The 143,573-nt window shown below is 48.1% G+C and overlaps 6 protein-coding genes across 6 annotated transcripts; 3 read left to right on the plus strand and 3 right to left on the minus strand.

Annotated features, from left to right (window-relative positions):
• Positions 1 to 12,758: 12,758 nt before the first annotated feature.
• Positions 12,759 to 42,942, plus strand: LOC128721714 (D-beta-hydroxybutyrate dehydrogenase, mitochondrial). Its single transcript, XM_053815493.1, has 6 exons — positions 12,759 to 12,782; positions 13,066 to 13,293; positions 40,300 to 40,503; positions 42,138 to 42,291; positions 42,354 to 42,712; positions 42,784 to 42,942. The coding sequence occupies exons 1-6, from the start codon at positions 12,759 to 12,761 to the stop codon at positions 42,940 to 42,942; spliced, it is 1,128 nt and encodes a 375-aa protein (XP_053671468.1).
• On the minus strand, positions 14,340 to 19,547 carry LOC128721715 (elongation of very long chain fatty acids protein 7). The gene is made up of 6 exons (XM_053815494.1): positions 19,363 to 19,547; positions 19,064 to 19,254; positions 17,738 to 17,818; positions 17,490 to 17,652; positions 15,560 to 15,696; positions 14,340 to 15,337 (listed from the first exon to the last, which is right to left on the minus strand). The coding sequence occupies exons 1-6, from the start codon at positions 19,436 to 19,438 to the stop codon at positions 15,041 to 15,043; spliced, it is 945 nt and encodes a 314-aa protein (XP_053671469.1). The 5' UTR covers positions 19,439 to 19,547; the 3' UTR covers positions 14,340 to 15,040.
• Positions 42,943 to 47,101: 4,159 nt separating the features above from the next.
• LOC128731458 (dehydrogenase/reductase SDR family member on chromosome X) lies at positions 47,102 to 56,848 on the plus strand. Its single transcript, XM_053824582.1, has 5 exons — positions 47,102 to 47,575; positions 55,610 to 55,717; positions 55,791 to 55,973; positions 56,053 to 56,260; positions 56,335 to 56,848. The coding sequence occupies exons 1-5, from the start codon at positions 47,395 to 47,397 to the stop codon at positions 56,726 to 56,728; spliced, it is 1,074 nt and encodes a 357-aa protein (XP_053680557.1). The 5' UTR covers positions 47,102 to 47,394; the 3' UTR covers positions 56,729 to 56,848.
• A 497-nt stretch (positions 56,849 to 57,345) lies between these two features.
• LOC128729709 (uncharacterized) lies at positions 57,346 to 65,229 on the minus strand. The gene is made up of 5 exons (XM_053823084.1): positions 65,184 to 65,229; positions 60,772 to 61,257; positions 60,406 to 60,696; positions 59,933 to 60,310; positions 57,346 to 58,759 (listed from the first exon to the last, which is right to left on the minus strand). Exons 1-5 carry the CDS (start codon positions 65,227 to 65,229, stop codon positions 58,635 to 58,637), a joined length of 1,326 nt encoding a protein of 441 aa, XP_053679059.1. The 3' UTR covers positions 57,346 to 58,634.
• A 61,677-nt stretch (positions 65,230 to 126,906) lies between these two features.
• Positions 126,907 to 129,572, plus strand: LOC128729725 (uncharacterized). Its single transcript, XM_053823085.1, has 2 exons — positions 126,907 to 127,822; positions 128,113 to 129,572. The coding sequence occupies exons 1-2, from the start codon at positions 126,907 to 126,909 to the stop codon at positions 128,331 to 128,333; spliced, it is 1,137 nt and encodes a 378-aa protein (XP_053679060.1). The 3' UTR covers positions 128,334 to 129,572.
• A 197-nt stretch (positions 129,573 to 129,769) lies between these two features.
• On the minus strand, positions 129,770 to 139,897 carry LOC128721552 (uncharacterized). The gene is made up of 11 exons (XM_053815313.1): positions 139,739 to 139,897; positions 139,051 to 139,234; positions 137,675 to 138,342; positions 134,790 to 137,129; positions 133,726 to 134,714; positions 132,312 to 133,062; positions 131,965 to 132,269; positions 130,698 to 131,884; positions 130,333 to 130,649; positions 130,117 to 130,269; positions 129,770 to 130,053 (listed from the first exon to the last, which is right to left on the minus strand). Exons 1-11 carry the CDS (start codon positions 139,895 to 139,897, stop codon positions 130,030 to 130,032), a joined length of 7,077 nt encoding a protein of 2,358 aa, XP_053671288.1. The 3' UTR covers positions 129,770 to 130,029.
• Between the last annotated feature and the right edge of the window lie 3,676 nt (positions 139,898 to 143,573).

The following is a 143,573-nucleotide window of genomic DNA, read 5'->3' on the forward strand; positions in this document are numbered from 1 at the left end:
AAAACAAAAAAAAAATGGCCAACCAAACCTTCCCCACCGTGCGGCACCGTGTCGGATGCCGATGGAAAACCGTTCGCCGGCCCGAAAGCTCCCGGTTCCGAACGGTTGGGGAAAAAAAACGCTTCACCTTTCTTTTGCTTGTTTGGCGGGGAAAAACTCGGCTCGTTTCGATCGTCCGCAAACACAAACACACCTCCTCCGAGATCCCGTCCTTGCTATTCTTTACCCTCTCCCACACACGATCCTGGGACGATGGCTGTGAGAACCCGACGGACGAGTGGAAGGGCTGATGGCTTTCTCCGAACGCCCACGCGACGTTCTGAGGTTCGCCTTACCGAGTCATCCCCTGAACTGACGTACGTTCTGACATCCGCAATAGCGCACCCCAGCAGCCCACTACGCTTCCGCTTGAGGCCTCTCCCTCCCCCCTCCTCCCTCCCTCCCACCCATCTTCTGCGTTCCGCAACGTTCGTTGGCGAAGTGATGGGTGGAAAAAAGCAGGCAAGCAGAAACCTTTCACTCCCTCTCGCTCGACGGATGGGTTTAAGAGAGGCGTTGTGGTGAGGTGGCTGGGAGCGTTAGAATAAATTGAGACACGACGTACGGATGGCGTGAGCAAGAACGAGAAGGTGGCAAGCTTTTTTGGAAGCATCATTTCCTTCCCGCGCCATGCTTCGGTTTCGTTTGACGTAAGCAAAAGCTCACGCTTCGTGTTGTTTGGTTGCGTTGCGTTGCGTTCATTGTGTTTCGTGTTTTTTGCTACTTGTTTCTCTTACTTTTTTTTTTGCCCTGACCATCCTTTCATTTCTCAATGTGTGCTGCCTCACCGTGCTGCCGTCCGTTCCGGCGCGCCCTTGTTTGTTGCTGGCTGGTTTGTTTTATATTTATTTCTTTGCGCCATTCGGGAAAGCTCCATCCACCATTCACACCGGTTGCACGCCGCCGAAAGCCGACCCTTCGAGAAAGGCACCGGACCGTCGAGGCATCTGCCCCCACCTGTGTGCGTGCGCGAGGGTGCGCTGGGCGCAAAGGGCCCGAAATTCGGTTGCCGTTTTTTTTTTCCTCTTTCCAGCGGCAGCGGGCTTTCGTGCATTTCGTGCTAGCTTAAGCAAAACCCACCGAGCGGTGTGTTGCTCTTTCCATACGAAACGTAATAACCCGTCGGTGGGGCTGAGAGAACCACCCCAAACGGGCGAGTATTTGCCCTTCGTCGGGGTGAAATGTGCGTGAGTCTGTCTGAGTGTGTGTGAGTGTGTGTGCATGTGAGTCGCTTCCATTCATTCGAAATTCTGCCACAAACCGATATGCGAGCCGCCAGCGGTTTCCCTGTTGGCCAGTTGGCTTGGCTTGTTCGTTTCGTAGTGGTGCTGATTTTCCAGCTTGTTGGAGTTTATTCGTTCATTAATTTAATTTTGAGCCGTTTCAGCCTTGTCTGAGCCAAAGAAGATTTATTGTTTTACACCTCGCAATGTACTTTTTTGCACAATTTATAGTAGAATCTAATAATTTTACCATCAAAATTTATGTCTCTAGGCTTTAGAGTTTCGTTGCATACGAAAAGAAGCCTAGACAACGCGGAAGAAAGGACGAATATTAAAATGTCCTGGTTATTTCAAAGAGTTTATCTTATTTGACTGAAAATTGCTGCTTTAGACTTGCCAATATTACAGCACATAATCCACTGCCTAATCTTCATTTACTACCGACGTGTCGTTTAGAGCTGCTTGATATGTACGAAAAATGCGTCACCACCTTGCAGAGAACAGTACAAACCTGTACGGTGCCATGTACATTGTCCCAACCCTCAGTTAGTGTGTGTTTTCAAACACCTCCCGATGACGGCTAGCGGCGGCTTAGTATTGTAATCCTAAAAGCACGGATAAAATATGATTACGGTTCCGCTCGGAGGCGCCTTGCGGCCGTTCCGTTTTGCAATCGGACGCCGTCTCGGAGTGCCACCAGAAAATGGATCCTTCAGGTGCAGATGTTTGGCGCACTGGTGGGTGTAGCACCACACTCTCGACAGCTCGTGTCGTTCCACGCAAGACAAAGAGCAAAGAAATGTAGAAGACAATACCCCTGTGACATTCTTTCGAGTGCACGATGCCGATGCATCCATCAATCTGTTTCGGGTGGCAACGAAACACTACCACAAGCGTGCTTTCGAAAACCATATTAGAGGATCAGGATCGACCTCTTCTTCGTTGCGCCGATTGCTTGGCTTTTTCTGCTTCTCCTTCCGATCCGCTGGGTGCCGGTGGTGATCAAATTTCTTTTGGTTTGAAATTCGATTAAAGTGGAAAATATCTCCTTTCTGTGCTGTGTGGTGATGTATCGGGAAAACGTACCTACTCTCCCGGACATTCGAGACGCTGCTTTACGCAACCGCTCGTCTTCTGCACACGACCTGGGACCGTTGTTTCACATTTCCATGCGCAAAAATGCTCCACTTCGTTCCACAAAACCAAGCGACGAGAAGGCCACCGGCAAGGTCATGCGGGAGCTATATTTTTCATTCTACAGGTATCAATTTTCGTGCTGAAATTGAACGCGCCATCGCCGAGGTGACGCTACGGCAACAGGGCTGGGAATAAAGGGAGCGCATGATGGTGCCGGGAAATGGGTTTAGAAAATGGCAAATCCGATTCCCATCCAACGAGCGCTTGCAAGGACGTGCCGGTTCGGTTCGAAAGCGAGCCGTCTGAGGTGGCAGCAAAGCCAACCTCAAACAGGCTTTGATGGGTTTATTGATGTCTTAAGTGGCGTTGGTGTTGTTTTAGTAGTCGTTCCAAAGCGATTATCCCGTCTCGGATTGCCTTCGAATGCTGGAAGAGGGCATCGAAATCTCCCACACAGTTGGCATGATTCATTTTCAGCTTTTCAGGAGGAGCGTTTCATGCCGAACAATGCGTCACGCGTAAAGATAAGCTCGCACTCGTTGGGTTACACATGATTGATAGAGCAAGCATCAGGCTCTGTCAACCGTTAGCTTGCGGCTTTGCATATCTCTCTGCACCCACTCGCAGGTGCGCCAGGCAAAACTATCTCCATTACAATTACGTGACTGAATAAAAGAAAATAGAAAAGGTGCAAAAGTTATCAAGCGTAAAAGCTTCGTCGTACGGAATGGTTCCTGGGAACGCGGTGCTGTAATATGATGAAATGATAGCGCTCGGTTTTAGCGCTTGTTTGCCCGCAAAAGGAAGCCTCTCCGACCAGCGAGGACCTCTTCAAACACACATTCCCCCTCGGTAGGCCAATCAGCAAAAAAGAAAGAAAGGAAAAAAACACACGCCCTATCCCTTTAGTACATCCCCCGCTCGAGCTCGCTCTAATTACCCTAAAAGGGCTCGGTGGGTACAGTTCGCGGAAATCGGCTAATTCACGCGGGCTGCACTTCGTTTGATGGCGGTGGCGTAGATCCCTTGTTTTGTGTGTGTGTGTGTGTGTGTGTGTGTGTGTGTGTTGCGAATGCAATCGCACCACAGCCCCAGGCAACAGTTGGACGAACTTTAACCTCAGCCAGGACCACCCTCCCGAATGGTGAAATCGATCGAAAAACTAACATTGTCATAGGGGTGGGCTTTTGTATGAATGGCCTCCTCATTTTCCGAGAACGTCCTAGCGAGCCCTCATTAGGCCGGACCAGGCGTCATTCGAACTGGTGGATAAGCTCCTCTTCACGGTGGACCACCGAAATATGATTCCCTGCCACACTGCCCATGCTCGCTCCAACCCAACGCACACACACTCATGTGGCGTGTGTTGGAATACGGGTCGGTAAATTCGCCCCCCGGCTCGAGGACCTTTCGGCGTTCGTGGGCAAACAGCGGGCTCTTAATGAAATTACACACTTCCCGGGGCCGGGCTGGTCCACGTTCTGGCCGTGCGGTTTCGCGATCGTCGAGTAGCACGGAACCCGTGGCTCGAATGGCCCAACGTTAATAACGTTAAAACGCTTTCGGTGGTAATTATACACCGTGTCGAGATTTTAATGAACGTCAGTGGGCTAAATCGCGACCCGCGTAGGTGTGAGCTTGCCGATACGGTGCGCCCAAAGCCGTTCCACCCCGGTGGCTTTTCTGTTGTACTAATAAAACAACTTCACCTTGTGTACTAAAGTCTGTCGCGCAAATGTCAAATGTCATGCTAAGCCGGGCACGGTTCTCGGGATTAAAACACCAACGTTTGATGCGTGGGCCTGCTTGTGTGGTTGCGAATTTAATAAGCTTTAATGTCGTGGGCTGATGGTCCGCAAAAAACAAATTCTGGCACTCCAAAAAAAAACGGCCTGGTAAATGCTTCAAGAAGGCAAATTCAACGACCAAACATACAAACGGCGCGTTTGCGCCCGACAACCTGTTGATGAGGAACGGGCTCCCGTGCTAGAGCCGGTTCCTGTGTGGCGCAAGCATCAAACGATTAATTAGGGGAAAATTCCATTTCGTGGTGGTTCGAGTCGGGGACTGAGAAAAAAAGAAAAAAGAGGCAACCGATTTGACCTAATTCCCATTGGATTTTCTTCATGTTTTGCGTGCGTGCGTGCGTGCGTGCGTGTGTGCTTGGTGATGGTGATTGCTGGCGTGGGAAATTCTTGCCGGCGTGTGAAAGCGAACGGGAAAATTGTGCGAAGCGCAAAACGACGGGAAAATCCAATTACAGGTGTATTTAGTGTGACGGGCGCTTCGGCGAATGAGGGAAATGTTGTGATTTTTCTTTCGTTATTATGAATGCATGTAAATGTATGTGTAAATGATGTACGTGTGTATGCGATGAAGCTCCATTTTCTGCCTCTTGGAATGAAGCCATTTCTCTCTCCCCCCCAGATAGCTTCATTTATTTCATACGGTTGAAGCCTTTTACTTTGCTCTTCAGCTCGGCGAGGTATGTAAGGTTTGCTCGATTCGCCTTAAAGTGCTTCCAACGACAAAGCGTTCCAACCCATACCTCGTCATTAACCCCGGGTCGTTAATGGAACGCAAAGGCTCATATGACGCTCGACCCTGGCTGCGTTCCGAGAACAAATAACACCACCGCGGACGTTCGGTGCATCCATTTTCCACCCCATAAACACACACACACACAAACACCCACGATAATGCAGCTCAACCCTTCTGTGCCCACCCGGACGGAGAACACCGAGATCCGGACAAGATATACGGCGTGACCGTAATATGACCGGGCGTCGGTTGAACATTTCACACCACCTGGTCACAGGCTCCGGTTTGCCGGGTGACCTTTGCGGATGTTAATATTCCGGTCCCGTGTAGGCCACGGGTGCATATGCGCCTCCGGATGCGAAGGATGCACCGAAATATTATGCGCCCACGTGCACCCGGTTCTCGGTCGGTCGGTTTTACGACCGTGGCGATGGTTTTTGCGGGATTTATCTTCCAACCGCCAACGATCGCACCAGCGGCTTACCCAAGCCCACGTGATGGAGCGGGCTTCAGCTTTCAATGTCAACATAAACTCCTTCAGGGTGCAAGAAGCTACGTTCCAAAAGCGAGAAGTTTACCATGTTGTGCCAGCAGTGAGGTTGTGAGAAAGAACCCACCATCTAATGCTCGTCCTTGATGGAAATTGCAAAAATTGTACGTACGCAGCTGGTTGTGTTCTAAATAAAGCATGTACAAAATTCATCAACCACCCCAGGAAAATGGCCATATACGATACGTTTTGGGTAATTAATGTTGATCCAATTAAATCATAGAAATGAACCACCAGCAACCGGGCGTCGTTCGCATGTTTCGGGCATTTAATTTTACGTTCAATTACCACTGTTAGTGCACCGGTTGGACTTTGTGTAAGCGGCGTGAAACATCGCACGAAGATAAGCGCTTTTAATGGGGCTCAAAATCAAACATAACGTGAGAGAGAAAGAGAGAGAGAGAGAGAGAGAGAGAGGGAGATAAAAAAAAAGCTCGTTCGGCCTCCCAGTCATCCCAGTCACGGCACCAGCCATCTTGTCACGTAGGTCGGTGCCGCATGCCAACCTTGAAGCCTGCACCAGAGCCCGCAAGGTGCCTGCCGTGACCGATGATGGCCAGCGCTGATGGCCGCCATCATCAGCCGTTGGAATGGGCAGCGAAATGCGAGGCTAAAAGCTTTGCGAAGCGTCAGCGTGGGCTACCTGTGTACCTGGGTTGCGAGTGCAGCGCGGAAAAGCTGCTGCTCGGGGGATTTTTTTTTACATTGGATCTTAGTTTTTCTTTCGCCTCAATTTCCCTTTACACTACAGTGGACACGGAAGGGACACGCTGGCACGGGTGGCAGCTAAAAGGGTAAAAGATTGTGAACATAAATCTCACCCTCGGCTCCGTGCTCGTGTCCGGACGGCCTCCTAGCTGGTGGAATGCTCTCCGTCCTTTTGGTTTTTTTTTGAGCTGCGAGAGTTTTTGTTGTTGCTGTTGCTGTTCGATATCCTCCCAGGTAAACGGCGATACCCGACCGAGCTAGTCTGGGTTCGGTTGCGTTCCAGAAACACGCACGAGCAACGTGAACCTGGCGTGACGTTAATGCACTTCATGGCCACGAAATGTCCAACGAGTTCTTGAGCTGCTTTTCTTATGCTTAAAAAAGAAACATTACACTACCCGGGTGCGATTGTCATGCACAGATAAGGTGAAAATAAGCACAGCGATGATTTAACTGCAGATACTTCTCTGCTACCTTATGGTGTGAGTGTGTGCATCCAGTTAATGTACGCCTTGAACGGTTAAAAATAAACACGCTTCGTGCGAAGTAACTACTCAGCGACGCCCAGGATAGGTTTCTTTTGAAAAAAAAAACTTACTCCCGGATAGCGGATGGAGCCTTTCACGTGGCAAATGGTGGCGTTGGCGTTAAAATGTAATAACGTTATCCTCGCGAAACTATCCGCTTTCTTAGTCCATGCATCCTTGCGATTCTTCCTGCGTTGGGTGCACCTTTGAAAGCCATCCCATCGCCACCCACCAGCACCGGTAATCAGTTTGTCTAATGAAGAGTAATACGATCGGTCCGGCTGAAGTTTCGCTTGCAACGCCTTGTTGCGCGGCCGTTTGGATGCTCGCGTTAGAAAGCGAGTGTATAATAAACCACATCCACACGCGCAAACACAAAGCGATAAAAAACACAATCTCTTCGGGATGAAAATTGACCAGAGAAGCGCTCTCGAAGCTTTCGAGACCCGAAACGAGTCCCGTTGGAATGTATTTTTTTTTTTGATTTTGGACCAGAAACAGCCTCGGGTCGCGTTTAAACGGTCGAGTGACTTTAACTTCGAATGGTCATCTCACTGGCCCAGCTTTGGTCAGTGCAGCGTCCATAAAATGCACGACCCGATGCGCTTTCTCTTTTTGGCTTCGTTTCGGGCATCCCGGCACCCGGCACCCGGCTGAATGGCTTTAAACGACCCGTTTTATGTCCTCGCTGTCCCCGAGGGTCAGCCCGTGTGTTTATTGTGTTTATTTCATTTCCCTCACACCAGCTCGCGCTCGAACGATTGCACGAATGCCATCCCGTGAAGGCGACCCCCCTCTGGCAGCGGAAGTCGTTTGCATAAAAATGCATCAGAAATGACCATCTAAGCTCGCCGGACCGAAACAAGCGAGCGCGGCTGCAAACCCGTTAGCCCGCTGGTAGTGCGCGAAATTAACAGACGTTTCGGTTTGCGGCACAAATGGCGCTGCGGAAAAGCGCAACCCGTACCCGGGGCCCCGAGGCCGGACTGGTTGCAACAATTAAGCACATGCTCGGGTTGGTTGCGCGGCCAGTGGGCTGGTAAAATGGGTTGCCTTCAGTTTTCCCGGCTCCCGGCGATGGAATCAGCTGGTCGGGCTCAGCTGGAGCTTGCAGCAGCACTCGAGCTCATAAATATGCTCGAATTCAAGGTTGCCCGTGCCGTCCCGGGCCGGTTCGCTTGCCGGGAAGGGACCGAATGGCCGGCAGGACCTCGGAAGGGAATTGCGTCCTTCGTGCGACCCCGATCCTCCCCTTCATCCGCCGTTATCCTGTCGGTGACGTCATTCCGGGTAAGGTTCTCCCGAGTGAGACCGAGCGCGAGTTCACGGCTACCCATTTGCTGTGTATATATGTGTATATGTGTGTGTGGATGTCCTGGTGGATGCAGATGCAGATGCACCGGTCAAAGATGGCAGCGTCCGATGGCCGGTGGTCCAGGCATCGCGACACTGACCCGGTGTTTGGTTGCTTCGCTTTGTCGAGCGCGAAAATGGTGACACATTTCAGTGGACAGCAGAGTGCTCTACTTCGGAAGGCTATTGCTTGGGTGAGAATTGACCCTTTTCCTTATGGCAGCGATTAAAGCACGAATGCAGAGAGAATCGATAAGAAGAAAGAGCCTACCTGACAGGGTTGCGTGTTTTACAGAACTATAATATTAATTGGAAAAAGCGTTTGATGCTTCAAATTGACTTGACATATTCGACGTGCGTTATTACTGTTTATTTGAGCGTTCAGGATGATCTTTCTGAGGATCTTCGGGGTAATTAATTTCCATTTTATGTACGTTCTAAGCTTGCCCCTTTTGAGCACACTGCATGACAATTAAACTCATGTGTGATGTAACTCCTTCGATTCGCTAAGCGAATGGTTCGAAAACGATACGTATAAACAGCCCAGCATTGTTTTTTGTGCAGCACTGTATCCAAGCATCCTTGCAGTGTGCAGTAATTCAATTGTTTGCGACTTTTCACTAGCCGATAGCCGATCGGCGCTGAAACAAAATTCCCCGTTACATGGAGATAGCTGAAAAAAAAAGCAAGTAGTAATGCTTACACCGTGACCTTCGACCTTTTCGCTTGCTTGGCCAGTGCTGGACCGAGACTGCAGCTCGGTGCCGGCATCGCAAACGAGCTCGAAAACGGGCGCGTGGAGTCGGCATGACGTGTTTGGTTTGTAATTTACAACCACCCCAAAAACCGAAAGCTGACGCACCCGGAACGGATGATCGCGCGAATGATTTATAGGATTCTGGAATGGTGACTGAGCAAGAAAGAGAGAGAGAGAGAGAGAGAGAGAGAAGATTGGTGGGAGAGACAGAAAGAGCTCTAGGGATAATTTTTTGTCCGAATTTTCCCGTGGTATGTCGTCAATGGAAAACATCGTGTAGAAAACTGTACTTTTCGAACAGTGCCTCTTTCCGTTAGGCGACGGATGCAACCAAGACAGTGTCACTGGTGGGGGGTTCAAGTATCGGCACGTTTTCCGTTTGGCACCAGGAAAACCAATCCCACGCTGCCGATCTGCCACGGAAGGCGCTTTCACAAGCTTCTGGTGTAATTCCACACGTTCTTAAAGCTCGTCAACTGAACTCGTCAACTTGTGCGCTCCCCGGGAGCATCGGGCATTCTCATCACGCACCGTTACATCGACCGTCTTTGGTCGATTGGGAGCCTTCTGGCGTCAAAATCCCGTAAGCCGTCGAAAACTTCCTAATAGACGAGCTCCCAGGTGAGCTCGCACGCCGCTCACAGGGTGGCGTGGTTTTCCAAAAAGTTTCACCGTTGTCGGTGAGGACCGAGAACCGATCCACGAGCTGGGGAAACATTCCCGCCGGTCAGGATTAGGGTGGCGCCCTTTGGCAAGTGCGGTGCGAGTTTCCGCAATTAGCTGAAATCTGTTTACGCGAACCCACACCTGACGGGATCGTGTGGGTCGGATGGGAATCGACGGGTGGCGTCGGCAATGCCAATCTCGACCGCCAGAGTGCGTCATCGACAGTCAGGCACCAGAGACGGCTTAGGCTTCTGAGCGAACGTCAGACATGTCCTGGTGGAAGGATGCTGAACCGGTTAGGCTTAGCGATTGTTTTGCGAAGTGGTGTCTCTCGAGAGGAGCGTTTCTGTTTTGTTCCAGCCAACCGACAACTTCAGCTGTCCGATGTGACTGATTCATCGATAATTGACGGAAAGTGGTCACCCCTTCGGTATGAGGTTTTTGGTAGAGATAAGCGGAAAAGCGGGCTGTCTAAATTTTGAGCCACATTCCGATGACATGCAATTAGCTAAGCGAACCGTGAGATGTTTTTCCGAACGATGAATCCGAAGCAGCGTCGCCTCGAAGGCACCTGGTTCCGGAGTAATTTAAAGGGATTTTGTTTATCGCTCTATTTTAGAAACAAACAGCATCGTTCCAGCTACACCCCATGGGCTATTTGTTATTAGTCTATGAATAAACCTTCCAACTTTAAAACATTGTCATAGAATTGTGATGCAATATTGAAACTACCCTAAAAATAGGTAATCATAAACGAAAATGAAATACGTACCTGTAAAGTTTAATTTAACCAGACTTTGGAATAGTTATTGTAATGAAATTCGCAACTGCGTCGCATAAATAAATCAATTTTAGAAACTAGGTTAATCTGTATTAATGTTATTTGATGAACGCCCCAAGCTAGCTGAGTATAATCATTACGAAAGATAAATTTCCAGTATCCCTAGCTCGGCCTGTAGGCATCGCAGGTCAGCCTCCACCGCTACCATTAAATTGTATGCTTTGTATGCGCAATTTCTACCCGTTTCGTGCATTATGCGAAACAAATTTTCCGAAAATTAGCATCCAACCTTCTCCAACGGTCTCTTCACCATCGAAAATGGCTCCCCCGGGGATGCTGAAGCCGGGTAAATGATAATGGGTTGCGATCTGAGCTCCCGACAAGCTCCAACATTGACCTCCATTCTACGGGAGGTTGCAAAATAATGCTTATTGCATCGGCGACCAGACCATCCTTGACGTTCGGGAGCGCGCTTGCGGGCAGCTCGTGTAGAATTGGGGTTTCGGTTTGAGTTCCCGGTTTCGGTTTCTGCTTGTGAATGTTCTTTTACTCTCGCTGTTTTTTTTTTGTGTCTCTGTGAAAGTGAGCTGCAACCGGGATAAAGTACCGTTGAAAATGACCCCCAGAGTGCATCGTTGCGAGCTTCATTCGGAAAGCGAAAGGATCCGGTCGTTTTGGTATTCTATTGGTATGGTCGACAATTGACTTGGCTTTTGATAGTTGGCGACAATCAGAAAATTCATTTTCAGTCTGATATTGGCTAAATTTAGCTCGACTGTAAAATGGAGAATGTGTTTTCTTGTTGCTTTTCAGTTTTACTCAAAATGAAATGGCGTTAGTATAAGAATTATAAACCCAATGTTCATGAGTAAAACATTTCTTTCGCCATTTGATACACGCATACAATGTATGTTTTCCGTATAATTTATTACATCATTTTGATTTTAAGGCAAAATTGTCTTATCCATCAGTGGCCAATACGAGCACCATGCCGCTATGATCGGCTCTAATTTTGGACAAATATTTGCCGTGCTCGGCGCTCCGAATAACTCATATATATGTCAACATCCTTCCCCAGCATCCTCCAAACTGCGTGCGCAACATGCCCGCGCATACGCAAACCGATCGCGTTAGTCTCGTTGCGCAAAAGCAACTAACCACGAGGAAGCGCACCGAGTGGCGGGTGGTAAAAATAAAATGCAACATCCGACCTTCCCGCGAACAGGTGGAGCGGCCGCGGATGGAAAATGTCTCCCACTGGCCACTGGGTTGTGTCGCACTGCACGCATAACGCTCGGGCGGGTGTATTTTCGTATCCGCGAGCGAGACGAGTGATGGCATCCGCGTCCGTCGTTTAACGGTTCAGTCAGTCTGGCAGGAATATCGAACGGTTTAGCTGCACGATCGTGTCTCCCGATTTACATAGGTTAGTGCCGTCGGGACAACAATTGTAACGAAATTCCAAGACATGAAACATTAGAGAACACGGGCAACAAGTGTTCTTGATTTATTTCTAGCAAATATTTTGTGAAAGTAACCAATTAGTGAAAGTGTAATGTGCAGTGGAATAGTTCGTGTTATGCAACGCTGATCGCACAAAACTACTCGGTGTTAGCTAACGAATTCAAGACATGCATGTGTAAGACGTCAATTAGCGTAGGAGAGAAAGGCAGGAGCTATAAAGATGGTGTCTATAAAATAAACATAATGCATTCAAAATGCATTTATCATTATGCATTTTGTAACCTCTGAAAGTATGCAATTTTTAAGTGTTCTATTTATAATGTGCATCGCAACAGAATATTACAATTTTTAACATAAGTATTAAGTGGTTCCAGACGCTGCTAAATAGTTCTATATTTAAAATTTTCTTAAGTGACCTGTAAACCCGTTGTTTCCATTTATTAAAGCAATACCTGTTTTTCGCACCCTTGTGATTTTCTCTAGCCAATGTCAAGCTGCAACGCATATGCTGGTGTCTAGTCGTAGGCTCTTTTGCATACCCGATTATGATGTAGCATAGCATCGAACGAGTATTGTGGCCAATCACGTTCACAAAAGTACTCTCCTTCGACATCGCGTGCGTGCGTGTGTGTTTGCAGGCACGAGAAGGCGAACGCGCGTTTGAAGAAATCAAATTAAACATTTTCCGTACGCAAAGTTTTAATTGAGTGTCATTCGGGAAAACTCTGCTGCGTAGGTTAGCGATAGGCGTGGAGGCGAGATCTGCTTGTCCGCCAGGGTCATTCCTCCTGGAAACCCCCTTAGCAAGCTCTGGATCTTAGCCCGGTTGGGGGAGCTAGGAAAAGTTCCAGAAAACCCGGCACAAGCCAAAGTAAAGGAACATCATTACAGCAAGCATAACTTCAGGCGCACGGGTTTCCGTTGCGTTCGACATTGGCGGTTGGTGCGGTTGCTTTATTTCTACGAACAGAATAAATAAAATCCTCTGGAAGCCACAAAACTCGTCGCAATCATGCAACCGAGTACATCGAGTAAGGTAAAACAATCGGTTTGGATTTCTTCGCTCGGTTATAATTACACGCCTCTGTTTCAATTACTCCTGCATTTACGTAGAAACGGGCGTGGATAAGCTTACGAATGCATGGCAATGCCAACAACAACATCCTGAAAAGCTTTTCAGCTCGTTTTTTATTTCGTTATGACAAATTGAAACACACCACAGCTACATTAATAAATTGTCTCGGCTTGCAACCCCTCGGAATCACGATCGAACAGTTCTTCTGATTGCCATTTCTCCATCCCATCCATCTGCTTTCCAGCGACCGTCCCTCTGTCTTGGAAAGGCCGGGAAAGCGAAACGCCCGCGACAGCTGCCGTGGGATCTGATCGATCGACTGCTGGTACCGATTATTTGCTGCCACGCTGCAGCGATTCTCGTTTCCGGTGTGCTGAATCTGCTGCGAATTTCCCAGGTGTCCGCCTTCGTCCTGTTCATACTATTCACCATCCTGACCGTTAGCGGTGTGCTCGTCTACCACAGCCTCCAGGTAAGTCCATCGAACTTTGGACCAGCGACTACTTCTGCTTATTGAAGCATGCGTTGGGAATTTACCGTCGTTGCATTCGCTACGGAAGAGGAAACAGAAAGCGAAAAGAAAAAGGTGCAGCGCATAAAGAAAACCCGAAGCCCCCAAGCTTTTCGCAAACGCACTAAAAAGGCGCGCACTTGGTGGGCGCGCGCCTGTGGGAACTGCACTCGAGGGGATTGCAGCAACGGAGGCAAATAAACATAGCCATGCATAAATCTCAAACTTTCCAGCTCGAGCCGTCCCTGGTGAGGAGACGATGGGATCGAATGGAGTGAAGCACATCCTTCGCGCAAGACGGCTGCAAGTCGACAAAGCACCACCATAGCAAGTCCTTCGGTCCTTTGCTAGCTTCAGCACGGTGTGGTATGGCAACATCAAAGAGTGGGCCGCGTTCGCCCACAGAACGCTGCCCTAAATCCGTGCACCATTGTGCGTCTAGTTTGCCGAAACCTTACTCAAGGCTTCAGCTCGCGGTATGCAAAGGAAAACACTCGCCCAAACAAGCTGCTAAACGCGCACCGCCCCCAGTGGGGCGAAAGTTGCCTTCGAAGAATGTATGTTTTCGCAAACATTGTGCCGTTTTCTTTCTGCAACAAGCGGATCTGCAAGCACCTCGGGTTGCGCCGCATTGTTCTTGGCTTTGTGCCGCACTCCAGCTGCACTCGAGGATGCGGGATGGCCTTGTATCGAATCTCGCCCCTGCCGCTTCGTCTGACGTCAGCGTTTTCTTTGTTCCCAGCATGCCAGCACTTTGGTGGGTTTTTCTCGTTTTCCCGCTGGATAATTAAATTTTAACCGAAAGACACCCATTCCCCAACGCGAGCGACGCTGCACGTCAGCACGTTGCATACATTCAGGCTCCACCGGTGCACGCTGAACCGGTTCGGGGTGAATGCCGCGTTTCGGATGGAAAATTAGAGGGGAAAAACAAAACTCAACGCGCGCGCGCTTACCGTTTCTCATATCCATTTTAAATTAAATAATCTAGCAAAAAAAATGTACATCTCACGCGACGGGTTTAGCTAAACATAGTATACAAAAACAATACACTGCTCCCTGAACGATTAAGCTTCGTTTGAACGCGGGCCAACACGCGGGCTCGTACGCAAGCAGCACGCCGTCACGCGCGTGGAGTCGCACGCAGTTCGGAGGCCGGTTCGCGGACGGCAGGAAGGGAGGGAGTGGAGGCGGGAGGTCCTGCCCATTGTGTTATCCGAGAATCCGCGTTCCGCGCCACATCCGAACCGATTCCCGGGTCGGATCGATCCCATTTGCTGCCGATAAGCTTGCCCGAGCCTGGGCTCCACCTTCGAGATCAGCGCGACGGACAGCTCTCTTTTTCCGGCCTACACTCTAGCAAGCTCCTGCCGAAGGCTCCGGAGCTTGTAGAATAAGGCGCGCCCTTTTTCCGGCACCGGGACCCGCGCTGGTGGCGGGCGAGCGTTTCTGATAACCGTTTCATCCTTTGCTCCCAGCGTTCTTTGGAAACTCCCTCGTCTACCCACGACTGCGTCCGCCTGCTTCCGGTTCACTCCACTTTTCCTAGGTACGCTTTTCCGGCCACTTTCCCGGCGAGGGTGGCTTGCGTGCTCTTCGTGTTCGATTTGTGTGCGTTGTTCGGGTGGAGGAATGTGGGTAGGAATGCATGTGTGTTTGGGTGTGTGTGTGTGGGTGTGTAAGTGTTTAAAAGAGAGGTAGCACTAATCTACAGATCCTTCTTGACCTCGCCCGCCGCCACCGCCACCTGAGCCGGCCGCGTGTTCACGTCGACGGCATCCTTTGGTTTGCACTCCAACTGGTTGTTGTTCTCCTCGCCGAGCTTGCGGGTCCGGTTTGCGTCCGGGTTCGCCTTACGGATGTACGAGTGCACGTAGAACGAGCTGAACATGTAGATGAACAGACCCGCGTTCAGCGTAAGCAGAGCGGCGATCGATTTCGGGTAAGCACAGTTCGGCTGGAACTGCACTTGCACGGTGTGGAAGAACACGATAATGAACTGGACCTGCGAAAAACGGGCCGTGGAAAGAAGGATGTCAGAAAACCAGAACTTTGCGGGTTCGGGAGCGACAGAAAACCGGCCATCCGAGAACCCGTTCCCGGGGACGTCATTAAGCGCCGATAGTTTGATGGTGAAAGTGGGAGCTTTCCCTTTTGCAACGCGCCTAATGACGCCCGTCGGCGAGTGCCCGAGTCGGTGGCGAGCGAGAATCGGGTCGCTACTTACGATCTGCATCACGGTCAGGTAGCGCTTCCACCAGAGGTACTTTTGCACCTTTGGGCCCATCGCGGCCAGCATGTAATACGCGTACATGCAGACGTGGATGAACGAGTTGATGACGCCCAGGAGCGTGCCGTGGCCTCCTGTGGAATTAGAAAACGATGCGAAAAAAGAACAGTTTAAATGGCGTTCTTCATCAGGACTGATTTATGGGTGGACTTTGTAGAACATTAGCACACGCACCGGAAACTCGCTGTTGCGAGACGCTTTATATTTCGAAAGCCACATATTTTTGGATGTTCTTAACACAACCATAAAAGTTCACTGTACTGAGGTTCGCTCGGATGAGCAGGTTTCGTTCACGAGACTAATGAGACAGGTGATGACCGGCTCCAAACACGCTTTAGCAAGGCGGAAATCGCACCAACATCAAGACCCAATTGATCAAAACCCTCCGGAAGGAGTGCCTCAAACAGTCTGCGCTGTGGTTAATTCATTAATTATGTTCCCGTTGAGCTGCGGTGGCTCTGAGGCTCATCCGACTTGATGGTTGCGTTGAATTCGTCGCTTCTAAAGCAAACAAACCGCGCAACCCTTTCAAAGCAAAGGCGTCACAAAATCACAAACTTTTTTCAAAACCATCCATCCCCACCATCTCGGAGATCAATGAGCTTTGTTTCGTGTTTGCCAGCTGGCGAGGTTGAGGCGCAAGGTCACACAACGGAGGGTTTGTGTTTCGATCAGTTCCCAACGCCAACGAGCGCGAGATTCGCAATCGCAGAGAGATTCCGCAACTCGGTGGCATATCATCCTGTGAAAGGTGACGGAGTTAGATGAAATGCCAGTTGCAAATGCCAATATTCCGCTGCAAACTATATTCAATCTGTTTCGCGCTACACTGCGCCATTTCTTTTCGTACTAACATCGGTGTTTGCCTTTTTGAGGGGAATAATTGGACCGGTTTTTGGGGCATTCGACAGCCCGTGATGACGTGTATCACTCTTGTACAGCTAATACGATTGCATTTTGTATCAGAAATCGCTTATCGCCACGAATGGAAGCTGTGCGAATACTCAATCTAATACTACCGAAGAACGCAACAACCACACGAACCGATCCATTGAGCCATTACCATTTCGTGGAAACATGGAACTCAACGACATCGTTGGAAGTGCGTCCACAGAAATTCATCCGATTGTTACGAACACCTGCGATTGTGCCACCGACCAAATGACGAAACGCCTCCGGTGTCCGCAATAATGGTGCGTCGGTTACGTCGCTTTGGTTCGTGAGCTTGATAAGTTAAACGGCACGGTTTGCCGGCGAACTGTGGCAAGAACTGACGACGGTTGGCCGGATCGGTGCCATTTAATTGATTTTTGTGGATGCACATCTTTTATTCATTCGCCAGTGATCGTACGCCGGCGATAAGATGCGTTGGAATAAATTTTCATCTCCTTAAAGCGGCACCTCACGCAAAACAGAAAGGTTCTCGAGGCTCGCAGTCATTCCGAGTCTCCGAGAATTGTCATTCAAACACGCTAATGCTTCGCTTTCGTGCATGACGGCGGCTCAAGGGTAATGTCGTTCGGGTTAGACTTGAAATGCGCCATCGAGAAATGCAAAACGGACCTGCGAACCAGCCGGCGAAAAGGAGCTGATGCGTCCAAGCGTGTCCCTGACGGGCGATGGCGGCTAATTAGCGTGATTCGGTGGCCATCGACCGGTAGCCCTCTGCTACCGTGTGTCTTTGGAGCAGTTGTGGAGTCGCTACCGATGGACTGAGATTTTCGGGCTGTTTGCTCTTCGCATCGTACCGCGAAAAACGACCCACCGAGAGACATCACCTCTAAGGGAGGCCACCCTTGTACGAGTGGTGACCTTCAGCCTGGTGTCAACGTGCTACTATCAGGTGAGTTTGCCACGGTTTACTTACCGGCGAAGTATTTGACGCCGATGAAGCCACAGACAGGCATCAGAGTGTGATGGTAGACGTGCAGGAACGAGACCTGGTTCTGCTTCTTGCGCAGCACGAAGAACACCGTGTCGAGCAGCTCCACGACCTTGCACATGTAGTACATCCAAACGGCGCGTGCCATCTAACCGGAAAGGGTGAAAACGTGACAAGTTGTAGTATTTTTTTTTCTCATAGAAAATTGGATGAACAAAAAAGCTCATACGAACCCTAATCGCGACCGGGTTTCGGCTGTAGTCCACGGGTTGGCAGGAGTAATTGTAATGTTTTCGCCATCCGCCTTCGATTCCCTGTAGAAAGATGCCAAATAAGTTAGCTTTTTTTAAATCAGAATGCTATCATGCTCAAAACAGCAATATTTCCCTCCTTTTTGACCTGAAGAAGTAAAGCTCTAGCCGCAGTTTTCATAAGAAAAACGAAACCAAATCGACCGTATCACGTTACAGATGCACCACAGACGATCACTCGACCGGATACACCTGCCGCTAACGTGTCAATTATCCAAGAGTGTCGGTTGCGTAAAGAGATGTCGTTCCATCATTAATAGCACCCTTCATCGGCTCATCAGGCACGTGGGAACTACCCGTTTATTGGGTAGAAAACCCAAACCCAAGCAAAACAATGCCCTCTCAAACGGTGGCGGTTTAGTAGAGCAATTGAATTGCGCTGCAGTAAATTTTAAAATCATTTCGGTGATGCTTCTATTGACCAAAATAAAAAGTACAAAAGCTTTTGCAGCCCCGTGTAAAACGTAATCGCTGGAAAAGTAAACCGTTTTTGTGGGCTGTAAATGAGACTTCTCGGTTAGATATCGTTTCAAAACAAAGCTAAAAGCTTATATTTGACACGAAAGCGTTGGTTATAATTGTTTCCAAGTTAAAATTTGTGTTTTTTTGCAATAAAAAAAACAACAATGCGATGAATAGTTTCAGCGCGAAATATGTTTAACATAAATTTTCGATCTGTCGATTGCATCGATAAGCGAACAAGCCAATGACACTTCCTGGTTGTAGCACCTTCCTTCACAAACAACCGGTCTCGTGGTGTTCGAGCTAATGGATGTAAATAAAAAAAGGCTTCAGCCTAACCTGTCCCGCTTCGTTGCGGTGCTTGGAAGCTGCTGCAACTTGAGCATCCGGGGCTTGTGTTGCGCTATACTACGCTGAATTTTGAAGCCGCTCTATTTCGGTGTAGGAATCGTTAAACGAACGAGATACGAAACGAGAGGAATGGAGCAAAAAAAAACAACCTCAACGAATGACGCCATAGACGCCGGTATCGTGGAGACGTTTGTGTTTTGGACGTTTCGAAATCGATGTCGATTACATAAATCAAAATACTAATTCGACCGAAGAGGGAAGTCAAGCGTCGAAAAAGAGAAGAAAATGAAAGCACGCAAGTCGGTGCAATTTTACCCGCTTGTGGGGAGAATTTCTTTGGGGATTATACTTTTATAGCGATGTGTGAAAATGCGCAGGAAGGAAAAGTCGATGATTTGAACGATGATTTATGTGAATAAAAACCCACACACTCACTTCGTACACTAACACGATGCTAAGCAGCACCTGGACTGCATTGTACGCAATCAGGACGTTTTCCAGCTTGAAGGGTTTCCGCTTTGCCATGTAGCGCGGTCCGGCGTACAGGCAGAAGTACAGGTACGTCACGAGGATCATGATCAGCGGCGTCATCGATCCGGACAGGAACCACTCCTTCGTGCGCTCATCTACAATGGGAAACGAAACACACAAGCACACACGCCAACCGCACACATGCCATCATTATCATTATCGAACAGCAATATTTTGCCATTTTTGTTAAGAAGGACACGCACCTTGATTGTCAACGAAAAACTTCATCACTCTGCCCAGGACACCGTTGGTGGGTTCACTAATGACGTTTGGATCCATGCTTTCTTTGATGGTTTGATTTGTTACGCTACTACGATATTCTTTTCTCTCACACGCGCACTAACACGCCCGTTCTGTGCACTTGCGCTGGTTTTTCAGTTTTTAGCTCACTTCCGTTGCTCTTTTCGAACGACCGACAGAGCAGTACTGTGCGCTTTCGGGACTGTAACTTCCCTTCGCTCCTGTTCGGGATGATCTGCGAAAACGAAACGGAAAGTAAAACGTGATCAAATTGCATCCAGAAAAGGTGAACATCCCACCACACACACGCAGGGTTTGTTAAAAACGCGGGTCTCGAACAAACCGCGGCTCGAATAGAACCACCTTTCAAAGACACATTCCAATCGCGACGAGGACGACGCTTATCAGTTAATGGCACTTCAACGCGAAAGACAACAAAAAAAAAGGAACGGAAAACCCTAATACAAAGGAAAGAAAACGAGATCCGCGCCGTGTGAGGTGAGACAGCGTTAAACACAAGCCACCATTACCCGCTAGTGGCCACGTTGGGCTGTCCAAGAGACAACGGCAGCAGCAGTAGTAGTAAAGTTAAGACAGCAGGTTAGGACGAGTCCTGCCACACACCGTTCCGAGCGCGTGTCCGTATCGAACTGATCGCTTGCTAGCTGCGAGGAACCGGAGAAGCGCCCAAGCGCCAACGAAACCCGAAAGCCGCGAAACCGTAAACCGGAGCCCACGAGCGCGCCACTGAAAACTGGACGAATTTTACTACACCCTGCTTCCACCTCCAGACCCGAAATAGGCTGAGCTTCCTGCCCTCTACCAGCACCAGCACCCTTCGGACGGCCAGGCACACACACACACACACACACGTACCGACGCACACCAGCACAACCAATGGCGGTGGAATTGATTTTCACACCGCGCCAAAGCGAGAGATTCCGACGAAAGACTGCAACAGTGGCACAAGCGACGAACCGGCGAAATCCCACCCTAGCCCACGAGGGTGGGGTCGCGCGTTGTTCGTACGAAGGGTGAGGGTGGAAAGGGGGAGGTTTGTGGGGTTGCTGCGTTTGTTTGTGATAAAAGCAGAGCGATCTTTTCAGCCACCAAGCCCCATTCGTCGCTACCACCCACTCTCAATTTGTCTTATCGCGCGTGTCGGGGTCGTGTGTGCGATGGCGGCGTTGGCCACGGCAAAAGAGGTCAACCTTCTTCGTCATCTCGCCGTCCGCAGTCTGCACCGCCCCACGGGGACAGGGATGCACAAGGCAGACAACACCACCCGAGTCCGGAGCTCGAGCTGAACTTACATAAGGCCCGACCCGCTCTGGCAGGCCCGTCCGGCGATGTGCGACACCAGTTTTTTGAAGGTCGCGACCCGGTCGGCACAGACCCACTCTTGTGGCCAGTGGACTGTGAGTGTGTGTGTGTGTGTGCATCCACGACACGATGCGTGAGTGTGTTTGAGGACAGGTCGCAAAAAAAAACTCATCGACATGCGACCCTTTTCATTGAACCGGAATGGGAAGACGTTGCACGAAACGGAACGTGCACGTCGAAGGGTTCGAAGGTACCTTGAAGCTTTCATCAGCTGACCGGGCGTTGGTCTGGAAGATGGTTGGAAAGCTCCCATTTTTCGGTGGCAAATGGACGCACTTCCAACGATTGGTTTGGGCTGGAAATTTAAAACTCCCGCAACACCGGCTAGTTTTCATTGATGAAGCATTGTCTTTTTCACGTTTTCCGCGTGAGGTAATACTCGGTGGCTGGTCTGCAGGCTGTCACTTGAATCACCCTAAAAGACCCGCAGCTCAGCTCCCGTCAGTCAAATTCAAAACACCACTAGAGAAGAGGGAAAAAAAACAATCTAACTTCCCATTCGACCAGCTTAGTCAGCCGCTTTATGACGCAGCGCACAGGTTGCATAAGACCACACCGGAGCCTATCCGGGGAAGCCATCATCTGGCCAGTCGGCGAAAGGGGGTTTCTCTTTAGGGCGCTTGAGAGCGCCAGAGAAAATTAACCTTCCTTCAGCTACCAATCGGCGCAGTTATCAATTGACGCTGACACATGCATCTTGAGCCGCCCAAAGTCTGCCATCGATTTTGATAAACTGGTTTCGTTTTGGGGCCCATTTTTCATTTGCTCAAGATCTCCGAGTTTTGCGTGAGGTTTGGGTGTGTTTATTTTTTGTTTCTCTCGCACGTTCGCGTTATCACAACGCCACGCCACCTTTCCTGTGGCACTGCGGAAGTGTAAATTAGGTCTCAAAATCAATTCCCAACGTTCAATGCTAACAGCACGATCGGGCGCATGGTTCCGAAAACGCTCTCAACTCGATCGGTGGTTTGGAAGGTTAGACAGCTTTTTTACCTCGCTCTTGTGTCGAATTATTAGTGCTGCCTTCCAAACAAATCCACAGCCTGCTACTACTGCGCAGGGTGTTAATGAAACGTCAGGCTAGAGACTGGCCGATTGATTAGGTCTTAATTCGATTTGTTTATTTCCTTTTTCTTCCTCGTTCCTTGAAACTTAAAACGGCTGAACGGAAAATCTCGTTTGCAATGAGTTGCTATTGACGGCTTGGATTGATTTTTATATATGCTAGATCATTTTGAACCTCTCGGATCAGCTTAAAGCATTGTATGGTACATTAGGATTCGTCATATACTGTCATATATATTCGTCATATATTTTCCATTGAAATAACATCTGCTTGTTACCAATACTTTTATTGTCTTGTATTTTGTTTGTGGCTACAAAATAAAACGATCAATTCATAATCCTATAGAGGATCAAGCAAACCCAATTCGCATGTAAACATGACCTTTAAAAGCCGTAAACAAGCTTAAGAGAACCAAAGCTAGCTACTTGCTTAGTGATCGCTTAAAAATTGAGCGTTTTATATTGGCATAAATGCACGTCAAACCACATGGCGCATGATTGTCAATCACGCCTATCAACCATGCCTTAATCCAGCAATCTAACTACTCCAGCCAGCACAAAAGCACCCTGGACTCACACAAAACTCAGGCGTCGTAAATAATGCTCGAAACATTGACCGACTTGCTTGCACCGGTGCAAGCAAACACCAAGGTCTTCCCCTTTTGGATCGGCTATGCAAAATGCCATTTCGCTCGACGTGCCAGAAATCGGCCCAGCCAGCACTCAAACGATGGTTGTTGTCTTCAACGACGACACCATCCGGCCGACGGTTCAATAACCCACACTGACCCGGGAAGGCCGGCATGACGAAAGTGCATTCGTGTGCATTTGAGCCCCGCACGTGGACAGACGTGGTCGTTCGACGTTGCAAAGTTCAACCAGCGCCCCGATTTGCCCTCGATTGCGATTCGTCTGCCTGTCTGAACTCGGTTGCAGCCCGAGCACAGGATGGCTCGAGGGACACCGATGCAACCACGCTGAAGGTGGGTGGAGCTGCATTTAGCATCAAGCTTAGCCTCTCCGGGGACTGTGCATTACCACCGGGCGGAGGATGAAGAGGCCATGAGATAGAAAAATATCTTATTTTATTGCAACTAGCCGCATCTATCGAACGAGCTAGGCAAGTTGCGAAATCCTCACTCTTACACTCACTAACTAACGAATCGCCCGCAGCTCCAAATGGGGGGCCAGTGTTTTGATGTCCTTTTCTATCTCTCTCTCTCTCTCTCTCTCGCTCGTTCGTCGTCTCACTTTCGATTAATGATCCACGTGACGACGGTGTGGTACAAAGAACGAAACGCCTCTCCGGCCGGCCACCGGCTTTGTAATAATAATTTCACGCTTCCCTTTCTGATCCGCTCGTTGCATACCTGTGCCACCGTTTGAGCGGTTCGATCACCAATTGCAACACGATCGCAAGGTAGAACGTATTGCACGGATCATGCACCGCGTGATTGTTTCATTCTTGATTTTGCGGGTAGGAAAATTCAATTTCCACCCGCGGCAAAACCAAAACAACGTGTCCCAAAAAGTGGGCCACCAAAGGCCACCGTTGGGAGTGCTAGAAAAATAATCTCAACTCGGCAGATGACACCGATCGAACCTGAAACCGGTCCACCCTAGCTATGCCCGCTGCGTTTGACATATTCGCGAAAGACGAAAATGGAAAGAGAGCTCGATTTTTGCATGCCAACCCGTCCAACGTCGTAGCCGCGTAACGAAAACAAAACGGTGTCCTTTGGCGTGTGAGATCGCATCGTTGGGCAATCGTCTTCACCAGGACTGACGTTATGTGACCTCCGATCGGGGTCAAACCGTTGCGTGACGCCGCGGTTTGTTTTGTGGCATTTAATTCTATTACACCGCAACCGATCGTGCCATGAAACAAAAACATACGCCCGGGGTATTGATTCGAGTCAGTCCATCGGTCACGGAATCGCAACCAAGTGCAACCGAGAGTGGTGCTGGTGCAGACTCGGTGCCTGCTGGATTGCATTTGCCCGACTAGTCGACCTCGCAAGGCCGCAAAACACCACCAAGGTTCCAACGAATGCAGCTTCCACGCAGGTGTGGGCGTACGACAACCTACGCGAAGACCGTACCGTTCGGTTTCCATCCATTTATTCATGCCGATTGTTGTGGTTTGTTTTCCCATTTTATTACGTTCCCACTTGTTCTGCCCTTTCCATGGGCGAGCCCTTTCGTGGAGGGTGGCATTTCTTCTAGTCTGTGTGTTTTTCTCGCTTCATCTTTCGCTCGCCAGCTCCGTCGCGAGTAATTAATGAGCCGCTTTTGCGTAAGCGTGAACCCGCGCGCGAAAGCCGCGCGGTGTAAATCGTATACGCTGGGCACGTTATGCACTCGAGACGCCAGTCAATCTTCTCGATACGAGCCCCCGGGGTGGACCGTTTTGTCTCATTTCTTTTGACTCGACGCGACTGGTGACAAGGTGGAAAAAGCTCCTCCAGTTTGGCCACACAGCATGGCTTTCTTAATAATTGAAAAGAAAAACGCTCTCACACACATTCGCGCTTCGCTTCCAATACAAATGCCAACCAGGAGGAGAAGAGGGTGATCTACATTCGAGGCCACACCGCACGTGCCACCCGCTAAGGCGTGACGAGGCGTGCCGCAAGAGTGGCTATAAAAAAGTTAAATTTTTCGTACCCGAGTTGAAAACAAAACTAAAATTAAAGTCACCATACAGGACGGACACGAGACGGAGGCAAGAGAGGTCTCTTTTGACAGAGCACGGAGGACTGCCAACGGTGGCACACATTTTATGAATTTCATTTTGTTTCTAATAATAATTTTTCTCTATTTCTCGCTCGAACAACCTTCACCCAATCGGGTGCCCAGGGAACCTCTTGTGTCGTATGTATGGGCTCGCCAAAGGGCTCACACAGTGGCTTCATTCAAACGAATGAGGGAAAACCCTGAGCTTGTTTTGGTGCTTTTGGTGAAGATTTATTTGAATGTATAATTTTGTTTTTTTTTTCTTAAACATCCTTGCGAAATAAAGCGGTATCGTAGTGCTTTTGTAATGGCGTTTTTGTAACGTAGGTTTCTCAAAGTGAAGGTTTGTGTAATTAACCCCAGATGAACAAATACGCCCTTCTTTGCTCAACGCTCGATGAAGCATTGGAAGAAAAATTGAGTAAAGTCGCTTGCATTAATCGTTCTCGTTTGAAGTGACGGTATGTGTCTGCATATCGCATTTGAATAGGGTGCATTTAAAATGTTTCGTGCATAACTATTGCATTATTCAATGCTAAATTATGACAAAAAAGAAATAAGATCAACAAACAGCTTCTTTTGATCAAGATTTATCTCATATTGCCACATACTTTCGACATAAATACGACGTTGGCGAGAAACGGCTGACCATAATCTATTTGCTTCCGTTAGAGCAAAGTTCCTTCTGATAGCTTTTCATACGCACTGATACATTTACATTTATCAAACGCACCAGAAACAACTAATCTCTCACTTTAAATGTTGACTTTAATGACATTCACAACGTAAAGGTGTTTGAAGTCATGCATACCGACTGGCCTTCCATTAGTGCTTTATATCTTTTGCAACAAAAAACACAAGTTGCCGTAAAAGCTTCAGTGGTTCTAATGAAAAAAAAAGTCATTTGTTTGGTTTAAATTAAATTGCTTCCTAACACACGAGAGCCCTTTGAGGGCTTTTTTTCTCAATCCCATCAACAAAGCAACCTTCAAAAAATAGCTGTACAGTTGTCATCACGAACAGCAGGCCTCGACAGACCGATGACACCACCATTCAACGTGCCGTTCGTTGCGGAATTTCCCGCTCACATCACCAAACGGCACGATGCAATGCAACGCCGCAGCACCGAAGGCTCGTTTCGTACGCCATTCCATTTCCATCTGGCACCCTTCCGAGCGGGTTTGATTGGCATTACCACCGCCGGTACACGCGTCGCGGAAGTGATGGCTCGTGTTGGGTTATCAATTCCGACCCTGCGAATCCCGCCAACGTTGGCATGCGCATGTCCGATCGCGCCCTTCGTCCTTCGCGGTGGCGTTAGCTAATAAATTCACCATCCACCGGCGACTACGAACACTACGAGGGGTTGCCTTTTTTGTTGACGTCATCGCTGCTGGTTTCCAGTTTCAAAAACCGATGCACCGCAGGTACCGATCCTCACTTGCTTGCACTTGATCTTGCACAAACAGCCCCGGATTCAAACGGATTCGGTTTGCGTCCGTGACCTTAACCGCGCCGATCATCGGTAAATTGAACGCGGTCAAAACGAGTGCGGTTTCAATTGCGCGACCTTCATCGGAGGGCCACAAACGGCGATCGTCAAGGTCACGCCCAGCCAGGCGCGTACTTGTACTTGATTTTATGACCACCTTGCACGAGGCGCCATGCTCCACATCTTCGCCTGTGGCCCGGTTTTTGGAGCTTCATTTCACTCGCGAGCGCACACAACCACTTTCACGCTCGCAGCCTCTCGCAGCGGTTGGGTTCGAACCCGTGCTGTGGTTACGCGTGCGTGCCCATTTCTTCGGACGCTGGATGATGTAACGCCAGCGTGGGCTTGGGGTGACGAGTTACGGCATCTTGCGAGTTTCATGGCTCTCGCTTTCGGTTAACTTGAGAGGGGAAATGTGGTTCACCGAAAGCGTTACAATTTTTATTCAAATAATAAGCCGTGATTTGAGAAAAAAAAACACGGTTACATGAGTCTTGATCCATTGGCTACTCAAGAGACACTTTCCTTGGCCATTCCCATGGTCAAGACTAATTGAACGGCAAACAAACTCCCTGGGAAATGCAAGAAAGGCAGCACCAGTACCCAACCAAGCGACCGGGTACGGCACCGGGCGCATTAAAAAAGAGCCCCAAAACTGGTTTCGAACGCTCGCGGGGACCGGTTTCTGGTTGGCAAAAGGGGGATGATAAATTTCTACGCACCCGGGCTCGGTGGGAAAGGTGAACCGATCGAGCTGCGACTTTGGGGCGGATTCCATCGATACGCGGATGTTTGCGATGGCGACAGCGGCGAATGCTATTTGTTCTGAATTCTACCGAACCGATCAGCTTGATTGAATGCTCAGAATGCGTTTAATTACGATCGTGTTTGATTTGGTTCACGTTTGAATGCAACTTAAAAGCTTCTATGCCAATCACTATATTTGCTCAAAAGCTTTTACGCTTTCAAGGGCTGCTAAGAACTGCCTCATTGCATGTTTAATCCTTTGAAAAAATACTTCTTACCGCTTTAATCGAATTATTGGAACTCGTCGGGCATTCGTCATTGTCGTTTTTGGTTGAAATACATCACCCAGGTGATGAGAGAGCGTAATTCAACCATACCAATCGCTATTGAAATTGCTTTGTAATATCGTACACAACACGCACGGAACCCCTGACGGAATGGTGGTGTAGGCAAACAAATCAATTGGCCTAATTGAAATTGGCACGTTGAGGTAAACGAGGCGAGCCACCGAATTTATCCCCAGCTGTCGGGCGGGACATGAGGGAGTCGCAAATGAACGAGAGAGAAAAAAGCTCAATTTCATCAACCACTATGAGTTGGCGTTTTACTGCGTTTTATCCAGACACACCGCGGCATCGCGCTGCAGGCTTGCAAATGAGCGTGATTAATAGATTATGCTCGAATAATAGAGCCCGAAACGGACTCGGGCGGTTTTATGATACGTCGCGGTATCGGGAGCAAACGGGCCCCCAGTGAAAGTGATTTAATTGCGGGCTACTGATGGGACTGGGGCGAGGACAAAAGCTGGTGATTGGGCTTAGGGTTGGTTGCTTTTACGATGCTGTCAGCATTGCCACATGGGCCTGCTTATCGGGGTGGCTGAAAATGCATGCGTGATTTGGCTTTTTCAAATGGCAATCAGTTGCTCAGATAAATTTGTTGGTCAGATGAATGTTGGTTGCAAAAAAGCTTTAAACTCAACTGAGAAGTAATCTTATGAAACATTGATGAAAAATAGATAAAAAGCGACACATATATCCATCTAACGATTCTCTTTGATTTGTTAAATAGGAGCTCATTTATACACCCAAGGCAATCGGAGTTGGTTTACTTGGAGATATTTCTCTAATTTCACGAAAAACTCACGGTTCTAATTACCACCCAAAATAAGACTAACCTTGTCCAATTACACGCGATTTAATTTCGATCGCCGCAAAAAACAAACGCTCACGCCTGGCGACAAAGTGTCTCTCATTGCACCCCGCGATCCATGTCCGCGACGGAAGCGTGTGGAAAATAAACCCCCTTCATTGCCACCTCATTACCGGCGAGTCGTAAAAAAAAAAAAAGAATGTCGACAAATCACTCAAACGAGCATTGCGCCGCAATTAACCACGCGCGCGAGTACCGACGCGTGAAGCCGCGTGGGAAGCAGCACCGTGCGCGAGGAAAATTGAACACCATAAAACACGGTGGGCCAGTCTCTCAAATAAACCGGCATCAACCCGTCTCGTCACCATTGCCCGGGTGGCGCTCGAGTGGGCAATGAAGAGTGCAAACAAACACAATAATCACAATCGCAAGCTTTTCCTTGCAAATATTGGCGCCGCAGATCGTGTCCCGCGGGTGGAAATGGGCTCGTTTTTTTTCTGTTCGGTGGGAAAATCGCAGCAGAACACCGTGCTCGAAGCGAGAATGACATAAACGCACCGCGTGCACACGAGCAGAGCCCAATGAATGCATTTTCAGCGCCCACCCGCCGAGAAGCGAGAGCATTTGCATTTGTTTCCTGTATGTCGCTGGAACCTTGCGGCAGCCGGCGTGCCATTCCGGCGGGCTTAATGCTAATGCTGACTTTATTCGCTCTTCCGCCAGGGTTTCGATGCCACGCCAGGGTCAACGGGTTTGATGGCGCGATGCAACACCACGGACCCTCCGATGCACGCGATGGTTGGCGATGTTTTCCGAAAAAAAGTGGCAAAAATAAACCGCTCCTGGTTTGCCTCGAAATTTTGAAGGCCGCCCGAATCTACGTCTGTTTCTGGACTGGATTCCGGAAGTGAAAAACAAGATCGAAGAAACGAGATAATTCCAGTTTGGTCAAGATCGCAGATCGTCAATGAAACGTCGGCGTGCAGCTGCATTTTGCTATTTGGTTTTTCACAACCATTGGTTTTATTTTGTTTACATTGACGAAGTTTTAAATAAACCTCACGTTTCGAAGCGACCCTCTCTCATTTGCGTCATCTCAACGCTTCCGTTTGGGAGACTTCGAAGACACCTCAATTAACAAACGAATCGCCACCCGAATCGGCGATCGAAACGCCTCAGTGAGGCTCGAATGAGTTGGCATTACGTGTTTACTTTTCGAACCATCGGGAAAAAAAGGTGACGCAAAACGGGTCCCGATCTCCGGTAGGGAATCTCGGTCCCAAATCTGGACCGCCCGCTACGAGGCTACCTGCTGAATGTGACCTTTGACGCGTGCCCTCAGCCGGGGATCGGTCAGGGCTGATAAAAACCCACTCCGACGGGAAGCAGCTCCTGCATAATGGCGGCCAGCAGCGATTTTGCTGATGACTTTGTGCGACAGATGCGAACACATAACTGGAAAGACGGGTCGGCTGAAGTCTGAAGTCTGGGAATTCTTCTTCCATTATCTTAGCGCAATCGGAAAATCACGGCTTCTGGAAAATTCTGGCATCGGAAAAGTCTTCCTAGGAAACGTGTTTAGGTTTATGGCTGCCAGTTGAGTTGCCTGTATTTTATTGAGTAACATTCAATGGTTCAAATGGATTGTAGATTGTGCAATTTAAAGCCTCTCAGATTGACTTTAAAGCGTAATGTGGAATGCAGCAAGTAACTACCCTAGCAAAAAGACCCACGACCTCCTATAACTAGTCGGTCATGGTCACGTTTCATTTCGTGGGCTAACGCTTAATCCTACTCATACGCCTAAGATCAGTTGAAGGTCCTGTTGCGATCACCTACTGCTCTAGCTCTGATTAAGCAGAAGTTGCATCTTGCATCAATCTTTAGCTCGGGTCAATCTAATTAACCTAAGCCGTGTGATCGTCGTGCTCCTCTCGCTCACCACCTGTTTAGCGTCCTCATCCAGACTCTTTTTACCGCACCCAAACAATTAACCCCAAGTGTGGCGGTAAAATCATTAGCGCAAATATTGATCCCTAGCATCCAACCACAAAAACGAGGGTACATAAATTCGTGTTGAAACACGTACCTCTCGTGAAATCGAGAGCTAAACGCACACGCGCGTTTAGTAGCACGTGCGGATCAACCCGGTGAAGGCCGATCGAGACATCAGTTTTGCTCAATCAGATACCGTCTTTATCTGGGCTGCGTTACTCCAGCGTTACCGCAGCTCGGGGAGAAGGAAACATCAGCGTTGTTTTCGGTCGCCACAGATGCGCGTTGACGAAATGGCATCGAGGAAATCGCGCCTTACCTAAGGCGTCTGTGGTGCGCATTTGGTCGCCTCCGGGGAAACACCATTTCTCTCGAAACCGTGCATGCATTTGGCAGACGGTTCCAACGAGCCGTCTCGACGCGATGGGTTACATAATCAACCGAAGCGGATTTGAAGAAAAAAAAACGAGATAAAAAAGCACCCTCTCCACCATCGCTTAGTACGGTGGTTCGCTTTTTTAGTAGGTAGTTTTAGTTAACCAAGCTGCTGGAATTCAGTGGGCTCGATTTTTGGTGGTTTAGGGACGTTACAAAACAACCTTTAGAAGCTCTCTGGGTGGGAAGCCCAAGCCGTCGATCACCGTTGCCTCCAGACGTTCGATCACTCTTCTGTCACCTTATCGACGTTGGGTCAACCATTTGAAAGTGAGGTCAACTCAACACCTGAGGGTAAGCCCTACTGATAGTGTGCGCCCCTTCAACGGGTTACGTTCGAACGGAAATTACACCGATCTAGCACTCGCCCGCAGACGAACGGATCTAATGAGCCACCGACTGTTGGACTTTCTAAATTTAAATCGCAACACTCAGCAAAAGGGGAATCCTTGAGACAGAGCGAAAAAGCAAACACCTTTAGCGAAAAAGCAATGCCGATCGTTTCCTCGACGTGGCCAAATTTACATGTATGCTAATGTAGAACCGGATTCAAGAGTGTCCATTTTGCCCACCAATAACCCGATCGATATGGGTCGTGTTGAAACGCGCCCAGTTGAGTCGAATTTTCGCGTGCGCCCTAAATAACGGAACGGATGGGCCACCCCGATAGGACATCTCCCTTTTGACTTGGCTTTCTTTTTGAAAAGAGCTATTTTCGGGTGGATTGTTAAACCAGTTTAAGCGTTGCGTCCCTTTAAGGTCTCGGAATACATTACGAGGATTATGATCTGTGCGTTCGATAGAAGGATCGTTGAACTGCGATTGATCGCCGAGACTAGTTGCTGGCAGGTTTCCACTCACCTTTGATGTAAATTTCTGCCCATTATGGTTTCGCATTTTTATGGGAGAAACTTTACTGTGGGCCCTTAAAGCCATAACTCAAAGCCACAGGATGCTCCCCGGACGTTGAGCCCTGTAACCTGTGTGTGATAATGAGCCGTGTAGGGTGTCGCTGTTCTACGGTTCTGTTCGTTGTTCTCGTTTGCGATCGTGTAAGATCAGCTCCCCCCGGGATGTCGAGATAAAAGCCAACACAAATCGCGTATCGAACCGGAGAAAGATGGCGGTGGTGATTTGCATTTAAATTTTATACCAAAATTCTTTCTATTTTACGCCCACTGCACGCTCTGGCGCGTCGAAGTCGCTGAGCGAACGCGTGGAACCCCAGTCCAAGGAACGTGTTCGGGTGTCAACCTTGAGTCGGGGCGGCTGATGCACGCGATTAACCTTCCTCGGCGTGGGGAATTTCCATCGATCACAGAGAATCGCGATCGCGGTGATCGACCGATCGGAATGACGAGGCAGCTTTTTCGATTGGGCCGGTTCTACGCCGCATTTTTCGTCGCCTCCGATGGTCAACCGCTCAGCGACGGTAATTAAGGTTTCCCCGCACCGAAGGTTCCATTTTCCGGTTTTTTTCGCTCGTTTTCTCATTTCCCATTCCCGTGGCGAGACGCGTTTGGAAAACTCATCAACAGGTGGAATGTTGGGCGCTACCCAGAATGCGATCTTTTCCGGGTTATTAACCTACCGGTTGGGTGCAAAATTACGCACGTGGCTCGAGAAATCGACCGAAATTCACCGAGAGCGTCTCGTTCCGCCAACCTTTCAGGCTCAAGGTCACGCTCTGGCAATTCCACCGTCCGACAAAATCCCGCTGCCACCTGCCCGGGGCCAGTCCGCGTGCATTAATCATAGCAATTATGCAGCCAATTGCATCGCAGCCATCGCAGTGTGTCATCAACCGCACACCATCGATCGCTTGTGCCTTGAGGGTGCGCTGGCCGGTGACGCCATTCAAGCGCCCTCTCCGATGGCTTTGTGAAATGTAAACAACGGAACGGGAGGAACGGAAAAAAAACTCACCCCCTCCTCGAAGGTCCGGAAAATCATCCGCTAGAGGGTGGAACTGAGATCGGTAACAAGCATCTTCGCGGTGAGCCCGCGAGCCCCATGATTACCTGATGACAGTTTCGCTCAATTCGTAATTATTTGCGCGAGATTACGCTGGCCGCGATTCGAACGGTGAAACCGCGCATGTAACCGTTTTAGGCACTGGGGCACAAGTTTTCGTGCGGCCCTTGAAGGGCAAGAGTGTTTCGAAGATGCGCGATTAGCCGCCGGACCGTATGATTCTAGAGGTTGCTCTTGCAATTCCGGTGTGGGAATTTATGACAAGAGATGGTTGGAAATTCCATCGCTAATTCATCATGCAGCTTTTGCGCGAATTAGCGGCACGATCACGATCATTGGGCAAACTTGCCGCACCCTTAAGGTAATGTGAAAATTCCAAGAAGAACAACCAAAGATGACTCTGGCACACAAATCTAACCCCGATGCGCATTTGCGTTCCACATCGCACCGGTGGAACGATAATGCTGTCAATTTACCGCCATCGCAATGGGCATTCTATTCAGATTATTTAAACTGCTGACACGGGAAGTAACAAGAGTGTTCCTTGCTCCAACTCACCGGACAGGAAGTCCCACCACCAACGCCCATTAGCCCCGTTAATTTATCGCACTGGAGGATAGGAACCCTTGCGCATACTTGCTTGATTGACTGGGGCAGGATTCTCGCTCCGCCGGCGCTCCTCGGGCACACTCACAATATAAAACCAATCCTACACTGTGACTTATGCAGATGACTGCCGGTTCTGGGGGTTTCTAGCACGGAGACTTTGAAGCTACACTAGTGTCGCAACACTCTGCAGTCAGTTCTGTCTGTTCTCCGGAACGGTTGGGTGCGTACTGAACTCGATGCGATCGCCAGCGAGCCCTCGATCACCCTTCAACGTCAGCGTCGCCGGCAGCAACCGCGACGACGACGACGACGACGACTCCGCCGGCAGCAACGACACCTTCCGTTCACCGGGAATCGCATTGCGAAGGTTTCGCGCACGCGCCCGCACCAAGGTGAAGGAATTTCGAATGCAGCATGCTTTTCCTCGCCAGCAAAATCCGATGCATCTCTGGCCTTGGTGGCGGTTAAGCCCTTCACAATCGCTGGATCGCGTCTGCACCAAAATAAGACACCCAGAACTGTTAGCGCGCACGCGCAAGGACCTTCCTGGTGGTGGACTTTCCCGCTCTCTTGCTCCTTTTTTTTTAAACTCACGCAGCCGTAAAACAAGATGCACTTGATCGCGTGGGCATCCTTGGGGCGGCTGGGTGGAAAGTAATGCAGAAAATTACTTTCAGGAACAGCGTCTGAGGCCGTACTGACCTCCACCAACAATAGCTTGCTGGTTTCCAATGACGACTTTTTAGTTTAATGTTTAATTTATCTTGCACAAGTGCGGTTGTCATGCTCCAGCCACTGCACAAACTGCGAATCGGAAGTGATACGCCGTCATTTCGTCGCATGATAAAGTGTTGCTTTAATTATTCCTCCCAACAGGCGTTCGACGATCGGTGCACACTTTCGCACGTCGCGCCTTTGTTTGCTTTCTAGCCGTCAACATCCATCTACCAGCTTCATCTTCAAACGCACAATTCCACCCCGAGGGGAGGACCGATGTCCTTCACAAAAAAAGGGCATCAATTTAGCTACATGAGGTAGCGATTCTCGGGAAACGTTTCTCGTCTGGGATTTAGCCAAAAGGGCGAGACAAAAAAAAGCACCCATCATTCCTTACGCACTACCACCAACCAGCGAGGCAGGTTTGCGCCAATTTTTCTCCTCACAAAAATTTCATTTCGAGCACCCTTGACGGCGTGTACCGGACACGGGACTCGGTGCGTTCCCGTTCGGTTCAGCATCAAGCGTCTGGTTTTGTTGATGTGACGTCACATTGCGCGTGATTGACACGCGAGTGGACCCACTTGCTTTGAAGGGTACTTACAACGCTGCTCGACACTTTTTGCCAAGTGAGCGTGGCCCACGTTGCTTCGCCGACGAAGGCAGGAGCCACCGAAAATATTTACAGAGCCGTGCATTTGTGCGATCGCCATTACTGCAGCGTTTTTTCTTGCAGTTTGATGTGTACGCCTAAATGTATGCAATATGTAATGACTATTTATATTAATTTTATGTAGTAATTTTATTGCGGCGATTGTACTATTTTTGACGCAATGCATTTCCTGCTCAGAAACCGGCCCGATGACCCTCATCCCATGTGCATTGCAACAACCACATGCACACGCTGAGATTAACTCGCTTGGACGGTGAATTTTCGAACGTACAATCGAAGGTTATGTCAATGGATCGGTAATCGCGGTACGTTTTGTCGCCAATCACCGCTCCCGGGTATTTCTGAGACAATGCACCCATGGTGCAAGGTCACGATCGGTCTACCAATATATACGGTTATAGTGCCAGTCTATCCCACACACCTCACGTGAGCGTAAGTGCGTTTTCGGTTCCGGAATCATTTTTGCGCCACCCGGAACGGGACCCAAAGAGAGACCACTACGCATCCCACAGTCGATATAGACGAACAAGGGTCAGCTTTGCGCGGAGTAGATGGCTTCCATAACTCAACCAGCTCGTTACATTTACATACCGATGGCCACCCAATCGTTCCTACATAATAGAAACGCCCCGTAAAACACGAAAGATACGCCCCGGGGCAATACGGTTGAGCGGGCAATGGAACGCAACGGCCTGGTTGCTGTCGAACGCCCTCGTGAAAGGACTCACGCACACACACACATTCCGGGCGTGGGAGCGTGAATGGCAAAACTTTCGATCGCCCCCCCAACAAGACATAGAGCTCCGTGGGGGGGGGAGGGAAAAAGAAAATAGAGCCATTTTCCCAAGCTCAAGCCACGTGGGTGGAGTAAGAACACAAACCCCAACTCTATCGGATGACCGAAAGGAGCGGAGGTCCTTCTGCCGGGTATCGACCCGATCGGTGAATCATCACCACCATCTTCCGGCACCCGCAATCCTCACACAATTAGCCTCCGGGAATGCCAACCGGATCGAGATGCCGCAAATGTCGAACCACCGGGGTCTGATTTCATATTCATGGCCCGGTTCCGATGGCCATTCGAATTGGCCGACCGGCAAACGTGTGCCCGCAGATCCTGGCATGCGAGACGTGAACCGTTTCACACGTCGTAAAGTGCCACACAACGGGGACCCATGGGTTCTGACCTTTCGAAGCCTTCGTCCCAGCCCAAGCTCCTGTTATGGTGTACTGCTGGCAAGGATTACCCCATGGGCGCATTCCAAACTCATCGGAAAGCCCCCGGAAAAATAACTACACCACCACACGCTTACACGTCCCGACTTGTGTGGCGTTGATTGTTCGCATTCCGAGGCATGGGAAATCTGAATACTGATTGCTATCCGTCGTCCTTCGTGGCGTGCACGAGAGCGACGCAAGCAAACAGCCCCATCCCTCTGGCGGAGAATATAAGAACTGGCATACCCCGACGACATCACGTGGGCAGATGAGTCACCTAAAGGGCTTGCTGGCTCTCGTTGGAATTCATTGACAACCTCGCCACCGAGGCGGACGGGAGATTTTCATTCATTCATTTCCCACCCGGTTTTCTTTTCTTTTCCTTTTTTCGTTTTGCTTCTCTCCCCCTGCCGTAGGGAGCAAAACGCCCACGGAAAGAACCCGTGAGTTGCGTGGTGTGACTCGCAGCTCAATGAAATAGTGCGCAGATTCTGCCACCAGCAGCAACGAGCGATATGCGCTCGAAAAAGGCCCCCCAAAAGCCCACATCTCGCGCTTTTCTTTCGGCCAGACAAGGTCGACAGGGTGGGATGAACGGAAAAGCCTTGCCGTCACTGTTGCTCCCCCTACCGACCCGCCGGTGGTAAGCGACGCCGGAAAGATGGCGTCGGTTACGCACGCAATCGCCATCGAGCCACCGAACCCGTGGCTGGAAATGGCGGCAGTGAAAACGGACGAAAGAAAAACAGCGTCTCAATGCAGAAGAACGTGGTGTGGAGGCTGTGAGCCACGTTTCCACCGGCTCGGTGGTGACGTAGCACCGAGTGCCGCCATTCGAACAGAACCAATAACAATAAAAGGATCAAAGGGGAGCCCCGAACGAATGGACCAAAGACGCCAAAGGGACCGTCGAATGGAAGAAGAAAAATCTACGCGTTAAAATTGATTCGAGCGCAAGGGGTAAGGAAAAACGAATGCGAAGTGCGAAAGAACAAGCACTAGCACGAGAAGGGAAAAACGAACGCGTATCATAAAAATAAGACTAGAAGCGAACGCAATGTGGGAAGATTTGTGTAATGGCTTTCTGGTCGATGAAGCGCCTGAATGTATGTGACGCATTCGCATTCGCAGCACACGTTTTCTTCTCGTCTACCAACCCGAAAAACCCCCAACGGACGGGGCGTTTGTGGAGCTTTCTCCCTTTTTCTCACTCTCCCTGGCTGCTTGGGGAAAGGCTGAAGCTAAAAAAAAGGATAATTCTGATTCATCTACGTCTCCGCCGTGCTGTTTCGCGCGTTGGCGTGGGAAACAAATTCTGTCGCCTGTCTTGTGCCACCGATCGAATCATCCTACCGGGGCGGGTTGGAGGCGGTGCAATGGTGCAGTTTGGGGGTGGCTATAGGACCAAAAACTCGAAAAGTGCTCGCTCGCGTGGGCATCATTCCTTGGTGGGTATTAATTTCGTCATTGCAGAAGAAAGTTGCCACCCATAGCGCACCGTTGGTCGTTCTTGTCGAAGCTCGCAGAGGTTTTCGCCATTTTTTTTTCTTTTGTAATGTCATCTAGTTGGGCGAGCTTTCCCGACAGCGCTTTCCCTTCAGCGCACTCTTGGCACCGCATCAAGCGGCCGGTGGTTGGGTTGAATGAATTATGCTTCCACTTCTGCCGCCATTATCAAGGTTACGGAACATTGTGCCCATGATAATCACAATAAATTATCCCGCCCGGTAGCGAGAGGAACGGAGGCCGTGAGGCGGGTGTCAATTGTGCTCTCTCACCGGCCCGGGCTGGGCCCTCGGGTGAGATGCAAAGATTTGCGTTTCGATTTGATGCCTCACCCCGATTCTGGTTTAACCTTCACCGTGAGCGATGAGCTGACGAAGCTCTGGCTCGAAAACCAGAGCCTAACGGGCGAAAGTGTTTTTAAAGCCTGCAACGGGCTTGAGTGGAACGACCGCTGCCGGTAGGTTCGTTTGTTTCGTCTAGTAAATATTTGTTTTTATTTTTGCGACAAACGTTCCTCACCGTTTGCAATCTCGTTACGGATAAGTGGACCCTTTCAGAGGAACTCGATCGTCACGATACTGATCCGTTTCGTGAAACGAAATGAACCGTTTTGGGGTATTTGTGTTTGAATATATTGTTTGCTCGCAGCTACTTGTAGCTATTGTAGCTAGTTCTATAGCAAGATTGCAGTATTCGGCTTTGTTTATCTAATTGGATTGACATTCACTTTGCTCAGCTAACGAATTTTGACACCATCTGGGAAATGTACGAGTTTCAGACGCAACATTCTCACTACTTCGGTTGCAGTTTGGTGCATGCCATCGATCACAGAAAATAGATAATTGTTGCGCTGATTTAACTGACTTAACTGGTTACTGACTAAACACTAATGATAAAGATTACCTTAAACTAAAAGTAGATGTAAATATAAAGAGGGTACATACTGAGCAATTCACATCAAAATTTCAACTCACAGTCGCATGATTCAATTCACTCACAAGCAGATTCAATTTCTCTAACAGATTATATTCTAAGCTTCACTAGATCACTTTTCTTTATTTTAATGCTAACGTCTATGTTTGAACAAGTTATCCAACAAGGACAAGAAAAACTGGCACGTGTAAAAATCGTTGCACCATCACATCAATACATTTTCCAACGTTTTGTTACTACCTTCTGCGAGCGACTGATTTTGGAGAAATACTGATACTCGTTTATGGCGAGAATTGGCAGATAATTAAATACAGATGGTTTCGTATTGAAAAAGGAATAATTTGTATCTATATCTACAAAAGAGGAATGTTTTGTTTTTTCAGTTGGATTTCAAACACAGCAGTTCTTGGAAAAAAAAACTCTCCTGTACCTACGGTACGCGGCTTTTCAAATCATTTTTTGTGATCAACTTTACTTCACTAATTAAATTATTGCTGATTAAACTAGCTTAATACCAGCTTAGATTTTTATAGAGTTTGATAAAATTGTAAGGGTGATTTCCCTTACATTAGAATGTGACGAATCTCCGCATTTACACCGAGGCTGCTGGTGAGCAACCGTTTTCTAGTTGCGCCGCAGCATCTGTGCTACAAATTCACTGAAGAAGAAGCTCGAGCTTGGGTCGATTCATCAGGCTGTTTACTTGCTACCCCCGGCGGGAGCCGTTAAACGATGTGAGTGAAATTTTCCACGAAAACAGTGGCCTCCGGCAGTCTGCCAGAACATCACAGCGCGTACCGCTCTCGGGGATGATTTGTGAGATAATAATAGCGTTGAATAAAATATGAACCGTTCGCAATCGCGCGCCCATGGAACCCCCGAAAAAAGGGCTCTGTGAAAGCTTAATCGGTGCATCTGTCGATTTCGCAGACATAACTACACCTGCACGAGCTGCAAACACGTGCTGGGCTTTCTTTGTTACTTGTTCTGCTTATCGTGCGCTTAATTGACATTGAAAATTCATCAGACGCACCACGATGCGAATCAACCTCCCCTTGTGTCGTTGTGTATTCATCCGGAGTATTCGGCATTTATCTCTGCAGCGCTCGTTAGACGTTACTTGCGGTAATTTTATGTTGACGAACGTTAACAGATCAAAAAGGAAGCGAAAAATGAAGCCACCATTGGCACCCGCCGTTACATACATTCCCGGCGAATGCGTAGCGCGTTTACTGCCTAATTCAGCAGGCGTACGTGGGGTGGGGCTGGAATTAATGCTCATTTTCGATGTCTGAATTTATGCACCCGGCTAGCGCCGCTGGATGGGTTCATTATGAGCAATGTACACATCAACATTCGACAAACAGCCGCGTACGAAGGCGACGCACGCGAAATTAAATTAAACACAAACATCACCTCGCAAAAGCCAGTCGGTGACAGCTGTATAACAGTATAACAGAAACGAACGCAACGCGTTTGCTCGTTGCTACTCGATTTGTGACCAGTATTTCTCATCGTAGTAGCCACTGTGAGGTCCTTGTGCCCGCTGGAAGCACCAAAAGTAATGAAAAGCTATTTTAATAGCTCAGTGCGTGCGTCGCGCCAGGGATGAGATCGCAAGTATGATTTTTATCGTGCCGCATCCGACGCGGAACGACACGTGTTCGGTTTCGCAATCGAGGCTGGGCAGCTGAACAAACACACTCTTTTGGTGGGCGAGTGGGAAGTCGTACGTTTTTATTCGGGTGTTTGAAAAGGAAAATAAATTTCTCGGAAACTCGTTCTTGCTTTCTTAATTCCGCATATGCCTTCTTGCCTTGGGGTTCGACACCTGGGGAACACTATTCAATAGTTTTATAAATAGTACCAATGGCTCGAAATTTGACTCCATTCAAGGATTGGTATGAGATCGGACTAAAAAGATTAGCCACTTCAAAAGGATGTGGGCTTTGATGAATCATACCTGTCCAGTGTCCTAACGATTGAAGCATTGGATACCTGATCCTGTCGGAATGTTTTCCACACTTTTTGAGAAATTTTATCGGCCATCACGTCCCCGATTGACGTCGATAAATGAGTGGACATTTCTTGAAAGCGTAGCTCTTGACCCTCGAGAAAATTAATTATTGGGAAAACTTTAACGAGCCGTATGAATGGCTCCCTGACGATGATGGAATTGTGACATGAGCCGGAGTCGGCTTGCCAGATTGGAAAGAAAAACATTCCCCAACCGCTTATCTTCTTGCCTCTTTCTTCGTTTTGCAGATCTCACCCCTGGGAAAGGCGGTCCTTGTTACCGGCTGCGAGTCACTGCTCGGCCGTACCCTAGCCAAGCGCCTGGATGACCTTGGATTCACCGTGTTTGCCGCGTTCAAGAAGCTGCAGGACAGCACCGATGCGGCCACCCTGAAGGAGACCTCCTCGGGCCGTCTGAAACTGCTCCAGCTGAATGTGACCAGCGAAGTCGAGGTAAGGTGCGGGTACCACGGGGCTGCGGGTGTCATTGTAGTAGGTGCCCATAATTTGAATATGATAATGAACGCCAGGATATCGTCCTCGTCGTCGTCGGCACGGACGTGGCCAGCTTCATTCTGTCTGTCGGTGGAGCATCAAGAACCGACATGATACTGCAATGACATTGGAACCAAGTCTTTGAGCCGCTTGGTGAAAAGTGTCAAAGTGTACGATGCTCTGACCCACACACTTTTCGGTGCACCCACGACCACCGGTGAACGTGGCAATGACTTTCGCAAAATAAGGCACACAAAACGGGATGCAAATGAATCGACGCTTTCGGACGACGTACAAAGCATTGGTTTTAAACGTTGCCTCATCATCTCTGTCGGACTTTCTGTTCTGAAACGTGTTTTCAAATGCTAAACGAAACAACATAAAAACACATTAGGTGGACCAGTAACGTATCGTTTTCCGTCGGGTGAAACTTTGAAGAGTACTTCCAAAAATACATGCCGAAAGGATACCCAAATCACGTGCTGCCCGTATAACAGCTATTCTAAGAAACCGAGTAGGCGACGGTTTTGCCTTAAATTGAAATAAAACATGAGCATCTATTTCCAGGAATGGTTGTAGTTAGGTTCCCATTTTCCATCCCTCAAATCACCAACGAAAAACAGAACGGATTCGTTCCACTTAAATTCGTTGAAATTCAGTCCGCTTTCCCGTTTTGAGCTTTCTCATCCTACGATCACTGGCCCATTTCAGCGTTCCGTAGCCACGATTGCTCTCATGAAAGTCGATTGCGAACCAAAAAGTAAAGAAAGCACGCCTCTTCTCCTGCGTTTGACACCAGATTTTCCTTTTCCCATCGAATGTACGATTCCGCTGACCTAGTTGCAACGCAGCTGCGTCCGGTGGGTCATTTTTCAGTTCCTTCCGTTGCCAATCCTCACTCCCGCTGGGGGTGGAAGATCAAACTGCAACCGCGCGTAGGTGTGAATGGTTTATTTTCGAGCGATTTCAGTTGGTTTTCAATTAAATTATGATATATCCCTTCCCGGGAGCCGTTTGCCCTCTAAACTCCCGTTGCGTTCGCTCCATGAGAAGTCGTTGCGCAAAAACCCACGCGCTTCCTTGCTTGTACGAGCGTCCTTGCACGAGCATCCTCGGCGGGCTCGAACATCTCCCTTCGGACGGGGTGAATTCGATTGCTTTGCACGCTCCAAATACCGGAAGCTTGCCAGGGAGAGATCGCTTCGTTACAGCCGGCAAACCCGGCGGCTAACGAGATACAGTTTGTGGCGTTCGTTTTTTTTTTTTTGAATTCATGAAAAGCATGTTCTTTGCTTCCCACGGCGAGGAAGCCGTCCCACTGGTCGCCGTAGGCAGAATAAGCGGAACGTGCGGACACGTTCGTCAACATTAGCGCAACCAGGTGGAATGGTTTGGGCCAAGGATTTGGAAGCCACCCAGCAGCTAGCTTTTGGAAGGCATTCCAGAGCGTTTACGTGCGGAGCAAAATGTGTACTTTTTCCCGAGCTTTTATGCAACTTGATACTCTATACATGCTGTAACTGACAGCTTAGTGCTATTCTTAGTGAAAATGCACCCTAACGCCCTGGACCGGGTCCTTTTCTATGTTGCAGATGCTGAAGGCTTCGTTGTCCATCGTAGAACAGCTTCCCGAAGGAGAACCGGGTCTGTGGGCGTTGATACACTGCGATCTGTGGAGTGCACTCGGTGAACTGGAATGGGTTCCATTTCCCGTCCTGCGGAAGTCCTTCGATATTAACGTTCTCGGTAGGTGTTTCAGTTTGTCAATACTTTTTGACTCTTTATTGATGGCATTCATTTACCGCCAGGAGCCTCAAGGTTGACGCAGATCATGCTGCCATTAATTCGACAAAAGCAGGGTCGCGTTGTATTTCTGTCTTCGGCTCTTGCTCATTTGCCTTCGCCTGTACGAGGCGTTCCCTGTGCGACGCAGGCTGCCCTCGAAGGACTCGCTGCTTGTCTACGTCAGGAGCTGAAGCCCCGTGGTGTCGGAGTGTCGATCGTTTGTGCAGGTGAGTTGGCTGCTGGTAACGCCTGGCTTAACGACAAGGATATGCGCGAACAGGCCAAAGCAATGTGGATGCTGCTTAGCGAGGAACAACGAGTGGTTTACGGCGAAGAGTACTTCGAGCAAGCGATCCGTTCGTTGGAACCGTGTGAAAGAGAGGTATGCGCTAGATAAAATTACCCTGAGAAGGAAGTGATGCGAAAAATGTGATCGTCGTTTGACTTCCTCAGGAAGACGAGTTTCAGTCAACCGTGGTCGCTATGACGGATGCCATTGTGCGCACTTTCCCGGTTTTCCGCTACACACCACTTACGCGCCAGGAAAAGCTGCAAACCATCGTCGCCGAACATCTACCGGGAGCTTTGTACGAGATTATGTACAAAGCCTGAAATGATGCGGTTCATCTGCCAGAGATTACACGAAGATTAAGAAGCAATATTAGAAGGAAACACGAAAATGTAACAGAATAAATTGTAATACTTCAACGACATTTAGAATGACTGCTTTTGGAGACACACATTGTGACCAGCTGCTCGAAAGAAACTCCTGAAGAAAATTATACAACGTGCGAATAGATTCACATGCAGTTTTATGAATTGGTGCAATGTAAGTTTAATAATGTGCAATGTATAATTCAGCATTCATACATAAAATAGTAATATAATTTGTAGAAATACCTCTCCTTCAAAATACTATAAAGATTTCACTACATGCCGCTAGAGGGCACTTCATTGCGTGAAGCGCTATCTTGTGAATGGTAGCAAAACTGGTGAAATGTTTTGTGTAAAAATGTTTCTAGTTTTATATTTTATTGAGACTTGAAGTCGTATAGTTAAGAACTATAAAAAGAATGATCCAACAAGCTAGGAAACCAATCATCAAACATAATATCCCATTATTTGTTTCACCAACAAAGAAATTACAAGGAACGAAACCAAGGAATCAAATCCCACAATATTCACTCCGAAATTTGGTTATATTAGAAGCCAGCATAATTTTGTTTTGAAAATACGAGGCCTTTGAATCTTAACTATCGAAAAACAACAGTAATATTTATTGTAAATTTAACACAGAGATTTAACGTGCAAAAGGGTTTCAAATTGACAATCAGTGCATGTCGTTACAGCGTTACGTTTGTTGTCATCCTGACGGTACAAGCATATTCGAAAAAAACGCTACACATTTTAAATTCTTAAAATTTTTTAATACAATTATTCAACCACACAAAAACATGAACTTAATCTTAATCTTTTTCTCAATATTTTGTGTAGCCTAAGAAACTTAAATATTATAACTAATCCGGGAAAATATTTATTATTCTGGTCGAGAGCATCTTCAACTCTGTTAGCTACTGTAGCCGCTTCGTTATTATTGAGCGAGTGTTTGTTTACGTCTCTCTGAAATCAGTCGTAGTTTTGATTATGCCGTTTTTGAATTAAAAGTGAACTGTACCGTTTGTGATACGAGTTAGAAAGTGGTAAACATTTGAAAAGCCTATAGTGCTATATACTATCGTGCAGGTGGGCAGCTGCAAGCAGTGTTGTAATTGTTAGACTCCCGAGAAGTGTTTTGAACCTGTTTGAAATGACGCAATTGTAGTTAGTCATAGCGATTAATAAATAACAGCTGGTTCCGCTGAACTAGAATAAATCATCGTGACTTGAATGTAATCCTGATAGTGCCCACGTGTTTTCGTACTCACCGGCCACGCTGTCCGACCCCGCGCTGCCCCGTTATCGCTCAAAACAAAAAACAGTTGATCTCCACCTGGCGATGGAAAACTGCGAGTCCATCGCGTGACTCTCAAGAGGGCACTTTCGTAGCAAAAGAAGGCTTGTGTCTCGTAGGGCACTGCGTAGAAAAGCAGCATCACAACATCAGCAGCATCATTGCATCACCGCCCATGGGAAGCGAATCGAGCAACGTCATCATGCAATCGTGCCCACGGAAGCTCTCGCTCACGCGCGGAAATAAAATCTCGTCGTGGTGAAAACTGTTCTATCGCTTGCTTCGATGAGCACCCGGTCGAATGGGATTTCTGTGTCAATCCCACGGGCGGAAAACAAAACAGGCTGTTCCAAAGGAAAATGGTCGGTGCAATCACACAGAACAGAAGCACCTCAGCAACCATTGGAACGTCTTGGCGGGCCACCAAAGGGGAGAGGCTTAATCCATTCTAATGTATCACCGTCATCCATCTTTCTGCTTGCGCTTCTTTTTATTCGAAGTGATTTGTACCGTAATTGGCTTTCCGATACCAGAGGCTTTTCGGCCGCATAGGCAGGTCTATGGTTTTTGCGAGACGCTCGCAAAGTTGCCTCAAAAAATCCGTCAAAATAAATCCAATTAATTGGATTTTCCCCCGCACCGGGGTCGGGTTGACGTCAAACGTGAGCTGGTGATATCCATCGTTCTGTCCAAATACATGCCCCGTTTCCTGAAGCGCTTAAGGATGATGATGATGATGATGCGAATGACGGCCAAGAAACACCGCTTGAAGTATGTTTGATTTGTGGCCCCAACCTCTGAGTTGGGTTTCATTTTGCTGCTCCTCACGTAATGTTAACTCTTCGTGGTCGTCGCGTGCTTGTTTTTGCGCAGCGTAATTCCTTCAATTAAATCAGGACATCGCAATCGTAGGATGTATCATCGGTTTGCTTTATTCATTGTTTCAGAAATCAGTTGTCCGATTATCCGATTGTGGTGCATCTGATTGCAGGAAAGTGCACGATTTTATGTACAATTTATTGTTTTAAGTGAGCGCTTGTGGCACAACGCAACCAGTCAATGCTTAGTAGTCAATGTGTTAACGCATCGAGCCGAGTGATATATTCCAAAACAAGAAAAAACCCCAAAACAAATCCCCACCGCTTCTGAAAAGCGGATTTTTATCGTCCGCTGCACGCTTATCTGCTCACATAAAATCGACCCGAACCGAGCCTTAACCCACCCTTGCGCGAAGATCACGGTCTACACCCCTGAAACCGCGCCACGGTAGCAGGGTTACATCACCGAAGTTAATTTTACGTTTGTAGTCTTTTTCGTCGTGATTCAGATAGACGTGTTATTTGTGTCTCTCGAAACTGGTCCCGTCGGACGATAAACATTGAAAAATGCAGATAAAATGCGTCTGCTAGCGTTCGGTTAACTCAATTTTTTGTTGCTCTCGTTCATTTCCGCATGAAATGGAATCATCTTTGCGTTTCCCGTGCGAATATGAGCCGCTAGCAGATGACTTTGATGTGTGCTGAAAGCTTTTCGAAGAGCATCCACCCCAAGAACAACATCGGAGAAAGAAGCACGTTCTTACCGGCAGCAGCAACAACAGCTGCAAAAAAAAGGCACATTCAAAGTCAGCAACCCATGGCTAATGATTTTAACCTTCACGCGCTCGCACTGGAAGGCTCCTCGAGCAATCATTGTTCAATTGCGCTTGGCGTGAGGAGTTCGTTTCCAACGCAAACGCACACACCATCGAAGATGGGCGATGGAACAAGTGCTTCATCCCATCGCAATCCGCAGCATCTTTTCGATCTTTCGAACCCGAACGCGCTGCCTGGCGCGATCGTTCGGCCATGTAAATCGACCACTTCATCGCCTCGGTTCGGCTCGTTTCACATCCAACGATGGTGGAGGGCGACGGTGTGGTGTTACGCAATCGTGCTTTGGTCGATGGGGTTGCCAAATCCGCGCCCCGAAATGGGCTCGTAGTTTCTCAACCGAAAATAAATTACAAACATTATGCTACTTTTCCATGGGCTACCGGTGAGTGGCGTTTTTTTTTCTCTCGAGGTTTGAGATCGATTTCCTTCACTAATAAAACCTCAGGCCTCAAGGGCACGGGATGAACCTCCCCTTCGTAGGGTTTGAAAACACCACCAATACAGCGATCCCCTTTGGCAATGAATTAGAAGTTGTTTTCAACTGATGCTTCTTCGACCATATCTTAACTTTAGTGCTCGTTTTCTTCGGGTGTGTTTAATCATTCTCTTCCTGTTTGTGCTGGTTCTAAAACAAAAAAGCGTGTTTCCATTCTCAAAGCAAGCTCCTACCAAAACGAAACCCAAAGCTCACTCTCCACTCAGAGCGGTGGGAGGGAGACTGTTTTTTTCTCCCATTGATTTTGTTCCCTCTTGAAAACCCCTCTTCCAATCTCCCGGTTTCAATCCCATACCGCTTTGCCGTTCGCGATCGCGTTCGTCGCTTGCGTCACGTAGAAGTCTCCGGTGGAAAAGAAATGAAAAGAAAATAGAAACAAACGGCCGTTGCGGCCAAAATTCGAAGCATGGAAAGTGTATGTGTGTCTGTCACTACCAGCTGCCTCTCGTCCTCTCCCAGCTCCACCCAAAAGGGGTGGTGTCGTGGCCGCAAAGTCGACCCATTCAGCGTCAACGTGCCACGATCGTGCGACATTCAATCTTCAACCGCTGGCGGAGCAACGTGCGGAACGCGCGTGGACAAATTCATCGTAGACGAACACGTGTTCCATCATTTCAGGTGTGGCCAGTGTTTCTTCTGTTGTGCGTGTGCGTGTGTGTGTGTGTGTGGAGGTGTTTAAGGGAGTTGTGTGGAAAAGCGCAAAGAAACCATAGAATACGATCGCGATCGCGGTCAAGCCTAACGGGAACGTTCGGAATTTAGTCACCACTTCATCGCGGGTGAAACGCGACGTGAATTGAATTCGGTGTCCAAAATCGGAAGTTTGATCGCTCTTTTTGCCCCACAGTTAAACGTTGAGTTGTTCGAGGCCGAGCAGCTCGTTAGTCGCTCTTAATTAGTGCAGCAGTGGAAAGTGCAACCGGAAACTGGAACCGTGACATCGTGATTCAACAGACCACAAGATGGGTCTACTGTTGATCATCGGCGCACCCGTTGGGTTGCTATTGGCCATCTTTTTCTTCATGAAATCGTCGAAAGAAATGCCCAAAAACTGGGCACAATTCGTGTGTGAGGTGCGGATGCAAATCTGTGGCTTTCAGGCGCTGCTGGACGATTTCATTATGCGACCGAGGAACAAAGTTGGTAAGTGTTAGGGCGCTAGATACAAAGCACCATTTTAGCCTGCCGAACGGACCATTCGCGGAGGAACTGGTTTTGGGGTTTTGAGATTTGAGAAGCTGCGTGGCAACCGTCGGAATCGGTGCTCGAACGTTCCACACGCTTTGGATCGAGCGTTAGATGATTTAACGGCTGGCAGTTAGATTTCGGCTCGCGATCAAATGCGATGTTGTACCACGGGGGATTTTGAGAGATCAAATTTGTTGGTATACCTTTTTCTTCTCTCCATTTGCAAACCACCGAGTGGTGGGAGAAAAGAGAAAGGATCGGAAGGTTATGAGGCGAAGCAGCGATGGCTTGCAATTGTCTTTTGTTTTGGTTACGTCTCCATTTCCCAACCAACGTCTCGTAGCTTTGTGGAGCAATGTGACCATGAATTATTATGTCTTACAGGGTCGCAAGGTTTAATGATACTTTACGGTCATGCAGTTGCTTGCCGCGAATAATTGGCAAAACAAAATGAAATTTTATACTTCGAAATACATGTTCGGTAGCTCATTATAAATGCTAGTTTCTTCGTTTTTGAATACTCGTTCATTTTGAACGCACAGTAAAGGTCTTCTGCAATGCTTCGAAATTCTTACTCAATATCCACCAGTTGCCGACAGACGTCAATTGATCGAAACAGTGAGATTTTGGAAAAGGTCAGTTCATACCGATCGTAACTGAAGGATGTTTTGTTACAAAATTGCTCTCCATCGAAAGCTCGGCGCTTTTTGTATACCTTTTTCGAGCTCAATAGGCTCTTTGCATGCCTACCTTCGTGCTCAATGATTATCAAAGCGTAATATAAGAGTCACCGCTAGTAGTCATGCGATCGGGAAAGACGTGCGTCATGCACGTTGCATCCGTCATCAGGTTAGATGGATTTCAAAGAATCAATTTACAATTCAATTTAGCTTTAACTTTCTTGAAAACATCCTACAAAGTAGTGTCTCACCAATCCTCTACCCGATACGACCAGCGTTTAATTGGCCACCAAACGACGTACGCGAGCGGTTCGTGCGCAAGCATACGAGATGCAATCGCTTACCAAAAGTGCATCATTTATTATCGGCGCTAAAGCATATGTATTAAGTGCGCGTCCACTCATTACCAATAAACACACACGTGCCGTGGCCCGCTTTGGTTGGCCATCGGCGATGATCCGCGCGTCCTCGCCAATCCATCAAGTGCCTCGGCCGTTGGTGTGCAAATTCGCACCGTCGGATTTCAACACATTACCGATTGAAATCCTGGCAAACTATAGCGCAACGGCGGACGGATAATTTGATGGTGGAACAATTCGCAAACGAGCAAAGATTCACAATCAACATAAATTACAGCGCGAGCCAAACGCCCGAGGGTTGCGTTGGGTGCTGCATTGTTGTTAACTACCGTTTTGCGATTGCATTATCTGATATTGGGCTGATGTCATAAGGTGAGCGGTAAGGGGCGTTTTAGCGTCGCCTAGCCATTCCGACGCCTACGGGTAGGGTTTTAGCTGCCCATCACGCCCACCGTTGACAATCGAACCAGCCAGTGTAGATGCGGACCGAGTGTTAATAGCTTTTTAATTAGCTGCTGCTCGGTGAGACCATCAGCCGTTTTCCCGCCACGACCGAACACAAAACGCTTTTAGTGCGCGTTTTCCCGGCTCGATGCTTTTCCCACTGGAAGGGGGCTTAAAGGCGGAACCGGATTTTCGTCGATGCATGAGGCACTCCTAATCGAGGGCTCCAATCAAACGCGTCCGTTGTGTGCCGGTAAAACCAGTGCATTTTCCACGTATCCATACTCTTTCACGGTAGATTATGCGATCGAAGCTTGCGCTTAGGCTTGGCTTCGTAATCAGCAGATGCGGAGATGCGCATGATGTGCCGAACCAAGCGGTTCTCCTGATGTTTGCCGAGTGCATCGGAAACGACGTGCCGCGAAAGGAAGAGGACCGGTTTGAGGGCCACGTCCAGCGTTTGCTATCGGTCAATAAGTATTGGCCATTGGTGTGTTTGCCTTCGAAGATGCACAAACAATCCCATCCATTACGGTGCCAGCTTGGCCAAACCCTTGATGCTTGCCCTTCTCCTTGAGTTTCTCGAAGCACACCTTACCCAGGCTGGGTGCTTTAAACGAGGCAAACGGCAAACAGCCGCCGGCTTCTAAAGGGCATCTCCCCGCATTCCCGGTGCTCCCCACGCAAACACCATTCTTGCCCGTGGTTCCGAGTGCGAATTGCTAATCGCAACACATTCGATCCATTACCGCACTGCCGGGATTGAGGGATTATTTCCGCATCCGGCTGTTGCGATGCCGCATGCGATTGATATTTTCATGCCTTCGGTGTGTGGGCGGTTTCGGGGTCAGTGGTTGCCGTTGTAAGGCAGTGTCTTTTGAGGTAAGTGTGCGGATCAAATGGGTAAAATGGGGCGTGTGTGTCCATTTGCGGACGATTCGTGCCATTTTGCAGCGATTCATCAAAGTTGCACATTTCAAAGGGTTATCGTTACAAGATGTATGAGCTTTTAGTACATCACACCTGTCATTGTTTTAGAACAATGGATGATCCTTGAAGCATTGGCCAAACTTTTATAAGTTTTCATGTGTTTTTTTTTTTCAATTATCAAACCTCTCGTTAAATTTCACCCTGCATAATACAAGTTGTACGAAGTGGAAGGCACATTTAGGGAGACATTTCTGATTAAAGTGGCTTATGTTTCTGTCCGAAAATATTTATCTGGAAATTTGAGCTGCCAATTAAATGCTGTTTCTCGTGGTGCGATCATACAAATGACTTTTGTTGTAAATATGTCTCTCAGAATTTCAAGAAATCTTTGCCATCAATATAATAATGTTTCCATGAACTGGTGGGAATGCCTCGTTGTTCGAAGCCACTGGACTTTGTCCGCGTTATTTATCTACTCAGACCGATTTTTAAGATAATGCAATTCCGAGTAATGAATGTTAATTGCAGCAGATGAAACTGGATAGCTCGTTTACCTAGAAAACCCCACGCAAGCTTACAGCCAGGCACCAAATAAACACAATCACTAAGCTCGTTTACTCAAGCGAACAACTCCACCATCAATTCCTGGTTAGCAAACTGGCAAAACAATTTTCCCACCAAAAGCCTGTCCAATTTCCTCCACCCCCTCCTCACGCTTACCACAAATCGGTGCCGGACTCCGGTATGCGGCTCCGGCCGATAACCAACGGATACGGATGCAGAACCTCCATCACGTCAGCCTGTTATCGGACGGCGACGCCAAATCGGCTTCATCCGCCGTTGGGAAACAATTTTCCACTGCAGTCTTCGAACGGCTGCGCACCGTGCCTCAGTAACGCACCGTTGCCCTTTCGACACCCTGAATTATGAGTGGCGCAACGAGCAAATCGGCCCCGTCCCGTCAATGGTGGCGCCAAACGAGCATGATTTATCATTTTCCGCCCCATCCGAGGAGCGGAAAATCCTCCACCAGGCAACCAGGCCGAGGCGCGCAACCGGGGTGCAACCGAAACCCTTATCGCCGCCGGAATCGACACGGATTCGCTAAATTGGGTTTGCAAATGAGGTTAAGTCCATCCGAACGATGCTTTCGGTGCAATTGGGCGGAAAAACGTCAGCACACACGGACACACACACACACACACACGCGCGCGCGCTAGTGAGCAAAAATCGCACCCGAACAGCTTGAAGCCCTCGGCCTGCTTCGATCGTTTCGTTGCCGCTGCCAACGATTGCTGGAAGCGTGTGCATTGCATCGAAATGCAATTTGCGGCATGTTTTAGCATCGGTGGTTTTCCACGCCAAACCGTTCCCGGCCCGATTTTCCGTCTTTTACCGCTACGCGGTCAGCAACCATCTCTCGCGTGCCACCAGCACCTGGATGCGCGAGGAAAGCGAAATGAAAGCGCTCGTCCTGCCGGTTCTGTCGGTGCGGGTTTCAATTTCTGGGTTAAAGCTCTCTTTCATCTTTCATCGCTGGTTGGGAGGAACGTTTTTTTGTTCTTTTTGTATCTTTTCCACTTGCATTCCGCTTGCTTCACTTTCGATTGTGTGTGTGTGCGGTTTTCCGTTAGCTTGATATCGGAATCGCGTTTGTTGAGCAGTTTATTGGTTAGTTGTTTATGGGAGAGAATAAGAATGGTCTAAATTTGCATAGATTAAGCTACCACGCCTCACTGCAACGATGCAGCGCTAGCGATTTCAATAAAGCAAACAGATTTCGTAGGAAAACAAAACAGCACAGATGCAGCATCGTACAAATGAGATCCACTTAATTACGTACAGTATCGAGCGACGGGAAGCAGCAACAAATGCGCCCTCTTTCTCGATCCATTCACGTTTGCCGGGGAAAAAAAGGCAAACCTTCAATTAATCGAAACTTTGTTAATTTTTTTTCTCCCCGCCCATCGAACTCTCCAGGAATTTCTCCTCGGCATAACAAAAACACCCATTCGTTTCCGTTTCCGCATTATCCTGGCCACCCTTCCGGTGCTTGCTGTAGCGGAAAGGCAACAGGAGTGTTCGTAGCGAAGATTTAATTATTCGATAGCCGGCAACCGACGGACCAGCATCAACTACCCGAGGACGAAACGAGCGAGGAAAATTCATTAGAATGCGCGATGCGTTCTGCTTCCTGCGCTCCTTTCTGAATCCGTTTTTTTTTGTCGCACTTCCTTCGCACCTACCAGCGATTCCTGGTATTCGAGCGATGCACTTCGGTGCATTTGCATCCGGGGACAAAAGGAGCGTAACTTTGTTGTCCACTTGGAAGGTGGATGCCATTCCGCGCCCATCTCGAAGTCATTTAAGTGCATTGTAATGGAAAATCCTTCGCGATTCGCGATGGAATGTTTTGCACGTCTTACGGCTGCCGGGCTCTGGGCGATCGCGCCCGTGACTGGAAAAACCTCAAACCGGGCAGTAATTTACAGCCCACACCGGTTCGGCGACCACTTCCCGGAAGTTCTTGATGAATCGCTTTTCCGCTTCCTTCGACAGAAAACGGAGCGAAAACTCCGTCCCGCGGGAAACAAGCGCCATTGTCGATAGCGAACCGATCCGGCCGATCCGGGTGTGGTACGTGATTTTTTTTTATTATTTTTTTTATTTCGTCCGGAAATTTTTGGAAATAATTTTCCCCTGCGGGTCCACAAAACCCTCATAATTGATTGAATCAATTTTTTATCTCCTTCCGCTTTCCCACGGGGAGCAGTGTCGCGCCGGTGAGAAGCACGTGGAGACCAGAGGGTAACCCGAAATAATGACCTGCGCCCCCGGTGGAAATCAGCGCCTCCCCATTCGAAATGTGAGCCGTTTTGCCGATCGGCTCGGAAACATGAGTCGCGATGATTAAACAATCATTTGGCCGCGACCGTGCGATTTCCACCCTTTACCCACACGCCAACTCACCGTCGCGTAATCTCGGCTCACGTGTCCCTCGGTGGGTTCGCCATGCACACCGTTAAATGCAAAATTAATTGCACAATTTTCTCCCGCGGTTCGTGCGGGTTCGCTCCTCTTTTTTCTCTCTCGTTTCTCTCCATTTTTTTTTGCAACATTCGTACGTGCGCTCGTTGGTGGCATCCGATTTCCTGTTCCGCCTGTTTTTTTTTTGTTTCAGTAGAGGTATGATGTCTGACTTTTGCCCTCGTGCAACCCCTTTTTGTGTGTTTGCAAATGTTTCGACACGCCGAGAGGACACTCGCTTCATTAAGAACCGAGGTCACCGAATTCACTCTCACGGCGCACACATACAGGCATGAAGGTGCGGGCCAATTCCCAACACAGTGGAAGCGGATGTGTCGAGCAGCGAGAACACGCCGTGCGCTTGGATGAAGGGAAAATGAGCGAAAAAAAACATCACCCATCCACCCAACGCCGCAAACTGGAAACCAATGAAATGATTCTAGCGGTGGTTTCAGATTTTTCTGCCCAGGATGTTCCGTTGTTCCGTTTTCTTCGCCGGTTGAATTGTATGTATATCTGATGCCATCCTATCGTGTGCTCCAGCTTCAACCGGCATTCCATGCCCAACGGTCGTTTCGGTCATCAAATAGGCGAACGGAATTTGCCTCGCTTAAATAGTGTCTCTTTTTTGCTGTCGACGATCCCACCGGGACCGGAACCCAATGCACCGTGATTACCTATCTGCTTGTAGGTTTAATTTTTTTCCCCTCTATTCTTCATTATGCGCTCCGTTCGGTGCTGGACCGGATATTGCATTGGATTGTGCAGCGGTCCCGACGAGCAGAACGGGCATATTACTTGCCATCTAACCGTGGGCGGATCGTGCCACAATCACTCGGCAGGGATTTGCTCGTTTGGAAGATTTAACCGAGTCTAATCGAGAACTAATTGGCAACTGTTTTGTTCTGTTCGGAATGAGAGTTTTCTTGCGATGGGATTTGAGCCAATTTTTTTGGAATTTTGCCATTTTCTTTTTGTCCCATTGCAGTACTAAATATGTACTAAATGATGCATGGAAAAATAGTAGGCGTTGTTATATCCAATGCCAGGAAGGAAAATTCATCCACTTCACGTTGAAATGTAATTTGGGATCGTTATTGCACATCAAAACGATAATTCCACACCCCACCGAGCGCTCATTAAAAGTGAAACGGAACAAAATGAAACCAAATTACTGAGCGATACTTTAAGAGCATTAAGCGCACGTGAACGGGATACCCTTGTGCGTGTTTATTTTCCTCTTTGTGTGAATGCCTATCGGTAGGAAAATAATAAAAACGAATGGACACCCGCAGCACGGGTGAAATAATCACACCTCGGTTTGTGATAATGTTCATAAAGAATATTATTTCTCGCCGATGTTGTGAAGCGCTTCTTTTTTCGTTCCCACCGTCACGCGGGGGGTTTTTCTCCAACGGCTTTGTTTTTTCGCGTGTGTGCGTGTGCGTCAATTTTTCCTTTCACCTTCATTTAAATGCATCGATACGCGAAACGGCGTGGGATATTTAGCAGCGCCAGAAAATCGATCTTTTTTATGGGCTCTTCCGGCTGCAAATTGGAACTTATTTTCACTGCACCTGTCCGTGCTGCAGAGGCGCCACACACGCACGCCACTGCAGAATATTGACACTGTCACCGCGTGGGAGGTGACAGAAAAAAGTCCACCCCCGTCCATGGGATGGATATTTTATTTTAGTTTAAAAAGTGCATTTTTTTTTATTCCTCCCTAACACGCTCCCATACAAATGAACTGCTCTGCAGCAGCATTTCGTTTTGTTGGCTGCTTCGTGCTGCATTTCCAAAGCGAGCAAACCACCGATCGTGAATTTTTCAATATCGTTCCTCACCTCTTCCCATCCTCCCACGAACACCTGAGGTTTTTCGATAATTTTTCGTTCAATTTTCTTGCCATTCATTTTCACCGCCCGATCGCACGGGCGTTCGTTTTGCGTATCCAGCCCATGGGTTTTTCCTCGATCGAGCCCGATGGGAATTAAAATTTTAATTTTCCTCCCCCGCTTGGGACTCTGCCCTTGTGCGATTTTTGCACCACCATCCTGCACGTGTGCCTGGTGCATGATAAACCGGCGACTGATGGCGGCAGGTTGGCTAGGTGACGTGCACGGGAAAAAAACACATCCCGAAAAAAATCACTCTTCACCGAATCCTCGGCAGTAGTGGCCTTTGGCGGTGCAGAGCGGGAATTTGGGCATTTATTTGGATTCAATTATGAACGTACAGACAGCACAGAATTTCGGTACCAGGCGGCAGGTGTGCTTTGTGGTCACCCTAAAGCCCTTTTCCCCGTGTGCTGTGGGCGTTATTTTTAATCAGCAGCAAACCAGCAGCTGTTGCTGCTCGTTTGTCTTTCCCACTTCATCCGTGGCGTGCTCATCAATATGAAGCCATCTTCCTGCTGCTTCATGCTGGGGAAAGTTATTTCACAAATTGGCAATCAGTGGCGTACATTCGGAAATTAGAGCCACAGTTCTCTCCTTCCCTTCGATGGCACAATCATCCCTCATCGTTCGTTTTGTTTACTCTTTCAGAACTCTACAAACAACCGGGCAAGATAGCGCTTATCACCGGTGGAAATCGGGGCATCGGTTTGCGCATCGTAAAGAAGCTGGTCGAGTGCGAGATCGAGGTCATCCTGGGTAGGTCTCTAGCAGGTTCCGGAAATAACTTTTTTCGACACAAACTGTACGTTCCTTTCCCACACGCAAACAGGCGTTCGCAATCCGGTCGATTCTCGGAAGGCGGTTGAAAAGTATCTCGAACACGCGAAGGTCCCACTCGCTAACTGCAAGCTGCATTATGAGCAGCTCGACATCGGTAACATGAAGTCGGTGCGTGAGTTTGCCGGCAAGATTGGAGCGAAGTTCGACAAGATCCATCTGCTCATTAACAATGGTACGTGGCGTGCATCTTTTTGGCGAATAAAATTGCGCCTTTTAATACGTGTCCTTTTTCTCAACATATCCCCTTTCAGCTGGTGTGATGAGCGTCCCGTTCAAACTAACCAGCGACGGGTTTGAATCGCACATGGCCATCAACTACTATGGACACTTCCTGCTGACGCATCTGCTCCTGCCCAAGCTGAAGGCCGCTGGTACGGTCGACTGTAAGGCGCGTGTGGTTAACGTGTCCTCGTGCGTGCACAAGATCGGCGAGATCGACTACAACGACATCAACAAGCTGTACGTGTTACCGTTGGCATTTTTGCTGTTGTCGCATCCTGGTCATCAATAAAATGGGTTTCTTTTCCTTGTAGCAATAACTATTACCCGGCGGACGCATACAACCAGAGCAAGCTGGCCCAGGTCCTTTTCGCTAAGTACCTGAATCTAGTGTTCGAAGAGGAAGGCCTTCCGATTCTGGCCAACTCGCTGCACCCGGGTGTCGTCAATACGGACCTGTTCGAGCACTCAAGCACCAACTACATCCCGTGGATTCGTGCGCTACTGTTCAAGAGCCCGGAGGAAGGTTCACGCACCGTCGTGTATGCGGCCATCTCACCCAAGGTGGAGGCGCGTGGTGGCTGTTACCTGAGCAATTGTCGGGAGGCGGCCAGCCATCGCTTCTGGAGCAACTCCGTCCAGTGCGAGAACCTGTTCAACCTCACCTGTGATAAGCTCGGCATCAATGACTTCTTCTACAAACGCTAGGCGTGGTTGCAGGTGTCTCCTTTTCCCTGTTTGTTTCTTTTTTGACTGCGGCACTTTATCACGCGGCGTTTCCTTTTGATAATGAAACATGAACAAAGCGTACTTGCGGTAGAATGTAAAACGAGAGAAGCTTGCGTTTACTAAATTATGCAGAGCAACGATGATGACAATTCGGAGGGCGGGACTGAGCGCCGATTAAGTAATTATTCCGCCACGAAAAGAATAACCATCGACCGAATAGGGTTCGTCGGTGCGAAATTGGTTGTGCAAACACAGGGTTAATGGGTGAAATGGGACCGGATATGAAACGCAGGAGCAAAAAGGGATCGCGAGCGTACAAAGGTAGTATCAATATTTGGCTTTCCCATTAAAGGCATTTGATTTCGCTCCAAACGCACTTTCCGGAAGAACCCACCCTGCAGGTAGGATCTTTACCTGCTTAACGTGTTTGCATAGGACGTGTCCGGATTAGGATGCTTAGCTGCTGTTTATCTCCGGGGGTTGCTTACCTTCGCGGTGGAGTTCGCTTTTCTTTCGGGTGTGTCTCGCCTCCCCCAGAATGGGGTTTCGGAAGGATAGAAGAAAAAGATCCAACGCCCACTGCTCGATTCGGTTCACATTCGCTATATGTTAACATCGTCAGCATCATCATTATTATCGTTTCGTCATCATTTATCGACCACCGCACGACCAGGGTCCAACAGGACGCCGTATGGTGATATTTTTTTTTCGTCTGAAGATTATCTTCTCAATTTGGCATGCGCGTTTTTGTTTGTTCACTTGAAAGTTCAGTGCAGCGTCTAGTATTTACAACGTTTGCAGCGAGATTGCGGCCGGGAAACGTGTTGCTTCCGGGTGTATGCGTACCCTTTTTCATCGCTAGTCGTTTTTAGTAGCATGTATACAAGAGGCAAACAGATCCCAAAACAAAAGCTCAGCAATGAATGGACACCGTGGTGTGCTGTTTCTTTCTTCTAGGTCCTTACAGATAAATTTACACTTCTTAGTGGACGTGAAAGCTAGTTCTTGTCGACGAAGTATCCTTATTAAACACGCCGTACGCAGGAAAGCATCGAATTTTGATCAAATTTTACGTTGTCCTACTTATCTGTGTGCTGTCTGGATTGATTCTTAACACAAAACGGTACTATACACTCCTTTTCTACGTCTGTATCCGACTGCCATTCGACATATCCCTTCATTTTTATTCCCTTCCAGATAAGTTCGCCTTCTACTTTCCCTATCAGAGAAGCTTTCCTTCTTTCATTTCGTTGCGTGTTTTTTTTTTTGTGTTTCATTATTTCTTAGTTACACCTATGCTTAACACGTTTTCGATTTCTTTGGCATTTTTATAGGGAACGCACAAAAAAGGTAATACCTTCCACCGTATTGTATACGCGCTTGTTGATTTTTCATTTCGTTTTTTTTTTGTAATGGAGTGCTTACGCATCCTTCTCTAATTTTCCGAGGCATCAGATTAGGACCGCTTGCAGATGTTAAGAAGAGAGAAGAGAAAGATAGATAGAGAAAGAGATAGAGCGATAGAAGGGGTTTGGAAAAAAGGATAGATATTCAGGATTCCGTAAAATGGTTGCACGGGTTGCCGTGGAAGCCATCAGACGGTCTCGTCCGCTGCGAACTTCCCCACCGGGGTGGTCGGTTATTTCTTTTCCTTGTCCAATAACACGCCACCACATGGAACGTCTCGGTTAGCTCCTCGAGTGGTGCCGTCCACCAGCTCCGGCGTCATCTCAGCGTCCGGATTCAACTTGCCAGCACAATAAAGTAGCGTTCGGTTTCCGGTTTAGACCGGGGGAGTTTTTCTCCCTCCGGCCGGCGTCATAAGTTTGCAGAGGCTCATTTCCCGAAGTCGTGTCCGCGCTTCACTGTCCCGGGACGGGCCGGATTACGATCCCAGCATCTGCCATCGCCGTAGCGCCGCCAGGACGATGTGACCGGTAAGAAGCGAAGGCATGCCCAAAACCAAAACCACAAACCGCAACCAGTCGCACGTTCGTAGCCAATGAATACCTGCGTGGTAGAGGGAGAAAGAGAGACATGCTTGTATAGATCGCCAAGGAACAATGCCCATGGATTAGGTAGAAAAAGGGGAAAAAAGAAACAAAAAACCCGAAAGAAAAGGTGATGACCGTATGAAACAATAACGAGAAATGACGACGTGGCTGGGTTGCGAGGAGCTGCAGGAAGCGAATTATGTTACAACCGACCCAGACCTCCTTGGTTGGTATGAAGTGGATGCGGGCTTTATTGGACCGGCCTAGAAGCCTTCCACTCCGGCGGATTGTAGCCGACGAAAAGAGGTCGGAGTCGGAGGTTAATATCGAGTAAAATGAGAAGCTGCAACCGAGGAACTTATGCACGGACAAAGGCGACCAAACCGACGACCGTTGCAGAACGTTGGGAGGGGCAGGTTACGGCTAGTAAATTGAACAAAATGGCTTACAACTTGAAACGCGCCACGGTTCGTTTGTGGTCGAGCTCTGTTCTTCGACTTGTAAGCTCACAGGTTCATTCGGCTTCTATTTGCTCGGTGTGCTTCAGCCCGCCGGCTTGCAAGGAGGATTCTTTTCTTATTCATTTTTTCGCTCATTCCCATAGCGATGCAAACCCCTTATGAAATTTATGCTATATTCCAATCCGGAACCATCGTCGGTGGTTTGCCGATGAAACGCCACATTCACTTATCATAATCTGCCCTATCTGGAGCGTCGTCCAAAGCGAGGAGCAAGAAGGCCCTATAAATTAGTGTAGGATGAATTTTTCAGCCCTTAAGGACCTGCCTGGGATCCTCCCGTACGTACACCGGTGCACGTTCGATTTAATCAATTATTAGCATAACCCCACATGCCCACCTGTCAGGGTGTACACGGGCGGGTCCTCGTTATAAGGGTTGCTACGTCAAAGCACCATCCAGGACGCGCCCTAGTTCACTCTCCCTGGAGCACGGCGACTCACTGGGCAATTAGCTCGATTGGGGCACAATTATGCGGGCGCGTTCTTGACAGTTTGCCCGTCCCAAAGGTCACCCGGTCCACTGATGGATTGTCAGGAAAGGAATGTCAATCGACCGACTGCTCGCACAAGAAGCCGCTCAATAATTCACCCCCTCGAGGGTCGTAAAACGGACCAAACGAACGCTCGCTCGCAATTTTTGCTGTTGTTTTAAACCGAACCCGCACTCACCTGTCCGTGTGCCGGCGTTGTTGTAGAGCAGGTTGTCATTCAGTAGCTCCTTAAAATCCAGCACGTTCATGATCTCGTCGGACTCGACCGAATTCGACTGCTGTACCGTCAGCACCCGCGTAGAACTCGCCGTTGGGCGGAGACGCAGTACAGACGGAATCTGCTGGCGGACTGCGTCCTTCGGTACAACTCCTACCGACACCTGGCTACTGGTTGGGCTTGGCTTTGCACTCGTCACTACCGTCTCCGGAGTAGTTGGCGGAGTGGTCGCAGGAGAACTGGACGTTGGTGGAACCTGTGACGTCGTGCTGCCAGTTGTGACCGTCCCGAACGGGTCCAGGATGGAGTTGGAGTCCCCAAACGGTCTGCTATTTACATCTGCGCCGGGAGTAGAAAAATTAGAAATCGATATACGGCCATTAATTTCCGCTCGCGTGAAGCAGAATGCGAGGACTCTCGAAAGCACTACGCACCCACAAAAACGGTTTCCTTCGTGCGCTGATACTCGGTCCCAGGCACGGTAAGCATGCAACGAATCACATCGTCCGGCTGGAGCGACTCGTACAGGACCAACTGCACACTGACCGAGCTGTCGAACAGGCCCTCCACCACCGGGATCTCGTTCGCGCTACCATTCTCCAGCCGGTAGTCGTTGATCCACAGTGACAGCTCCGGCGATGGGAAGATGCCGAACACGCTGCAGACGACCGTCACCAGGTCGTTCAGGTCCCGGTAGTACTTTAGCGTGAACGCGGACTCGGGCACTAAGGGAGACAGCAAGGCAAGCAAAATGGGGTTGTACTCGGAACCGGTATCGCCAACCGGGAGCCCAGCCTTACCGATGATGAACAGATCGGCGGACTTGATGTCGAACGACTGGAACGTCTGCACCGAGCAGCTGTACTTGCCGGCAAAGTCCTGGCTTGGGTGCATCAGCGCGAGTGCCCGGTGCTTGTGCATCGCCTCGTTGCCGACGGTGAACGTCCGGTTGACGTGGTCCCGCATCCGGTTCAAGCTGGACGGGCTCCGGTGCGGTGGAATCCACTGGTAGATCGAGACGTCGTTGTGCAGCCACTTCAGCACGAAACCGGTCTCGTGCGTTTCGATGACGTACTCGCAGTCCAGCACGAGATGTTCGGCCGGATCTGGGACCCGTACGGCGGCGGTCAGTGGGTCCGGTTCCGGATCGAACGGGACGTCCGGATCGTCGCGGGTTCGCAGCTGGTTCCGGCCTAGGTACTGGTGCTGATGCCGATGGTGATGGTAATTATCTAGCACGTACACTCGCGGCACCGAGAGCCGCGTTATGTGCACGGAGTCGACATCTGGAAAGGGGCGCACAGAGAGAGAGAGACCGATTGAGATACTTTGATATGACGAATGTCCTCGGTTCATGAAAGCAAATGGGGTGGATTTATTTGCTTTATGGGTGTGATTTGCAAACACACATTTGAAATCCCCGATGCAGCGTTGAAAAGTTTCATTTACGATCTAGTAGGCCTGTACAGGGTTGAATGGAATACTGAATAAGCGCACTAATCATAACTCACCCCAAAAATAGCATTCACCTGAAATGAATCTTCATCATTGCAATTATTTTTAATTTTCCACCATTGTTTCGCAACCTGCCTAGCATCGTGCTAGATAAGATTAACTTTCGCTCGTAAACGCCCACTTCACCAGATGTCAAATAGCGCCCCCTACCGGCCATTGACATAATATCACCAGGATGACGTGTCCTTGGAGAAGTTTTCCTTTCGCGATCCTTCTTACCCGTACGCAGTTAATCTGCGTCGTCAGCCTACACGAAAACGGGGGAAGGTCGCACTGAATAATAAAAAGCCTGCCTCACCATTACGCTAAATGGTGTTCGCATTAACACTTGCCCAAGTGCCGAGAACCTGCTGGCGGTGAAATAATAATTCAATAAACTCTCGCTACCCCCTCCGTACGGAAGAAGGGGAGACGCGCGTACATAACTCAATCGACCCCGGCGTAACCTGGTAACAGGTGAGCTTTATTACATTTCCGCGCGGCAAAGAAAAACGCCCAACGAAAGCTTAAGCAACGATTGCGCCGGAAAGAAGTATTACTCCCACGCGCGAAGGTTCGCATAACACCTCGTGCGCCCGTTTAACGACTTCCCGTACCATCCTGGGGCAGGTGGGGTGGCGCGAAAGGAAACAAATGAACAAATAAAAACTCGCCAATTTTCACTTTCCGCTACGGTCGTAATGTTTTTAATCTCCTTCCCTCGTGCTGCGAAATTTTGTTACAATTCTAGCTCGGTGCGCTCGTTTCCCGGAAACGCCGCACGTCCGCTCGTGCCATGTAAGACAATCCCGACCGTTTGCGACGGGGACGGATGTTTGGAAAATGAATAAAGCCACAAAACCACACCACAGACAAACACTCACACTGGCGGCAGGAAGCCATCCGGGTCAGTCAACCAGCAGCTGGGACACAAAACTCACTCCGGGACAGCGTGGAAAAGCACAATGGGTGAAGTGATATAACAAAGAAAAAAAAACAGGCAAGGAAAAGCAACGCCACACGGACATCCGGAAGTGAAGCATTCGGCGCTACCGGCGAATACCGTTGGCTGGCAACCGAAACGGCAACAGGCTGTTCGGAGTTCGGTCGTCAAAGGAGAGAAATATGATGAACATAAGTATATACAAGCGCATGCTGGGGAGGACTTACATTCCGTGTGGTGGAAAAGCACCGGGAGTCAGTGAAAAGGCGAAAGCGTTTGTTCATAAAAACAAGATCGTTTCGTTCGTGTAGCTCGTGCTGCGAAATCACAAGGATCGAACGGAACCACCGCAGTGGAAATAAAACATAAAAATAACCCCGTGATTACAGCTCACTCACACAGACCGGCCGGCAACAGATCCTGACGGTCGCTTTCTCGTTCGTTTAGTTCGTCCCCTGAGAGACAGAACCAAAGGATGCAATAACTTTCCACTTGTCCGATATTCGGACCCGGCGTGCGCAAACACTCTCCACAGCAGTGTCCTTGCCGTAACGAGATCTCGAGCAGGCTAGAGCAAAATCGGATACTGATAGGCGGCTATCGGCTTTCGAAAACAATAATCCTAGGGCGGTGCACGATACGGCGACAGACGAAACAGACCATCATGGCCATCGGGTTCGTCCAGCCCACCCAATTGGCTGATCACATTATGGCCATCATTAGCAGCGCACGGTGCCAGTGTATAAAGTATCGAAACAAATGGCACTTTTGGCTGGTGGCGGTGAACTTCGTCCTGACGTTTCCCTGGGCGGTGGTGAATAAAAAATAATGGAAATTTTCCTTCCTCCACACGATAATTGGCTCGAACATTTCACTCGCACCCTCGCCGGATTTGTCGCTGTGGTGGAAATGCAAGAAAAACGGACCTACGCCTCCTTCGCGCGGGCGAGGCAAAATCAATGATCGAAAAGTTTGCCTAGCGCACCCGAACGCCTTCGGGAAACCGGTGTCCCGAAATATGGCGCACGTTAAATTTACGGAACTGCAACTAATGATGGTTGGCAAAAGGAAAAAAAGAAACGTGAGAAAAAAAAACGCGAAAAGTTTCCGCACCTCGACGCCCGTTCGATCGTAGTTCCGGTGGTAAATCTAAAGTTAAGCTGTTTATCGCCCGCCGTGGAACCGCACGGTTCTGGTCACGTTTCTGGCGTTGCCAAATGCGGACGGTGCCGGAGAAAACTTTCGGGTTTCTGTGCGTGGTTTTTTTTTGTGTTGTTGCTCTTGTCCCGCTGATGTTGTTGTTTCGATCGCCGGGGAATAAATCCCATTTAAGTTGGCATCGTCGAGGACGATGCGGTTCGATGGGCATTCACCCCATCGGCCAAGGGAAAAACCCTTGAACCCACCGACCGTGAAGCGAAGGCAATGAAATTAGCATGTTTTCGATGGCCGACCGTATTCTCCCCAGTGGCCTTTCGGTGGCTCCCGTGGTGCTTATTATGGGCAGCTGTACTACACGGAAACGCACCACGAAAAGGGCTCGTTTGGGAATTCCCTGCCTCTTCCGTGTGCGTTATCGGAGCGCATGCGAGCTTTCATTGCTCACAAGGTTGTTTCAATCAATACACGCCTCGAGGGTGATAAAGCACATACCGGGAACGATGGCTGGAGCGATTCCACGTATCCTAATTGATTGATTCCAGCGCTCCCGTTGAATAATGCACCGGGAAAAACTTTTTCCAGTTTTTGAAATTCTACGAAAACACGACCCTCAAAAAAAAAGGACATGCTCATCCCAAACATTACCCACATCGGCTCGGAGATCGTGGGCGCTCGTGTAATGGAAAGCTCGCCCTTCCAGCGTTGCTCGGAAAGTCCAAATTCAATTTCGTGCGCTATTGAATCCATACCGCACACGAGCCCGGGAAAGTTGGCTGGAATTTCGGGCGAAAAGCTAATGTTTCGAAAAATTGCACCCAGGGATGGGGCGCCGATTGGCAGCACCGGGCATCGCTTGGATGACTCGGGACTCTGGTGGTGTGTCGTGTGGTTTGCTTGCTTATGGAAAACTCTCGTAACTAACAGATGGGTGCCAAAACCCCAAACCGCAATAACACTAAACACCATGCGACGGTCATCAACGGCACTGGCGTCGAATATCGAGGGCTGGCCGCAATGATGACGCAAGAAAGGATGCTAGCAGAACTGCGAGCAGAAAGCTCATCCACTTGGAACGATTTAAATTAATAGCAGGGAAGAGATTTGTTTCATTTTCCATCCATGTAATGCTGCACACGTGAACAGCCGGTAGTTGATAAGCCTTTTCATCTCCGACTTGATTGATCCCGTTCCGGGAAGGCAGCTTGGTTGGCTTGTTGGTCAACAATCCTTTGAAAAAAAGGCACCCTTCCAACGCACTCTGACTGCAATCTTTCGCCCTCCGATACCGTGGTCTTTTTGTAATGCGATTGGTGCTAAATGGCCACCCCACCGGTCGAGTAACGGCACCCTTGGCAGGATGCGAACGCTTTCAGCTGCGGTCCTGAAAGCCGGAAACCATTACGCTCGGACGCGCGCGCACTGCAACACAAGGCCGCTTCTCCGGCCGGTGGCTTCAATCGAGCACTCGTGCTAGCAGGGGGTTGAGCCAAAGAAAGGGCTTTTAAGCGGAGTTTAGAATTAATTGAATCCATTGAAATCTGGCGGCGCATGAAATCGAGCACTTCACGGTTGCTCTTCGTCCACGGGTCCACCCGATCCCGTCGATTGCTGTACCTGGGGCGGGTGTCGACATTAGCGTGATGCCATTAGCCGCTGCCATTCGCCCGACAGCGATCGTCCATTTCCGGTGCCACCGTCGAGCATGAAGTGCATCGAGCATCGCACGGTATGGTAATGCTTGTCTGCTGGGTTTTGGAGGTATTTTTTTTCGGACCCGACTTGTGCCAATGCATCGCATCGTTGGTTGGCCTGTTTTTGTTGCTTATGTTTGCCATTTTTGGGGAGGTGAAAGGATCTCGATTCAGGCGATGACTTCCCAAGATGCACCATAATGTCTATCGGGGTGCATTGAAAGTGCATTTTAATTTGGTCGTTTTCTTTCAAAATGACAATTGTTTTCTTCATGATGCAATGAACGTGCTGAAAGCACGTTTCTCCTTTTAAAAGGACCTTTTCTGTTTATGCCAGGTATTGAATTCTATTTTCAGGTCAATGCGTACGATTGTTTAAAGCTTGCCATTACACGGTTTAATACTGTATCCTTACAACGTCTCTTATATCGATGGCTTAGCAAGAATTAGCTCTAAATAGGAAATTAATTCAGCGCCTGATCCCGATTTTAAAACGTAACTCCAGCCAGCTCCTTCAAGCCTTTTCCCCAAAAGCACTGACCAAAATCCTTAAATTTAAAACCAAGAAAATCCTCAAATCACCCTCCAGCACTGCATGTCGCTCCGTCTAAAAAGGATTAGAGGGCCCAATCGTGGCTAATCAAAATTAAAAGCCTGTCAACAGACAGAATGCCGCTTCGGCTCGCGCTCACATTACTTCCCGGGCCATCGGACTCCAGCTCAAAGAAACGCTTCCGCAAATGGTTTGGATTTTGGCAACAATAAAAGCCTTTCGCCCCACGGGAAAAACGGGTCGCCCTTGGAATTAAGCTTCTTTTGTGTGCGTCCTCTCCACCGCTCCAACGCTCCGCTAAGCACACGAGAAGGGATTTTTCGAAAGGATTTGCGAGCGATCGTAAAAATCCTCTCGTTCAGCGTCTCTCGCTTCGAATCCGGCACTTGGATTTGGCCGTTCCCTGCTCCTGGATTCTGACCGGTTGTTCCCAGGAAAAGAGCTTTGAATTTATCGCTTACATAATCTGCGTGCCATTGCCCGTTTATTGCCCGCCCGCTGTCGGTGACCGAACCATTGCGGGGTGGACCAATTTCCGAATGCAATCGATGAGAAATGGGATATTCTTGCCGGCTTTCCGTCCATCGCTCACCACGGGTGCACCCGCAACCATCGCTCGTCATCGGTTGGAGCTAACGACACGAGAAACCACATTGTGGTTCCAAACGCCAAATGCACCCTCGTGTCCGGGTGCATCGTGTGCACCGCATTCTTGGAAACCCGACGGTGGGTACCGAAATTATTCAAGTGTTCTTTTTCGCCTAAATCACCCCGAGAGCGAGAGTGGTTTCGGTCTCACCAGTTGGCCGGTTCGAAGCGGCGATGGCACGGTTTCAGGAGGTTGAAATATGAATTTCAAATTTCACTTGCGAAGGTGCACCGGAATCAATTGATCACTCGAAAGTCGAAGCGCCCGATGACGGTAAATTGCATACCAAGTGCAACCGCACCGATGCGAGAGCTATTCGCAATTTGGACACGGGAAGGTTCCTTGGTTTTTCCCTTTTTTTTGCATCAATTAGGCCCCAACCATTTGAAGACATCAAGCTTTAGAGAAGGGAAAAAATGGCCACCCCGTTACTAGGTCCACGCGCAGTAAAGCAGACAAAATATTACCCTCGTCTGAGCCAAATTTTTCACTGGAATTGCGCCCGGTTACATTAATCGAATATCCGTTCCATGAGAGCGTCCTTTGAATGGGTTCTGAGAACGCGAGGAAGGAGAAAAACATACGGCTACTTTGATTGAAATTGCTTCCGCGACAGCACGACGATAGCACGGTGGGGTCTCTTTCAACGTGGCACAACAATCTGTCAGCTTGTTAAAAATATACATCGTCTCGTTCGGGGCAGGCGCGCTCATAATTGCATGCCAAAAACTGACGCTAACTGGCTTTCTTCCTGTGGCGTGAGTGTATATTTTTTAACGAACGCAAGCACCCGTTCTGGGTGCCTGTTTCCATGCGCGGCAGCTGCCACGACGAACCGAGCCACAGGTGACAAAACACGCCCTGGTCGGGATAAATTTCCACTTACTCATGCACCGCGTGCATTTTCCCGATCTCCCGTTGCCGCCGGCCAAGTGGCAGTAATAACAGTTGCTACCGCGCACGGCGACCGCTTGTTTTCGCTTTCGATTTTCGAAGGACTTTCGGCGCAAGGACCGCCTCCAGGACGAGTGAATATCACTCGACGGCGGAAGGAAGCGTTATCGCTAACGACCCACGACCAGGTGCCATTGTGAAGGTGCCTTTTTTCCGGTGCACCGCCGCAAGGGAAAACGGTACCGTTGCTTCTTCGCTTCATTCATGTGGATTTCATTTTTCAAGCACTCATACTATTTGTACGTTTTATTCGGGGCACGAGGATCCCAATGGCTTTCCCCGGGCGGAGAGATGCACATCATCACCGTCGTCATCGCCGTGCAGCGTCGTCGTCGTTAGCATCTTTTAGTCGACGGTTGCCGGTGTGAAAACTCAACCCCCAGCGCGATGCAGATTACGATGCAGTGGAATGCAAATGCGTTCCCTTGCCGACCTCACGACGGTTGCGTACCTTTATCGCGGGTTTTCCCGGGAACGGGTGTGATGAAAAATTACAACCCTCCGGAAGCCGCCGGCACCAACCCCAGCCAACGATCGGACACCAAAGTGACGGCTTTCATTACCGAAATGTGCGAAACGCAGCTGGCCCCCTGCGAGACGCGGTGTCCCTGCATCCCTGCTGGGCCATTTTGGCAATATTTCCCACCATTCGCGTTCCTTACGGTTGCGACCGATTGCCTCCTTTGTTGCAGGTGGTCCGTGCGAACGCAATTCCATGCGCACGGATGGGAGTTTTCCACCGATTGAACGCCGCGGGATACATTCAGGGGATTTTCCCATGCGGGAGAGAGAACCGAAACTATAACACTGCGCACCCGGGGAAAATTTGGCGACGTGTGACCCACAACGACGCAGCGCACCCGAGAATGACCCCCGCGAGAGGGTCGAAAAATTAAAACGATATTTGCAACGGCCCGATAGTCACGAAACTAATCAACAAACAACCACCGGGCAGCGTGAGGCGCACCTGGACCTTGGCCGCGGGAAAAGACCGTTCGATCCGGAGCGCGTTTTAGTGCCGCGCATTTATGGCGACACGTTTTTCGGGAAATTGATTTCCACCCGTGCACCCCAAATTGGGGTGCGTTGCGTGGGGTGCACATGTGTGCGCCTGTTGTTCGCACCATATCGACCTCACAAATCATGCCACCATCGTTTGGTCAGGCGTAGGTAAAGAAGTTTTATCCGAGCGCTTATCGCTTGCCATCGGATTAGCTTTAGAGCGGTGCCAAAACAGGTAATTGATTGTTCTTTGGAGCAAATATTTTTAACCAGCTCTATACTATGCTCGTTTAAGACACGCAAAATATACCAGCAAAAAGTATTTCTTAAAACTTCACCCCAAATAAGCTGAATTGGAATTTAAATTATGGCTAATGAGAATGGAGGAAAGTAAGCGTCCAGATTAATTTGGGCTCATAAAAAAGAACAAGTTTTAAAAATAACTCCCCTCCACAACTCGAGCCCATCTTACGCGTCTGATTTATTATGTCCGGTGGAAATTCCATGCAGCTAGTTTCCACAAAATGAGCCCCCTTTTTCGCGGTATAAAATAAGCATAAACGCTAATTAATTTCATTTCACTCATCAACCCACCCACCAGGCACGGCGGTTACCAAGGGAACGACCCGCCACGCAGCAGGCGCGAGGACTTCGCTTTATTATCGCATCAGCAACGTGCTCCAGAAGTAGTGCACTCCCAGCACGTTACCATGGCTACCCCGGGCCTGAGATGCCATAATTCAGGTGAAATGAATCTTTTAAAACCACCACCATCGCCACTGCCACGGTCGGTGCCATCTTCAACCGAAACTTCCCGAGCCGCGCGTAATGCATTAATTGCAAAACTTTTGTTTCACTTTTCGCGCGCGTAACTTATGGTCCACTTAAGATGTCCCGCCGGCAAAGCGAACCCGCCGCACTGTTTATGCGAAGGGTGTGATTAGTGCTTTGGGGTAAGTTTCGAGCCTGGCTGGTTCGGGTTGGCAGCCGGCAAACTTACAACATAATTCTCGATAAACCCTCGCGCGCCCTCCATCGGCTTTGTTATCGAAGCAGTACCGGCAGGACGGCTGCCAGGGCGAACCCGTTGCAAAATGTACGTACAAGCGCTTTTAAAGCGATTAATCAAAAGTTGCGCCACAGCGCGCGATGTTGACTGCGACCTGGGCTGTAGGTTACCTAGGAGGACGAATTTCCAGCAAACCTCAGCCGAGGATTGTCATCGCCAAACAGAACTCTGCCAACAAACTCACACCACCATGGGTGGGAGGGTTTGTGAATCGCAACCATTAACCTACATTTGGGAGCTGGTTTGAAAAATGGTTTCGAGATGATTTGAGAGAACGCTCGTGCTGCCAAAGGACGCTGCCGTTGACACAGGCTGGACCTGAACCGGCGTCTACGAGATTCGTTTGTGGTCACGAATGTGGGATTGGCAAATCTTCCCGACGAAGAAATAATAGCCCTGCTCATGACGTGAATTGGCAAATTGTGTGAAAAGAGCTGGTGGAGCTTTCGTGCTGATTCCTTCCCTGATACGTTACCAGAGTGAACTTATATCGGAGCCTGCTCGAATGAAGAGCAGTAGTTACAGTAATAATTGGAATTAAGAACACCATACTAACCGCACCTTCGCCTGGAATCACGCGGACATCTATGTTGAGAAGAACCCATCAATAACAGCTGTCTAAGTTTCGCAGCTCGCGTTTCACGTTGTCCGTTTTCAGCAGCTCAAAAGCCCTACCACAGACAGTCACTCGGACACTCGGTTGTACGGCGACTCAAAAGCTTACCACAACGCACCATCGGTCCTTTTAGCGGACATCACGCGCCCCAATAAACCCACCCACCGACCAACGCGTCCTCGTCGAAGGTGGAATTAATTTCGTGCACGAGCTGCCAACTTTCGGTGAGTGGTTTCGTGTAACTGTCGTTCGCGCTTGGCCACCACATGGCCGGCTTTGCATCCAACGGCGTTCGATGACTTGACAGCCGACAATGACTGCCTTCGTACACGGCGCTGCATTAACGGGAGACTGCACCGTAGCGAATGCACGCGATTGCACGGTGATTCCGGTTGATCTTCCCATGGAAATGGGCCAAACAAAAGCCACGTTTCACGATTCACAGAACCGATGCACTCGACTGTGCCCAGGCAGACGCCAAATGCGCTGGTATTGTGTCCAAACTCGGCACTTAACTACATTAAAGCCCGAATGTATGCCCGCGTTTCGATGAGGAATGCGTTAATTAAATGACCGGAAGTGGTTGAATTAAATTTCTGAAATAGCTGTAGACCATATTCGTCGTGTGGATAAATTGTACGGAAAAACGGTAGCGATTGCTTGCACACCAATTACGATCGATAAGCTCGACGAGGATGTGGAATTCTTACTACTGTGGTCGGTATGCGATTGTTGTGCTGACGACCAACAGTTGCTGGTATTTCCATTACAGGTTCCTTTCGTGGTATCAAAAGGCATATTTATAGCTTCATCCCACCGTATTCGGATTAAACAGAGCTATTCTAATGAAATAATAAAACATATTTACATAGATATCAATGAGCCGAACCTGCAGGCCATTCAAAGGCTTATAATACCACATTACATAAGCGTTATCTTTGAAGTAGTCACAATGAGCGAAATTACAGGTAGCGTTTCAACAACGTTTTCATAGCAATGGGTGATATAATTAACCATAAATGATTGCAGAAAGATTCATTGTAAAAATAATAGTATAATGCTACTTAGCTTTCGCCCATCTTGTACAAGATTGCTTTAAATCTTGACGCCTGATACATTTTCCATTGCTTCGCTTTAAATCTTGACGCTAAACCGTCATGACACACACGTTGTTGTAATCATAAATCGCGCACGATACCGCTTATCTCCCATCGCGTCCTGTGGTTGATCTCAAGGTTAACGAGCCGCGACAATAAGATCCCAAAACGTGTCATTTCGCCGATCCCAATCCTCGCAGGCCCGTCGGCTCATTAATTGTGATAAGACCGTGGATGGCGCTCCTCACCAGCCAGGGTAATGTTTATAAACGAGTGGTAAAAATTACGACACCTGCAATCTATTTCGCTACACGTCCCGCACAAATTTATACGACGCGCAGGATATCGGTTCCTCCGGCCAACGACAGCCACCGGGCTGTCCCGAGGATAAGGAAACACGTCCTTGCCCGTGGCCTCGGAGTACTGATGATGATAGGTTCCTTCCGTTCCGATGCGTGCCTCTGCTCACGAACCGGCAGTAAAGTCAGATTTTATCGCTTTCACCATTTGCCGTCGGCATCGTTGAGGGCCGGAAATAGGTAGGTAGAGAAATAGGTACCCGGCAAAAAGGCCACCATTTTTCTTCGTTCACTTTCACGCGCTCCTCGTTCCAGGGCCGGGCTCTGACCGAGCAAGTGGCCCCAAATGGGAGGAAATTCTTCAATCGCTGATAGCGAACGCCGAGAAGAGCCCTTCTGCATGGGTGGAAGTCAAAACGGAGTCCACTCGAAGCGCAGTCCAATAATGCTTCCAAGTGGCGATCTCGCCTTGGCCGCGGCTCGGTTCAAGGGCTGCTAATTGCTCTCGCCCTCCCACGAATCTCACATGCCCGTTCCTGAACCGTGTTCAACAGATCGTAAATCACGTTCCGGCGGAAGTCGCCGGCGCCTGGAAGCTCTCGCCTTTGCTTCGGGAAATGTCGAAAAAAAAAAAGGGACGTCGGTAAAAATTAGTCGACCGGAAAGGTTTCTCGATTGGCTGGAGAGGAAATATACTTTTTCCGGACGGCGAGCTTCTTCGTGAAGCTGTCGGGCTCGAGAAGTGGCCGCTCGTTCTTCAAGGGCAACCGTAATAATGATAATATTTAATATTCATCCGAACGCTTCATCGATTGGCATAAATTCGCAGGTTAGTTTTTGCGCAGGGTTTGCTTGTACAATTATGAATCGATTGAGAAACCACCGCTACGTGACTGTTTGCACAGGTGAAACAGAAATGGTAAAATAACCATCAATAACTGAAAAGGGCTTTTTTAATAAATTTTATCACAATCGAGGAAAATTTCTTCTCCATACCCAATTCCATACATCACACTTCGTCCTACAACGTGCAATGTAGCTAGCCAGCCAGTTTGCAAGCCATCACCATTTTCTCTTCTTAAAAATACTCACACAAATTGATTATTCGAAACGGTGGTACTCTCACAGCTTCTCCATAAGAAACCTCAGTAAAAACACGCCCGTGCCAAGAAACTCACTAGGATTGCAACAATAAATAAGTGTTTCCCAATCAAGATGCATAGCCGAATCAATAACACGGCGCTCCTGCGTAGGCAGCGAACAAACCACCCTGCACGGTAGTCGATGTTAAGATTACCATATTTTAGTACGCCCGGCTTTGCATTGATTTGATGCTGACTTCCTGCGCCAGCCCGGCAACTGTACTAGCCAATGCTTTTACGCGACCGTGTCGTTCCGGCTCGTTTCCATCTCGATTTCTTTTTACCATTTTTTTTTGTCTTCTTCCTTGCTCGAGGGCCATTTTAAACAACGCTCCATTTTCCGACCCACAGTGCGTCTTACAGCGAGTCTCTCTCTCTCTCTCTCTCTCTCTCTCTCTCGCCGTCTTGCAGGCGGCCATTCGCAGCTGCTTTATTGTTATTGATTGCCGATAATATATATTGCCAAACGCCAACCGAACGGCACATTATTCTTACACGAACACGGCCGGCATAAAAGCACTCCCTCACGCCGAAGCCACAGAAGTCACTGGAAATGCATCATTCATTACAAATTGAATTTAATCACACAATACCGGGAAGCGAAATACATCCGGGGAGCGAAAGAGTGAGCGAGAGTAATCGATTGAGTTAACCTACATACTATTCGTCCCAGACCATCGTTGCTTGAGGGCCTTTGAATGGAATAAATTTAATTAAAATCCACAATCCTCTTTGGTGCTAATTTTAGAGCACCCGGCAGACGGAACACCCGACAGACGGGTTGACAAATCGGAACACAATTCGTCGGAAACATTAGCGTTGCATCGGTGGCATGCACCAAGCGCCGTAGGGTGCACAGTAAACGTGGCTATCACGCTCGTTTTGTGATAATAGAAACGATTGAAGTAATCGAGCTGGGCTACGTGCCGTTACTGAGTAGCAGTGTGATTCGCAATGTGATTCGATTCTGATTTGAAGATCCCCAACTTCGAGTAACGCGAAATAAATAGGCGTAGAGCGAAGTGCTTTGCTCATTGAAGTAAAGTGCTTCAGAAATTGCTCTGCTTAAAAGGTTATCACAATGGAAATTTTACAGTATTAGGGTTTCACAGCAATGAATCTTTGCTTTTCGATTTACTTTTAATGTTCCGTAATCTTCTCCATTTTTAATCTTTTGTTAAGATACAATGCATTTCTCATCAAACAATTACTAAATTTTGCTCAACATTAAATTGAACAAAATGCTTCTAAATATAACTTAAAGTGAATAAACCAAGAAAATACTAAAAATATAAATTACTTAAATGGAATAAAACCAAATAACCTAGGCAAAGAGGAATAAAATTTTCAGTTTCAGCTTATAGTGCTAGCAAAAGACGTCACACGGGGCATTATTTCTGTTCTTTTTTTACGTCTCCCAAACACACCGAAAAGCTAACACGAGAACGAGTGCGCCGGCAATTTAGCAACATCTTTATCGCTACCAATCCCAACGGACGCTGTGCAACGAAAAAAGGTACGTGGCGTCTTATTTCGCCCTAATTGCATCGATTAGTGCCCCCGGGGCTCAAGGTGGCTTGCCGCATAACCACTCGCTACCTTTTACGATCGCATCCCAACTCGCACACATCTGGGTCAGCGAGCGAGCCCACCAAGGCGGCATTTAAGAAAGCGACCCTAAGCCGACCGCTGAGTTTCCCGTTGGGGATAATCCTCTCTAACGGGCGGTTCGACTGTAGACCAGGGCTCAGGGACCGTTGCGTGCGCAAAATAGAGTTTAAAAATTTAATTTCACCACCTCTTGCCGAGCGTTGACGCTCAGTGTCGCTTTTCTCGACAACCCTTTTCGCGCTGCTCGGCTCTAATATCGCTCGCTCTATTATGTTTTAATTTGCGAAAAAGATTGTGTCCCAGCGCCCAAACCGCGGGCCAGTTAATTTTGAACGATTCTTTTGCCGTTTTCTCCTCGGAATGGTACGACAAAACATAACAACGCGATGCAAGAGAACCGTCTCCATTTTGTGTCAGCCGCGCTGGGTCGCTCGCTCCGTTAACGACTTGTTAAGTGCGCATTTGCATGCTTTCTCCGTCGAGACGTTTCGTGCTTTTGTTTCCACCCAGTTCCGGTTCCCTTCGGCTCCGTGTCCCGGGGATGCTGCAACAAGATAGCTGGCGGCGCGGTTTTTGGGCCTTTCCTTTTATTTCCCCGGTACGATAAGAGCAATTTCCTGTGGAAAACAAAGCGCTCATCGAAGCGGAGGTGGCGAACTCGACGCAAGGACGGGCCACGGAGCCTTTATTTCCGTGATTTATGTGCACGAGTAGCTTCCAGTTCGGACGTGGGTGGTTGCTCTTGCTGCCATGTACAAAAGCTCACCCAAAAGCTGAGCGAACGCGCAAGGCAAGCGAGCAAGTGAAATAGCGGTCAAACAATCGGCTTACGTCGTCGTAAGTGGATCGTCATTTCCGTTGAGCCGCCCGAAGCTCAGTCGCTGAGCCTGGCGAGTAAACGTGACGGTTCGCTCGCAGGACAACGAAGGCTCGGTCGCGATAGTTCGGCCGTAAAATCCACTAGTTATCGGATGCCGCTATCAAACTACCGGCCGACCTTCGTCCAGCGAAACGAGCACCCCAACCATTATGAGATGAAATCACGAACCTGCCCGGGTTCTGTTCGGAACACGGCGGAGAAAAAACACACACCGAAATCGCTTAAATGGATTTCCCCCCAAAACCGCCTCGAAACATTGGCTTTTTGGGATGGGGAGGAAATCGGACACAAATAAAGAGCCTGGACTCGCCTGCGGGAAGGAAATCGGGGACAATCTTTACGTCCGCTTGCGAGGAGAAGGAAAACTTTGCTCGCTCTCAGACGAGAATAAAAAACACGGAAGCAAATAAAAATGAACGACCCGAACTCGAGCAGATGGTTGAGTGGGCAGTGAACGAACGATGAGGGGAGGGGGGTGGTGATGATGGGACGAAGAGGGAAAATCCTTATCCTTATCCTCGTCGAATCAAACCCCCACCACCCTACCGAGCGGGTGTGTTTTCAATCCGACACTCCTGGCAAAACCGGGCTATAAATCGGATACGTCCACCGGTGGAGCGTTTTTTGATGATGTGTGGGAATTGCGGTTTCGAGCCAGGGTGGGGCTGCTTTCTGGGGACAAAGCTCATCTGTTCGGGTGCTTTATCGTATCGAAATAGTGTGTTTGTGTGAGCATGTTGCTGTTTTTTCTTATTCTCACGTGACGAAAGCACGTTTGCATGTTTTATTGCGTCCTTTCGAACCGAATCGCCGTTTATGTCCTCGGCTTGAGGTGTTCGAGCACCTGCTCGCCACTCAAGATGACGCCCTGCCGAGCATCCGGTTTTTATTAGCATGTTATCCTACCCGATCCAACCACGAGGACCCTCTGCGGGTGAGCTATAATCTCCGGATGCCCAATCTCGTCAATATGTTGCACGAACAAAGCAATCCTCAAAGCAAGAAAAAAGGGCCACTTGAGGATGAATCGTGTTTCAAACGGAGAAGGATGAAAATGGCGAAAGAAAAAAAACCTGTCACTAATCGACCCGTGGATGGATGAAAATTTGAATTTATATTCCAAATAGTCCTTCCCCACCACCCGGGGGTGCCATTTTCACGATGAGAAACTCATGCCGCTACAATGCCACAGAAATCACTGGGCGCATGTTGCGGCTGTAAGCAAGCCGCGAGCGCGTCAGCTCATACGCAATTTGTGAAAATGCACCTTCGGGAGTGAGCCCGTTCCCGACCGACCGGTGGCAACCGACCCCGTCAAAGGAAATCATCATCATCAGCCAACCAGCGGGCGCGCTAGCTGCGGGAAATCGCTCACCGCGTGAAAGGACGACCACCCGACTCGTCAGCAAGTGCAATCGAGCTAAGTGGGTTGTGTTGGGGAGTGCTATTTTTCCATCTCGTGTCTCTTTTTTATGTTTTTGCTTCTCGAGAACCTTTCCTAGCCTAGCTGTGCGTGGGCGCGTTTCTCGAGCGGAATGATAAGAAGCTTTCAGAGGTGAAACTGAACTCCACACCAGAGGAAAGGTCAGATGGGTTCGGTAAACGATGATATGCAAATCGTCTCCTCTCCAGCCAGGTAGCGTAGGAAAGGTCGAGAAAGCGGACACGTAACCCGTCGGCGCGAAAGAAGAAAAAACAAACACACACACACGAACAAAATGTACTCTTTTGTGGAGAACTATTCGAGGACGTAAGGGCTTGTTTGTGCGTTCCAGGAGCTCTTTCAGAGCAGGCGAAGCTCTTGTTTGCACTTCGCTGTGATGTGTTCTTTCCTTCATTCTCTCTATCTCTCTCTCTCTCTCTCTTTCTCTCTTTCTCTCTCTCTCGTTCGCTGGAGAGGTGAGCAATAACACTTGAGCTCGAGGATAATTTTCCACAGAAAAGGATAATCCCCATAAACGATCCCCGTAGGTCTGGAGCCACTTGAGACTGGCGTTGAATTAAAAGCCGCCCGATTCTGATGCAAATCAATCGAAGTGAAGCCCAACCGTGAGCTGCAGAAAGCGTCTTCTCGACAGCTGAAGCCCAGTTGCCCGTCCGCGAGAAGATTCCACTCATTTCGGAGGAAATTAAATGCCAAATGTACTGGCCCATCATAAAACAATAAGCCGCTGGGTGGGCGGGATGTATCATTTTGCCGACGGAATGGAAAGCTCGCCCTCGTGGCGCTTCTTGAATAACCTTCCGGGAAGAATTCACGGCATGTGCAGTTTTCCTTTTCTCGTGCTCCATTTTTATATGCCACCTTCCATTTTCTTTCCGTTTTCGTTAAGCTCAAGGTCTTGGGTTGTTTTTCCCATCAGTTTTATTCATTTTTTCCTAAAGCACCACAAACCTACGTAACAGCCCGAAGCAAAAGGGAGCTCCTGGTGAAAGACAAGGGAGCAAGTGAACATAACAAAAAACATGCCAACATCGCCATAAAACAGGGGGCATCGAATTGCGAGTGTTGCTCGGTGGCATACCTTTCCCGAAATAATCTTGCCCTTTTGGTTTAGTTTCCTCTCGGAATGGGGCAGCAAAAAGCATGGAAATTATTCATCCTTCCACATTTTTTTTACCTCCCACCGTCACATTCGTACGTCATTTCGCTTACATTGCGGCCATCCGTGCCATAGAGCTGAACAACAACACGCGCTTTATTTTATTTTATTTCTTTCTTTTTTGTACGTTGTTCTCTTTTCCATTTCCATCCTTTTTCACACAAATCTTCCTCGCCAGCTTTCGGATACATTTCAAACGCTCCGGTGGCACGTTTTATCATTCGTTAAGTGCAGAATTATCCCCCTGGAACGCGAGGTTACTTAGAAAACGCGTGAAAAACGCTTTTCCGCCGTGTTCCGCTTGTGAGCACGTTCTTCTTCTGGAAGCAAAGAGCCAAGAAGACCACACGAACTACAAATCAGTACCAAACGAGCTCTGTGTGTCTTCAAGCAGGACTCCCGCTCCCGCGGGGCATCCGCCAAGGCTCCGATTAAACCGACTCGCAGCAGGTTCACCCATTTTGTGGGCTACCTTTTTGACGGTGGAATTAATTAATTTTCGCTGAAAGTGCGAACATCCGGTTTCTGGAAGGGCGCGAGGTGTACATTTCTTGACAGACCTCTTACGTTACGAAAGGCTCCTGTGGGAGACGTCTGTCTGACCTGCGGTAGCGGAAGATGAGCGCACTAGTCAAAACGAAACAAGTAGCTTGAAGGAACAATGAAAGACTTAACCAACTACCGTATTATTTTTAATTCCGTCACTACGATTGGTGGCTTTATGAAGAAGAGATTCACTGAGAGAGTAAATGTAACAAAAATGAAATGTGAAAAAATCATTTCATCTGCCGTTCTTTATTTGGAAGCACATCGTTGGAGTGGTTTTCTGGGCTTTCAAACAAGATTTCACGTTTGTTTCGCTCAACTTTAAAACACTTATGTGTGTCGTAAAAATATTGCTAAATTAATTGAATACTTTTTTTTATACTATTAAACAAATTTGCCGATAACAACAAAAGTCAACAAAGACATATGCTTTAAGATTCTGCAAAAAAAATCTTGCGTAAAATTTACTTTTAACCATTCCTACATGTATTTAGATACAACAATCTTAAGTAGAAGTAATAAGTGATCTCAAGTATGAACATATAACATATCTGCAGCAAAGATTATGTATGCATGACTTTATACATTCCATAAATGTCATGCGCTTAAGCAGCAACATTTAGCACAAACCGTTCGCTTTACTTCAAATTACCCTGGCGCTTTTAAAGTAACTACGTTTGAATATGAAAGCAAGAAACATTCCAGCAGCCTCCAAATGGATTGCTTTTGACAGATGTCCATTCGACTGCCCGCGCAAACCATCGCCTACTGGGCGCATTTCATCAAAGCAACGTTCGCTTGTAAAATGGCGCTCGCCCGTCAACAGCAAAATACCGTTGGTCACATCTGCAGCTGACAACAGGCAAGCAAAGACATAAAAAAGTGTCACTCGGTGTACCCCTTTTTTACGACGTTCCTCGTCGTTTCCACTCCAGTCGGCTACGGTAGCGCTTCGTCTGCACGGTAACTCGTTCGCCTAAACCGGTCCGAACTACTTCGGTATTAAATTAAGCACATACCACCGTTCTTCAACGTTCACTTGTGGTGTAGACATGGCTGGAAAAAAATGGCTTTCCACCATCACCACCACATCGCCGCAAAACATTCGTCATCGGTCGAGTCGGGCCATTTGAATGTAAATTTTAAAACTTCACATGCGCCAGTAGCCGTTAAAAAAGCCGCTGCACTTAAAACTAATACAAAAAACACTCGACACTCACACACAAATGCGCTAAAATAAACAACTCGACCATGGCGAACCATGGCTAATTTTCAGTAAAAGGAATTGGAGGTGAGAACGAGAGAGATAGAAAGAGAGAGAGGAAGAAAGGAAAAAAAATCATCAAGCCATAAAAATGATTTATCGTTTAATTAAATTCAGCTTTTCAACATGTTTCCCTCCGCAAGCCACTACTTCTGTTGTTTCTGTCGCCCTGACTGCTTCTACCGTCGCTGTTTCTACTACAACTACTGCTCCCACCAGGACCGTCTTGCCTCATTATGCTCTGCAATCGCACATGGTACCGCCGTCTGGGTCGGTGCGGTTTCGTCGGTTCCATTCATCGGTGTTTCTCCGATGTTGGTCTGCAGCGCGTGGTGTGTATGCGAACCACATGCCCAATTGGTCAACGTGCAATGAAACATTTCTACTTCATCATGTTCTGCAATCCACTGTGTCCGGGTTTGCAGTGTAATTCCATTTATTTTCGATTTGCAAGGCTGGAATTTAAAAACAATGCAAATTTTGTTCTCTATGCGTACGCAGTTCAAGAAACATAAGCTCTCGTAGCTTGTAAAGAAGAGCATCAAGCGCAATTAAACCGCAATAAGCCGTATTGATGAGCTTGATTGAATATTTTTACCAAACACCATAAAGTGCAATAAAACTATACCGGGCAGCTAGAAACAGTAGTGGTGAGTTTGATCGATTTTTTTACCATACACCAGGCGCCTCCATCAAATACTTTATCGGTTATAAATTTACTTCGGTTATTAGAAAATAATTGTTAGCTTATGTATAAACTAATCGGAGTTCGTAAGAAATCGCACTAATTGAAATAGAACCACAACTATTTGCCTTATTGTTGAGTATGTTTGATTTTATTACAAAACACCAGGCGTCTCCATCAAGCACTAAATCGAATGAAACCTTATAAATGAACACATAATATGTTTAACACAACTCACAATTCTATTATTTTTTGTAGAGTAAACAAAACGAAACACAATACACACAGATAGCCTTAGAGCATTAATGAAAAAGAGGGAAATCATGAGCCGTAAATAAAGTGTATTAGCTGTAATCCAAACAACACCAGTATGATGAAGTTCACTTTAAGCGAAACATGCTCTCCATCCTCCGGTAATCCAACCGCACCGTTATCTTTAATCACATCGCAGGATAACATTGAAACCGAATGCATGTAGCTGTCGCCATTGCCTTCATCGTCGCATCTCGCATGCGAATCCGGTGGCAGCTTGCAGGATGCTTTGGGTTGGTAAATTGAAATGAACAGACCCCCATTAATGTCCTCATAAACCATTCCAATCCAACAGCGACAATGAAACACAATATCCTCGTCCTCTTGAGCGACGAATCGTCTTGAACGGCTAGCACTAGATGATACGAGACTTCCAAGTGCATAACGATGCAAGCGTCATGCGACTGCAATGTTGCATTTATGCATCTTGGCTCTCGTAATATAAGAGAACCTAACTTACACACTACGTCTACCAATCGCCAGTGGACGTTGTAATAGATGACTATTCTGTTGCGTTGCTAACCGCATGTCAGCAGATAAGAGCTAGAGTAATGGTGTGTTTCTAGACGATTAAATTAAAATAATAGTTGTTGCCATTTCTAGCACCGTATTTATGGGTATTAAATTCATTTTAAACTTTCATCACTCTCTTTTTTCGGGACCAAGGTTGTGTCTAACAGGGTTTTTACGAAAACTTCCCAGACACCAGCAAACGAAATACGGCATGCAACACAGAACTTTCACGTAAAAATATATTGCTCCAGCACAGCATAAAGTAAAAACATGGCAAAGCTGTGGCTCAAAAGAACCCCTCAAATGTAAGCCACCGAGTAACGTGAAACAGTTTTGCAACTTCCTGTAGCCTACGCCAAACGGAAAACAGATAGAGAGAGAGAGAGAGAGAGAGAGAGAGAGAGAGAGAAAGAGAGCACGCGCGCATGAAAGAGAAAGAAAAAAAACTCAAAAACTATTATTCGTATGCATTGATATGAATTAATTTTTCGAGCAAACTTTCCCGCTGCACAAACCGTCAGCTCAGTTTACTCGGTGAAAGCCAAAAGTTGCCGTTTGTCGTCGTCGTCGTCGTCGTCGTCGTCTTCCGGTACATACACGCCACGCGATGTCGTCTTCCGGGTGCACCGTTCCGTTTCTGCGGCAGCTTCTTATCCAAATCTTCCCACGGAGGAGAACGAACGGATGAGATTTCTTCCGCTTAGCTCGACGACGACGACAACAAGCGTGTTCGGGATTTTCCACGCGGTCCCGCTCGGTGGCGGAGGAAAGACACATGGAAGTTTCATAGATTTTTAAGTTTTGATAAATAAAATTTCTCTCCCCAACGGATGCACATCGGTGAAGGGAAAACGAGCGGGAAAAAAGTTCCATCGTAGTTCAGGTAGCGCGGCAACGAAACACCGGATGAAAACGTCAGTTGTGGGGTGTCCGGACGTGAAAAAGCCCCACATCGGTTGGGGTTGTATCGAGGGCTTCTATTTTGTTTTTTGTTCGCTTCCTACAAGAGGAGATGCAACCTCGCAACACACAGCTTCCAGCAATAAACCGGTGAAAGTTTTCGGTAATATTTATTTCTACAGTTTTTTCAACCTATTGAACTTCCACGATCCCAAAAATGGTTTCGAATGGGTAGAAAAATTTACGGTTTCATTTCATTAGAACAGGCTCAGGGAAGGATTATTCGTGTAGCTGTCCGACGTTCAAAAGCGCTGCCAAATGGTCGGAAAACCGCGAGCAAAGAATATTCATGAATCATGATGTTGTTTTGCTTATTAGGCTCCATAAATTTTGCCTCAAGAATCCTACTCAACAATTCCCACGGCGGAAAACCCTCGCCAGCGGCATCAAGCCGGCGATACGGAACGCTGATGTTTCATCAAAAAAGGCGCCCCCAGCAATCCCCACCATCGGCTGATGGAAATGGAAAAGCACAACAAGACCAACAAAAAACACACGAATCACATTCTCTTCCACACGATACGATTGCATTTCACATTATGCCACGCTAGACTGGAGCCAAACTGTCTGGAGCTGGCGAACATCAGCGCTCTCCTTTTTTTTTGTGTTTTTCGCGTCCTGATGACGCCACCACGAGTCTATAGGCCGACCGCTGGAACCGTCCTTCCTTACACAGCCTCCCGCTAAACCGGCCCGGATGCTGTGCCAAGCCGTTGGATCCAATCCAGGTCACGGCACCAGCCGAGCGCCATTGCTCAGCATAGTTCAGTTGCCTACGCGGTTGGAGCCTTTTAACGGGTGATTGAATGTAGCAATGTGCCACGGACAGAAGGAGGAAAAAAAAAGAAGGACCCACACAGTCTGGCTTCGGGTTTTTCCTCCCATTCGTCCCACTTGTCCCACAGTCTCATGCGTAGATAGTAGCCGGAGCGCCATAAAACCGTCCGTGGCGCCGAATGATGGCGTCGGCATTTTATCTTAAGTCCACAAACGGCCCCACGATTAGTTGGACCGATCATCTAAGCCATTTGCCAGCCCACCCGCGATGGGTGCGGGAAATTGCGCAGACAGTCTGCTTGGCGCCGGTTGGCAACGCTCGTCGTTGAGCCCACGTCGTAAAACGGTCGTGTCAGATGGAATTCGCTGCCAATTTGCGAATGAGTTGGCATTGGAATAGATCCTAGCTGGGACGCCTGGCAGCATATCTCGCTCATGTTTTTTAATCGCGTTTGATTATGTTTCTTCATTTCGAGTGTCCTAGCTGATGTCGACCGGCCGGCCGGATCGAGATGATGAAAGCCGTGGCGCCAGCCTGGTCGCGTCGGCTGCGTGATGGGCTCATTGTTCTGGTAAACTGATGCCAAGCTGTGGCGCCAGCGCTCTATAGTACCGGTTGATTAATTAACAAAAGTATGATGGTCCCGTTTAGTACCAAATGTGTGACCATATTTATTTCAGTACAGCTGTGGACATTCTAAACTTGGCTGAGACTGCATGTTCGAGATTATTCTTCCGTAAAAAAGGATCATAAATAAATTTCCAGGTGACAGAACGCTAACAGAATAATTCTTTTAAATTATGATTTGTGATTCTATCGAGAGATCGATCTTTATTTCAAACACATTTCCAAACAGATTTTACAATGGAATTTATTGCTGGCTCTGTTGTGTTTTTTACGAGCAACAAATCCACACATAATACATGCACGATAGCTTCAACTCAAGCTAAATCAACAGCTAATGCTTGTACCGTAATAAAACACTAGCAATCCATTATTGTAACCCATCCCTGTTTGGTAATACGCTCTGCACGCGAACGTCCACCATAAACAACAACATTAAATGGGATTAAACGAAAGGTTCAAGCTACTAATCCTCACACGAACGCTCCTACAATGTTTTATGTCACTTTCCCGGGTGACCAGACAGTTTGCGAAGTGAAATTGGAAAGCAGACACTCAACAAAAAAAGCAAAAAGAGCATCTCAAAACCAACTGTCCGTTGCATCTACGTGCAACAATGTAATCTACACAAACTGCAAACAGTGCATCACACGCATGAACACCTTCGCGAGAGAGAGAGTGGTGGGAAAAAAAAGCACGAGAATCGATTTCAAACTACAAATAACGAAAAACAAACTACAATTTAAACCCTTTGAAATTGATTAAAAGTACGCCGGTTTGTTGGGCACCATTTTGCTATCCTTTTGGGGGAACGATGGGTAAAAGAACGGCCGGTTGCCAACCAGCGTGACAGCCGGTTTCTGATGTAGGGCGTTGTGCAAGCAAAAAACTATGGAAGCTTACAGAAAAAAAGCATGTACGAATGCAAATATGTTGTCACTGGCGCGGCTGTCATCCATCATTCAGCCGACCGACATGTTGCGGCAGACCCCCGTATCTGGTTGGGAAAATTTGTGCTGTTCTGTGAGGCGTGGCGCACAATTTTTCAACACCAACGTACGGGTTTAGGTGGCTCTCACTCGTGCATCTCTCGACACTTTTGGAGCAGCTTTTTTTCTGTCCCCCGCTGTCATATGTAGCACGTGAGGTGTGGAAAAATGGCATTAAAATGAAGCTGGCCTTTTTGTTCTATTTTCTTCTAAATGACACAAAAACATTACCTGTAGATGGAGTATTTTGCTAACAAATTTACTACCCACCGAGTGCCGTAAGCTCGTAAGCTTTATGTTTTTTTTTCTGACCCTTGACGGTCAAAAACACTAGCACTATTTCATTAGGTGGTTTACGTGCACCCATTTCATGCATCATCGATGCGCTTGGGGTGGTTAAATATGGCTGCAAAAGTGATCCCCATCAACCATTCCATTTGAGGCTAACCAATATGATACTAGTGTGGTACCAAGTGGAAGGAGCCTTCCACGTTGTATAGCATATGCATTGCCAAGCGAATGCGGTTGGGGAATGAAAAATGCATCTCAACGATGCCACCAAACCGAACCGCCATTAATGGTGCATGATTGCTGACTAAGTGGTTACAAAAAGGACAACGTCAACGTTGATGCTCTAAAGGTGTATCACGTAATTTATAACAATTTTAAACCTTTTGCTTTATCGTATTGCATTGGTTCAGATACGCCTTATGAAATTGCATTGTTTTGGTGAATATTATTTTCCGACTTCTCTACATGCAGCAAAATACATGGATGATTGTTCCATGAGAGTGAGCACGACTTCAAACGGGCTAAATTTAGCCTGCCACAGGAACAAAGCAAACCAACATCCCGAAAACCCAATTATGGAATGAAAATTAAAACATCAAAACCATATCGCGGCCCGCTCGCTTTCGGTGCTGTAAATCAAGCGAAATAAACGCCCAGCCGCGTGATCTGCGATCTACAAACCAGCTAGAAGCAAAAAGGCCCCAAAAACACACGAATGCGCCACAAAACGGTCACAGTAACGAGTGGTCGGTTTTGAAGGTGGAGTGGAGAATAAAGCGCCAAAAGAATCTGTTTTAAGGTGGAATGGAAAAAAAAGATAGAAACGGAACAGGACGACATAACGCCCCCGGGCAGCCAGCGTACCAAACGAACGAACACCCTATGTGTGGGTGCGTGTTCGCGGTGCGATAGACAGTTTCCGTTCCGGAAAATGATTCACTGCAGGTGAACCGGAAAACCCATCGCCAAAACGCCATTTCCCAGCGTGGAACGCACGGGCACGGCAGCTAAGGCCCACCTGGTGCCGCCACGCTGTCAAAACCAAAAGGGAAATGCATTTCAAATAACGAGTCCTGGGCGCTGTGGCGCAGTTTTTTTTACCCTCGTGCTCTACTCGCTCGATGAAGTCTCGCTTCACAAACGCGGGCTAAAACTGTTGCGGAAACAAAGGAAATAGACCAAGGACAACACAACAGGCGAGTGAAAAAAAAACACATCCCCACCGTAACATTCGTTTCGCCACACGGATGAGCAGATGACAATAAAGCGGGCGAAAGAATGAAGCCGTTGAATAAAAGAAGAACCAACGAAAAACAAAAATTGGACGACAAAGATGGAAATGAACGTTTAATAACTTCCCTGCACAGGCCTTTCTAGTCGAGCCGGCCGCATTGTGGTCGGAAGCGAGCTTGTCATACATCTAAATCCCACTGCGCGGTGTCGTGATGCCGGATCGGGAAACATATTACATCGAAACTCCCTCTGGGACGCCGCGGCTGCGTGTATGGGTGAACGAGTGTTTTGTGCTTCGGTTTGTTATCCTTTCGAAAACTTCAACCCCCCACCTCGGCCGGTGGGATGGTGCCGGGCCGAATAATCCGCCGAATAAAATGTGCCTTATCAACGATCCGCCCCACAGGGCTTTCAAGTTGCAGCACTTCCAATTACAGCGAAGCCCGCTCATTAAAAATCGTTCCATGCGCGCCAAACTTTCGTCAAATGTGCGTGCTGTGCGTGGGGTGTTGGGACGCGAGCGAGCGAGCGTCTGTTCCGCCATCGATCCACCACTGCCGATGGGGGTGGAAAAAATTAATGCGCTTTCGAGCCTGCCAGCATTAAAATTGATTTTTACCCCCCCCCCCCCCCCCCCCCGCAACAAGCCCAGGCGTCCATCAATCGATCGAAGCTGCTCGATAAGAACGCCAACCCCCGTTTGCGATGGTTTTCCACCTAGCACGGGTGAAACTTCTATCAGATAACCAAAATGGCGGTGGGTGAGAAAACCTCCAAGCTTCCGCCAACGTGAACCGCGAAACGTGCGCGGAATATTGGCTCCCTTCGGTGAACGCCTGCTTCGATCGAACGGTCGACAAAACGCGTTCATTAAACACGATCAGGTTTATAACAAGAACCTTAAAAAAAGGAAAGGCGAAAAAACGAAGCACACCATGAGCGGGAACCACCGCAGCACTCATTGACGCACAACCCGCAGGAGGCCCAACAACGGTGGGAGTTTGTTCGGAAAAAGTTGAATTGTTTTGCACTCCCAATTTCCATATTCCACCCTCTAGAGGTGGAAAGGGACACACAAAAAAAAGACAGCAAATTATTTGCCACTCAGCGAACCAAGGTGGTAGCACAAAGCTTCGGCATCCGCGAGACGCCCGCTGCAAAGGAAGATTGATGATCATATTAATTCAATTAAATCAATGTTACACGCGTATCTGGCGCCTCAGCGAAATGGCTTCAAAGCAACTTTCCTTGCCAGGTTAAACCCGTGCACCCGTGGGGTGGTGTACGCGATTAAATAAATTCCTCCCGAGCAAACCAAAGCCCCCACTTGACACCAGAATCCAATGAGTGCCAACTTGTACTCGCAACGAAATTAGCGGCATTTTTTCGCATTTCGAATCGCTTCGTGCGGAATCCGTCTCTGAGCGCTGCGATTGTCAACACCGACGAGCCGTTCTCCAGCTGCGTTCGAGATGGATGGGCCGTACGCTGCGGCTCGATCGAGCCGCATTATAATATTTCATCATTAAACGCTTCCCCATCCGCGGATTTGCTCGGGAATTCGGGATGAGCGCGCAAGAGCGAGAGAGACACGGGAAAGTATGACTAGAACGAGGAAAAAACACGGAAATGGCAAACAAACCGACTCTCGGAGCGTCATCGAGGTCAGCGAATTGGCGGGGACACAAACAAACATAATCCAAACGGCCAGACAAACGACCAAACTCAATCACGTCAAATCGACCGTTTGAAAGGCAGTTTTCACGTGACATCGGGCTCGCAAATTGGGGCGACTATTTTTTATTTTCCTGCTTTTTTTTCTCTTTTTGCCCACTTGCCTGCAGCTCGGCGGCTTTTTGTTCGTCCCCATAGATCACCGGGTTTATTACCACGGCTTTGTTCCATTGGCTGGAACCATCGTAAATCATCGATTCGGTGGCGACTTGGACGGTTCGTTCCCACGAATGCCCTCGAAATTGCGATCCCAAATTGGAATCGCTGGAATTGATTGATATGCCGTAGATAATAATTTAATTTCCCCGCACATTCACCAGTAACGCTAATGAAACTCACCATTTAATAGCAGCAGCATCAGCGCGACCGTGATCACGACACACTTCATCCGCTGTCTGGTTGCGGGACCGCTCTGCCGGATTTCCATCGAAATGGCGCAAATTTTCTTCCTTAAAAGCACGTTCCTTTTTAATCACTTTTCACAGCTTGTGCACACACACACAAACACACGCACACTCGAGCGGCCGGACGTGAATTTCCAGGATAATCCTACTTTCTCAGCTAACGAAACCGCATCCAAAGGCCGGGATGCTGGGATTTTCTTCTTCGCCTATTTCGCCTATTATTTTCACCCGCTTTTCACCTTTCTTTCGCGTGAGGCGGGAGCGAGAAAAGATCAACCACCTCCGGCAGCCGCCCAGTGGCAGAACCGCCGCTTCGAATCGCTTCACTGTGTTTAATAAAATATTTACCACTCACCGTTTGCTTCTTTTTTCCTTTCGCTTTCCCAAAACACACTCGCTTCCCACTCACTCGGGCGCGTGCTCTATTTTTCGCACATTATCACCAGCAGCGGGATGCCACACATGCCACACGACGCCAGGACGCTGGCAAAGGACGACGACAACAGGCGAGGACGGCCGCACATCAAACACATTCGGGAGCGCATTTTCCCGCCCCTAAACGCCGGCTCGCAAAGCGCAGGAAACGGAATTGGAACATTATTTCTCTTTTACGGCAAGTGGGTGTCTTTTTTTTGCTCTTATTTTTTTTTTCAACCGTGAGAAGAACGTTTTTTGTCGCCTTCTTTTTTATTTCACTTTTTTCGTGGCACATCAAACTTTACAACGTGTTGAATAGGCGCTTTTCACTTTGAGCACTTAAAACGGAAGCTTTGCGTCATCAGCACCTCACCTTTGTGCGAAGTCTACGCGATACAGCGTGCCTTGGGTAGCCAGAATAATAGCTTAATTTGTCTACCGCTACCGGTGAGGCAAAGTCCTGACCCTAATCCTTCTCTATTAGCTCTCTGAAAAGAGCGTGATGCTCTGGAGCTTTTTCTTCACCTACACGTGCCCTGTGGGATCGATCCGACTGGCAGTCTCGATTTTGCTTCCGCTCGGGACGGACTCACGATGACGACTGGCTTGCGTTGGATTCCGATTTATCCTGCCCGGCAGCAAAACCACCCGTGGATCAGCTGTTCGGACGATGCCGAGCGCACCCGACTCGTCGATATCCTTCGGCTACCGCTCGGGAAAATCACTGCGAATGAATGAATTTCCAGTCGCTCGACGAGCGGGCTAACGCCGGTGGCTTCAGCCGATTTGCCGGTGTTTTTATTTTGGTTTAAGCACGCGTCACGCCACACCGGATATGAGATAGGTTCGGAAAAGCGGGCAGGATGACACCGGTGGATTTTGGCGTGGACGCTTCCGGTAGCATTTCCGTGCCGGTGGAATCAAACGAATGACGAACGATTTCACCGATAACAAGCAGCTATGTGAGATGCAAAAGGTTACTCGAGACGTCAGCGAAATAAACTGAAAATTGATTTATTTGGAACCGAAAATAATATAAATTGCAACGATGCTAATTCCGGTATTTTTCATTCAGTTATTGACTTACATAAAATACTAAAAGATCTAGAAGAGAATGATAAAAGATCTTTCCAATATCCTATATTTTATTATTCTGATATATGGTTATTAAATCGAAAATATGCGCCTTCATATAATTCCATCCAGGATTTCCTGTAGCAACAGTATTCGAGAAAGAAAAAAAAACACACTCCATCTCCTTGCGGTAAACGGACAAAATCCCAGTTCGCCCTTAAGAGCAGCAACTGAGCATCCATTACGCAGTTCCTCAGCTCGTTCGCCGAACCGCAACAACTCAAACGATGCTGAGATGCGATAAAATATATATAAATGATTGCAGACAGCATAAACAGCTCGCCATTCCGCCAAGCGGTATTAACATTCACGGGCTTCTCGAATCGCGCTACGGGAAGCGCGTTTTCCTCGTTCGGATGGTCGCTCAGCCCCATTTCCGGGAACGGCGGTTTATCGTAAAGTGACCCCACTCAACCAAGCGAGCTGGCGTTGATGTATGGCGATGAATTAGGTGCAAATGATAACTACCACATCCGCCCGCTAATGGCCAACAAGAGACCGTGTGAAGGTGGCTCAATAGACCAGTCTTCCGACGAGCTTTCATTACTTGTTAACCTCCACCTTCTTCAACACTTTGGCTGAAGCTTAGGCACACGTGGGCGAGCATGAAACAACAGAACCAGAATCTGCGAACGTGCCGACCGTTGTCAGCTGCAGGGTTTGTGCTCGGGTTTTTTATCCTGTTTTTCTATCGAAATCCTACCCACTGCAATCGTACGTGCGCCCGGAGAAACATTTAAAAAACAAATAAAGAGAACACAATCACAAAAAAAATCCCTAAATAAGCCGAATTTTACCTCCTTCCGATTTTCGATAGACTCGCTTTCTGCTCGTGCTGGTCAAGTCGTTCGAATCCATCGACCGGAGATCGTTTCCAGAGCGCCGAAGAGCCATTCCGTTTCGAAAGTCAACAACAGAAAATGGATGTTTGCGTTTGCATCCGTACCTTGTCCATAGAGTGTTTGTCACAGTGTATACTGTGCCCTTTCAATAGCTCTTTCACTCTCGCACTCACTCTCTCTCTCTTTCCCCATCATTGTCCCAGCTGCTTGTTTCAATAGCTTTTGGGTGAATTGAAAAATAAGTCCGGTAAGAAACAGTACACAGTGGCTGAACGAAATCTACGAGGAGAACACGAGCACAGGATATTTCTTCCAAGCATCTCCTCTGGTTGCCCTTAGGTGGGAAGCGTGCACTTCGCATTCATGCATGATTTTGTCCGCAAGGAAATATTTGCCATCGGTGCTGCCAAGGCTTTTTAAATATGGAAACATGACAAGCGGGATCCTGCCCAGATGGCCAAATTCGCCAACCAGAAGCGGCATGTAAACAACCGGTAGAGGACATAAAAAACACACTCACATACGTGCTGGCGGTTGATAAAAATGTATAAAAAGCGACAACCGAGTGGAATGGGTATGCTCAGATTCATGCTAGGACAAGACTTGCTCCGTAGAGAAACATGTTTCGGAATCGTTTGAATACCTTCGGCTTCATTTATTGTTACAAAGCAGCCTTTGATCATTCAGCGGAGTGCATACTTTCGGGCGAAACGGAACCTATTGCATTTCATCCTGAATTCCAATTTTAGTTCGCTTCCTTGGTTTGACCGAACGACCACATGTGCTAACAAGAGGGATATATTTGTTCTCTCCAATCAACACCATGCTGCATTCAACCTGAAATTAATCCCTTGCTACTCAGGCGATGGAATTCAATTTAGTTGCTTTGCCCCGACTCACCAAACCCTTTTTTCATCCGGTGTTAATCGTTCCGCTCTCATCACCATAATGGAGCGCCCTTAAAGAACTTCTTTCACCATCAGCCGTTATTATGAGGAACGATAATTGCTGCCAGCATAATCTGTTTGAAAACTTCCTTCCCTCTGCTAGCGGCTCCCGTAGTCCTGCAGCGCAAACACTCTTTTGCTGTGGTTGATTGCCTTTGAACCGTTACGGCTCACTAATGAACGTTTGCGCCAAGAAATTAACAGCTCACACTATCACCACCGATGACGGTGATACGCAGACTGGTTCTAGTTGCGCACGTTCCGATTTCATGATTTGCATTTTCACTTACGAAACCGGAATTGGCGTCAATTTTACCACCAACCAACCACAATTGCACTTCGGGGCGAGTCGATACCACTTGCATCCGTTCATTTTCCATCCCTTCGTCCTGTTTAAATAGGAGGTTAGATTTAATTGAATCAATAGAAATTAAGTGGCGCGTGAAATTAAATCCTCTTGTCCTCGGCTCGGTGTCCCCGCATAGTGCTCTCGCATCCAATTGCAGATTTTTGGACGCATCTTGGTCGGCTCCCATTTGTTAGCATCATTTGATTGTTACACATGCTAGCTTGGTTTATTTTGTCCCCTGTTTCCCATGGTCTCGCGTTGATTGGCCGCATACACAAACGCAACCTCACACCCTATGCTCAAACCAACCTGGTCCCACATTAAACTATTTATTTTTCCCTTCATCTGCCATGCTAATGAAAGCACAGCGGAAGCCAAACGCCATCAGAACATGCACCGATTGGTCACATCGTTCGCCCTCGTCTAGGTCAATGCTCGCACCGGAAATGGATATGCAATGTTTGATCGTAATCACCGTGATTATCGGCCACGAATTATCTATTCCGGTGCGAAAACCTCATCTCGTTTCGCAAGTACGATTGAATTCGCTCAGCAACAATTGTTTTACCGGCCAGTGAACGATTTCCATGCGCTATCGGTACAGGGTACTGGGCGCCTCCATCTGGCGTGGAGGAATTATGCTTCGCTCTAATAAATCGACGTAGCAAACAAACCAAAAAAATCCTTCATCGGCATGCAGCAGTTTATGGAAATATTTACGCCATGCTATCACACCAAAAACTCCCACTTTACTACACCGTGAGGATTAGACATCTTCAACAGTGAGTGACATTTCTGAATTGATCGGGCTCAGTTTGCTGTTTGTTATTACACGGAATCCATTCACCTTCAGGCGCTTACGCACGCAAAAGATCAAAGCTCCCATTCTGTGTTAACACAAAAGGTGATTCCAATTTTAAAGCCGGTGCGCACGCGAACCATCCGACCTACCGACCATCGATTGTCGGCGGGGACACAATACAAATGGGGGTGCCTTTGCTTTGATTTTCCGGTGAATAATTTAATTGGCCAACAAACCGCACTACACCATCCGTCCTTCGCAGATCCACCAATCGGTATCATTAGTACTTGCCCTCTCGATGTGGCACTCAATGCCACACAATTCAAGGGAACCACAGCGGCTGAGCAAAGCTTGTAACTTCAACTTCAAAGCCCGACCGAGCATCGGTTTGATGCGATCGAGATGTCCGACATGTTTACGCTCGCTTGGGCCAACGTAAAGGTAGCCGGAATCGGGTTCGATTAAGTCAACAACTGAGGCACTGGTGAGATTGACAAACCAACGATGGGCTCCTTTTCGATTGATTGACGCCGCAGGAAACACGCCATGGCGAGTTTTGGCAATGATTTTCCTGGCCACCTTTCCGGTGGAGCTACGAAGAAGTGACCCCCTACTGGCTTGTGCAAGTTGTGCTCTAATTAGGACCGTGAGTGGTGGAATAGCTTTCTCTTACTCAATGCGATAGAATTTTCCTCTATCAAGCTCTCTGCTTTAACTTCAGTGGATGTGGGTTAGGAACAAAAAATACACAGAAATACGAGCTTAAAGCTTCTACAAATCGTTCCTGTATGCCAGTGCATACGCAGAACGTTGGAAAGAACGACCTAGCGTGAGCTCTAAATTTATTACATGCATAATCCACATGCCTCAACCTTAAGCTCCGGGTCAAGCTGCTCTCTATCCCGACGCCGATCCGATGGAAACCAATTTCCGTATGCAATCGATAAGTTCTGGTTCCGCTCGAAAGTCCTCGATGTCCAGAACCACATCAATTGAAATCTCGAAGGACGAACCGGCTTCCGCATAATACAGCAGCTGCACCGAGAAAACATATCGACCTCACCGGCTGCAGAGGTCCGGAAGCGAGTGAGATGAAGGAAGTGGAACATTCCTTCCGGGTGCGCTAAGCTTACCTTGTTTGCGATGCTGCAAAATTTACAACTCCACCGAGGGTGGTGCGTGGCCGCAAAGCTCAGGTGGGGCTTTTTCGGAGATCTACTTCGAGATATACATTTTAAATCGGTTCCAGGCTTCGCTGGGTTGGTGGATGACCGTCGAAGGTTGCTTACGGTGCTACAAGATTCATAATCAATTGCAACCGAGCCATAACTCCTTCTGTCCCCGAGCAGTAGCTTTGTCGAACCGACCGATGGCGACCGATCGATGCGTCAATTCTCATTGGAAAAGGAGTTCGAAAGTTCGCTCGAGCGGACAAGATCGATGTGAAGATTTATTGTACTTGCCCCTAAGCACCAGACTGACGTCCCACTGGTGGAGTTGAACCTATGCACGTGAGCTTGGCAACATCGCGAAAGTGGTGATGGTTTTTCAATCATCATAAAATAATTTTTCAACCCATCGTTCTCCCCGATCGAGAGAGTTTTTTCTTGCTCGTCTCCGAAGCTGCTTACACTTTTTGCGTCGCTCTGCTGATTGTGTAACGAGTTCACTTCCCATCGGTGATGTACCGGGCGTGTCCCCGAGGAACATTAACCTGATGAGCGAACTCGCTCGGCCACATTTATGTAATCAATATAATATGACCCATTTGCTTACAAAAGGGCTTCTGGGGATCACAACCGGATGGTGATCTTACCTGGTGTTGATTGAAATATTCATGCAAAGTATCGCAAGGGAATGGTTTGATTCGAACAGACGCAAATTATGTTCCATCCAATTAACGAAGAAACTGAAATGCTCTGGGACAGCTGTCAGTTAAATGGCTGATTTTACAATGTTACAAACGCCAAAAACAACATAATTATGTTAGGTGATCATAAAAATTGTGACAAAAAATTGGCATCCTCGCAAATAAATCAATTATAAGTTACATGTTGCAAACTCACGATTGATCGAAAAAAAAAGCTACGCATATTCTGCAAGCAATTAACCAAACCTTTTGAGACTCCTCTTCCTTTGTAGCTTTTCTATTTGCGGTTTTTTGCTTCTGCAAAGCTCATTTTTTGCTAGTAATAAAACAAGACTAATTGCGAAAGCTACCCCTTCTTTTTTTGAGCCCTCAAAATGGTTTTTCACCTTTTCCTCCAAACTCGTGGTAAACGCCCAAAAGGGTTGACTAATTGCTGCAGTAACAGGTAAAGCAATTAGAGTAAGCAGTAAACGGTAAGGTTTAAATATCGTAAATCCCTCTCTTTGCAGGTGTTAGGCTCGAGTGATCTTTTATCACTCGGATGAGCCCCGATAGTACGAAACATTACCATAAGCTGCATGTGAAATACTGAATGAGGTCGGAGTCGGCTTAGTAAAGCTCCATCAAAACTTTACAATCTGCTTTTTCTCTCTATCTCGCTCTCCCTCTCTCTCTCTCTCTCTCTCTCTCTCTCTCTCTTTGTCTTTCACATCTCGGTCTCACAACCCACAACCAGATTGGAGTGGGTTAAAACTGCAATCACAACCATCACAGCTTGCCGTATTTACAGGCACCATCTGGGTGGTCTCATATCTCGATGATCAGCAAATCAAAGCACGCTATTTACTGCAGCTTTCAAGCCGAATGTGAAACCAAAAATAAAAGCACCCACACACTCTGGCTGGCAGCTTCCTGCAATCCCACCGAACGCAACACGACACGACAACCGCTGAAAAGCGATGGAACACATCAGATGTCACAGAAAATCCACAAATAAACTCACCGACCGCTTCGACCGCAGACGATGGCGGACACTGTCCCACCCACCGGCCGGGATGCCATTCCCGGAAGGCACTCGACCGACCATGGCTGCCAGCTTACACCATTAACGAGACCGGTGGGCGAGGTGAGAGTCGTTTCCGGTGTGGGCGGGTGCGAGGAAACTGTTGCTGCCAGAGTTGAGAGTGTATTACAGGGCTGCGAGGAGATCGAGAAGGTTTGGCACTGGGTGGTAAAGGACGTGGAAAACTCATAATAACAAACTACCGTCTTCGCTCGGCGACAAACTTGAGCACTTCCTGGTTCATCGCTGGCTGGCCCTCTCTCGCCATGCTGGTGCGTCTGCGTGTGTGCACAGGGACGAACCTGGCCAAGGATACGTCATGTGTGGGTGCGCGGGTTTGTCTTCATCCCCGAAGCACCCTCCTTTTTCCGGGGATTCACCCCACCGGTCCTGGGAAAGAGGTTAATTTGTTCGAACTGCACAGTGCCATCCCGCTTGGTTGGGGCCAACTGAGTTTCGCTACCCACTTCCGGTTGCTTCCTGCCCGCGTGAGGCAATAAGTCGGACCGAGTGCACTCAGGCTGAGACGTGGACGCATGCAAGGACATCGCTTCACCCCGGTCCCGTTCGAGTCCCTCGTCCGGCACTCGAAATGCAAGCCGCCCGAGGGTAAGCGTGTCGTTCAATTTCTTCGTCGAAATCCTTGCGTGGGCGTGAGTGTGTATGTGGGTGGAAACTTTTACCATCGAAGGGAAACTTTGCGCTGCCGCTCCGCACGCCCCATATAAGCGCTCGATGACACACGGGTGCGCTTTTCGTCTTCGTTTCCCCCGCTGACGAAGCGGGTCGGATGTATTTTTTTTTTGCGTGCCTCACATGGCGAAGGACCGACTGAACCGCGTTCCATGCAAATTGGGGACGGACTTTCGGTTGCATGGATATAAGGGCAATGGTAATATGTGCTTCCGTTTCACAGGGTGACCGGCTCGATACTGGTAGGGAAACGCTCGCACACGGTGGGCCGTCCTTTTCACGGTCGTTCGAGCGAGGTTCACGAAAGGCTGTGTGGTCCTAATGAAACAACAGCTGGGCTGCAATCGGTATAACCGTGCAAAGGTAGGCCTTGAGTGGGAAGATTTTGTGTGCTCGTTCCAAATCCAAGCAAGCTCTGGCAACAAGGAACCGTACTTTTGTAACTGTATTTCCGGCTGATCCTTGATTGAGCGCTCGAAAGGATTTTTATGCATTCAATCTGCTTGTTTTGCCTCCAGAATTGGGATGCTTTCAAAAAAGTTAGTCAATTCCTTACTAATATAATGGATTTACGTTAAGTGATACGTCTGCTAGCCTACAGATGAGTTGTTTAAATATATCAAAGCTTTGAATAAATATTTTAAATTACCTTCAGCTATTGCTAACAAATACTATATGCTGTATGATGTACATATATAAGCAATCCGTAGATTGAATTTTGATTGTTATTTCTTTGTCACCTAAAAAAACGCAAAATCAATGTTTTGATTGTATCTCAGGCCATAATCTATTTTATATATCGTTTCCAAGCGAGATCACGTATTGCTTTAGAAGCAACTCTTAGCACCTAACCCCAATCACGTCCACCACATAGTTTCATTCCAGCCGGTCTCACAGTCCCAGATCGAATTTCTGATTTCTTGTCATCTCTACTTGTGGCTCGGTTGTGGTGGTTTTTAGTCTCAAGTCTGCCCGAAAGTAGGTTGGCCTGTTTCGAAAGCAAGTCACACGCGTGCATACGAAATAACCGCACATGCAGCCTTGCACAGGGTGATGCAGTTTTAATGAGTTTTTACCCACACGAAGCCACCCACCCTCGGGATTCTAATGTGCCACGGTGAACCGCGCGTCACCTAATCGCGGGCGAAACGAGCAGGAATTAGTTATAGCGGTACGCCTCGTCTCAAACTTATTAGCGAAACTTTTAATAACTTCCCAAAGACGCGCCTCGCTCGGTCGGAAACATGCCCCCTTTCGGCAGGTGGTCGGTTTTTCGCGTTGCATAAATTAAACAGGATGTGCAATTGTAGCCACACATCGCACGTGCCAACCGACGTGCATGATATCGATTCGGTGGGAGCTTTCGCAAAGGCACACAAAGCCTGACCGGTTGACCTAGAAGACTAAGACCGCCGTGCTTTTAGTGGAGTATGCGGGTGTGTGTCTGGGGGTTGGTTAGTTTGGCTTTTTCCTTGCCGTTTCGAGGACACCGGCCCGTGCGAGTGGACGAGCATCTGCGGTCGAAATAATATGTATGTGTGGCGCTCGAATCGCTCGTCTCTTCACTAGAGTGCGTCTGCCGGAGCTGCAATTGCTAATGGTTCCGTAGACCACGTCGACATGATTTCCTACCATGTTGCCCGGTGTTTGCGATCTAATGAAGGATTCGGAGGTGGCTGAAACGGGATGGCCACGATGCTGTGCAATTATGCAAGACATCGGAACATTGAACCGTTGCATGAGCGCTGGTTGGACAGAGAAGTTTGAAAAATGCTATATTCAATTTTAGAACAAAATAAAGGTACTCCGGTTTATCTCGCCACAAAATTACTCTCATGTATTTGTTTCGTCAATAATTAACTTCAAACTAATTCTTATTTTAATGCACACTAAAAGTGAACTGCTCACCAAACTGTTGTATTGATGATAAGTCATTAAGCGGTAGAATCTGCATTGAATTTCAATGGTGTTTAATCAATTATTGATGCCACTTAATCGCCACAAACAAACGAGAAACGATAACATTTAACAACGACGACCATTACCGGCATTTGACAGATGTTTTAAATAATGCGCTCATCATGAGACCATAAAAGCTTGCTACGATTGTAGCCACAACAAGCGGCCATAAACTCGTCTCACCATGGCAACGTGTTCGAGCAACCCACTGTGTCAACCTCGGTACCTGTACCAAACTCCTGCTTTAGCCGCAAACATTTGGAAACATGACGTTGCGGCCGAGGCTGATGTATTACTACCCGCGGCAGGACGTGGCCGTACTTTAACGATTCATGAACCTGTTGGCGAATCTGCTTGACGGCAGGTGTTCGTGTCCTCGCAAAGCCGGAAGCCATTGTGGTACACTCGCTATCGATTGCCGCTTTTCCCGGTTGCGGCACGCTGGCACAGTTTTAACCGACACTTCATCCGGTACAGCTGTCAGTGGTGCCGAACGGTTCGTAATTGCTCACATCCCGGTATCGCATTGAGATGTTTTGCTTCGAAAACAGCTAGTAGGTAGTGCTGTTGTGCTATTTCTCGTCGCATAGAAAGCAAACTCATTACCAGGTTGGGAACATTTGAAGTTTATTTGACACATGGATAGATGTTCTTTATTTTTGGAAAAATTAAAACAATATCTTCAATGAGCTTTATGTTTATCATCACTAAAGTGTAGAAAATAACGAGAAAAATTTAGTAAGTGAAACTTTTCTCATTGCATTTAACAAAGATGGAAATGAGAAGATAATTCATTGCCTCAGCATCTTTGAAATAGATGTAGCTTATTATTACATAGTATAAAATATGCGACTAATTGCAAAATGAAACCAGACATATTTTCTGTTTTTCTATTTGCAAAAAAAAAGGCACATCCTTCTCCATTTATCTCCATTTCACGGCGGGAAGCATCGCATTACCTACCCTATTAGTAAGGCTCAGGCAGCTTACGCTGCATTTTCCCAGGTTGTATGCAACGGCACAACGCTAAAGCAGCTCGACGGGGAATGCCATCGGTGAGCTACGGGAGAGAGAAAAAAAAATCCCCATGCAACCGACCTGCACCGATAGCACGCGGCCGTAAACAACGGAATATCTTCCTTTTACTGGACGCAAATATGCAAAACGCCCCACGGCTTTGATGGCGTAACCTTTCTCATCTCGGCCCGTGTGCCCTTTGCGCTATGCTATTAATAATTGCACCAGCACCGCGTCCTCGGTGGAACTGATCTTTACAGCCACAACACGAGCTTTTGACCTCGCATCTGCAGACCCCCAAGATCACCCTCGTTCGTGATTCCCGCCAGGAGAAAAGCTTGGGCCATCTTGGCCCGAGCTATTCGACATCACGTCTACCGGCCCAGAAGCACGTCCGCGAATTTATTTTCAATTGTTTTGCATTTACTGGAGCGGCTCGAGGTCCGTCGGTGTCTCGAAGGGCGTGCCCTCGGGACAACATTGTCATTCCGCTGGGTCGGCCGCTCGGTACGTGTACGAAGCACACCACAACCCGGTGACACTCACTTTCCTCTAGCGCCTCCAGCGACGGCGAATGAATCGACATCATTTGTTTTTGCTCTTTTTTTTCCTTTCTTTCTTACAGCCCATCCCGTCCGTTACGTGCAGGGAATGCACCGGTCGAAGGATGCAAACACCCGTTAATGCCGATATAAAGTAAAAAAAGAAAACAAACGGCATGCAAATGCAACAGATCGCGACCGAGCGAATCATATGCTTGTGTGCTCGAGTGTGTTAAAAATTACTTCCCCACGATGGAGTCCATTTGCAGGAATCAAACCCGCGCACACAAACGCTAAATAATGTGTTTCACACCAGCCGGCATTGTTTTGGGGTGGCATTTCGATCCACCGGTTGTGTGGAGAACTGTTTGCCAGAACGGCGAAATAACCCGGAACGCTGGAATGAATGATTGCGATTATATATTTTCCACGGTCACATTTCGTCGGGCTGTGGGTTTTTCCGCGCGAAGAATGGCGCTCCAAATACGCTCCCGCTTTTCGCTTCGGAAACATTGACAGATTATGTGCAACGCCACGGGTGCGCCTGTGTGCGGTTCATTGTTGCACCGGGCACAATACCGCTCCGCGCTCGAAAGCTCAACAAACGGTTCCCGTACGTCGACGAAACAAAACAAGTCAGCTTTCCCGCGTTTCGCTTTTCTCACGACCCGAGGGGTGCTTTTTCACTCGCTGGAAAATGTAATTGCACTTCACCATGGTACGGTCCCGCTCAAGGTGCACGGTTTCGAAGGGTTTTATTTTCTCACTTTCAGCACAAGGACACTCGAGCAAAGAAACACTACGACACATTTGTGCACACTTCTCGCTTTCATTCGCTGCCTCAGAAAAGGATGCTTTCTGTGGGTGTAGGTATGTGAGTGCGTGCGTTTACCAGGGCGGATTCAAAATGAAACACATAAAAATAAATTGTGCCGAGATTTAAACCGTGTGCAAAACGGATTTGCGCGACCCACCGCAGTATAATCGTTGCGGTGTAACAGGACACAAAAGGACATCAAAACAAACACGCCTTGGCCCGTTTCCACCGTCGGCGATGTGGCCGTGAATTGGGTTCTTTACGACCGGTGCTATGTTTTATTTAAGAACGCATTTAAGGGATCACATGCAAATATCCCCTGTTGCCTGGGATGCCGAGCAGCATCGGTAGAATCGCTTACTGGCCGAGAATTATCAAACACGCCGCGTCAATTCATGCGCATTTCATTCGTCTTTCGCTCATCGGCCAACGGAACCATCCCGAACGGATTTGCCACGGATGGAGACACAAAATAAATCGACCGTGTTGACAACGGCTCATCCAGGCTCACCAAAAAAGGTATCCGCACTCAACAAGCCCAACTACTGGGGGCCAGGATACGGTAGTAACGCAGGTTCTCTGTTCCTCGAGCCTATCGTTTTGCGCCTGAACGGTAGGCAACCGGAATGCACCCAACGTGAACCGCGCGAGCGAAAACGTTTCCCGAGGAAAGCCTCAAAGCAGGCTTTGGAAAAGTACCAGCCGTGAAAAAGATGGCGACAAAAAAATGCCATCCATGCATGGATGGTGAGAAAAAACGAGAAGTTGAAATAAAACTTGCTGTCTGCGGAAAAGCCGAAGGAGAAGGGCACTACAAAAAAAAATCGCGAAGGAAACTAGAAATTTACGATAACAACCCGCGGGCCTCCCTCTTCGCCAGCCTCTGCGTGTGGCAGTCGAGCACGATTAACGGCAAAAGTTCCCCAGCTGGCTTGGTGAGACCAGTCCAGGGAGAGGGCAATAAACGGAACATCCTGGCGAGGCGGCGCGCTCGCGAACACCTCACGAACAGACAGTAAAGTCAGATCTTATCTACCGAAAGCTTCCCGTGGTGGAGACGCCAAGCCAGAAGACCAGCACCGGAAGGTTGCGGATGAGTGGCCACGTGCAATGGCGCCCACCCGCACGGAATGGGCACGGCCGGAAATCAAGTTTCCCGCCATCACCCAGGAACCTCGGCCGAGCGCCCGGGAAAACTTTGGCGCGATGAAAATAAGTACCCAATAAGGTGGAACTTTCGCGCGCACTGATAACCGCTAGCAGCGAAGGAGAACCGACGCGAACCGGGACGCTTTTCCGGCCACACTGGGCCTTGAAAAAGTTTCCCCACTGTTCAGCTCGATCCTACCTTCCCGGGGTGCAATTTGCTCGTGCCGTGGCTTCTAACAGCTTGTCACGTTCGAGCGCCGTTCCACCTCGAGTGGCTTCCGATCTGCGGTCACGAAAGGACGCCGAGAACCGGCTGCACTTGTCGATTGCAACTCGTCCCGATGACGGATGCGCGGACCTCACGGCAGGCAATTCTTCTGCCCGACACGAAACAGAGGTACGTTGTCGGGGTTTTTAACGAGCTTCTCGTTGACATCGTAAAAGTCGTTATTAAGGAAGTGAGACAAGATTGCCACGCTCCAGCCGACTCGCCGCCTGCAAACGACGCATCAAGTCCTACCTTTGTTCTCGTGCAATCGGCCCCGTTGGACACCTCGCTGTGCCCGGTGAGGGAGTTACTCGTACTACTGTTGCCATCCGGAACCACTTCCGGCTTAGCTTCACCGGGCAGGAGGGCTTTAAGTTTTTAATTAAATATTTGCGCCAAACTATCCACCAACTGGGATAAATCAGACAAATGGGCTTAAACTTTGCCTGCGGTGCTGAGGATTGAATCTTAATCAAACGGTGAGAAGCCCCGTGTGAGCCTCCAACGTTTGTTTAACGCTTTTCTTCCAGCGCTCGCCGATGGTGGAACGAGATCAGGCAAGCAAAACGTCAATTTATCTGCCTCACTCACCGTGTCAGCGGCCGGCGCTAATTGGCAGGTTTGCTTGCGCAGGAAGCTGGCCGAAACCCGATCGCACGGTGGCGCTCTGTTTCCGCGAAGGACATAAGCAACCTGCTCGAACAATCAAGAAACAAAGAGGAACCGGAATCAGAACCTACTCCGCGTGCGATATCAAACGGGTGCGCGGCGTTCAAACGGTATTCAAAGCGGGTATCGGTTGAATTTCTTCCCCTGACGCTGGCGGGATTAAAATGTCCTATCTGCGATCGCGCACATCCTTCGGCCGGCGCTTTGCCGGTTAAAGGTAGCCAATGTAATCGGCAAACCGGTAAGTGAAAAACTTGGCAATGATTAAATTGTCGAGATTCGGTCCATGGTGTGGGAAGGTACGTTCGCGGCCGGGAGCACAACGCCGGGAAAATCGGCCGGAAACTTTCCACCAACTTTTGTCCCAAACTTTGGCTGTGGGAGTTTTCTTTTTTCTCTGCAACAGAAAACGCACAAAAAGCGAACAGGTTGGGAGCGCAAAAAAGCGAGCAAAAAAAATGGAAGACAAGAATTCGATCGCTTTCAAAGTTTACCTTCTCCGACACCCAGGCTGAGGTGAAAGGAAAAAGAAAATGAAATGAAAAAAGATCAGACTCCTCCGTTTTCGCGCGGCGAACGTTTCCGCGAACATTCATCTCCACCCGGGCATCGACGGAAAGGCGATGGAAATTTCCGACAGTATTAAAATTCAAACTTGGCGCCAAAAAGAATGCCTCCCGGCTTTCCGAATGGCGCGTCAGAACGCCACGTTGCACACGCGTTTGGTGTGCAGCCGATAGCGAACGAAAAAATAAAAGCGAAACTCCGCCATCTCCGGGCGTAGATAAGGTGGAAGATTGTTAACTACAACGGCGCCAGAAGCTCGAGCCACACTTCAGAGGGAAACATCGTTCCAATAGCGGTTAATTGAATTTTAAACGCTAGTTACACGCAGCTCAAAGCCAGTTCGCATCGCTAGTCGCTCGTATGGAATGGAGCGCTGCTTCCCGGCTTTCTTGAACGAAATGTGAGAGGCAGCAGTTCTGCCCTGTGGCGCAAGACACCTTCAGGTCGTGAAGCGCTTTCCCCGAAACATCGACGAGAGCTCAGGATATGCTCCACCGAGCACGGCACGTCTCGCAATTATCGTGCTCGGAAATTAAAGCCACCTCCATACGTGCAGGGCGCATCGTTCGTGCCTCTGGACGTGGGACGTGTTTAAAAATTTGTTAATAATTTCCCACAATCTCCACCCGGATCACTGGTACCGTAATTATGTTGGAATTGTTTGTCCGAAGCTCTGTGCAGGAGTTGCGTTTTCTTTCGGAAGACGCTTGGGAAAATCTTTCGATTTGTACTGGTCATAATAAAGGGCAATCAAACAGTTAACAAAATTCTGGCTTGTCTGTCGTATTTCACAGCCCCATGAATATCCTTGTTTGCATAGCAAAATTTGTTCCTGTTCTTATTTGACATTTGCAATAGCTTAGCTAAATTTAAACCTCAGTCAGCATAAACTAGAGCAGATTATTTCATCACACGTGCTCCTCAGCATGTTTTGTCCAAGATTTCCCCGCCAAGCCCATAGTGCCCGGTCCATTTTTGCAATCGCGCGCGATCAGTAGAACCCCCTGCAGGAAAAACACACTGGACCCCTCTGGCGAATGTTTTCATTTAATTTAAAGGTTTGCTTTTAATGAAGCAACAATTTCGAGCCCCAGCAAAAGGCACGTCCCGCGCGTCCTAATTAGCTAATGCTCTAATTGACGCGTGTGTGCGACCCACTGTGCGACCCACCGCACCCAGTTGTTGCTCTCGCTTGCGCTTGTTGCTGAAGCAGTTGACTCCTCGGTATCATTATGTGCGGGAAGAAATTTCCCATATCGATTGCGCCACCCGTTCCCGGAACGCGCTTCCTTTTCCGCCTGCGTCAAGCTTTCCACCAACACCACCCACCGTGAAAACTAGTCTCCGTTTTTGCCGCTTTTCTCCGGCAGCCCGGTATAGGGCAAAACATTCTCGAGAAGCGCATCGCTTGGCACAAATACCGTGTTGGCCTTTTTTCCAGCCTTCCTCTGAACCTTCTCGATCCGAGTGCGGGGCAGAGATTTCCACCGACTTATGGGGAGGATTTTCCGGCGACGGCCATCCTCCCACCCATCTGCTCTTCCAGCCTGCTCGGCTTCCCAGCCTGCTCGGATGCCGCGCACAAAGCGGTCGATACTTGTTTTCGCCAAAGACAAGCAAACAAATAACAAGGAAAGCTACGCTGAAACGAGGCCATGGTTACGCAAGCTTGTTCCCGTTGCTCTCGATTCATTCCACCCTAAGTCGCGTAGTTGAGATGCAGCGACTTCCCATGGGAAGGATTTTTTTCCGCCTGCCCGCCATTTCTTTTGTATCCTCGCAAGCAAACGACGCCCAACAAAAACACTTCTCAAACCTCATTTGGCTGGAGCCTGCGAAAGTCACCTTTCGACCAAGAAGCAACCGACAGACCGACCGTGATTTACCTTTCCCGCAAAACGATGGTCAGCTCGCTCCTTCACGGTAGCGGGATGAATATTCAAGCCAGCTGAGCAGATGGTCCAGGAATCTGAACACATAATAAAAAGGCGATACCTCCCTGTCCCTGTTTGGTTTGCTCTTTACCACAAGGCGCTTCTTTGGCGCTTGGTAGCCAAGGAAAAAGTACATGATTGGCTACCGATTGGATTGCACGTTTCCACGAGCTTCGGTGCAATTAATGCGCGTGGTGAGGGGGCAGCACTAACAACTTGTTGAATCATGATACACCCACCTGGGTGATGGACAACTTTGGAAACCCCACGTGGATGAGGGAACACCGGAGCCATGTCATAAATAAATCCCCTCCGGGGATCGGCACCCGTAACAAGTTTTCCCCGTTCAAAGAAACTAATCAGATTAAAATGGGACCTCGCGGGGATGGAAGGCTATTTTTATGCAGATTCATGTTCTATTTTTAGAATGGTAGATAAATGGGAGGCAAAAAAATACGACGGACTTTCGCTGTTTGTATTCGCTTGCGGAAATGTACGGACTCATCCGATTGTGTTTAATTTTTATCGATAATCGATAACGTTTCCCATCCGGTGGGGTTTTGCGAGAAAGATAATCGCTATCCGATAGTAATAAGCCGGCACGTCGCAATCACATCAATCAACGATCGAACTCAAAGGACAAAGAACAGGGCCGCAATATGCAGGCACGCAAGAGTCGGTTTATTGGTTTCTAGTAGGGAAAAAAAAGGAAAAATTACATCCCGTGCTGTATTTTTGCCCCCATCGCGTAAGTGCTTGCATATTGGAAAAATTGCAAACCCATCCCACCTGCCAGCAAACGGCACCGAACACACGGGATCAATCAATTTTTAATCATCACGAAGCATCCATCCACTCAGCATGCACCGGAACCGATCCAGTTGTTCCGCTCGATCGCCGATGGCAATCGACGTGGGAACCTGGTAAACTGGCAGCAAAGTAAATTAGTGCCTCGCTGCGCAAATAATAACGATGAATCACTCCGGTCGTGCTTGACGACATGTGCGACATTAAAAATGAAATTTTATTACGATTAATTTTGCATGCGTGCGTCCCGTCGAAACCGCAACGACCACCGGTTCGTATAATAGCTATAATAGGTTGAATATTTGCATAATATGGGGTGAAATTTAAATTGCAAAGACAATATTACGGTGCCCACTTACATCGGCAAGATCATTACAATACAATGGCCTTACATGGCATCTGCTGGCATTTATCTCGAAACCCACTACCTGCTGAGCATATCGCGTCTTCTTAATAGCATTTAATTGAATTCGGTTCCTCAAGGCTCGATATCTCCGCACAAATGGAGTCTATTTTGAAATATTTAAAGGGTAATTAATGCAATCCTGTTGAAAAACAACCACAACCACTGTGAAACAAAGGTGAAGAGTCAAGCTCGAAAGTTTACCGGCAAATTATTATTCATCAAGCGCTTCCGGGCCATTCGGGGGTTGGATTATTGCGCCATGACTTTGGCTTTTGAATATTCAATCGCTTTGAAAGTGTTCGATTGCATTGCTCTTCATGAAATCCTGGTTTTGTAGTTTCGCTTTGCATGATGAAGATTTGGTTAACGTCGTACAGTGATATCAATTCCCTAATAGTATCTGCCGACGACTGAGAACTGCTTACTAACGATCGGCCCTATCTGAGCCTTCCCATATGCCTTTTTTTTATTTCCCATCGTCCCATCAAACATTTCGCATGATGCCGTCTACTTACCCGAAGGCCAAGGTTTAAAGCCCGAAACGGACTCCCACCCGATGCCATTTCCGGTCGGAAGTGACCAGCTTTAAAGGAAATTATCTTCCCAAACGCCGCCATTTAATCGACCCTCGATTCGCTGCTCGCGATTCGATTTATTTTCCCCCTTCTTTCTCTCTCTCTCTCTCTCTCTCTCTCTCGCTCGCTCGCTTTCGCTTACACCATGACAACCAACCGGAAATGGACAAACGCCGGAACCACTCGAATGATACGAATGCTGCCCACCAGCGTGACCGTGCCATAAAAATAAACTGATAGCCCGAAAGCGAACCGAAGGTCGGCAGGATGGGAGCGAACAAAAAAAATCCCCGCAAAAGGACACAAGTCTACACACACACACATAAAAACGGGAACGGAAGAAAACCAGAGCGCGAAACACGAAGCGTTTGTCCCGGTGCCGGCTCCGCTCCGACAGCTCCAACCACAAAAGGAGCGAATAAAAATGAATGACCCTTGAACAGATGCTAAAATTGTGATAACGGCTGCCGGATGTACGTTATGTGGCGCTTTATATTAGGATGAAGCAAAAAAAAAAAGCTCCATCCCTCCACACACACACACACATACACAGGTTCATGCACAAAGGGCGTGTGAGAAAACTAAACCGACAGCAAATCGCGGCGGCATCCACGCGGTCGTTTTCGTGCGGGCATTCCATCTCACCATCGCAGTAACCGCTGGATTAAATCCTGACCGATGTACGTGAGTGTGCATGTGTACGGTGTATGTGACAAAATGGCAGCTTGTGTCGGCGCATCAAACGGGTTGCTGCTGTGTCGGTTGGGGTGTGTCGCTTCACAGAAGAGTTACATTTTATCGTGCAGCTCGCATATCCCGGCCCAAAGACAGATGGTGCGGGGTTTTTTTTGCCGAAGGAAAGCATACCACAGGTCATCTTTTTTTTTGTCGTCCCACCGTATCTTAATGGCGTGGACCGGCCCGTTGCGCGGAATAAAACCCGAAAGGAATTAGGCGGCGAATGCATGCAAAAAGAATACCCTGCCCCGGCAGATAGAAATCGTGAAATAAATGAGACTCAGCGGCAGTTGGCAGCACACGTTTTGTTTGAAGTAACGCGCAGATTGGCCATGTTTCGTCGTATTTTTTTTTCGGCCAAAAACTGAATGAGGAAACGTCACGGTCTAGCAATTATAAAGCTGCTTGATATACGGCTTGAACTACATACATATTAATAACGGCGTTATGTTCAAAGTCGAATTGAGCGCTTGTGATTTATGTGGCACATGATGTTGATTTGCAATTAAATTGAGCTTATTTTCTTGCAGCTATTGATGAATTCGGTGATTTTATTTGAAGTCAATATTGATCAAATAGAATCTAAAAACCGTAGAATGAAGCATTTCAAAATGCTTCAAGTGCATAAAAAAAATTTATAATGAACTTTATTAGATAATACTACAAGTTCAAAGGTGGAAGAAAATTAATCGCATTTTTTTCCGAAACAAACTTGGTGAAGAATGACGTAGAGATTTATTTTACTAAATCTTATTTGATAGGGTTATTTAAAAAAGCCGTTAAAAATGAACTCTACTATGTGTTGATATATCAACAAAAATTCTAAGAGCCAATATGGACTAGCTAGCATCCAAAACACCCCAAATATTCCCAATAAAGCCGATATTGCTTCGCATATGCACAGCCTTCCTGGGCCAGGTGTTACTGCATCAATATTTGAGCCCAATTCTGGCTCTCCCCAAAACGAAGGTAAGAAGCTCCTTTACTCCTGTTTTACCACGCTATCGCGAGTACCGGATGTCACAAGCAATTGAAACGAGCCCTGTCTCGATTTCTGTACCACCAAAAAACCGCAACACGTGGAAAGCGTCACCTGTTAATGTGTAATAACGGAAACCGCAGACCGTGACCGTGATTGGTTTTCGTCGGAAAGGCAAATAAGCAGCAGACCGAGAATAAAAAATCATCCAACACACCATGCACATTAGCACATTCCGAATTTCACGCAAACGAACGAACGAAGTGCCATCCAAATAAAGCATTGCTTCATCTCAACGGCCGCATTCAACCCGGCGAAGGTGAGAAAAATCACCCATCATACTCGTTACAGCTCGTTTCAATAAGCGGTGGCAAATAAAAACACGCCACAGAGAGCCGGAGCTATTTGCAGAGGGTGAAACGAGCCGACTCGTTTTACAACGGGGAATCCTTCCGTGGACCCTCTTCTCATTCCTCGCACTCATACGACGAGCTGTTCCCCGAACTGGGCTGGAGATGGGGGAGTTATCAGCGCGAATGCACGATGGCCATGGCCACCAAGCCACCAAGCCCGGAGCTATTGGACGCCATCGCCGGGCGCCAGCTCTTGAAATAAGCTGCGAAATGCAGCACCACGGAGGAAGCGCCGAATTTGAATTTCATATTCAAATGAAAGCGGACAGTTTTGCGGGCGGAAATGAGATTTGTATGTATTTTGCATGCGGCACAGGAACTCGAGGCGGCACGAGACATCGATCCTGCGCCTGGCGAAAGGTACGCGCGGGCCTTTCCACAGGAAATGGTGGAATTTACATGGGGCGTGAGTGAATGGTGGCAAAGCACAGAAAAAACCCACCTCCCACCATATATCAAACCACTTCCGTTGCGGGAAAGCAGTGGAAAACGAGAAGGATAAGGAGAGAAAGAGAGAGAGAGAGAGAGACAGCAAGAATCGGATCCGATCCGAGCCGAGAGACGAATGATGGCAATCGAGTTAAGTGGCACCATTTTGTGTGAATTTTGGGGTTCTTCTTCTGCCTCTTCCACATCCACCCACTCCCTTCGCCCTTTACAGTTGGCAGTGAATGACGCAGCTTTAGATTTGTTTCATGTTTTTTTTTCCTTCCATTTCGGCCTCCAATACTTTCTCCGGGCGGCATGATAAGCCGCCTTTCCACAGGTGAGATGGAAATGTCGGATTGCATCATGGAAAAGACCCCGGAACGCAACACGACTCGCGCGCGCGTGTGTGTGTGTGTGTGCTTAGAAGAATAACGATGGCAGTAAATAAAATATTAGACCCTTTTGGGGGCAAACCAAACCCCAAGGCAGGAAGGCGAACCGTCACATGACAAAGGTCGGGCCACGGGTGACGAGCCCGATTCGGAGTGAAGTTGTTTTCTTAAAGGACATTTCGAAAAATGTTCGCTCTGTGAGCGGACCGCTTACATTATTCAATGCAAACATGGCTCCATTTACGGTTGAAAGGGACTCGCACGCGCTGGCTCTTCGGTTCATCGCATCGGTCCCGGCATCCGAGTAGGCATTGCCGGGTGACGGCTTGCCTGATGGATTGATTGGTGGGGCTGTTTCTTTTTCACTCTCTCACTCTCTCACTCTCTCACTCTCATCCCATCTTTCATCCTTTCGTCCTTTCACTCCTTGCTTCATCGCGGCAAATGTCAATCCATTTATTGATGATTTTATCGGCCTCAATCGGAGCGCGTACTGATATGTGCTCCATGAATATGCCCGATAGATGGGGCGGCCTCTTAAATCAACTTCCTCGCATGGGAGTATTCAGGCAATGAGCTTTGAAGAAGAAACATTATTCTTGCTTTATTTAGTGATTAAATAGAATATAAAAATAGACGGACGAATGAATGAAAAAGCTTGTACTAGTCGATTTTGCTCTACCTCGAAATGATTCTTTCAACAAAAATCCTTAGATTAAATTTTAACATGAATTAGGTGTTTTTTTCCAAAAATTATGTAGCCTGACAAACACGATTCAATCTTTTCATGGCTTGCTATTTCATGCTTTAAAAAACAAAACAACAGTCTAAAGACATTCCATCCTCCCAAAACAAACCCCTTTCTTCCAAGCGCTCGATGATTATTTTCACTTTAGCAACGACGAGGACGTAAGAAATTAATATCATTTTACGTTCCCCTCTCACAACACCAACCTGCCACATGTGCGTGTCCTTTCTGCACTCGTCCTGCACTGCCTTATCTCCACCCCAAGCCACGAATCCGACGTATTCCACCTACGTCGACGGAATGGGCGCGTATGTGCGTGAGTAAAGAAGAAAATTAATCACATCATAAGCCACCACGGACCGAGGGTGGAACCGGAAAAGTCACCCCCAGCCCACCCGTTGTCAGTGATTAATGGCTTTTCAGGTACTTGAGACAAATTGGCTTTTAACTTTGCCAACCCGATGGCATGTGACATAGCCGTCCGAATGGAAAAGCGTCCTGGAAAAAACAAGCGCCAATGCAAAAGCGGAACAAATAGGATTTTTGGTCGTTCGTGTTTTGTTTTTGCTTGCTTCTGTTGTTTTGTTTCGTTTGTTTGTTTATGCTTGATGTCACGCACAATATTTCCCTTCCAGAATGCAGTATTCCTTCCCGTCGTTGGAACGGTTTTTTTTAAGGAGAGTCCCAAAATATCAAAGGATCATGGCATAATTTGCCAAATTGTTTCCCCCAGGAAAGAGGGATATCAGATAGGGCTTCTCAGCGGCAACGGACTATATCATTAGCGTGAGCGTGCTTAAAGCAATCCTGTTTAAAGGATACTGTCGCCAACCCCTTTCGCTCGGGGCTTTACCAACCCAACGCCTTCAAGAAGCGAAGTGTCAAATAATAGCGCTAAATTATTCATCGCAAAAATATGATAAGTCCGGCAGGAAATCACCTCCTCGTGAAGGGGGACAAGAAACGCAGTGATCCGGCAAGGATTACCTTCAAAAACATGCAAATTATGCTACGCCAAAAATGCACGATCCTTTCGCTTTCCCTTCCCGGAACGGGTTGGTACCAGATTGCTGACCAAAATCACCCCCAATGCGGTGGATGGTGGCCCAGATAAGCGACCCATCGCTCGCAGGGTCACTCGGAGCGGTTTCTTATCAAAGTTAACGCCTCGATGGGCGCGAATGCTTTTCTCCTCGAATCTAAACACCTTTCGCTCATCAAGGACCTCGTCGGGAAGTGGCAAAAGCTCGCGCTTCCCAAGTGGAATTTCCATTTCATCCCTTGCCGGTGTGTTTTATCGCACTTCCTTCGCGTAACCGTGCGATTCCTGGTAAGGCGGCAATCTCTCACGATCTCTAAATACGGTGCCTTCCACGGCCACGGCTGTGCAGCGAATGTTCTATGGTTATCCGACTCGGCGGCACACAGCAGCAGAAGGCACACTTTCCACAGCCCTTCAATTTGATAATGCACCCAGCACACAGTAATGTAATGAAAAAGGTAATGTTTCCGGCCACCACCAACACCATCGTGCTCAAGCCTCGTTGTCTGGCCGGAGTAGCCAGGCTGGCTCGCACTCTGCAGCTTCCCTCCGACTGCCGGCTGGCTTTTCTGGCGGGCCGTAAATTGTCTGTAAAATAAATTAATTCCAGCTCCAGCTCAAAACCCAGCCCGGCCAAGTGCGCCGGGAGAGTTTGAGGGAACTTTCCGCGAACGAGAATCAGCTCGAGCGGTCGTGTTGTGTGCGGTCTGTTAATCAAAGCGTACTGCTGCATGTAGCTGAGGCATAATTGAGTCGGGATGGCCACGCCATGCGGTTGTATTTGATTTTCTAAATTTTGTAGAAATATGGTTGCGCAAATGTGAATATCAAATTTGCTTAATTTTTCCCTAAATTAACGCTTGGGAATAAATTCATACTACCAACCGTAGTGTTTCATTTGAATACATTTGGAAAGGAATTGTGAGAAATTTAACGTCAACTATGTATAGCAAACACAACTCAGCTCTTGTCAATGGTGCATGCACAATTTCTTTAAATGCATTTTTTAATTAGTGCAGCCGTTAAGCTTTTATGAATGTTTAAATTAACATTGATTTTTCCAGAGTTTCTTATCCCTCTTTGGTTGGACTTTGTTTAAAGTAAGAAAAATATCAATATTATTTTGCATTTTCAACAGCGCTAATCACTGATGAGAGCGCTTTGAATGGGAACCCAAATGAGTGCATGCCGTTTCTTCTAATCCAAGCAATCGCACAAAAACCCATGGCAACCGTTCGTCCGAGCGATGCTCCGGCGAAAAAGCGACTATGATTCGTTCGCCCATCAGACAACGCTGATGCACCGCTCGCTCGAAGGACACCGGGGAAAACTTTCCCACGATCCACCCGTCCAGTGGCGGGACAGACTTCCTCTCGACAGGACTTCATTGCCTGGTCTGGCAAAACAGAACACAGACCGTGTGTATCGTGTAGCTTTACACCACGATCGTTAAATGGCGTAAATGTAAACGCCCGCCAAAGAATTCGTCCATTCGGGTCCGGAGGTGGCGGCTCGTTTCCATGCATTCAACGTTTGTGCAATTTGGAGTCTTTACGACACCCACATGCATGACGCGTCCGGGACATCCACCTTGGGTTCTTCAGCCAGTCATTTCCCGGCCGAATCGTGGAGGACCGTGAGATTGTTCGGCTTTTTTTGTGCCCCAAAACGGCGCTCGTTGAATTGCGCTGAATCACCGAGATGGGGGTGGAGGAGAGAACCAAAAAAAGCCACATCCAATAGGACAAGGACTACTTTTGCCTCCAGATATGCACGAACCCGAGACTGGGGTATCCACGAAACGCTCGCTGGAGATGCGTGTGCCGTGTCGTGTTACAAATGTCTTGCTGGTTTTCCAGGAACGCAGCTCCAGTAAATCAAACTGACCTCAGCAAAACAGCGGAAGAAGACCCCTTGATTTACGGCCTGCCAATGTCGCATTTTGATGAGCATCCGGTGTCTGTCCGGTGCGGGTTCTCTGTCGCTTGCTTTTTCTTGCAAAACGCACTCGAGGACACTGCAGATGTTGCGTACGGTGGTCCTTTGGAGTCAATGGGGAACCGGGCGAAACGGGGCCCAGACAAGGTTCACAAATAACTGCAAATTCCTTTCCAATCATCCGGACATTCTTCCATCGGGAGCCATTGGTTGCAGCGGGTTGTCGGTGGCAATCACCAACACCTCGTGTGATACTGGAGCAGGACTTTGGGGACCTATAGAAGGTCCTTTTGGTACTAGGTAATATCTAATGATATCTGAAAGAAAACCCCTAGGAGTTGTAGGAAAAGGAATTTCTGGCCTCAAACTACTAATTTTCTAAAGATTTCGCACATGTTAATGATTGAACTTGCTAGTTGTATGTTTTTTTAAGTAAAGAATTCAGCTCTATGCTAATGTTATTTATTCTGGTGATGTCCTTAGTGTTACGTTTAATTTTTATTCAAACCCCAAAGAAGCTATAAAGTGACATATGCTATTTCCTCCGGTTGGTGTTTCTAAACTTAATTAGTTTAGTTTTTTCTCCTGATTTATTTTAAATCTTCCAACCATCTTGCCGTTCAAATGTACTTTTTTGCTGCCACTTTACCACACATATAACAAAACCTCTCTTCCAACTAAAACGACACAAGCTACCCGGTGTATGCGTAAACATTTCTTTGCCGTCGTTGAAAATTCAACTTTCCGAAGCATCCTCACCGTGCTAGGAAAACTAGCGCGCAATATGCAAATATGCAAAAGAGAAAAAAAAGCCCACAACCCGCTCGTACGAATCTGCTCTCAGTTTGGCTAACATCGTCGTGGTTGAAATGCAGCTCCGTCTCGGTTGCGAAAACTTTTCCAACCCTGTCGGCTTTCCCACAGGCGATCGCCCTCGGGTTGATTTCGCTCGAGCCGAGGAGAAGGAAAACGAAATAAATACCCAACACCGTCCGTGTGGTGTCCGGCAGGGTTGGGGTTTTTTCTTCGCGCAAACTGGCACCCGCATGGCAAGGCAGGCAGGCATAGTAGGCGTGGAAAGGAAAACTGCATCCACACAACTCATCCCTGGGGCGACGTGGCCCAACGCAAACTAGATCGTTACCTCGTGCGAGGTAAAATTCAATTACTTTCGCACTCAACCGCGCCAGCAGCAGCGCGCAAAGGGTGTCGGTGCCGTTTTTCGCACGCGAGCTTATCTCATCGAATCAAGCGCGTTCTTCCTGCCGTGCGGGCGATGTTTTTTTCGGGTTAAATTACAAATTAATACCTTCACTGGTGACGTCGACGAGGCGAAACCCGACACCAACCGGGAATGGGGATGTTATTTTTAGCGATTTTTTTTTTGCTGTTCCTTTGCGTACTGTTCCATTTGCGCTGTGCTGTCACAAGGAAGCGCTTCCTACCGGTTGGAAGCAGCGTACATCCACACCGCTCTAGCCCGGGCAAGACTGTTGCGATGTTGCCGACCGTACCGAGAAACGACAACACTCTTCCCGGCTCGGACCAGACGGCGCAGTTTCATAAGTTTCGTAATTTAATCATCTTTGCGCCAGCCATGATCGCCATCCTCGGACGGTGCCGCACGGGCAGTGCAAACTTACACCAACCGGCAGCCGTACATCGCAAGGGCCGTAGTGTGCCAAGCGAGGAAAACATTGCGCGTTGTCGTGTGTTTTTCCGCGCGTGCTTTTTTCCTGCTTTATTTTGTACATAAATATTTGTCCTGGAAGCTAAAAACGACACGACGCTTTGCGGTTTGCGTGCATTCGGGCGCACTCACGCATCCTGTGCGCGATTTTACGCCACGAAGAACGCTCGTTCCGCTAGCAGCGTTGACGAGCGAGCGTGTATTTACCCAACTATTTCTTCACACTTCACACACAAAAAGGACGTCGTAAATAAAATGCTTCTGGCGTAGCTCTAGGCTGCTGTTGGTTGTGCCATATCATCGCTGCATCGTGCTGGCGCAAGGACGCAATCTTCAACGCACGTACGCGCCGGGCAATGTTTGCCGCGGCTGCATCAACAGATTCCAGGATCATTCCGAGCAACGGGGAAGATGATGCAAGCAAATTTCATCGAATTAACACCCTGGCGCTCAGTGTAAGTGAATGATAATAATTGATGATTTATACGCCGGCGTCTGTCTCGCTTTTCCATTAACGGTACATACAAAGTTGTATACGTATCCTGCGCGCGCGTGTGTGTGTGTGTGTGCGTTTGCTTGTGCGTTAAATCGACAGGTGGCATAATCACGTTACTACGAATACCATCGGTCATACTATCCTGGACGCTCAGGACAGCAGAAAATGACACCGTCCTTACCCAAACAGTACACGAGCACTTCGAAGATGTAAATCTCGGATTACGCCGTGAATGGAGCGATGATTGAAAATTGCTTTCATGAAAAAGCGATGCTACCGGTTCGAGCCCAACGCTCAAACACGGTGTCAAATAAGCGGGTATCGATCGTCGAGTCACGTCTACCCAGCGCTTACTACGAAGCGCGATCGCCTGGCGGAACGGCAATCAACCACCGGGCGCCTCCATTTCCGCCTGTCGTAGCCCCGGACAGGACAGGTGCGAAAATTACCCTTCTCCGGATGTCACCGGGAGGTAGATAACGAGATTCTGGCGCGTATCAAACATTCACGGCGCGCCAGGAGCGACGTCTTCCGGTATCGAATCCCCGAGAAAAGCGGTCCCCTTGCCCACTCGGGCCACCCTAGCCCGCTTGCACCACCAAGTGCAAGTCAAATGGAATGTCAAACGAATGCAGCTTTTGCCCCGCGTGGTGTGACCCGGAGAGGTGAAAAACGAGACGACAATGGCAGCATGTCGCATGTATAAGCCGGAGGTGAGAGTGGTTGGCGCTCCTGCTCTCACGGGGATAAATGTCAGTCTCGTCGGTAGGGCGGGGGTGGAGAGGGAGGGGAGTGGAGGTGGAGTTCCTTCGAGCGACGGATGGACGGATGGAATCGGCATGCAAAGCTGGTAAACCGTACAATTCATCGTTTCTTGAAGCGAACCTTAAATTGCGAACGCACCACAAAAGTTGACGCTTGCCAAGCCATTCATTCGGCCGTTTTTCCGCCATTTCCCAGCCTTCAGCCCGGCGGCAATTATCCTCCCCTCCCCACCCCCTCCCTTCTCTTCCCATTCAACCACAGTCCCTGACGACCCCAGGCATTCCCATCAAACCCATGCCAAGCATCTGACATTCGCACCCGGCCCGGGTTGCGTCTCGACCGATACACATGTGTGCCCCCGAGCGGCTGGAATGTGACGGCATCGAGGCATCAATCCTCTCGGATGCACATGCACACCGATGACGACGATGACGACGGATCCCTCACCCTGGCGAAGGATTACGGACGTCTCACAGCGTGCTGGCCTCAAGCCGAGGGCTGACGTTTACGGTTGTCGAAATCGAACCGTGACATCCTGCCGCCCAGGACGATGCCCGGTTGCGATGCCACTTGCAGGCACAATGTCAACGGCGACGTGTCGGAATCGGCTTCCACACCCGGCTGCACCTTATCCTGTTTGCGTACACAATGCTCAATACCGACAGCGACACCGTGTCGGGGCCGCGAGAAGATTCGTGCATTTATTTATCGAACATTCCGAGCGGAATCGTACCACTTCCAAGCGGCAACCGACAGGCGCAGCTCAGCCGGGATGAGCCGGTGGCATTATCAACATATTTCGGTAGATTTATCGGTGCGCTGATTTGCTTTCGTTGCATTCCAATTGACAGCGAATTTCGGTGAATCCTGCCGCAATAGGAATAGACGGGACATGGGAGTTTGGTGGCGGGTGTTATGTTGACGATAATTAAATTTTTCAAAGGCTATGTTTCAAGTGAAATAATTTCAAAAATCCTATGAATTTCACATCCATTCACACTTCAAACATATTGATGCTATCAATTCGCAGGAAAAAGGGTTTAAATTTATATCTGTCGGGAACATATTTGACGTCATCTTTGTTGGTATGGAAGCTATCAACTTTAGCTTTCGTTGAAACTGTTGTATGCGCTCGTATAATAGCCGAAATAACGGTAAAATCTGCCTGTAGCTCCACAAAAAAAAACGATATTTTACCAAATTTTATGGCTATTAAAAAGAAATGAGCCAAAAAAATATTGCTCTTGGATGCCAAAAAGGTTTAAACACCAACAACTTCTTGATCAAAACCGGCTCAACCCGTCAGCTTGCAGCGATTGGAAATGGGCTGCCGTTCAAAACAGAACACGGAAGCACACGAAATCTGGCAACTAATCCAATATTTCTGTCACCAGCTTAAGCTAGTGGTCGACAAAAAACATAATATTCAAAATGTTAAACTGTTTCAATTGCTGACACACACAAAAAAACCATGATCCGACGGCTTAGTAGGGCACAGTTGTCCATTAGCGTTCCGGAGTATGGCCCAAATTTCGGACCCAGCCGATCTGTTGCTGACTCTTGTGGCATCGAAAATAAAACTATCAACCCGATAGCGAGTGAAAAAAAATGCCTCGCCAGCACAAAAAAAGCCCTCCACAAATGTCCGCGTGAAGAGGGGGAAACTTTAAAACGACCGAAATTCAATATCTTTCTTTAACGTCTTGATCGCTTGCCGCTAGGCAGCGCTGGCGAAAGCAGGCAGGCAGGCAGGCTGGTGGAAAATCGGTGAGAAACTTCAGCCACCGGAACAACCGCCAAAAAGTCAACATTTAAGGCGTACATTTAGCTTTCCGGGACACTGGAAGGCGAACAAGGCGACAGAGGAAAAAGTAATCGCGCCTTCAACTTTCCTGCGCTTTGCTGGGACGTCCTGGCGTGGTTCGAGCGTCCGAGCAAACGAAACGCAAACACAGCTACTGGGCGAGTAAAGTTTTTCCGAAACTGTTATATCCATAGTTGAAGGCTTTCTTTTTTATTATTTTTTGTAGTGCCCCGATTGCACTAATCTGGCCCGAAACGGTGGTACGGTGCAACTTTGCTGCAGCAAAATTTTTATTTCCAAAAGCTTCATTTACTTTTCGTTAACGGGTTGAGTTTTTCGTAATGTTTAAGTACAATTTGATGCATTGTGATGTGTGTAACAAAATCGATACGAATTTCGAAAGAACGCAGTCCTACTGTTTGCATGAGAAGTAAAACAATTCTGCTCCTGGGCAACCCAATTAATTGTCCGGTCGTAAATTTATGTTTGCGCTGCAAAAACAAACACCATAAGCGAATAAATGTCGCCCAGTTACGATAACGAATGCAGTTTGTGAGTACATTAAAAAATTGCAGGCTCCAAAGTTCCGAAAGCATTACGCAGTGGCCGGAGCCAGACCGTCTAGCCGATGGTACTCCTTGTGGAATGCCTAATATAGGCCGTTGCGTATTTGACCTCCTTCTCATCCATGGGCGCCGGAACTCGGGCTCGTTGCGGACGTTTGGCCAATCTTTTCATCGATATGCGTTCTAGGCAGTTTTTGAGAGAAAAAACCACTTCGATTCGATCCAGCTCCAGTCGCTAAATAATGGCGCCCAAAGTCTGGCTGGTTGCGCCAAATTTCGGTACCATTTCGTGCATCAAAAACAACCATTCGACGAGCATGCGAACGAAGAAGAGCCTTTTGATATATTTTTTTTCCATCGAGCAATCATAGCCGATCTGCGTGGACGGGAAAAAAAACTTGCCTCGATAGAAAACATTGCGATACGCGGCATAAAAGCTCGAAATGGATGTGTTTTCATGGTTTTGTTTTGAGAGCAGACAAAAAATTAAAATAAGACACCCACGAGCACTGTCGTAGTGCTGCCAAGCGGATGATGAAAGTGGGCGCAAAATATGCCCAAGCCCTGTTCAATAGGATCAAATGAAATTTTCTCGTTTGTATATTTTCCCCCTAGCAGATGTATGCGGGTTTTCATCTCATTCCGAGTTGGTAAGAGCGGAAAAAAAACGTGACCGCACCCGAATTAATGTTACAACTATACAGTGTTACTTTTTTACAGCTACCATACTTCTACGAATCATCCATCATTTCTCACATCAATTGCATCATTTTACATTACAACTGCACTGTAGAATTCATGCTAAAAATGATGAACATAAAAGTATAATAGATTCTACGGGAAGACTTTTCCTTTTTGGTTCTTATATTACGCCCACGCTCTGTGTGCCAGGCAGTAAACAAGTTTAAAAAAAGAAATAAACGCCACCTGCGAAAACAGTTTGAGCAGCGTTGCTTGGAAGCATGTTCTGCGTACCGATATATTTTTAATTGCACACACTATGCTTGTGCAAATGCAAGATCATATCAGAACCCAGCCATCAGCGCCGGATGGGTTGTAACAACATTATAGCCAAAACTTTCGCAGTTCCATCCAATCAAGCTCGCCCCAGCCGGCAAGGACCTTGTCATTGCCAGCACCATCACGAAGGTTTTAAAGTCGCAAAAATTGAGCAAACGAGTTCATGCATATTTTTTTTCTTCTTATTCTGCTCTCAAACGACACGCTCCGTACGTTCGACCATCAACTTTTACGTTTTGCCCCAGAAAATGACGTTGATGCATGGGCGGTTGGAGCAGAATGTGTCACAGCAAATATGTTATGGCGTTCCACCACGCGCAGCGTGTTCGCATGTGTGCAGGGAAAAAATCCATCATTCATCGGAGCATGCCATGGTGAGCATGTGTTTCTTTTTTTTTCTATTTTAGTTTATTGTTCTCACTTTTCAGCTTCGGCTAGCTGAGTGTTGCAAAACGTGTTGCACAAATGTTTCATGTTTTACCACGGCATGGTGGATGGTGAATTTATTTATGCTACAATATGTACAGTGGAAAGCATTCTGCAAGCGTTTGTGTTATTACGGTTATGTTTTTTAACGAAACCCATTTTGTTAATGTGCTTCGTTTTTTTCATTTTCAATTTAAGCTAACAAAAAATAATGTGATGTAAACATATTTCTGTTCAATTGTAACTCTTGACATTCCTATACTTTGTTTCCATTGGAGAAGCTTTACATTACACATGCAGATGTGCTTTTTTACCCTATAGAATAATTTATTATACCGTCACAATCGTACTCCCAAGACAAAGCTGCACTAAGGGAGTTTGTCACCACGAACCTATCGGCTAGGCTGCGTGAGCCTGAATTAGTAACGATTCCATCATCACTATTTTAAGGTGCTCCCGTTGTTACAATGGTGTTATTTTTTATTTTCTAAGCAACCACCCTCCTAAACTATATTTATTTACACTCACCGTGCCATCGTCAGGATTTCTTTGTCGCTGAAAAAATATTTCAACCAACCCAACCCGGACGGGGGATTTTGCAAATAGTCACGAATCGAAACCAACCAACACGCAAGCCCCACACATAAAATATACACAAAGCCCGCCGATGGCCTACCGGTTGGGAAATCCTTTGCAAAAATAAAAGCAATCCCTATCTTAAACCAACACCTCTTGAAAAGCGAAATCGGTCCGGGCTGCCGGATGTCCGGTACGGCATTGCAATCCCGGTTCCCGTACGCAGGACTGGAGTCGTGTTTGTTTAGGGAAATTCAGGAGGAGCGGAAGGATCACTAAGTCCCTGCCGTGCGCCATTTTGTTTCACACGCGGACTCGCTGGGTGCGGGATATAATTGAGTTAAAACCATCGTGCCAATCCCCATTGTTGACGGGTTGCAAATAGTTTACAACGAATCGATGCTCCACTAGCTCAATTAATGTGAGCGTAATTTGTGAATGTGGGAGGTGGGTTGGCCTTTGTTTGTCTCCCCTCACTCCCCCCACTCTCCTCCCTCGTAAACACGCAGACCTCACGAGGGAAAATAAACTATGACGCTTTTTTGCAACAAAGTGTGGCATCAACGTCCTTGCTATATTGCCTCTGGACGCCAATTGAGCGCTCCATTAGCGTTATTGCGAGGGCAAAAACTCACAAAAGCCCTCACTCTCGCACCTTTGGTGGGCTTTTTTACTGCCATTTAGTAGGCTGACGTGTTGTTTTGCGCCGTTTTTTTTGCCGCGTCCCGTATGTAAAACAATAGGCAGTTCGGTTCCCACCCCCACGGTCGTTTGTTTGGCAATAAATTAGGGCGCTCGTTCGATTACACCACGTGGTGGTGCACACAAAAAGCACAGCGATACATGATGATAAATTTCTGATCGATGCCTCGCATGGGTGTGAAATTAACAAATAACTAACAAAACACGACCACTCGAAATCAAACACCACCAGATTGAGCCACATCCTCGGCTGGTGTGAGCGGTGGGAGCTTAAAAATGTAGCCAACAGTTTTAATGAAAATAGCAACAAAAAAAATGCCCAACGAATCGCGAGAGAAAAAACGGAAGCGGTGTTTTATGGCAAACCCCTCTCGGAACGGTTCCCAGTTGGTTCGATTTGTTTCGCTGACAAATTACGCTGTACATGCTATGATAAATGAGTTATCCCGCCCGGTCGCCATTGAAACCTTGAAATTGTTGCCATTCCACGTGCCATTCTGGTGCGGTGCTTTCTCCCCTTTTTGTTTCTGTTTTTTCTTTTGCTTAGCTTAATCACAACGCATTAAATTTGCATCATTAATTAACACTGTTGTTTTATGGCAACGCATTTGGCGAGCCAACATTTAAGGTGGAATAATAAATTTTACACGAACGTAAACAACAACCACCCGCACAGGTAGGGGCGCAAAGTTGCGTTAGTAGGGGTGACCAACTCGCCAAACCCGTCGTCCTGATGTTTGCGATGTCGAAAATGATTGATGAAACAAAATTTTAGCGCTTAATGTTGGGTGTTGACAGCCGGCAAACGAAGACATTAAAATCCCAACTGCTCTCAACAAAATGCCCACAAAAGGAGCGTGTTAATTTTATTATTAATATGTTTCCAATATTATTCTACATTGATTAATTGTTTTAATTATATAAATGTTGTTCAATGCATCATGTTTTTTTGTTGTTGTCGCAATTAGCCATAATTGATTCGGGAACATTTAATTCGTTCACGTTATTCTATCACCAACATGCCAACAACCGCGAAAATTTCCAGCGTGCACGTACATTTCACATCGAACCGCAGCACATTAAAAGCACATGGTTCCCATGGCAAAATTCTGCAACTCGACCACAGCTTGGATCGGGGTCTGGAAATGCAGTCAAAATGAAGCTCGGTTTGATTGCTAATGGAATTGTTCTCGCGTTGCTACAGGCACTGTGCTCTGTGTGAAGGTGTTTTAATTAACAAATCCTACCTTTCAGTTGTCCAAAGTGCCAACGCAACGTCATTCAACAGGAGCTGAGTTTTACTCTCTTGCGCAATCAAATACTCCTCGCAGCACTTGTGAGTTGTACTGTAGGAATTTGTAACACCTCAAATTATAATCTACTTTCAGCGATAAGCTCAGACTCAACGTAGCCATTTGCTTAACCCCAGCCTGGAATTACTTTTCCAGTGAGATTTTGCCGCGAGCAGCGAACGCCACCGAGAAGGCTTTACTCAATTAGTATAACTTTGCTTTAATCGTAAATGATAGCGCTGGCGTTGTCTTATCTGCTGCTTTCCAGCACCTGTTGGGTGATTTTCAATCCGGAGCAGTTTTTGCAGCGTTGGATTTGATCGGCCTTTATCCGAAGGGACGGTCAAAACTCGTTTTATCCCAAAAACCGATGCCACTAGATTTGCTGGAACCCGCCAGGTGGAATCTTTTCAAGCAAAATCGAGTCTAAGGGCTGGAAAATGTCACCCCTGTGCAGGATAGTTTGACTTGCAAACTAGCAACATTTATGCTAAAGCACACAAAATTGATGGATCGACTCACGCTAGGATGGGCTGGTAATTGAATCAATCAATTCCGAAGGAGTGCGTTGAAGCGGCTACACGTGAACGCCATTCCCGGGAACAGCTGGTGAGATAATGTTATCCCCGGTCTGGTCTTGAATAATGATGACTTCTCCGACCGTTGGTCCTTCGAACCCGATCGGCCGGTGTGATAAAAGCCCCACGCACCAGTTCCGCATCGGAAATGGGACCACCAAATGGTATTTAATTAGCACCAGCTCTCTCCCGTTTCTGACTTCCCCAGCACACATGTGCAGACTGTAAATACAAATAAAAACGGCGTTCGACTTCGTTCTCGAAGAGGCACCGGTACAAGCCCATTTCGAGGGTTAATTACATTCTCTTGTCTTTGGAAATTAATCTTACTAACGAGACAAATGATCCATCAATCGATCGGTTCTCGATTCTTCACTGAACTTAAGTTTTTTTTTTTTCAAGCTTCTTCTACGCTTTTCACTCCCAAGAATGTAACGAAGAGCGTCCTCCACCCCCGATCCGTGCTATTGGAAACGTGGGTAGCATAAAACAATGAGTTCCACCCCAAAAAACCGCCCACAAATGGGTATCGATCCGACGGGTGTCCCACCAAACCGGAAGGTCGGTCGGTCCGGTTGGATCCGTCACGAAAGTTAGATTGTATCGCTGTTTCCAATTTCCATATTTCGAGACGTTAGCCGGTCTAATAAAATACCCACTCTCGTAGTTTTTGTTTGACTTCACCGGAAGGCTGCAGGGGACAACGTTTCGCAATTAGAATCAATTTCACCCCAAAAATGTTGGTACAGTCGGAAAGTACACGTAAAACGAAGCATAATGAGCAAATATTCGTTTAGTATTAAATGCGCAACAGAAACCACAATCGGTGTGGAGAAAGTATTGGTTTGTAAAATAAACGTGCAAAGGGAAGTTTTGACCAATTCAAGAGGGAGAGTAAAAATTCGTATCAAAACCAAAACGACCTTTCATAATCGAATTTCATATTGTATAATTCAATCATGCAAGGCTTAAAACACGGTTACGTGACTTTCCATCAGGCCGTTAAAAATAGCAAATGCTTGGAAAAATAAAAACCACACGTCCTTATTTTACACGACGCACGATAAATCACGACAGGGAAATACGAATTGAAAGCAAAGCTGACGTTCGATCGATGCGGCCGATAATTTAATCTATTTTCCGTGCCCCAGATTCGGGATTTGCGTGTGCATGTGAATGTGAAGGGTGGATGGACCTCAGTGCGCTTGGGCAGATGCATTAATCGTATATATCACAATTTTTTTCCGCCAATGGAAAACGAACTCAAAAAACTTCTATAGCTGATTTTTGGCCTCCTTTTTCATGATTTCCTTCAAACTAAACTAGGAGGATTCTACCAAATCTGCTATATTGATATTTATGCACATTTTTTTATAGTTCATATTTTACATGTTACTTTACTTTCTATTTTTCTATTAGTATTGTGTTTCTTTTGTGCTAGAGTTACTAAAAGTCAATTACTTACCAACGATGGAAACAACACACAAGCGCACAAACATGCATAGCACCATATAAACACGAACCTTAATGTTGGCCATTAGCTCAGTTAGTTCTTTTCCTTTATGTGCCTAATCCTCCCATCACCCAATGTGTGACGAGGAAGGAGCTTGAGCTTGAAAATTATGCATTCCTCCTACTGTTGCGCTCATTTTTGCTAACTACACAAATTATTCACCATCCAACCGAATGAGATGTACGAGAACGAGAAAAATCCTTCAAACATACGCCTTCTATATATAAATTCTTCCCAATGTCCTGCTCCTTAATCGCTTGCGGTGCTCCAGTGACTCAATTAGTAGCCATTTAAGAGGCGGATTGATTTACATAATTGATTACTTTATCGACCACGGCGCGTAGCATGTGCCAACGGGCTAGCACATCTTTTCAATAGTCCGGAATTATTTATCCCATCCGCAACTTCGGAATCGATGATCGTTTACTTATTCGGTGGTGTCTGAACGGTTTTGCAGCATCAACCAATTCGCTACGTTCCCTTGAAACCGCCAAAACATACCACGTTGCGATGTCTTTCACAATGCCTTCGAAGGCGCAATCGAAAACAAGCTCTTCCGTTAAAACCGAGCGCTAGATGCGAACTATCGGTAGAATGTAGCGTAGGCATCCTCCCATATCTAGCTCTTTCGTTACAATCAGCTGTTTCCGAGTGAACCGAGCAAGGACGATAACGAGGATTCGCGAACGAGAGTTCATCACGAGAAGCGAATGAAGCAGGTCTCGGCTTCGACGGTTTCGCGTGCCGGTGTTTATGATTGATACATTTTTTTTTTTGCTAAAGCCTTACACAGGCGCAATCTAGTTCTAGCTAGATAACAATGGAGATGGTTTATTTTTTAGACCATAATGTGGAATTTTGTGTGTCCTTTGAGCATCCTGCCACCTGTTGCATGGTAACGCTGTACAAAATGAATCATTATTGCATAACTGCCAGGCGCAATCTCAAATGCATTCACAAATAAAGCAAGCATTATGTGATTTAATAAATTCACAATTTCACGATTCGATCAAAGTTTTCATTATTCGTTAATGAAATCATCAGCTAATAATTGCATCTATAGAAACTAAAAACAATGTATTAAAATGTAAACTTTCACTCTGTTTCTATAAACGAGAACGTACATTCGCAAGAATCGGTTGCAGATAACTCACGGTTCCACGCTCAACATTTTTAAACCAAGACTTAATAAAACCCGAAATCATATGGAATATAATAAGAAAAGTAATATACGTATACACTCTTTATTAAACTAAAATTAAATAAAGATAAATTCAATTTATTGTCACAGTAGCGCCATCTGTTGAACCTTGACGGCGCACGAGGCCGGCTCTCCACACGACATGAATGCGGATGCAACGAGAATGACGTTCAAAATGTCAAAGTGCTTAATTGTTTTGGTCGGTGCGTCTGCTAGCTCATAGTTTTACAAGATTTTACGTGTTAAAACAAGCACAAACCACTCTACTCGGTGTACATGGACGGGAACACCTTCCAGGAACAATAACTTACTCGAGTAAACCACGTGTGGCTTTGTTATAGAGTGAAACATCGATCTACACTAACCGAAGAACAAGAAGAAGCAGTGCGCTGCAATTTGTTTAAAGATTCGTTATAAAATTACATGAACAATACGCGAGTGCTGTTAGGGACAGTAGAATAAGGGTGTTTGTGCATCAGCTTCACAGAAACGCAAAGAACACCTGCCGAATACCAGGATACGCGTGATCGCGCGACGCGTATTCGCGGGCGCACGCAATCAAGCGCGAGTTCAACGAACGCGAGTGCTCCCTCCTTCGCACCCCCACCCCCCACCCATCTCATCGCATCGTACGTCAGTGGTTGCTAGTGATCCGAAGCGAATTTTCCTACACGCTAGGAAAGCTTTTCACACGTAACCAAAAATGGTGTTCGCGAGCTGCAGCAGTGCCTCATATCTGCTGCCGCTGGACAACGACCAGAGCGTGGCGTTCTACAAGAACGAGAACCGACACTTTCCGACCGCGCTCGCACCCTCGGCAGGTGGAATGCCTCCCCCACCCGGAAGAAGCAGCATTTCCGGCTCCACCAGCAGCATGAGCACGACCGACATGCTGACGGCGGCGTACCACCACGAGATGCAGCAGCAGCATCGTGCGCACGGGGGCGACGGCGATGCCGCCAGCGGAGGAAGCCTCACCACGGGTGATTGCCCTTTCGGGCGAGTTCAATCACCAGCAAGGTCTCATTACCAGCAGTATCAGCAACTACCGACGAACAATTCGGTCCGTCGACCCGGAGATATTCTCATGTGCAGGGACTTTCGTCCGGTCGGTTATCTGAACGGCTCATCCAACGGTTACTATGGATACGTTCCTGCGCTAGTCCGCCTGGCCAGGGAGGGTGGAGGCGCAGGTGTTCCACAGGGCAATAATAATCATCCCCTAAGATCAGCGGTCTTCGCCAGCAACGGTCGCTCCCCAGCAACCGAAGTCGACAACCGACCAAGTGTCAACGGTCACCTGTCGTCGACGCATTTCCATGGCAACGGCGAACATCATCAGCACATCGATGGTTCTAACGACAGTGAGCAAAACAATAACAACGGCGGTATTGGCACGTTTCATGTAACCCCATTCCCGAAGAGTCCACTAGAGCGCAAGCGAAAGGACGACAACTTGCAACCGGACGATGAGGAGATGGACACAACCGGCCACAATTCGGTAGCCATCGGGTATCAGCAACCGAAGCGACAGAAAATGTGCGATACGGCGGAACAAACCGGCATGGCGTTTACGTCGGTTCCGATGAACGCACCGTTCCCTGGCAACAGTACTGAAGGTGGGTAAAATTAACCTACAAAAGGTGCTCTTGTAGTTTTCCTTTGATGAAATTCCGCTGAAAGTCGCCCCCGCTCATTTGTAAGATGTGAAAAATTTGAATTATTACACATCCTGTCATCAAAGCGTTACCTCATGCTCTGATTACGGAAGAGATGTGTCCGTCTATTTCTGGCACCCGCTCCGTTAAACACACCCCGTGGGTGTTTGTTCGGGACACCGAGCACATGAGAAATGGAATCGAATATTAAAAATATGCGATCGTTCTGCTTCATTTCGTTCTTGTAACAGCAGCGGCTCCATACCAGCTACACGCGAGCGAACCGGCGGTCGACGAGATGGAATGCCAGGATCAACAGCCACAACCCGCGGTCGCTTCCCATCATCATCTTCCCGGTGCTAATGGATTTAACGGACCCGACGTTCCTCATTCCTCCGCGATGGCCGGACAGGCCACTGGCAAGAGTAAATATTCCGACTCGAATCGCTGCATGATGTCGCACATGGTCTAGGGCTGTAATGACCGACGAGAGGGAGAGAGAAATAGAGAGACGCACGGGACGGACCGACGGATGATCTCATGCACCGAGCGTACTGTAGAGGGTTTTGCGAACGTTTCGACGATCGAAAGGATGAACCGGAGGCAGAAGACATGTTAATCAGTTGACGTTGACCATACGTATATATATCCCACCCTTCTTGTTGGCGTTACTCACCATTCGTGCTAGGTTGGGACGTGAATTAACCCTGAAAGTACTTCTTTTGAATCTTTTGAACGTGCCTTTAACTATTTAGTTCCGCGATACTAACACCACACCCACTTCTAAGCCTCAGTTTGCTTCATTCAGTTATCTCTGGTTCTTTTCTTTCTCTTTTGTTCTTCCAAACATTATCACTTACCTTCTAAAAAAACTTCCGGGCACTCCTGTATCCACTTTCCTGTACACAAACACACATCATCCTACGGCGCAACGTTAAGTTCAGTGGAGGGACGATTTTTCTAGCACCGTGGAGCATCATCCCACCACGAAAGAGCATCCCTCCGAACATCTGTACCCCATTTGCCTGGTGCGGCGAAGCCCGACGGACGAGTGTGGCCGGGCGGGCCACTTTTACGAGCAAGATCTGTTCCACAGCCTCCACGGCAGCGGTGGAGGTTTCCATTAAACCTGGCGCGGGATGCTGCGCTGTACGAAAGTGACCTTATTCCTGCGGACACACCTCCTACGGAGCGGTTTGGAGATGGCCTGTGGAGCGCACAAAGGCAATCTAAACGGACGGGGACCTATCGGACACATATCGCTCGGCTTTCAATCGGCGTGGTCTCACCCGCAAAACGCTCATCTTTTGCTCTAACTACGATGTACCTACGCGAGCAGACAGCTCGCGAATTCGTCGCGCCTTTATATTTTACATTAGACTACTGAAAGTCACTCCCTAGGATGTAACGGTTGCAAACACCAACACACATACACACACGACGGAAGTGTACTTAATTAGCTAGTAAGGATACCATCGATCAAGGATTCGATCGAACAGCGTTGTTACTAACCGCTGGCGCAACGAGCGCTTTATTAATCCATTTCACTGAATTCTTTGTCTTTTTTCTATTTCGATTTACACGGCAACATTAACAAGTTAGCCACGCGGTTTAGGGTAAGGGTAGAATCCCGAGTTCCTTGGAAAAAGCTCCTTATCGCGAACTTTGTGATATTCAGCAAACGAATTACTTAATCTCTTCCCCATGAATTTCCCGTTGCATTTGTAACGACCGCTGCTGCTACCGTGTTATTCTTGTTGTAATGTATGGACATAATAAAACTCCAAAAACTCAAAACGAGAGAGCGCGAAGTTTCGTACGAGACTGTTTCGGATGTGTTTCCTTGGTTCGTGCGGTTTCTTCCGCCTCGAAAGCAACAGAAGGATCGTGAGATAATAGGATTGATATATTATGCTTCGAATCGCTTGAATCTGCGTCCACTAAATTGGAATATAATTGTGTGTATGTATACCTAGCGTTGGATTCACAAATAGTACTCAAACCGCACCGTGGCGCTCCTAGAGAAACACAAGTATCGATCGTAGGGCGTAATGTGGGGTATGTCAAAGATCATCAACATTCGGCTCGCAGCCGACGGTAACCGACGGGTGAAACGTAATACTACTTCCGCTCTACTGCAACTTTCCACGCACGGGCTTTCGAAGCCACTAATAATAAGACGAATGGTGTTCCTGCAGCGAAAAGAAGCTACAAGTTATTAGCTGGCCATTTAGAACGTCTCCCGGCGTGCTTACCTCAGTCTGTTCCAAATGCTCATCGGCCACTTCCTCCGATTGCCAGTTGTTGTTCACGTTGTTGCCATTGTTTCCTCCACCCGCTGCACCCGGTAGGGCACCATTCATTCCGCTAGTTCCCCCGGCAGTACCGTGAGATTGTTGTTGCATTCGCTGTTGTTGCGATCGACCGTCCATTGGCGTCCCATTACTTGTCGCATTATGTCCACTTGGAGCCAACATCGACTCGTCCTCCACTGAAACGACCGGTTTCTTCTGCACCACCACAGTCCAACGGTCGTCAAAGCTTGTCCCTGCGCCAGGATGTTCAACAGGCGCCATCCCACTCGCACTCGAACCGGTCATGCTACCGGTGGAATTATCCATCATATCGCAGATTTGATCCGCTTCCGCCAGATCGTACGTCGGTGACGAATACACAACGTTCGACGTACTAGAACTGACCGCACCCGTACATTCCAACGATCGTTGATCGCCACCGACTCCGTTTCCTGCGGTACCGAACGATGGCGGATGATGTCCCTCAACATCGCCTCCAGTGGCATCGTAAACGGCGGGAACATTACCTCCGATGCTGCAACTGCTCACATCCGGTTGCACAGTATCGCCATACGGAGCGGATTGTGATCCCCCAGGTGCCACAATGGCGTCCTCTTCTTCTTCCGCTTCCGCGCCTTCCACGGCAGACGAACGCAACAGGATGTTGTTGAGGAAGTTCTCCAAATTCGAGATAAACTCGTCCTTGTCCGTTCTATTCCAACTCTCGAGGTGACGGAGAAAATCCTCCCTGCTGAATACGTCCCCGCCGGTTCCTCCACCACCAATGCCTCCAGATCCTTGCTCTCCATCACCTTGAGCGGAAAGGAAGGAAGCAGCCGCAAGCAACGAAGCAGTTGCCGCTGAAGACTGACCCGCTCGGGAGTGTAAATGATGGTAGTGATGCTGATGGTGATGATGGTGATGATGCTGTCCCGATTCTCCGTAATCTGCTGGAGGTGCATTTCCACCAGCCGCGTGGTTGCAAATAACCCCGGCAATCTTGAACAATACCGAATCGTTGATGTAATCTACCGAGTTGATCACCGCCACTATGTCACCCATGATGATGTTGATAATTTCCGAGTTGGCCACCGCAATGGGGACCATTTCGTCCTGATTCAAAGGACGACTTGACGATGCGCGAGTACCAGCGCTCGGAGGAGAACTGCTGCTCGACGAACCGTTAGGAATGGACGCTCCTAGACCTTCACCACCCGGTGCCGTTTGAACGTTTGGTCCTCCGATCGAAGAAGGACCTACGTCGGATGCTACGGTTGAAGCGAAATGATACTGTTGCTGTTGCTGTTGCTGCTGCTGCTGCTGCTGACGGAGATTCGTGTAGTTTTGGACCACTTCCAGCTCAACGGAGCTTTCCTCCGAGTTTCTTGGCTCGTGCGGTGGAGAATTCCGAGGTTCTCCGGTAGCTCCCTCACCAGCGGATGTTACTACCCCATCAGACGCCATACCAGACGATCCCGTCGACGCTAGCAGGTTGTTGCTGCCGACATTGTTCACGTGGTTTTCCTCCTGCAGCGTCGACTCGATGTACCGGTTGTACAGCTCCTGTATCGACTGCAACGTGCGCTGCCGAAGCGGATCTGAAGAAATGAGCTGCAGCTCGCGGAACAACTGTATGAGAAAGTGCGGCCGGGACTCGTTGGCCGTGATCAGATTCTTCACTTCCTGGTACACGTTTTCTTTCAATGCTTCAAACAATTTCGACGTAGATCTGAAATGAAAAAATGCATGAGAATTAAGGAAATTTGATTTTTAAACAAGAGAGATTTAGAGAAGCCGACAGATACTTACTTTGAGTCATGTTGGTAAGTACAAGCCGAGGCGAGATTCATATCCCCACCACCGGACACGTAACACCCGCTGCTACCTTCCCCACCAGCTCCCGCATCCCGGCACGAGCGCAACGAAAGCGGATACTTCTTGTGACCACTCGCCTTCGGGTGCGTTTTGTTCGCCAGCCCCAGATTTATGGGATTCGTGTGGAACTGCAGCTCACCGAGATCCAGCGAGTTGGATTGATTTAACGGTGCGTGATGAGCGTGCGATTGTTGCTGCTGCTGCTGCTGTGCCAGGTGCTGAGATTGCTGCTGTTGCTGCTGCTGCTGCTGCTGCGGATGCTGACTGGAGGCAGATTGAGCTGCCATTCCAGGTGCTGAAGCGTGTTGCTGATGCGGCACATGCTGATGCGAGTGCTGGTAAGGATGTGTTTGTTGTGCCTGTGATTGAATCGGTGTTCCCACAGCAATTGCTATATGTTGTTGGCCAGATTGTTGCGACCGGTGATGTTGACGTGATTGCTGCGAACTTTGGTATTGTTGCTGCGTAGATCGTGATGGTATCGGCCCACCAGGATGAGGCTGTTGTTGCTGATGCGCCTGTTGTTGAGGCAACAGATGATCCTCCACCTGACCACCACATTCATCCACCGATTGCTCCTGCTGCGGGTAACCCATCAACGGTTCAGCTTCCTGACCGAGACACGTGTTGTTGGTCTGATTCGAGTTACTTAACGAATTATTACGCGTTATATTAATCGACTGCTGGTACTTGTTGCTCTGGTTGTTCATATACTGATTCGACGCATTGCTATTATTCCGCTGCAGCTGATTATTGATCGTATTACAGCCACTTCCGGTACCGCTGGTTCCACCTCCCGTGCCACCGGAACCTCCTCCAACACCGATGCTTCCTCCGGTGCCACATCCTGATCCTCCACCGGAACTTGTACCACCAGCTCCACCACCCCCACTACCAATGCCCCCGCCACCGGAACCGCTCCCACCTCCACCGCCACCACCAGTGCTACCGCCTCCAACACTGCCACTTTGCGAGCATGATTCTTCGTTGCTTTTGCAGCTATTGCTCGATAGGAGATTTTGTCTTGAGTAGCTGGCGAAAAAGGAAATAATTCCAATTAATAATGACCATCGTTAGGAGTGGATACATAAACCTTAGAAAAAAAAACCATAACACATAATTAAACACGAAAGGATTAATGACAAAAAAGCCACTTCCACAAGTGGTTTCTGGTAAAGAGTTCCCAGCGGAAGCGGTTCACCTGCAGAGATTGATTATTTACACAGCTTCAACGGCATATTCCAACAGCAGGAAGGTTTGCAGGATGCGTTTGCTTTTTTCGCTTCCGGAAAGCACACACACAAACACACAGCTGGTAACGGAGGGGAAAGAAGGCAGGAAAAGGCAAACGAACACGTACACATCATCCAAACACGCATCCAGTCCAACTTACCATGGTTCGATATCAAAACAGGACCATAGCGGATCTAGGATTCCGCTCCCCAAATCTACACTCCTCTACGGCCACAACGCAACCCAACCATCCCTGGGCCTTGAGGAGGTCGAGTTCACTTAAAACCCGCACGAAGGCAACAAAGACGATTCCGCGATACCGATAAGCCTTCATTACAAACTACCCAATTATTTAGCTCGATTTTTTTAAACACCTAACACTAAACGGCTCTAACTCTACACCACGACGACATGAAACGAAAAAGGGGAACATTTGGTTGCGGGAACCGGGACGGTAGTTACCTTCGGAAGTTATCCCAGTAATTATTCGCCCGCACCCCCGGCAACACCTGGTTGTTGAGGGCTTGCGTTTGTTGCTGCTGCTGCTGCTGGGAGGCTCCTTGCGCTTCCTGCTGCTGATTAAACGGGTTCAGATTATTCTGCTGCGACAGGTTGTTGTTAACGCTGTTGTTCAGGTTGTTAAAGTTCTGGCCGAAGCGCATCGAAGCGTGGTGGTGTTGCTGATGATGCTGCTGCTGCTGTTGCTGATGATGATGGTGGTGTTGCTGCTGCTGCTGCTGATGAGCCAACACCGAACCCGGCGTTGGGGTGACCGGTTGCGAGTTGCTGCTGCACAGATTGTTGATCATATTGGGCGCAACCGAGGCAACATATTCATTCCCAATGCCCGAGGACGATGCCTCGTTGGCGGTGGATGTCGACATCGAACCACCAGCCGGCTGATCGTCATTGTACAGCGCGTTGTTAAGCGTGTTAATGTTAAGCGGACGTACGCTCGATCGCAACCGACCACTCGGTGGCAAACCCACCTGCGCGAGGTTAGTATTATTACGCTGGATCTGCTGATTCGCCAGACATTGCGAGTTCGGTGGAAGATGCTGCGGTGACATCTGCGTGTGGCTCTGCGATATTCCGCCAGCAAGCGGACTAAACGACGGATGATTATAAGATTGCATGGTCTGCTGATGTTGTTGCTGATGCTGCAACAACACTCCTGACGAACCGTGATGCGCGTGCGATACAAGCGAGTGAGACTGATGATACGGAGAGGATTGTTGCTGTTGCTGCTGTTGGTGGTGGTAGGACATCATCGGTTGCTCGGAACGGGCCCGACTGTACAAGCTGCCTCCTGTTGTGGCCACATTCGAGGTGTTTATCGAGCTGTTGTTTGGAGGTGTCGATTCCGCTCGAATCAATGTCGTCGCAACCGTTGGGCCGTGGTTTTCGTGCAACAACAGGCTACTGTTCGTGCCGAGTATCCTTTCCTGGAGCTAAAAAGCAAAAAAAGACACACCGAAAGCGTTAGCAACATCCTACCTGTCTTCGATACTGCTAGCCACACTTACCAACAACACCGCGTTGTTGAGGTTGTTGATTTCTCGCTGCTGGATCCACAGGAGTTGGTTACACTGCGTGATCGAGTTCATCAACATCTGCTGCGTCTGCATGATGTGCTGAAAGACGATCGGATCCGGTGGCGTATTCGGAGTGGCCGCTAGCGGTGGTAACAAATTTCCCGCCACTCCGTACGGGCCACCACCCGTGCTCCAGCTACTTCCGTATGCAGCACCCGCTCCAACACCACCGCCTCCGACGTACCCACCGTGGTGTGAAATATCGTGCATTCCCGGCCCATAAGGATGGCCATAATGCGGACTGTGTGGACCCGTATTCGAGCTGGATAATCCTCCCGCTCCAGCTCCATTCCCAAACACCGGCCACGGAGATGACGACCGATGGTCACGACCCATCGCTCCCGATCCACCTCCAACCGGGGCACCATCCCCATCGATCTCGCCCCGCTTCACCCGGTACCGATCGGCGGCCGCATTCCGGTTACAAATGTCCGGCATAGGTGGCGGGAAACTGCGCGTACTGCTCGACTGATAGCTGGCTGATTCCAAGCGCGCGTGAGCAAAGATATCAGACGTAACACCCGAATCCGCCGAGTTCGTCTTCGAGTCGTTCGTCGCGTTACTTCCGGCTGTGTTGTTCTGCAACGAACCACTAATGGCGGACGGTGCCGGTGCCGGAGGAATAGTACCGGCGTGTGCCGAAGGTGTTCCACGGTGGTGTGATCCGGCACCGCCACTACACGACTCAACCGACGAAGACACTACCGACGAAGGACCTGCCGGTTTTGGAAGCGGAGGCGGGGTTGCCTCGTGCAAACTATCGCTCGCATCCGCACCTACCCCAGCGGCTCCAGTTGTCACCGAGCGGGACATTTCCGTGCTCTTTTTGATGTTCTGCGTCATCTTTTCGATCCGTTCGAGCTCGCGCTTTTTCTGTTCCAGTTCCGCTTTCAACTCCATCTGTTGACGTTCCTTCGGCCCGGCGGGTATTCCACGCCCGCTAGCACCGGCCAGAGAGACGAACGACGCAACGTGGTTAGTCAGCTTCTCACCAGCCTGCGACTGAGCTTGTTGCTGTAGATCGAGCACGTTGTTCCGCCGCTTGTGCAAATCGTTACGTGCGTGCTTCAATCGATCACGTTCGACGGCGATCGATTTCGCTTGTTCGCGCAAATCTTGCGTCATCGCTTGTAACGCTTCGACACGCTTGTTCAGGTGTTCCCGCTCCTGACTGGACAGTTCGCTTCCATCGGCCTCATTTACAACACCTCCATTCGGCAGGAGGATGATACCAGCGGAACCAATCGACCGAGAACGACTCCGACGTTGCTGTTGTTGCTGCTGCTGCTGCTGCTGCAACGCCATCGCGGCCGCACCTTCCACGTACTCGTCCTCCTCTTCGTCTTCCGGGGCGTCCTCTTCTTCCTCCTCTTCCTCTTCATCGATCGATTCATGACCCGTCTTCATCTCGATCAGCTTCACTGTATCCATCATCTCCTTTAACCGGCGCAATTGCGACTTCATGGCGTTGATTTCGTTGATCTTCTCGCTTAGCATGTCCGCCGTGCCATTTAGAACGGTTGCTTCCTCCTCATTCAACGGTCCTTCGTCATCATCTTCCTCCTGAGCTGCCAAAGCCTGGCCATTTCGCACGTCCTCGCTCAAGTGTCGGTGGGGCTGCACTGAAACACCCTCAACCGTGGCCACCGCAGCACCCTCCATCGTGTTGCCACCACCGTTGAGGAAGATTTTCGTCGCATTCCTCGCATCGGATGCCGTTGCCGGAGCGTGTGTCAGCTCGATCGGTATATTACGGGTTTCCACCGCGGATTCGCCGTCAAACTGCCGATTCGCATCCAGATTCATATTCTGCAGCTCAGCCACTAGGCTGTGCATTTGGCTCTTCTTGTCCCGCAACTCCTGGAACTTCTGCTGCAGCATTGTTTGGTCCGACTGCACCTCGGTGTCATTATCCCCACCAAGCATGCTGCTTAGCTCCTGCTGGTTCTGTATGAACGTCGAGAGGACCCGCATTCGTTCCATGATACTGCCAATACCATCCTGCACTTGTTCCACCGTCTGAAAAGACTCGATTGGCGGTGCTACGCTCGTGGCGTGCATCTGGCGGATCGATTCCATTTCCTGTAGCTGCTGCCGAGCGGCCTGTTGCAACCGGAGCAGGTGAGACTGCTGTTCCTTCAACGCCTGCATGTTCTTCGACTGGGCATCCATTCGATAGCGCAGTTCGTCACACGAAGCCGACGGAACCGGGGTTGTCGATTGATTCGTACTGATGCTTTGCACCGACTGCGGCCGTGGACCACCGTTCAGCTAAAAGGGATAATAAACAGGGATTTTATTAGGAATTAGTCCAACGATACATTGAATAAATATCCTGCCGACACAACATCGAAGGAGGTAAGTTAATCAGGGAGGAAGAATTGTTACGATCGAACGGAATTGAAGTGCTTTAGAGACAACCAACAAAAACCCCAAAATTACCCATTCAAACACGGCAGATTAACAACACATTTTAGGCAATGTTGCATAACTTGCCACAAAATGTAGCAACATAATTCGCAAGCAACATATGTTAGCAGCTTCGTGCACACAAAAAGAAACACATGCATGCAGTAATCCCAGCATTGGCTTAGCGGCATATAACCACAAGACGGCATGGTGTCAGTAGGATGGCAGCCAGAATTAGTCGCAGCGGCCAAAAAAACATACATTAAAAGGATAACAGACAAACGCACCTCCGTATCGGAGTGCCGCACGTCCTCCAGCGTGGTGGAGTTAATCGGCACAAAGTAACAACTCTCGTCGCCCATACTTCCGCCCAACAAGGATGCGTCAGCGTCGGTTTTCTCACTCACGTTATCGATCTGCACTGACGAGATTAGGTTTGTGGTCAGCTTGATGTACTCCTGGATTTGGTTAAGCGTGTCCTCCACGTTACCAGTCGCACCGAACGGATTCGCAGCGGTTCCGTATCGCGAACCGGATGATGTCGAAGGAATAGCCGCAGTCGCGAGCAGCGGATTCGGCTGTTGCTGCTGCTGGTGTGTGTGGTGGTTAGAGTTTTTGTTTAAGTTAAGCTGGTTTTGAGAGGCACCGTCGGGCACGCGATAGCTTAACGGGGACGAAGTCGATCGTGATTGGCCTTGTTGCTGCAGAAGTAACAAGGGATTTAAAACGTGCTGCTGTTGCTGATGGTGTTGCTGCTGCTGATGATGATGATGCTGCTTCGGTATGACACCCGTACTAGTGGGACCACCGGAAGATGTACCGTGTACCTGTGCTCCACCGTGCAGAAGGTTGTTAATGCTGTGGGTGGATCCGGTAACTGTTCCACTGACGGATGCTCCCTCGTTTAGCCGGAACGTTTGCTGTAGCGTGGAGTTTGGGGTCGTAGGAATCACCACACCAACCGCAGTGTTGTGTGGTTCCCCTTGTTCACCTCCGGTTCCTTCGTTAAGCAGATTTCTGCGCACGATCGGGCGCACCGGAATATAGCGGCTGTTATCTTGCAGCGAGAGATTATCTAGAAGGGCGGAAAACGGGCTTAATTAGTAAAAATAGCCACTTGAATCACGTTCACATTCATATCTCTCAAAAACATCTGAACGCATTAACATTTTCTCCGATCAATACCGAAAATCCCCCTCACTCGCATATTTTGTTCGACCTTTCACGGGTTGGAGGTTTTGCTGGCGATCGACCTGCGGGTTTTTCGAGTGTTTATTAGAGGAACGATGCGCCAGGCTAAAGATACTAAATCTCGCTACCTCGCGCGCCACCACACACCCACGAAGGCCACACGCTTCCCTCGCGTGGCCACGAGTGCGTTTGCTACACACCTTGACGCAAGCAAACGGGGCTAAATTTAGAACATAAGCGGGGCGGTTTATGTCGCATGTGCGAACGAACGGGCAGCACATGTGGGCAAAAACCGCCACCAAGACACTAAGTGCAGAGAGATTGTCCTGTACCGGAGACAGTTATTGAGTCGACCGAACGCCAGGTATCGTCGGAAGGGCACCACTATTTGCAGCTGGTGCTACGTTCGTATCGTCCGGTAGAGAAATTATTTTCGGCTCGCTAATGACGTCCATATTCACGGTTCTTAATAACCTGGACCTGGACAAGTGGGTGGCAGGATTGCTGCTTGAACTTTTTGTCTTTTTTTTCCACTAGAAAACAAAATGGCACGGGCATGATTTCACCGCCGCTTTCCACTGACATGACTCACCGATTTCGTAACAGGTGCCTTCACCGGGGGTCCGATTGTTGCGGGGTTTCAGCAGAACATTCTGTCCTTGCTGCTGCTGCTGATGATGATGATGATGGCCACTTGTGGATGGATGCTGTTGCTGGGAATTGTTGTTCTGAACCACCGACGATGCACCGGAAACGGTCGCCCAATCGACGAGTACCTTGAGAAGGAAAAACACAGTCACTAGCGCGCTTAAACAGTCGAACACGCGGTCGCTAATCATTGACCAGAGTCTCGTCGTCGACGTCGATCGCGATCGGTTTGCGGAGGACGTCTGAGTTCGCAGGGATGGCTCGCGTGCGCAAACGAAATGGCCATTCATTCTAAAATTATCCCACCGAGTTCTAGACGTTGCCGATCCCCGTGTGCGCATCCGTGAAACCGTTCCCTGGCCCCCATTTTCCGACCACCGTACCGCCCTCGCGTTCCCACTCGTTATCAGGCGGCCCTTGGCGGTAGCGCGGAGGGAACGTAAATAGCGGTATCGCCTCAAACGTAAACAAACATGCGTCAAACTGCACCGCGGGTTTGTTTTGACCGGCGTGAGTTCCCCACGGTGGATCGGTGAGTGCCACTGGCAACCACGCGACTCACACCGCCACGGCGTTCATCGCTCTCTTTCTCTTTCCAGCGCTGTACCTCCGGTTCGCTCTCTCGCTCTTACATTCAGCTGCTGCTGGAGATCCCTCCTGGTGGGAGCAACGATTTCCTGCGGTACCGAGTTTTTCTTCGACGACTTCGATTTGGGTTTGGTCCCCGTCTGGCGGTTGTTGTTGTTGTTGTTGTTCGCATTGTTCTGGTTGTTGCTCGACCCGGGTGCCATCTTTTCCGGGTGGTTTTGGCCTTGAAACTAGCCCTATTTCTGTGCTGTCTCCACTGATCTTTAGCCCTGCATGCACAGCCCAACGCGAACCATCTAATGCGGTCGGGAAAATGACTCCAAAACCGCCCTTTCCTGTCGATTTTCCACACCACAACACGATCGATGGCGGCACGGTACGGTCCTGCAGCTTCTAACGCACGATTTTACTATCAATTCGAACGATTACGGACACAATTCTGCATTCTTTGCAGCCCAGACAGACAAGGCGTTTTTTCCTTCCAGCTATTGTTACTGTTGTTTTTCCTGTGGCGAGTGCAGCAGAGCGAGAGAGCACAGGCGCACACACGTGCTTGAGCGAGATGAACCGATTCTCACGGCACATGTTTTGACGTTCATTTTACCGCCAGTTTATACGCTCACGTTGTAGAGTGCATTTGGGTTCCTGGATTTAAATTGGCCACGTGCGCTGCCGTTGTTTTCATTTGTTTTTGAGACTGCCAATCGAATTTATTACTAATTACTAGCAAAATAGTAAACTACTGAGCGATAGTAGAGCGTCTAATTCGTGGAGAAGAGATTGCATGCTATTTTTACCATTTTTTAACATATTTTTTTCCTTTTTTATCATTTTACAGAAAACCTGTGCTATGTTTAAGTTTGAACTATGCTTTATGCCTTTTATTTCTCATTGAAAGCAGATAGTGCACTATTAAGATAAGCCTTTGCTAACAAAAATGACACCAATGCTAAACTATTTATAACCATGGAAAAACATATATCTAATACTGAAGCAACAACTGTTCTATTATGCATGCAGTCGCGCTAAGGTCAATAGGTTGTTAAGCAACTTCGTTGGCGGATCACTGCCACAAAACATCGAGCATTGACACCTTATTCTCTAGGTAATATCTGTGTCCGATTTAATCAATTTATAAATGCATTATTTCTGCGAAAAAAATAGGTTAAGTAATTCATTTTTTTTTTGTAAAATGAATAAATTAGCCAATATACCGTCCACTGCTTGACCCATAGGCATTTGTAGCCCTTGTTCTCACTCTCTCTCTCTCTCTTTCTTTTTCTCTTTCTCTTTCTCTTTCTCTTTCTGGCAAGCATGCTCACTCTTTATCTTATTTCCCTTTGTCGATGCATATGAATTTTCAAGTCATCACGTCCCGCCGTTTAAACACATAAACAACTATGTTCTTTGCCCATTTCGATATGCTTACTCCCAACAATCGAATTCCATATTATGCTTAACTGCAAGAGAATAACGTAGCAATGAATTAGATATCAAACTATCACGGTTACGAAATATGGAGACTAGTTGACAATTGTGTGCATAAGCTTTTGAAGAAGAGTTTGAAACAATTATCTGTATAAAACTTTAAAAAGTATTTAAGAAAGTTATACAAAATATTTTATTAAATAGAAAATACTGTTTGATTTTTTTTGTAAGTTGAGCTCATATTCATGATTTATATACTTTATATAGTAAATATTTTACAGCAATATATATCGACTATTTTAACGCAAAAATTCAAAATAATATTTCATAGCAAATTGAGTAGAAAATGTTTGCGTCAGCTACTGATATCTGTACAACGTAATCCCAAAATTGAAAATATTTACACTTCAAATGTATCACACAGAGTAAATATGTAGTTTGTTCGATAAAATTTACATAGATAATTTTTTGCGCCTGGCTTATAGAAGTTTTTCAACATTTGTCAATTGCTTTTCACGTTCCATACTTTTTCTCTGCATCTGGCTCTCTCACTCCTCACTATTTGCTCCCGCTCTCTTTCTCACTACAAGGCTCACCTGCTCGCTTTCTCACTCACGCGCTCTCTCTGTCGGTATCGCGCTGTTTCTTGCTCTCATTGTCTGTGGGATTTTCTCAGATAACCTCCTTCTGCATAGCAGCTGTCTCGCTCTCGCGCACCCGAGCAAGGTCCCGTGTTCCGTCGTTCACGGGTGGTGCGTGGTTGCGGTGCGGAGGAACAAGGGATGACAAAGCGAAAGGGGGTCGGAATAGCAGCGGGGAAAGGGCGCGAATGGCGGTGCTGCCGATGACGACCAATTGATGGTAACATTTTGATACACTTATGGCTGGTTCCTCTCGGTATAATTAGATTACTCTCTACGCATCGAAACTACAGGAAAAAAAGGATCTCTCGAATAGATGCGTTTGCCGTCATGAGCGGCTTGATCTGTGCATTATTTCTACAAAAGGAATTTACATTTCATCAACAAAACCCGGTTATATGTAAACGGTGTCACCGAAGCATGAGTTCAACTGCTCGTGATGTTTCATCACTCGAGTTTGTTACAATTTCTGGAATGACGCACAAAATCCTACAAAACGGGGGTACGATTCGGAGCATTTCGACGTTTAATTTACTGCACGGCCCATATCCACCCACTTCCTTCCCGGGCGGAAGCACTTTCCGCAGAAATATGGCGGATTGAATTCAATTTGACTAGCTGGCGTTCTCAAGGTCTCGCTCCCTTTAGCGTAAGGGGGAGATGGCGTGTCAAGCGTTCTGCGCATAAAGCGAGGGAAAACGTTTGACTATTATTTGTAAAGCAACAACCGCAATAATACGCAAAGCATTCCTATTCGTAATCTGTAAAAATGATCAATAATATGATATACTTTATGATATGATATGCTTGACCATGTCACCTTTACAACATAACAAACCATCGGGCCTAATATTAGCCTCATGTTTTCGAAATGTCCACTACCTATCTAAAACAGCTCCCTTTTCTTTCTTTTTTAATGCAATCTAAATTACAATGGAACCTACTAATGCGATAAGATAAGCATTTTAAAGACTCCCTTTGTTGAGGTCGCTGCATCTCCCCGTTTGCAGATAAGCTGCGCATTCAGCATTCATAATTCCACAAATGCATCGCCCCAAAAGCAGGTGCGTGTAGTTTTGTTTGATGTAAATTTTGCTCCATCCCGATGAGCCGCGATATCGGTCTCAATTTGTTGCGAGATTTCACTGTTAACTTTTCGAACCGATAATTTCGTACACGCATCCCCAGCTGCTAGCATATCGGGCATGCTTTATTGATTGCTATCATTCGCACGCGTTTCTCCCGCGTATCGTGCGCGTTTTATTACATTCCCTGTGCCACCAAAAAAAAAACGCCTCCAACCGATCGCCTTTGCTCGACGAAAAGTCAAAATGTCGTTCCTTCCGCCCAGAGGGGTCGGTCGGTACCCGTCTCAAGGGGGCCCCCGGGGGGAAGAGGATAGGGACGGGGAGGGTTGGGGCCTTTTTGTTTCATGTGATTTGTTATTCTTGCTTTATTATTTTCATTTATACTCTCGCTTGAAATTGGACTCCCGATGCGCACTCCGATCGGTTGGCGCGAAAGTGAGAGAGCAAGAGGCAGTGAGCGTGAGGGAGAGCGAGATGGCCTAAGGGTGAGAAGGTAACGGTGAGATGAAACTAAAGAGCGAATATAACATCGGTAAACAAGTTGCACTAAAACCCCTCGGTGATGAAGGCGAGATTTTATGGTGCTGTTTGCAGAAGCAGGGAACTTGGGGCTTTTAGGCTGCGATAAATATGCAAAATTAACCTATCGGTGATCAAAACCATCTCCCATGAGAAGCCCTTGCAGGGGTGTAAATTTGGTTTCATTTTTGGCTTGCTGTGAT

This window comes from Anopheles nili, chromosome 2, assembly GCF_943737925.1.
Source record: "Anopheles nili chromosome 2, idAnoNiliSN_F5_01, whole genome shotgun sequence".
NCBI classification, from domain to species: Eukaryota; Metazoa; Arthropoda; class Insecta; order Diptera; family Culicidae; genus Anopheles; species Anopheles nili.

What these genes read in the sequence shown, in the direction of transcription:
- LOC128721714 (XM_053815493.1), top strand. Translation starts at nt 12,759, where the DNA reads ATGCAACCGAGTACATCGAGTAAG. An exon ending in TCGTCTACCACAGCCTCCAG is followed by an intron (nt 13,294 to 40,299) that starts GTAAGTCCATCG and finishes TTCGTTTTGCAG; the next exon opens with ATCTCACCCCTGGGAAAGGC. An exon ending in CTTCGATATTAACGTTCTCG is followed by an intron (nt 42,292 to 42,353) that starts GTAGGTGTTTCA and finishes ATTTACCGCCAG; the next exon opens with GAGCCTCAAGGTTGACGCAG.
- LOC128721552 (XM_053815313.1), bottom strand. Translation starts at nt 139,897, where the DNA reads ATGGCACCCGGGTCGAGCAACAACCAGAACAATGCGAACAACAACAAC. An exon ending in ATCTCCAGCAGCAGCTGAAT is followed by an intron (nt 139,235 to 139,738) that starts GTAAGAGCGAGA and finishes TTCCTTCTCAAG; the next exon opens with GTACTCGTCGATTGGGCGAC. An exon ending in AGCATTTGGAACAGACTGAG is followed by an intron (nt 130,054 to 130,116) that starts GTAAGCACGCCG and finishes TTTTCGCTGCAG; the next exon opens with GAACACCATTCGTCTTATTA.
- LOC128731458 (XM_053824582.1), top strand. Translation starts at nt 47,395, where the DNA reads ATGGGTCTACTGTTGATCATCGGCGCACCCGTTGGGTTGCTATTGGCC. An exon ending in CCATCTGCTCATTAACAATG is followed by an intron (nt 55,974 to 56,052) that starts GTACGTGGCGTG and finishes ATCCCCTTTCAG; the next exon opens with CTGGTGTGATGAGCGTCCCG. An exon ending in TACAACGACATCAACAAGCT is followed by an intron (nt 56,261 to 56,334) that starts GTACGTGTTACC and finishes TTTTCCTTGTAG; the next exon opens with CAATAACTATTACCCGGCGG.
- LOC128729709 (XM_053823084.1), bottom strand. Translation starts at nt 65,229, where the DNA reads ATGGCAGCGGCTAATGGCATCACGCTAATGTCGACACCCGCCCCAG. An exon ending in AATGTCGACACCCGCCCCAG is followed by an intron (nt 61,258 to 65,183) that starts GTACAGCAATCG and finishes GCCCCTTTCCAG; the next exon opens with ATGTCGACTCCGTGCACATA. An exon ending in CGCCGATCTGTTCATCATCG is followed by an intron (nt 60,697 to 60,771) that starts GTAAGGCTGGGC and finishes TGTCTCCCTTAG; the next exon opens with TGCCCGAGTCCGCGTTCACG.
- LOC128729725 (XM_053823085.1), top strand. Translation starts at nt 126,907, where the DNA reads ATGGTGTTCGCGAGCTGCAGCAGTGCCTCATATCTGCTGCCGCTGGAC. An exon ending in CCCTGGCAACAGTACTGAAG is followed by an intron (nt 127,823 to 128,112) that starts GTGGGTAAAATT and finishes TTCTTGTAACAG; the next exon opens with CAGCGGCTCCATACCAGCTA.
- LOC128721715 (XM_053815494.1), bottom strand. Translation starts at nt 19,438, where the DNA reads ATGGATCCAAACGTCATTAGTGAACCCACCAACGGTGTCCTGGGCAGA. An exon ending in GAAACCCGGTCGCGATTAGG is followed by an intron (nt 17,653 to 17,737) that starts GTTCGTATGAGC and finishes CTTTCCGGTTAG; the next exon opens with ATGGCACGCGCCGTTTGGAT. An exon ending in CGGCGTCAAATACTTCGCCG is followed by an intron (nt 15,697 to 17,489) that starts GTAAGTAAACCG and finishes CTAATTCCACAG; the next exon opens with GAGGCCACGGCACGCTCCTG.